This window comes from Sitophilus oryzae, unplaced genomic scaffold (assembly GCF_002938485.1).
Source record: "Sitophilus oryzae breed Bouriz unplaced genomic scaffold, Soryzae_2.0 scaffold_1274_pilon_pilon, whole genome shotgun sequence".
Lineage (NCBI taxonomy): Eukaryota > Metazoa > Arthropoda > Insecta > Coleoptera > Curculionidae > Sitophilus > Sitophilus oryzae.
Window position 1 is genome coordinate 1078280 of NW_022145920.1, and position 144179 is coordinate 1222458.

The 144179-nt window shown below is 32.5% G+C and overlaps 1 protein-coding gene across 1 annotated transcript; it reads right to left on the minus strand.

Moving 5' to 3' along the window:
* Nucleotides 1-644: 644 nt before the first annotated feature.
* LOC115874315 (potassium voltage-gated channel protein Shaw) lies at nucleotides 645-98998 on the minus strand. The gene is made up of 7 exons (XM_030889421.1): nucleotides 98805-98998; nucleotides 91845-91962; nucleotides 81527-81721; nucleotides 39927-40135; nucleotides 34839-35364; nucleotides 30472-30676; nucleotides 645-960 (listed from the first exon to the last, which is right to left on the minus strand). Exons 1-7 carry the CDS (start codon nucleotides 98996-98998, stop codon nucleotides 779-781), a joined length of 1629 nt encoding a protein of 542 aa, XP_030745281.1. The 3' UTR covers nucleotides 645-778.
* Nucleotides 98999-144179: the final 45181 nt, after the last annotated feature.

Below are 144179 nucleotides of genomic sequence, written 5' to 3' on the forward strand. Positions count from 1 at the left end.
CTTTTTATGAAGTCATGGGTTTCCATTTAAAAAAACATATGTTTGTGTCATATGTCAAAAATGACAGGCTTTAGAAAAAAAACGGAGGAAACAATCTCATTAAGGATGTGATTATCTACAACTTTTATCTGAAAACTTTTTGTCTAAAATAGCTTATAATGGAATTGGGACAATTTTTAAAAGAGCCGAAATTTGTTTTTTTTTAAATATCTAGTAAGCCATGAACTTTTTCAAAAATCTGAAAGGCGCTTATTTATGACCCCACAAAACTGCAATTCTTTCCCCATTTAACCGACTCTCTATCTCCAGTAGTTTCCGAGATACCCATAAAGAACATCGTAGGAAACTCACCTTGTATTTGCATTTTTAATTCAAAGAAAATGTAATTTTTTTTTTAAATTTAGTTAAGTTGGTTTGATGTAAATTTTAGATTAAGTACCTATGTTTTTTTAGTTGTTTTTGTTTTCGTTTATGCTCCCCCCCTCCCCCCATTGGTGTTCATGTTAATTTTCTCATAACTGATATTATTTTTATTTAAAACTGATTTTTTTCAATTTTACTTTGGAAAACCATCCCTTGCTTCATTCAACAATACATTTCTTAGTACCGAAAATACAGAAAAAACTAGTAAAATCCCGATTCCTTAGAGGCACGGTATCGAAATTTCTGGTTCCGAAACACAACCGGAAACCCTAGTAGCATATATAAACTCTTTTTCCTATTAATATCGCATAGGATGATTTTCTTCTATTCTTTTGCTAGTCGGCACTATAGTCTGCTAAGTCTTGACTGTAGTGGTATGACACTGTCCAGAATCTTGCGCCAGGGTCACCTTGGTATCCTGCGGCGTCGCAGAGCTGTTTGGGCTCGTGTCACACAGGGGTCTCGCCATTAAAAATGCTGGATTTGATTCGAGACCAACCCCGTTTGGGTTGAGGGAGGACGTTACCCCTAGTAGACCTAAAAGTGAAATTTGAATTAAGCCAAGAATTTTGTAAGACTGAGTTTACCAAGTTTTCTAGATCATATATGCTAAAAATCATTTCAGAAGGATTTTCAGAGACATAATAGGTATTAGTTTGATAATTTAATTTAGCACCATATAATCCAATTTTTAATATACTTATAATTGTTAATTCTTTAAAATAATTTGTCACATTTGCTGAACGTTATCTTTTATTCTCATACAAAGTATTTTATACTTTAACACAATGTCAGAAAGCAAACCCAATAGAATATTTTAAAGTAATAACAATTATAATTTATAAGTCTATATAGACCGGTCGAGATATTAAATCCTGTGAGCTTTTTTAGGGGGATTTTTTTACCATTCTAAATAATTTTTAAAGTGTCGAATTAAGCGTGGAAGTCACTTCGTCGTTCGATCGCTACATTAAATTATACCAGCAGAAATAAAAATAAAGGTGCTAATAAAAATAAAATGTTCCCTCTACGGGTAGAGCTAGTGGAGCCCTATAATAGTCCATTTAAACTGTGTTTCGAAAGTTTCTAAAAAATTTCCCAGTCAAAATCGAGCTTTTTCCACTTATTTCGATTTGAAAGATTTGTGGGCGTGGATCAATTCAGATCAATTAGTTAAATTCTTTAGTATCGACAGTTTGTCAAAAAAGTACAAACAGGGTGAGAAAAAAAAATAAAACACCCCATTTTTTAATTTTCGTATTTTTTTTAAAAATATAACGTAAAAAGGACGTCAAATGGAATTAAGAATTCTTATATTAACGTATTCTAACCGTACCAGGTGAGAAAAGTAAAAAAAGTTAATAAATCAAAAATTGGATTTTTTAAACTCGGAAACTATGCATTTTCGAAGCACAGTTTAAATGATGGAATATAGAGCTCCACTAGCTCTATCCGTAGATGCCTCACTGGTTGTTTAACTACTTACAGTTTTCGAGAGAAAACATCTTATCTATTTCAACCTTTATTTATTATTCTTATTGTATAATTTGCTTTAGCGACCAAAGCGAAATGACTTCCACTCTTAATTTCAACGTTAACACCTCAAAAATTATTTAGAATCATAAAAAATAGACTCCCTTGTAAAAACACACGGGTTTTGGTAGCTGGACCGGATAATAATATAGGGCATTCCAAGTCGCCTTAATCTTATCAGTAGCACATATTTGCTAACATTTTTATTTACTTTAACATGTTTATACATGTTAAGACTTTTCTAGCTAAAAACTTTTGAAACATTTTTTAATGAAATATTTCTTTTGCTTCAATAAAAACATTTTCACAAAATAAATCACATTTTCCAATTTTGTAGATATTTATAAACTGGATAGTAATGAGGAAGGTGTATAAATATATCTTTCTTATATCAAGTACCGTATGAAGGAAAAATACCAACTTACATTAAAAACGAAAATAGATCCCTATAAATTTACAGAAAATAAATATCAAAATCTTGACGCAGTTTTTCTTATTCATATTTGCTTTATTTTTCTAGCGCTCTCTACACTTTACAAAAATGAGCCCGAAGTATATGAAGGTTGTGAATAATCCCCTTCCGTATTTCTTCGAGTAATGAAAGTAAGCCGAGATCAGATAAAGTTAGGCGAGGAAATACAAAATGTCCCCTTTACTATCAAACCTTCACATACTTCGGGGTATTGCTATACCGGGTGGTGCATCGTCGTCGGAAACATAGGAAATCCCATGCAAATTTTGAACTATTCAAATATAGGCTCCCCTACTCATTTTACAGCGAAGTCGTAAATAGGTTTTTTAAAGGTTTATGTACGGTAAATACACATGCCAAATTTGAACAATTTTGAACCAGCCGATTTTGAGTAATTTAAGAAAGATTGCATCTATTTTGAAATTAAAACCAAACAGGTAACAATTAGAAAAAACCAGTCAAAAACTGACATACCATAGACTTACAAACTATGATTTTGTCATAATCAAAAATAATTTAATTTTAATATTCAGGGAAAATTAACTGTGAAACATGTCGGATACACTGTTTAAGCTATTTCCCGCGTAGTGCCGTTTTATCATACTCACTTTTTCTTTATGTGTATAACAATAAATTATTACTAGTACTGAATAATAAAATTTTATTAAAATTAAGTTGAGTTCGAAAATGACGCTGACAACTTATAACATGTCGATTTTAGACTGGCGTTTGATTGTTGCCTATTCAGTTTTAATTTAAAAAACGATTCAGTTTGTCTCAAATTATTCAAAATCGGCTTGTAAAAAATTGGTCAAATTTTGCATGTGTGTTTTTCCAAACGTGGACCTTAAAAAAATCTATTTACGACAATAGTCATATATCTGGATAGTTCAAAATTTGCATGGGATTTCCTATGTTTCCAACGACGATGCACCACCCGGTATATATTCACGAATAGTATAGAGAGAGCTAAAACTATCAGTAAATTCTTGTAAAAAGTGCTATTTTTAATAATAGCAAATTTAAATTTCAAACCTTTCCTAAGAATAGCATTTGCAATCAGTTACCCTGAATAGTTTTGATTTTACAAAGATAGAGCATATTTTCTTCTATGAGACACATATATTACTATATTATACTATATTAGTAATGATTCGTCTCATCTGTTTGGAATACCCTATATATTTAGAACGACTTTCCAAGTTCTCCTAATACAAAACACCACACAACACAACATGCCTAGGTTCATATTTCTTATCTTCCATGCAATCAAAAACACTATGTGCCTTGCACGTAGAATAGAGATAGAAGAAGAAGAAACATGAATGCATGCTTAGAAGGAAAAGAAGAAAAAATATTCACAGTTTCAAATAAAATTAAAATACACATCGATCTAGGTATATCTATAATTTCCTATTTTATTTCTATAAGGGCAAATTCCAATAGGGTTTAATTGCATAGAATTTAGATTTTATTACTTTAGGCTAGGTTTTTATTTACAGCTACGTAATAACAGTCAGTCTAGAAAAAAAACAAGACTTTATGAATTGTAATTTTATCGAGGACATTTAAAATTCTAAATTGTAAAACATAACTGAGTGAAAGGTGATATGCGACTGAAACTTCAGAAAAAACACTTAAAGAGATATACAGACGTTTACATGGCCTTATAAGAGAGGAGAGGCATACCTGTGGTATGCCTCTCCAATTTTCCTTAGAATAGAAAGCACAATATCTTTTTTTTTGCTATAGAAACAAAAGATACTATTTTACTGCATTTTCGCACTTCAGTTCAGTTTTGTTAGTATATCTAAGTTGATACTTTATTCGTCTTATACTCAATAAGAAGATTATTTAAATTATATTTCTATTTAAAAATATGATTTTAAAAATATTATATAAATAAAATAAAATTCATTAAGTTCATTCAAATTCCATAATTGAGTAAAAGCGTATTGCCGTTATCATTACCATCTAGTAAAGGAAGTTAAAACTTAATTATTATTTATTAGTGACCAATAATATATCCGGTGGAAATCTATACGCTACAAAACAAAACAAAATTAGAAGGGGCAAATATGTTTTTACTAATTAACTAGAAATAAATTAAAAATTAGTATAGCTTAATTATAGATAGTTGTAAAAACTTATTTAAAATATATATTAATCGCTACCGGTACTTAAAAAAAAGAACATTTTCAGACAAATCGTGTATGTTTATACCTGATTTAAATCAAAATTTGTTTAAAAACTTACAAAAATGTAAAAAAGTATTAAACTCCCTTAAGGTCATCTATCCTAAGTTAATTTCTAAAATCCTAGCTTTTCTGAAAAAGAACGCCCTGTTTATATTTAAATAAAAAATAATAACACTATAATCTTCTTACAATAATATACAGGGTGGTCCGAACTGTATTCCGGAAACTTCAGCAGCATATTCTGCAAATAAAAATAAGTAAAGAAGTTGGTATAAATGTATGTCCAAAAATGCTTAGTTTCGGAGATACAGGGTGTAAAAATTTAATTTTTATTTCGATTTTTTCCAAATAATTTCTGAAGGACGTCAATATTTGGATGAAAATTGGTGTCTGGGAGTTTTTTGACATGAGAAATTTGATTTTGATGTCAATATGACTCTTACTTGTAGAGGGCGCCACCTACATATTTTTTAACTAATTTGAAGAGTATTAACTTTTCGTCCGTACCTGTATAAAACTACTGAGTAAAAAAATATACATTTACGATGTTTTTTACATAAAAAAGATCTCTGTAAAATCGCTACGAGTAATGGTTCTCGAGATATTTGGAATCGAAATTATCAATACCTGTCATCATTGACATATATTAAACATGTTGACTAAATAGTTATTAGCCTGAAATCATAAATTTGAAATGTTTTTGTGTCAAAAGTTCAACAGAAACTGTTTAATTATCATTTTTTACAGAAAATTTATGATTAATTTAAAAAAATAAAAAATTTCCAAATTTATTATTTCAGTTAAATAACTATCTACTCAACGCGTGTTTATTTTTTGTCAATAATAATATGTATTGACTATTTCCATTCTAAATATCTTCAGAACGGTTGCTCGTAACAATTTTTACCAGGAGACATTTTTTACGTAAAACGTCACGAAAATGTATATTTTTTCACTCAACAGTTTTATACCGGCAAAGAAGAAAAGTTATTACTCTTCAAAACAGTTAAAACACAGGTAGGTGGCGACCCCTACAAATAGGAGCTATATTGACATCAAAATCAAATTTCTCATGCCAAAAAACTCTCAGACACTAATTTTCATCCAAATATTGACGTTACTTCAGAAATTATTTGGAAAAAAATCGAAATAAAAATGAAATTTCTACACCCTGTATCTCCGAAACTAAGCATTTAAGGGCATACATTTATACAAACTTTTTTGCTTATTTTTATCTGCAGAATCTGCCGCCGAAGTTTCCGGAATACAGTTCGGACCACCGAGACATAACATCTGAGATATTATTACACATTAATTTCTACCAGTGAGAAGTGTAATTTCAGATATTAAAATTTCGTTGTTTTTGAACACAGTGCTTAACGCAAAGAAAGAATGAGAGGAAGGTTTAGTACAATAATACAGGGGTACCGCAATGGATAATATATATAATTATTTATAAAAAATATACCAAAATGTATAAAAAAGTGCTAAACATTTAGAAGTGTACTGAGTTGAGTTTTAATTTACTATATAAATAAATGTACCTCATACCATCAAAAATTATGATAATTATAAAATATTTTATTTAATATTTAGCTTCGCTTATTATTAATTTAGCTTAGGTAATTATTAATAATATGATATTAACCTGAAAATAAATTCAAATAAAATATATTTTTATTTGAATAACATTTGCTTCTGATTATATATTAAATGTATAAAATACGGACGACCTAAACAAAACTGCAAAATAACGCAAGAATTATTTTTATATCAAGTGCTTGTCATTTTCCTACATATATACACTACTATTTCCAATAAATGTTTAATAACAAAATTTTCTGTTTCTATAATAATATATTTGCTTAAAACCTTTTATTAAATCAAATATTTCATTAAGAAGTCTAGATAAATGTACTAAAAAATACACTGGTCCGCAACAATCCCAGGCTTTGCTATTTCTTTAATACTCAACGCAGGATTTAAAAAAAGCCGTAACAATTTTTTAAAGGTTGTTTAAAAAATCTTTTTAAGGAAAACTATTTTTAATCAATATTATCAACAAGATATTATTACGATATTATCATTCTGTTGAATATTCAATCCAGTTAAAAGAATATTAGAATAAAATTAAAAAGAGTGAACAAAAACAAAAAAATATATATTGGTCTTAAAAATTGTTCAGTTGAGTTAAAAACAACCGCAGAAGTTCTACAATATTTACATTAGTTAAAAATAGTTGAGCGTGAGCACCTACTCTCGACAGTCCAATTACACAAACATTTTATCCAAAAAATGTATTTCGAAAAATTTTTTGGTGGTATTTTGCCGTAATTCTTGTTATAATTTTTTCTTAATTGTGTTATGTGGGCAGTGTTAATATTAAATAAAGGTTATATTTACATTTTTGCAAGAAAGAAAACGAATGTGCTTGATTTCAGACAGGAAAAAACAATCTAAATTTAGAATGTTTTGAAACAAGACACTAACACTAATCAGGGATACATATTCTCTGTATATATTACGACATCAATTTTAATTTAAAAATCTTACTTTCATGCAGAATAATTCTACTCTTTAGAATACATTTAGACTAAAGATTAAAAATGTTAATAATGTAATTAATAAACTATATGGGGAGTTTATACTTGGTGTTTATCTGCAAGACACACAAGAGATAACAAACATCATTTTTACATTTTAAACTTACTTTTCTTCTTCATCATCTATTTTTGATGTAACGTTGACAAAAAAAAGAGAAATATCAGTTTAAACATCTTAAATGCGGATTTAAGGAAAATATCCGAGGTTCAAGTTAGAATATCTTTTTTAATTGACCTTAAATACATTTTTACGTATCTAAACGACCCTTTTCCTCGACAACGAGCGGGACTTTAAATACATATAGAGTTGAATAACATTTCAAATAACAATAAATGCAATGTTCAGGGTTTAAGCTTTATACCTAAGTTTTGTTATAGAACGCTTTAGAAACCAACTCAATGTAATACTCTTGCAGGCAGAACATTTAGGTCAGTAAACTTTTAAATTTCTTTGTAATTTCCTATTCTATGGGAATGAGATTAAAAGGTATTATAATAAAAAAAATATTTTATAAAATATCGTATTGAAACATTAGGTACCTATATTAATTTATCACTGTTTAAAAATTAATATAACGCTATTATTTCTTCAAACTCTGATCTCAATTTTGTACTGCCGTAAGTAGTTATTGATGGTAATTGAAACACTTAACTAACTGCGACATAATATCACACTATAACTTTAATAACATATTTAGTATAAAAGAATATCGAAACCGGCTAACTTCGTACCGCTTAATATTGAAGTAAAGTGAAATGACGTAAAGTTTTTTTTGTTAAGGTACATTCAGGCTGAGAGCGTCGAGCATCGCGTCGCGTTTGCGTCGCGTCTGTGTGTCGAAATGGAATCAATTCACTTAACTTAGATGAGACCATTCAGGCAGACAGCCTCGCGTTTGGCGTTGCGCTAGCGTCCGCTGAGCGTCGGGGTTCGAGTTCAATGGGGCGGACGCGACGCAAACGCGACGCGACGCTCTCAGCCGGAATGTACCTTTCGTCTTCTGGTACGGATAGTCATGTTTACATTTTAATGAAATTGTTTTCTATACAGGGTTGTTCACCACATACGACACTGAGTATTGTAGCTAAACGATTAGATTTTTACAAATTGTAAGTTTTGGGTTCGTTGAAGGACTATTAGAGCTACAATTTAAAAATATTTTTACAAGATACAGAGTGTCCCAAATAAATAAAAAATATCAAAGTTGTATTTTTTTAAATAGAGCACCCTGTATATTATTACATTTTTAGTTTCTACGATTAAAATAAAGGTAAATTTGATTAAAGTTTATCACACTTAAACCTTACCGTTTTTGAAATATTTTCAATTTTGTGAAATTGCAGTCAAAATTTTAAGGCTTCATTTCTCCAAGGGTATCAAAGTTTTTAATACTAAATATTTACTAAAGTCTATTTATTGATCAGTTATTGGGTTGTAATAATGAAAATAATACTACCTCAACCAGAGTGTCTAAAAATTTATTTTAAATTATTTCCATTTTTAACGGCAATAACTTGTTTAATTTAAATGGAACGCCCTATATATTTTAGGAGAATCAGATGCACAATTTAATCGTCTATCAAATTGTATTACGCCACTTTTTACCTATCCCTTCAAGTTTTCGTATAAAATGCATTTTCTTATAATTTAGACCTCATTTATCAATATACCCATGGAATATTGACATTTTAGATTGTTTTTAAAGCAACAAAGGTGCAACATGTACAGGCTAGTAATATTATCGTTTTTAGCAAAATGATAATATTACTAGCCCATTTGTATGCAAAAAGAAAACTATTTAAATCTTTATAAAAGAGTATACCATTAATTAAATATACCACCATTATTTCCGCCCAAATGCTAATTAATTACATACTTAATTATGTTCGTTAATAAATTATTCTAAATAAATGTGGATTTGAATCAGAAATCAATATAATAATAAGTTATGAAAACGAATATCTCTATTGTTATAAATAAGCATTTGTCAAAAAATGAAATATCATTTTTAAGGTGTTACTTTTTACCACACTGTCTAATACACATACAAAATTCAGTTTTTAAATATTTGGAGTAATTATTATTAATCAACGCAAACAGTCAATTAATGTAGTTTGAATACTGGAATCATATTAATTGGTCCTCTTTAACAAATATTTAAACAGTTTCTTTTTAATTTTTAATGAAATAATTCTATATCGACAATATTAGTATCTGTACTCTTTAAAAATTTGGTACATCTTTAAAAATAATCTAAAAAGTCAGTATTCCATGGGTATATTGATAAATGAGTTCTAAATTACAAGAAAATGCATTTTCTACGGAATCTTGAAGAGACAGGTAAAAAACGGTGTAATACAATTTGATAGACAATTAAATTGTGCATCTGATTCTCAGAAAATATACAGGGTGTTCCATTTAAATTAAACAACTTATTGCCGTTTAAAGATATTAATTATTTAAAATAAAATTTTGGACACTCTGTATAAGGTAGTACAATTTTTATTAATGCAGCACAATAACTGATCAATAAATAAACTTCAGTAAATATTTAGTATTAAAAAGTTTGATACCCTGAGAGAAATGAAGCCTTAAAATTTTGACTGCAATTTCACAAAATTGAAAATATTTCAAAAACGGTAAGGTTTAAGTGTAATAAACATTTATCAAATTTACCTTTATTTTAATCGTAGAAACTAAAAATGTAATAATATACAGGGTGTTCCATTTAAAAAAATACAACTTTGATATTTTTTATTTATTTGGGACACTCTGTATCTTGTAAAAATATTTTTAAATTGTAGCTCTAATAGTCCTTCAACGAACCCAAAACTTACAATTTGTAAAAATCTAATCGTTTAGCTACAATACTCCTGTATATTTAAATATATTTCTAGTTTTGAATACATAAGCTATTTTACCACTATTTCCCATTGAACTAATATTCCATAATTTCGAGTATGTCACTGATTTGTAGTGGAAATCAATTTTTATAGGCTTGGTGCATTCTCCGCCTGTGCTCTCATCATCGGAGAATATCGTAAACCACTGGTATATACAAATACACGAGTTTAAATAGCAATTATATAAAAATTTATCATTTAATTATTTTGAAAGTGTTAGGAAGTATAATTTGTGAAAATTCCAAAAATAAAAATAAAAAAGTAAATATTTTGATATCTTCAGAAGGTCTAACTTGTATTATAATTTATTATTCCAGCTAAAAAACTTTTTAGTTAGTTCAACTACGGTAGCGAGCATAGTTTTACGCAATTTTTAAGCACAACAAAATTTTTTAAAGGTTATGATTATAATTTTAGAAGATGTTCATAAAACATTTAATCATTAGTTGATTAAAAAAAGTATATCATTAATATTGCAAATTATATTTTATCCTCAAAGTATCCATTTTTGCTTTTGGCCAAATCGTGAGAAACTGTGAAGCTATAAAATGTTGTTTCGGAAGAGTTGAATATCCGGGAAAGTTGAGTTATTGAATGTTATTGCATCCAACAATGCACTAATTACGCTCTCCTTTTCGCGTTAACATTTTTTCGGCAATGTTATTGACATTTGAAATTGTGACAACACAAAACAACGAAACAACGCCTAGTTCGGATTCTTTTTCACTGATTTTTACTACCTGAAACAGCGTTACATCACACAAACCTCGTACCTTAGCGTTTTATAATTTTAATAACTGTACTAGTAAAAAATTAAATACTTAAATATTATGACAAAAATACGATTTCTGTATTATTTCAATGCGATCGACATAAACAGTAACGGGCAGGGGCGGATACAGGAATTTATTTTAGGGGGGGCCCAATATAAAAAGTAATGTAGAATATGCTTTTTAGGGCGTCATTTTCAACCCAAAAGCCTTATATTTAACACAATCTACAGATTTTAGGGGGGGCCCGGGCCCCATGGGCGCCCCCTCTGTATCCGCCACTGGTAACGGGACCGCGTGAAATACTCCGTACCAGGCACTTCGAACTTCTGCCGTTGGAGCGCTGCGGTCGGAATTTTTAAAACAAACTGAAATGCACCAAGCCTACAAATAAGCTATTGCCTAAACACGCCTGACGTGAGTTGTTCAATGCGGAAGATCAGAGGAATGCGGTGGAAGTTCCAAACCTAATTTATTTAAAAATTAAATTTCATGTATAATATTATTTTGCATAAAATTTTTCATTATTTTAATAGGTATTATGCTATTTGGGACGGAGACAAATCCAAAAAATCTGAGATCACTAAAATCGGTATAGTCGTTCTTGATGGGGAAACCCATCGTTGTTTTTAATTTATTTAGATATATTAGTTTATTATTTAGTTTTTATTAAAGCTATAGATCCTAATTATCCCATTTTCTATAATAATTCTATCAAATGCGTTTTTACTGATACATCAAAATATACGGAATTATGTAATTCAGTAGGCCAAGTATCGAAAAAATAACATGTCAGGTAAGGTTGCATTCCGTTTTTAATCTTGGTAGTTGTATTGATCTTATGATTGAAAATCTGGGTATCTTGTATATGACATTTCCTTCAAAGAACTCAACCAAAGGTAGAATAATACTACTACCAGGCGGGATAGTATACACTTCTAGTATATGATTTATATTTCACTCATCTATCATTGAATATCTGTGTAGTAGAAAAAAAAACGTAAATTGTCTGACGTGTTTAACAGTTCATTTAGAAAGTATTTTTTAATATCGACGAAACACGCATGATATAAAAATTCTATAAAAATAATTGGACTGAACATTTGACTTTTCTACTATTTTAACCCTAGATCATATATACTTACGAGGATATACTAACGCCGTAACATTAGCATTAGAAAGGGTGTCACCAACATTACCACATGCCATTTTCGTACCTTCTTTATTGCACTTATAAAGCATTCAATGGATTTGTCCTATTAAGGTAAGTAAGCGCAAGTAAGGTCCTAAGGAAGGTTTTTTCTTTTGAGAAAGTGAATTTTTGCAATTACAATGAGTACAATTGTTTAATGAATTTTAACAAGCCAATTTTTTTATTTTTCCCGAGTGGTATTGCTTCCTGATGTGACTTGTGTCTTTCTGGGCCTGAAGATGGGAATTAAATGAATCCCGAAACATGTCGCCCCATTTTTAAATCAAATTAAATTTTGAAATAAACATCATAAAAGATTGTAAGTTTTTTGAGTCTCCTGCTCCTGGTCAGATGTTTTACATTTTTTATATTTTTTCATTTAAATTGAAATGTTTAATCACAGGTTAGTTTAATATAATAATAATTTTTACGAGACTAATAAGATTTTATTAGTCTCGCGGTCAATAATTGAAGGATAATTATCATCGTTTTTAATATCTTATACAATAAGAACAATTTTATGTGGGTTAATAAGAACCAGTTAAATATCGCTTAGGACAACCCTGGGAATTGCCATAAAAGTCTCATAAAACCACCTTGTTTTCATTACGTAAGAGAGTTGCTTTTTTTGTAGTTTTTATTTTGACATTTAAACTTTTATCACATGTTATATTGCAAAGAATGGAAGTGCGTTCAGCTTTAGTTAATTTTATGTTTCTTGATTTATAGCTGTATATTAATTTTAAAAATTCATATTCAAATTTGGCCCCTGATTAAGGATAGAGTAGTAGTACTGCGCGTGCAACAAAGAAAAAATATAATAGTACTTCCATTGATTGAAGAAATAAGATGCGAAACCTTTTGAGCGATATCGTGGCACAAAACCTGTCCGAGATGTAGCTGGCGTTGCCGTCAGCCTGTTCGAGATTTAGTTTAGCTCTGCGCCGCTGCGCACTGATAGTCGTTTACAGCACAGCAGTCTACGTATTATCGACGTATTCAAGCCGGAGGCGGCGCTGCCAAAATTACTGATAAATCCGATTTACGGATTTTTGGGTATAGTACGTTAGTAATACGGATTTTATATCATTAAAAGATAATATAATATAATATTATATGATCAAACACTAAACAACTTTTACAACAACACTAAACAACACGATCATACGACATATTCAGTACCTATAAAAGAATTTTTATTTCTGTTGTTTATTCTGTGTTTAAAAACGCAATTATATATTGAAAATTTATTTTCAATATATAATTGCGGATTTTCGTCAAACGTATCACAAATATTATCACAGGTGTTACAGATATAGCAACACTGTCGCTTTCAGTTCCACATTGTCTTCGATATGCCTTCCCTGGCCAAATTAGAGAAAATAAGTGTTTTATGCGTTGGCAGAAGAAGGATTGGTGTCTACACCGTACAGAATGTTTTTGGTGTCTTCATCGTACAGAGACGTAAGGGGAAATCAAATCAGCCTTGCCACGAATTTACCATTTAGGTCAACGGTATTCATCAGTTTTGTGACGGTTTTTCTAGTCATTAACCTATCCACGTAAGTATGTATGATCTAGGGTCTTAACAAACAGATTCGTCTTTATCCCGTACTTGTCAAATCCGATCCCTACCGTAGCTTACCAAGTTGGTTAATCTGATTTCAACAGAATACATCCTTAAATGAACTGTCATCGATATATTATAGGTATCTAGAAGTTGTTATAAAATAGTTGGATTAAATGACGGATTAAGATACGGAAGATTATAAAAATCCGAAAACCGACCACAAATTTATAAACGTTAATTGTATACTATATTTTAGCAGATGATCCTCTACTTGTATGGTGATTTGTTATAAATATGGGTACGAAACCATCAATTTCACCAATTAATTTCACAATCAACCTCACAGTCAATTTCACATATTTAACTATTTTTATTACGTACTTATATTAATTTAATAAATTATTGAAAGTTGTTGATATTTTAGTATACTCGTAATTGTGTTGTTAAGTTATCTAGATCCTCCCTAAGATCCACACCTAGGTATGGTAATAAGTTTATATCACCGATTCTGATTGTTAGTAAATAAATAGGTTTCAAAAACCCTAGATATACCATATGATCGAAAAAAAAACGGCGTCAAGGATGGGTGGGAATGAAAATCGATGATAATTTTGGCGAGGTCAATCTCTAGACGTCATTTACTAAAAATTGATACAAAAATTGTCAAGAATTAATACTAATTGTAGAAAGATTAAAAAAGGATAGAACGTTTCCAGACACACAAATCTACACTCAGTCAATAACTCAATATGTAACACTCATTTTTTGGTCAAATTTAAAGCGTTTTTTTAATATTTTTGTTATTTTTAGCCCTATTTTCATGAATTTTTTAGCAAGCTGTACATAATTATATCAACTTTAATTCGTAAACTCAGCACTTTATAAACTTTAGTATTTGGCATATTATACAGGGTTAATCCAGGGGTTGTTTTTCTACTCTTACTTAAAACACTCTGTGTAATAATTCCGTCTGTAAATCTTCCTATTTTTCTAAAATATAACTTTACGGTCAGCATATCCTGAGCATTTTGTTTTTTGATTCATATCAGTACATGCTTTGGGCAATTTTTAAGAGCGTTTAACTTGCAATTTTTTTAATTATCATTATTTTTTAATGTATTTTTTAATATGACAAGATAGTTTTGGTGACTATCGTCGTAACATCACTTACATGTTACACTGCATTGGATACTCTATACTAAATTAAAAAAAACGTTAAAGATTAGCGATACAGTCCGGGTTTTAATAAACATTAATAACGATAACAGAACTAACGATATTAAAGAAAACATTTGTAATACTCAAGTACACAAACAGAAAAAATTTTGTAAAAAAACCCTAATATTTTGTATTTCTGCCCTTGGCTGCTATACTCGTAACTGCCTGTATATGCCCGTTCATACTGTCATTGAGGCTGCATATATCATATTGCGTTATGTTTTCTCATTCATATTATAAGGACCAAGCGAAGTTCATTTAATGAAACTGGTACTGCTTCGCGGTCTCTAACCCTCCTGCCAAGAATTTGCCAACGTCGAACATGATGGACAGTTCATAGTAGTATATAGTTCACAACAATCACCAAAGCCCCCTTGTCACATTGAAAAATAACTTGACCAAAAAATAAATGATAATTAAAAAAATTGCAAATTGTTGGTAGCTAGCTCATTTCGCTCTCAAAAATTTACCAAGGCATGCACTCAGGCATGTACTGACATAATCCAAAAAACAAAATGCTTATGAGACATGGCCCTGACCATAAAAGTTTATTTTACGAAAATTTACACACGAAATTATTGCACAGGGTGTTTTAAATTTAAGGTAAAAAAACAAGCCCTCGATTAACCCTGTATAATATGCCAAATATTAAAGTTCATAAAAAACTGAGTTTACGAATAAAAGAAGGCATAATTATATACAGCTTGCTAAAAAATACATGAAAATAAAACTAAAAGTAACAAAAATATAACACTTTAAATTTGACCAAAAATTTCTCCGTTGTGTTCTTTTGCATCTGAGTGTATTTCCAAAAGTTATTTTTTCTCAAATTTTAAACTACACCATTTAGAAATTGTTATATTCAAAATAAAAATAAATTACAACTTTCTTAATACCAACTGACAGAAAGAGCCATTCAAAAATTAAGAGTGCGGACCAAGTTAATGACGTCTAGGGCTTAACCTCGCCAAAACTATTATCGATTTTCATTCCCCAGCCGTCATTGATGCCGTTGTTTTTCGATAATAACAATCCTGTATATATGTATACTAAATATTCAAACAATTATAAGGTAAAGACATCCACATTGAAAACTAAAGTATTCCGCAGGAATAGTATGACAAAAAAGAGGCAAATAAAATACAAAAACAACAGCCTGCAACAAAATATAAATACCCCAGCTTAATAAACATAATAAAGATAGAGCAAACGTGCTACACAACAAAAATGTTATAAATTTGATATTGAAAGAAAATAAAATGGTTCAAATACCCCTCGTACTATTCAACCATGTTGTTCGGTATCTGGTTGTTAGAAGATCGGCCGTTTGAACGCAGATTTGATTGTTTGCGTTCATCACCTAAAAAAATGTATATCCGATTTTTGTAAATTTTCTTGAACTCTAATAGGTATTTTATAAGGAATGGGCATTTTATGGCAATGAATTTTTATTAAAAAGAGCTCATTTACTAGTATTCAAGTTTTTTAATATTCTTGGTGGCATTTCTTTGTTTTATGGTATAAATTTGAAATATGCAAGTTTAGAAAAATTCACAATTTTTATTATAATTCGGTTAGCCTAAGCTCAGGATTTTAATAGGCATCTTCTTGATTTTGCATATTTACATATACCATATAGTTCCCTTTTCAACCATATATGGTACATTGATATTATAGTGTTTGTAGATGGATTTTAATTCAAATTAAATATGGTGCAATAATTGTAAGTTATTTTATATTTGCTGATATTTTATTTAGGTATTTTTGATGATATCATGATTGATGATATTATGATTCATTATAACAAACCATTTAAGCGTCAAGTGAAATATAAGAAGGACTATTTTTTGTGGATTTTTCGTCGAATTACATAATTTGACATATAAATAGCACTTTTAGTTTTCGTTTAATAATTATTGACAAAATTATAATTTTTATTATACTCGTAAATTAGTATAAGAAGCCATTCTACAGTATATTCTAGATTATCTTTACAAGAGGAAAAACTTTTTTATTATTAATTTTTATTATTGAAAAAATTTGGGAAAATACATTCTTCTTAAACATTTTGGCTTTTATACTTTTTTAAATTTGCATACCGGTTTAGAGATAATTTGAAAAAAGACTTGAAAATAAAGTTCAATAAAGTTCTAAGAATCAACATATATATAAATCCAGACACGTTTCTATGGTAATATAATTTCGACTTCATTTTTTGATAGAATTTTAATTAATATTATATTTTTTGCTTTTAAAATAGCTGTTAAAGAAGCACAAAATTTATTTAGTTCAATGCTGTGATGCTGTGATTATGGGTGATGATAGTTATCGGAAAAGGTTATTGTTGCAAAATGAACAAAAAAAAGAGAAGAATTGGAAAAAGAAACTATGTCAGGGCACTCAAACGACTTAACCTTTTTGCCTACACTCTTCGGATGCACGTAACAATGTTTTTGAGAAATTAGCACTATGTAAAGAATACCTGTGTTGGATTGCTGCACTAGTGTTCGTCTCTATACACACCGGCCGAATGCATCCTTCTTGTCGTTCTGCGTGCACTTACGATCGCGCGCACTGGGCAGTAGAGAAACCATCTGAGTACGAGTATGAACTAATAATAGTAATAACTACAATCAATCGAATATTGAAAAGTAAAGTAAAGATTTCAGTTAACGTCTCCTTTTTGCTGCCAGGGCTAATCTGGACGGGGCCTACTTTGTTTACGCGGAATCCGAACCGCAGTCCTCGGCCATATCATGGTCAATGGCCTACCGACTTGGCAAGTGTCTAAATCGACTCTTATTCACGAGATATCCAATCTCATCCGGCCTCGAACCGGCGTGAATGAGCAGTGTGTGTCAATAGATTTTACACTTTTGCCTTTTTTTGGACAACAGCACGATACAGAGTTTCGAACCAGTCACCCGTCCATCCACTAGTATCGCCTTACGTCGCTTAACTTCGGTGTTCTAATGGGAACCGGTGTTTCGACGTAGCTAGGCCGTTGCCTCTCGAATATTGAAAAGAGAATTAAAAAAAATAAACTATTTAATTTTGCACATCACTTATATTTACAAATCCCATGCATAATTTAAAAAAAACTTAAAAAATTAATGAGATACATGAACAGTTATACTTTAACAGCAGCAAAGAGAATGTGTGAGATTAATCAAAATTAATAATAACTATTTATGAAAGAATGAAATCGAATTGATATTGCCATAGAAACGCCTTTTGATTTTTGGGACATATTATGTTTAGAACTTTCTACTAGAAAAATTCCAAACTTTCATATTTTTGGTATAGAAATTTGGAAAAGTAACAGGATTTAATCCGTGGGGTGGTGCATTGGAACCGGAACATAGGAAATCCCATGTAAATTTTGAAAAGTTCAAATATTATCTCCATAGATGAATTTATACAAAAGTTGTATTAGCCTTTTTTAAGTAGGTATTTAGTATTTTAATTGTAGCTTCCTCTGGGCCGTATTATAAATTTTGCTAATTTGAATGTATATTTTTGCAAATAACATTTAAATGCCGATTCCAAATAAAACGAAATTTCATACGAAAGTACAAACAAAAAAGTCTAAAGGGCCGTTTAGTCCCTCAGTTAATTAAGCAAACTGGTTAATAAAATATTGTGTCCCACTAAGAATAGCTCTTGGCTGTATCTCGGAAAGTATTAACCGTAGGGGCTGCGGAACAAAATATTTATAACTAAAGAGGCTATGGGAAATTGCTGGAAATTATTTTAAAGTTTGTAGAACAACCGCTAGATAGGTCGCAATTCGTTTTCGTCAAACTGCCATCTGAAGTCAGTAGGAGATAACCGTTTTGTTAGGTGTACATTCTTATATTCATGAGCTTGTAAGTGGCTCCGAGGCAGTGCCGGTTCAATGAGGTCTTGTCTGGTAGTAGCCGGGCAGAATCATATTGTTGTAACCGCTGCCATTTACGTGCTCTAGCCTCATCCACCGTTTTGCTTACTGGATCGTTCTAAATAATTATAATGTTTAATAGTTCTGGTTGAAGAAAACACTCCGCAAATTCTTCAATGACACTGGTAGATATACTGCAATATAAAATAACAACGCTGAACTTACCTTTATTTGATGGTATGTCGCAATAATAATGTCTTAAACATTATTTCAAAAAAAATGAAAAGTAACAGTACAGCCAATCTAACACTTTAACTCCTATCAAATTACCCCCGCTCTCATACTTTGCTAGTCGTGAGTGGTCCACTGGAAAAGCTTAAATTCGAAAATTCCTATCCCCCCACCCCACCGGTTTTAAAATAGTCAAAAAAAATATTGATTCAATTTTTTGGTTGAACCAATCAATTTGGTAGGTTTTTCATACTCTTTAATTTGAAAAACTTTGCTTTTTCAACAATTTCAAATTTCAGAGCGTTACAAGCAAAAAAATGCAAAAAACTACGTAGGTTTTAGAGATTTGTTACTTAAAGATGAAAATGTAGAGGAATTTAATTGTCTTCATTTTTTTTACTTTACTTTACTTTACTTTACTTTACTTTACTTTACTTTACTTTACTTTACTTTACTTTACTTTACTTTACTTTACTTTACTTTACTTTACTTTACTTTACTTTACTTTACTTTACTTTACTTTACTTTACTTTACTTTACTTTACTTTACTTTACTTTACTTTACTTTACTTTACTTTACTTTACTTTGTTTCATAAAATTTTCTGTGGGACTTACGCCTACGGTTCAGCCAGAAAATTGAATCCAAAATTCTTTTGAGTTTCTCAAAAACGGTGGGGTGCGGAGATACGTATTTTCGAATTAAGCTTTTCCAGTGGACCACTTACGAGTGGCAAATTATGAGAGCGGCGGTAATTTGATGGGAGTCTAGACTTTTTTGATGCCAGATTGACTGTACTATGACTTCCATGCTCAATTTAATCATTACCATGCAAAATAAAATAGGTCCCCACCAAAAGCACGCGGGATTTTATATCTCGGCCGGGTTATTAGTTGGTGTAGTTCAAAAATTTAACTTAAATAAAATTTGTCTCGTGTTCATTGTCAACTGAGCGTTACTACGGTTTTAGATAGCTGTGACATTTGTTGGTTAGCATTGGGTTAACATTTAATGTCACAATTTGTTTATCGAATGTGTATTTAAATGTGGCAAGCTCTTTAAAATAGTTTAATATTGGTACAGTTTGGATGGTACAAACCAGTTTGCGCATATTAACTGATAGTCTAAACAGTCCTTAATACAACTTTTGCATAAAACAATCTGGGGAGATATTTGACCTTTTTATAATTTACATGGGATTTCCTGTCTTGTGTTCCGATGTACCACACAGTATAATGCAAAATGGATAAAATATATAACGGATTCTATTTAAGATGAGAAAATTCGCAATCACATTTTGTTCCCAGACCGCACACACCCTTGCAACAGTATATTTTCATATTTCCGTTCACCGTTCTTAGCATTTATTTTAATAAATTCGATATTTTTTCCTTATTTTCTGTATTTCACCCGGAAGTTTCACGTAATGCTTCTCTGTATCATCCAATGTTTTTCCTTCCGAACTCCCTATGTCTATCTCTCGTGTCACATCCGATATAAATCCAAGACTCTGAACGGCTATACATAAATTTATTTGAAATTCAAAGTAGCAAAAACAGGGAAGAAGATTTGCAGGTAAAAAAGCCACTGTTGCGATAAGGAAATTCCTTTGTGGGGTGAGTTTGTAGATGGAAACGCCAGTTCTTAAAAGGATACAAATGTTTTTCTATTGTATGCTTTTATAGGGTATAATTTAATAAAGTGTAAAATCAGTCTTAACGGGGACAGGGAAAAAAGCATTTGAATCGTTGAAGAAACGCTACAATACAAGGACGTAATGACAATTCATTAAGCTTTAAATACATGTTATAGAAATTTGTACTTTCTATAACAGAAAAATTCATGTGCTATTATTTGCCCTAGATATTAATCAATATTTGCCGACTATATATTTTTTGTAGAATTAGCGCTCTTGAGAATCATCATTCAATTTATTTTTGAAATTATGAAAATATAGGTATATAATATGAAATTGATATACTCAACTTTCGTTTAGCTGGAATCAGTTATGTAAGAAATTTTCTTTATTTATATTAATATTTGGAAACCGTATTATGTCACAAAAATGAAGCCTATACCAAATAAGTTAACAGTTCAATGAATACTCCAAAGGTTTAAAACAAAGGCACAGTATTAGGCAAATGAAAGTGTGAAGATAAAAATAATGAACAGGAAGTAAATTGTGTGAGTCGAATATTCTACTACATGTTGAAGAAAATAAAAACATTAGCTTGTGTATAAGAAATGACGACAGCATTATTCTTTGGATACTTAAGATTATTAGCTATTACAAGAAGATAATGGGCAGTCTTTAGAAAAAGTCGTTTATGAAGATTAGGAGATCTGGTTTCCAATGGATAGTTGACATGTACATTCCTTTATAATCATGGAAGGGCTCAGGATATTCTAAGATGCCGTATAAAAATCGAACCACTAAGACTAGTCGCACAATACCACAATCTGCAAACTGTCAGCAATATGTACAGCATCGTACACCAAAGTGTATAAAGTGCGCTGGAAACCATGCATCCGAAAATTGTACACGAAAATAGAGGTCAAGATCTATTAAATATGTACTATGTGACAGTAGTCCCGGCAAAATAAGGGCTGTAACGTTTAAAAAGAATTGCAAGATCAAAAGTACCCTCTCTTACGCACTAAGAAATTGGAACATCAAGAAAGCAAGCACAAGAAAACTGTGACTAATAAACCAAGCAACATAGATGTACAAAACAGTAAAATAACTTATGTTAACACTGTCAAAGCCAGCCAAAAAGACAATACTTCTACCCTAGAAAACAATTCAGAAAAACCTAGCGAACGGAGAGAAATGACAGAAATGTTTAAACATATAATGACAAAAACCAAATGCAGAATGACAAATCTACTAAAGAATCTCCGTACACTATTGGCGAAGCATTCGAGCCTCTCAAATTATTCATTTAGTATACCAATGGCTTGCCACATACAACATTTCCTAGAAGTCAAGATGTTCTTTACAAAAAATGATATAGACATTTTATTGGTTTCAGACACTCATTTTAGAAGTAAAACGTACTTCAATATTATAAAGTACAAAAAGTACTACACGATGCATTCAGATGGTACAGTAGACGGTGGTTCGGCCATATTTATTAAGGAAAAAATTTTATTAAGTAAAACATTACGTTACTGATCCTTACTGCACGGAAAAAATTCAAGCCAAAAGCATTGTCATTGAAGATCCTATTGTTCATCTGCTGTTTTCTGTCATTTATATGCCTCTAAAACAAAATATGAAGAGTGAGGATTACATTCACCTGTTCAAGACATTGGGCCAACGCTTTATTGCTGGATTTATTGCTGGATTGGGGTGTAAGAGGTATTGAAGCGATACATATAGCCTAGCTTACCCAAAAGTCAACCTCACCTTCACGTGGTGCACCCTGTTCTCACAAACGAGGCTCTGACGTCCGAGTATAGGCGGTATAACGCTATAAAACCAGACCTACCATCGTTCTGGGGAAGAGGAGAAGTAGACTACTCCTACCCGGCCGAGAACGTAGCACAAGGGAACTATCGTCTCAGTCCTCACTGTGCCATAGTCATCCCGTGCTACAGTTGCAGCCAAACTGTGCGGCAGCGTAATCGTCACAGTTTAACCCTTTTACGCAGCTAACACTCATCAAAAATGGAACATTCGAGTGGTCTCACAGGAACTCCACCGGCTAAGTGTAGATGTTGCCACTTTTAGCGAAACCCGCTTTGCAGATGAATGTAGTCTGACTGAGGAGCATTACACCTTCTTTTGGAAGGGTCACCCTGCCACACACAGTAAAATTCAAATATGGCCAGACGTATTGGGAAAACATGGAATAGGAAATGTAAATAGCAATGGTGAACGCTTGCTAACAACATGCACAGAGTACAACCTTTGCATCACCAATGCATGGTTCAAGCTAAAAGACAAGTTTAAAGGTACCTGGAAACATCCCAGATCAGGCCACTGGCATCAATTGGACCACGTCATCGTTCGAAGGAAGCATCTGAAAGATGTGAGACTTACAAAAGCCAGAATAGATGCCGAATGTGGTACTGACCACCGACTTGTAGTTTCGAAAATGAAACTTCAATTAAAACCCAAACATCCACACTGCAAAAGGCAAAACAACATGACCAGATTAAACGTACGGAGTCTAACGAACAACGACACCGCCAACGCCCTCCGGGAAGCCATGAGGAGCACTCTCCACCGATAACCTCAATCTCCGAAGCTGAACAAGGCTGGACACAATTGAGTAATGCGATTTATAATACCAGCGAAGAAATACTGGGAAAATCCAATAAAAAGAACCAACCAGACTGGTTTAACGAAAATCAACCACATATACAGGCTTTGTTGGAACAAAAGCATCAAGCAGTCACTGCAAATCCACACAATCCAAGGCTGGTGGACAACTTTAAAGCAGCCAACAACACGCCTCGAAGAAACCTGCGCCAACTAAAGGATAACTGGTGGTCACAAAAAGCAAATCAGATTAAAGAATACGCCGCGCATCACGACTATCGTAAATTCTTCGAGGCTGTAAAAGAAGTATTCGGCCCAACTAAGAACGTAAGCTGCCCAATCAAGGCACAAAACGGTGAACTTCTAAAAGAGGAAGAGCAAATCAGAAATCGCTAGAAAGAGCATTACAGCCATATCCTTAACCAAGACAATATCCCCAATATGGAAGCACTAAACACAATACCTCAGTATAACAGCTTTGATGTATTAGATATCCCAATAACGGAACAGGAAATAAAGGCCTCCATAAAACAACTTAAAAACAACAAAACGGCTGGCTATGACGCGATTCCAGCGGAAATCTATAAGTGTGCAAGCAAAGAACTTATTGGTCATCTTAAGGCTCTCTTTGATGTCATATGGGAAAACGGAGAGGTATCTCAGGACTTTCGCAACGCGAATATAGTAAATATATTTAAGAACAAAGAAAGTGAATCAGATTGCGGAAACTACCGAGGAATTTCACTACTGGTCTCCGATAACCAGTAGTGAAAGTAAGTAAAGTTCTCGCAAAAATTATGTCAAACCGCCTTCACCCACATATAGAAAAAATCCTCCCAGAATCGCAAACGGGCTTTTGTACCACCCGCGGTACCGTTGATTCCATATTCTCCGTCCACCAACTGCAGGAAAAAGTAAAGGAACAGCAGAGTAAACTTTATGTTGCATTTATCGACCTAACGAAAGCCTTCGACTCTGTAAACAGAGATGCACTTTGGGCAATTATGCAAAAGTTCGGAATGCCCAACAAATTTCTTAGTGTGTGTAAAAGCCTCCATAACAACTAAAAGTCGAGAGTGTCACATCATGGATCACTGAGCGATCCCTTCCTGACAAATACAGGAGTTAGGCAGGGATGTGTCCTAGCTCCTCTCCTATTCAACATATTCAAGGCAGCGCTATCTATTATAGTGGACAGCAAACTGCAGGAAAGAGGAATGGATGTTAGATACAGGTATGACGGCGGTCTGTTCAACACAAAAAGACTCAGGGCAAAAACACGTATAAAATTCATCACAAAACTCCAATACGCTGATGACAGCGCTCTAGTTGCAAATACGTTACAGCAATTACAGGAAATGCTGAACACATATACCTGGGCATACGAGACTGAACATCGAACATCGGCCTTAAACTGAACATCGATAAAACAAAAATTATGTGCACTCCCCCGTAAAATCATAACAGCGCTATAAAAATCGGAGAAGAATTATTGGAATATGTATCGGAATTTAATTACCTCGGCAGTTTGATTTTGGAAACGGCAAAGATCGACTCTAAAATTCAGCACAGAATCAGCAGCGCCTCAAGAGCATTCTGGAAATTAAAAGACAGGGTTTTCTACAATCATGACTTGAGCACAAAAACGAAACTTGCAGTGTATCGAGCAGTAATAATCCCCACCATGTTATATGGAAGCGAAACCTAGGTGCCGTATCGCCGGCACACGAGCGCATTAAACAAGTTGCAACAGAGACAGCTTAGACAACTTTTAAGAATCAAATGGTACCACCATGTCTCAAACGTATCAGTCCTTAAAAAAGCAAGCTGCGAGGGCGGTGAAGTCATGATTACTAAATCTCGCTTAAGATGGGCTGACCACGTATGCAGGATGCAAGAAAACCGCCTACCGAAATCTCTTCTTTACGGTGAACTTGTAGAGGGTAAGAGGAAACCGGGTCGACAACTCAAAAGATACAAGGATGTTGTTCATGAAAACTTAAAGGGGATAAGTATGCAGCATCAGTGGGAGGAAGCAGCGCACAATAGAACGCAATGGAGGAGAATTGTAAATTCAGTTATTAACGACAACCAAAAAGTAAAGAGGCAACAAAGTAATTACATTTTTGAATGTAAGAGATATAACATCACGTATCGGGCTTTTCAGTCACAGAAAAGCTCATGACAGGAAACGCCTTGCGTAACAATCTTTTGATGCGTGTCAAATACTCGTCAGCGAGTAATGGCAGTAGTAGTAGTATTGCTGGAGGAGACTAAAAGTCTAATCACACGGAATGAGGGAGACATATACCGGGTGCGTCTCAAAAGTGATTCAGTCCTATAACTTTTTTTATTTTTCTCGTTAAAAAAACGAGATTTGGTATGTTAGTATATGACATAAATTAGGATTGATTGACGTATTCAATTGTTTTTGGTCCCTTCCTGTTTCACCGGAAATTATTACAACTTTTGATTTTTAAATGGTAACCTCGGTATATTTCTACTTTATTTGCTAGAAAATAACACTCAGAATATGGTTTATTTGAAATTGTAACATGCGGTTCATAACGATGATTTGACTCGAAATATGTGGTACCAAACTATTCGCAAAAAATGCTTTTTTCAAATATACTAATTAGCCACCCTTGTTCCATTTGAAAAAATTGAAATATGATTAAAAATATGACTTGGACATCTTTTAACTGGCCCAGGACAAGACACGAAAAACATTTAACGATCAAAACGATTTTTCCAAGACTGTTAGGTTAGGTTAGGACTGACTGTTTGATTAAAAATTAGTGTTTTTAACACAGCTAGATTGAAATTTAAAATACGATTTGTTTTTAAGCGAAAATGTCAAAAGTTGACATATGATGTCATACTATTCAGAGTGTCATTTTCTGTCGAATAAAGTAGAATTATACCGAGGGTGCCATTGAAAAACCTAAAGTTGTAGTTATTTCCGGTGAAACAGGAAGTGACCAAAAACTATTGAATGCGTCAGTCAATCCTAATTTATGTCATATATTAAGTACCAAATCTTGTTTTTTTATCTGAAAAAATATAAAAGTTATAGGGGTGAGCCACTTTCGAGATGCACCCGGTAAAAGCCTATTTGAAATAACCAAATTCGAAACCTTGGTATTAACCCATAAAATCAGATTTGTACCTAAATTAGATCCAATTAGATCCTAGAACAAAAAAAACAATATGACAATGCCCATAACATTTTTCAAGAATTGTCATATAACATGTAGGTACTCTAAAAAGATTAGGTGTATGGAAAAGAACATTATATGTTAGGATACAATTTAAAACTAAAAATACATCCAAATCGATACCTTGAACAAAACAGGTAACATAACAAAGACCTAAAATAAATGTTCTAAATGTCCGTTATTATACCTCGTCCCACATATTCCTCACATTGAATAAAATATTTTTGTTAAATATTATGAAGAAATAATAAAAAAGCTAAATTGGCCATACAGCCTCTGAAGAAAACTTTTCTTAAGATTTTTTAAATAAATTTTTAAATAATTTTTAAAGTCTAAGATAAAGTCAAACAAACAATAATTTTGCATTTTAAATTACTTATACTGTTAACTTTTTCTATAATATAGTTTTTGTGAAATGTTGAAATGCTTTAAAAATGAATTGTTCTAAAAGATAATAATTGGTATATTATGGACATATTTCCAAAAACATTAATAATTAATAAGATATGCTTGAAGGAACAAAGCTAACTAACGCAAAGATATAAAGTCGATTCTATAGAATGTGTAATTATTATTGTTTTTGCTTATAATCCCAAGTAGCATTTTTCGGAGCCTAAAGTTTTATTAAAAGGTAACGGGTATTTATAAGAGGTTTATAAGGAACCTTAACATTTATAAGAGTGTTTAAAGTCTTATAAGAACACTATTGGTGTCAAAAGTTTTGTAACACCTCGAAAAAATTTCAAAATACTTGAAGTTTTATAATACTGCATCCAAAATGTTTTCGTTACCTTATTTATAAAACCTTTGGTGTTGGTTACTTAAGGTTTTTTTAAAAGGGTTTTATAGCGTTCTTAAAAATCTTGTTATAAAACTTTTACTCTTGGGGTTTTATAGCTTACTTCGTAAAACCCTTATAAATCCTAAGGCACCTAATAAATATTCTACAGTTACTACAAAACCTAAAGAATTTTATAAAACTTATAGGCCCAGTAGCAACTCCTTTCATGTGTAGAATAGGGGGCGCTATATTTTTAAGGTTAGGTTATGTTTTATGTTCCTGTTTTGCTTTTGTAAATCAAAGATGGAAGAAGAAAGAAAAAAACGGAAAAAAGTTAAATACAGTAGCAGTTTTTATAGAAAGTGCGTTAAAACCCGTGAAAATATTTTGGGAAGCACACCACCCACAACTACTAAAAATTATCAAAACTTAGACGTTCCTCAAGAAAATATATTGCCAAATACTTCGACTGAATCGACTGCCACTGATGATGAAGGAAGGGGCGAAGGACCTTTGGAAGAATGTATAGATATCAGGTCAAGAGATCAGATCAAAGATGGTGTTGATTTTCCATCCTCTGTGGTTTAGACAATTTTGAAGTACATTGAAGGGCTTTGTTTTAATTATTTAGATTAAAAAATTGTTTTGCAAAAGCCAAAACGCCCGAAACAAAGTGGGGTTATGGTCAATGGTCAAGTTTCTATAAATACCTTTTTGGTAACTAATAAAACTATTAAGTATCACAAAAGCACCTAAGGTTTTATTGCAAGAGCAAAATTCTCACCTAGGGAAGTGTTATAATGCCCACTTGCACCGTTTGTATAAACTTTGTTTAAAGGCTAAACAGTGATTAACTATACATATTTTATTATAGTTAATCACTGTTTAGCCTTTAAACAAAGTTTATACAAACGGTGCAAGTGGGCATAAGAGTTTTTAAGGTGTTGATGATTACTTAAAGGCCCATATAAAACTAGGGGTTTTTAAAAGGCGAAATGGCGAACATGATGTCCTTTTATAAGACGGCCATTTTATGTTTGTGTTGTTGTACTTACACAAAAAAGAAGAATATTGCATTTTAAGCAATATTAACGAAGGTTCAAGACGTATTTTTTCAAAAACATGAGGATAAGTAATGTTGCGCAGTTTATTTGAAAAAAAACAAATCATGAGACGTAATTTTAATTTTTTGGTTTTTACAAAATAAATTATATTTGAGTTCTAAACGGAGGCGCTTTAGTTTTAAGAAGGGTAAAATGTTAATATTACTCGATAAATCTTCCGTGCCAATAAAATTTAGTCCTCATAGAATTCTTACAGAGTATTTAATTTGTTATGATAATTATTATAATACGCCATTTTCATCAAAGTGAAAATCCATTGCTGTCAACTTTAAAGTACAAGCAGAATAATAATAACAAGGACTTGAAATAGAATATATTGCAAACAAACGTTGTAGAAAGAGATGAACTAAAAAGGGGCGTTTTTTATTATGGTGTTTATAAACACCGTAAAGATCAGGAAGTTTATAATGGCTATTATAAGGAATATTAAAGGTTTTAAAGCGGTAACGAAAATGTATTCCTTGCCGCTATAAAACTTATTTGTGGTTTATAAAGGTAACGACAACCTCTTAGTTACCAATAAATGGAGAGTAAAGGTCACGTTAAAGGTTTTATAAGGTACTAAAATTTGGTCACCGTTACCTTTATAAGATTCTCCATTTAAGTGCTATAGGGTAACGAAAACGTTTCGCGAATATATTCGTTATAAAACTTAAATAGTTTTTTTTTTGGTGGTCGTTCTCGGTAATATATTATAGTTCATTATTGACACTAAAAGGAATTTCGGACTTCCACTGACTTTATTTGTTTTTGGTTAACACAACGTTTCGGTCAGACAGAAGGATCACTGACAATGACGCTATCAAGTGTAGACTACCCGTTATCAAGTTTACACACTACAAAAGACAATGGAAGTCGAAATTCTTTTAGTTTTCATATTATAGTTCATATGAAGATTATTTTTTATAATATAGCAATGTATCTACAACAGACGAAGAAAAGCGTTGAAATGTATAATTTTCAATTAAATATAAAATATTTAGCTTACAAAGGAGTAACAAAATAATAATTAATAGTCATAAAATTAATGGTACTTATAAAGTTGTCCAAGGAGAGTCAGATGGTTGTCGGGCTCATCTAATACCTGTATACGACCACGAAATATTAAGTACCAGCCGGTCTACTTATCATTTTATCTATCAAGATTCGCATGTCTTAAGTTATGTAACAAGTTGGATTTTGATATCCATTACAACATAGCGTGTTCAATACCCTGTCACCAAAATTGGCGTGTTTTGGAGAATCCACGTGACACCTACTGCACCTATTTTTCAACACTCTTTAAGTAGTTAGAACACCATTATTATCGATCTTTTTTTTTAAGTTCAACAACATATATAAGTTATAAGTGAATAACTAATCAAGTACCTACATAATAGGCTATGATTCAGACTTTGCTTAAAAGACTGATCGAGGCTTGTTAAGGTGTACGCGCACTGAATCGGTACCAGTCCGGCGAAGGCGGTGACTTGACTATCGTAGATAGGTAGAGGTAGGAATCTGGCCTCTCCAGGCCGAAATGTTTTAGTGGACGCCGGCGCCGTCTATATGTACGATGGTCGCAGTCGCTTTTGCTGGTCGGTCCGATCCGATGCAGTGCGCGCGGAGCCTTATAGTTGTTCCGACTATTCTACTGTGAAGGCGCAGTAGGTGATATTCCGCGTTAACACTCCAAAATACACGCAGTGTGATAGCTGGGTTGCTACCTTTGTATGTTTGCCTCGGCTCCACAAGCATCTACAAGCAAGTGTGTGTAAACAGTCGAAGAAGCTTGTTGATATCAGATGGGTATACTACTAACGTATGTCCAAATAAAAAACGGCATCAAGCAGGCATGGAAATTGAGATTGATGACACTCCCCGTATAATTTAAATACAAAATGACAGCTATCTTCATTTAAGGACATCGAAATATTTATCTACATATGCAAAACTCTACTAAAGACTAGAGTCTTGCATAGTTCTGGGGCTTGCTGACTCTTGCCGAGGCATGGCAAGCATATAGAGGTAGCTTAAAAAAGGAAAGAAATGTGATTTGATCACATGGTTGTCGAGAAGCTAAATTTAAGTAGATATGGTATTACTCACCCATTTTAGGTACAGGAGCACCCAGCAAATTTTCTCTGCAGGGATGGTTGGCCTTAACTGCGTTTACTCTTCTGTTCTGGGCTGCTACAGGCCCCGTCGCGTTAGACAGACCCGTAGCAGCCCCTACAGGACCAGGTATCCGAGGTCCTCTAGTAGGTTCCACCGGTAGGACTCGCCGTCTTTTCTTTGGTAATTTTGCCCTAGCCTAATATAGAAAGAATGTCACTAAATTAAAAGATTAGTAGCAAGAGGATATCACCGAAAGGTCTATAAAGGGTAGGTCCGAAAGTATTCGGGAAACTTCGGCAGCATATTCTGCTGTTAAAAATAAGTAAAAAAAAATTTATGTCCTAAAATGCTTACTTTCAACGATACAGCGCAGTGTGTAGAAGTTTCATTTTAATTTCGTTTTTTTTTCCAAATAATTTCTGAATTATAGTCGACATTTGGATAAAAATTGGTGTCTGGGTGTTTTTTGATTTGAAAAATTTTATTTCGATGTCAATATGATACCTACTTGTAGGGGCGTGACCTACATGTGTTTTAACTGTTTTGAAGAGTAATAACTTTTCGTCCCTATCGGTATAAAACTACCGAGTAAAAAAATATACATTTACGTAATTTTTATATGTAAAAAATGTCTCTTAGTAAAACTCACTACAAGCAACCGTTCTCAAGATAATTGCAATAGAAATAGTCTATACTATATGTCATTATTGACAAAAAATAAACATATTATGTTGAGTAGATAGCTATTTGCCTGAAATGATAAATTTGAGAACTTTTTATTTATTTAAATTAACCATAATTTTTTCTTTGAAAAAAAAACATTTATTGATTATTTCAGTGTAATAACTATTTAGTCAACATGATGACAAGTATTGATAATTTGGATTCCAAATATCTCGGTCAATAGGTACTTATAACGGATTTTTACCGGTACATTCAGGCTGAGAGCGTCGAGCGTCGCGTCGCGTTTGCCTCTTTGAACTCGAACCCCGACTCTCAGCGGACGCTAGCGCAACGCCAAACGCGACGCTGTCTGCCTGAACGGTCTAATTTAAGTTAAGTGAATTGATTCCATTTCGACACGCGGACGCGACGCAAACGCGACGCTCGACGCTCTCAGCGTGAATGTACCTTTATTTAAAAAAATGTCGTAAATGTATATTTGTTTACTCAGTAGTTTTATACCGGTACGAACAAAAAGTTATTATTACGTTAATAATCGCACTAATTTTCATCCAAATATCGACGTTAGTTCAGAACTTATCTGGGAAAAATCGAAATAAAAATAAAACTTCTTCCTGTATAACTAAGCATTTTAGGACATCTTGTTTTTATTTACAGAATATGATGTTGAAGTTTCCCGAATACAATTCGGATTACCTTTTATAGTGCTGTTATTTTAACTATGAACATATAGTTTACGACGCAGTGCTATTCTGCTATTTACACTTTTAAAATGGAAGAGTCAATGCACTGGATTATAAATGTTGGCATAAAACAAAAATTAAATTAACAAAGACTAAATCGATATAAAATACAATCATTAATTTCACCAGCATTATCTAAAACATTGAATTCATATAATAACAAAACCATTTCAAAATATCGATATGTTTTTAGAAATATGAATAAGTATTACAAATAGATAGAATTTCTTACTATGTCTCTCTGTTTATTGATTTAAAACCAAAAGCACTTTTTAATTAAATTTTAAAAATAATAACATATTTTTCAAACCACACGTTATAATATTGTATTAAAAACTTATTAGGCCATGAATGAATGCAAAACAATTAGGCCTTGATAAAATAATATAATGTATAGTAGAGGTTACAATAATGTCTCTATCTTTTGGAATTCAAAATAATTCAAAATTCAAAAAAATTGGAATCTGGTACCCTTTTACAAAAAAATCTTCTCTTTTAGTCTTTATGTTTCAAATTAGTCAAAGAATTAGTTAAATTTAGTTTTTGGTGTTCAAAAACAACATGGTATCAAGTTATATTAAAAATGACCATCTATGATATTTTCTATATAATTTTCATACAAAATGGTATATCTCTATCTAATTATAATGTATTTTTAACTCTGTTAAAATCTGTTTTTCTGCACTAAAATTATGCAGGATCCGGCACTAGTGCGTCGGGTATCTGTAGCTCCCATAATAAAAATATAGGAATTTTATTTATAGGGAAATTAAAATAACTTTCGTTGCACATCATAATACGACCACCAGCAAACTCCATAAGACGACGCATGGTGTGATGACGTGCAACGAAAGTTTTTCCAATTTCCCTTTAAGTGCAAACCACGTATGTATAAGGATGTATTTCAGGAAATTGATATTTCAGCTCTATAAGATAATTATTAATTTAAAAAATAATAATAATTTAATGTAAAAATAGGTATGTTTTTTGGATTCCCTGAAAAATCGTATCAAAAATGATACTGTGACCCTTGATATGTAATATTATACCACAAATATCCGAAAAGCCGTTAAAAATTCTGAAATACTTTAAACAGAAAAAGTGTTCATTTTTTTATTCTCCATCTAATAAAAAATATTATACAGGGTATTCCATTGAAAAAAAACGAAGAAAAACTATTTTATATTTTAAAAAGTTTGGCATATAATTTTGAACACCCTGTATGGTTAAAGATTACGATATTTGTAAAAAAATAAGTACAGATCCACTACAGTAAATACCTAATATAGTTTTTATTTCAGAACATTTCTTTATTTTAAATCATTTTTTGAAAAGAGCCTGAATTTTTTTTTACTTATTTATTAATATTTTTAAAACTCTCAAAACATATTTATTAATACCTAGTGGCATTGTAGCACAACTTGCAGTTCGACTTTGTCGTATCGTACGGAAGTACAGTATGCAAAAAATCAGTAGTACAACGCAGTAGTAGATACGATAGGTTTGATAGTTTGTGTGAACGCACTTCTTGTTGAAACGAAATCTAAACGTTTTTTGTGGCAAATTAAGTACAATACAGTTCATAAAAATTGAAAATAAAAAGTTTTGGACAGAATTTATAAAAATATATCGTTTCCATTCATGGGTGTGTGGAATGTAAAAATTAAGAATAATTAAACAGAAATTAAAGAAGTGCATGTTATGAGAATCTATTGGAAAAATTAAAATAAAAAAAGCAGATGCTCCTTTGGAATATTTAATTACAATTTTTGGGAGAGTTTTTCATCTTCGACTAAAAAACTACCACAATTGCAGCTATTGTCCTTTTTGACTAACACAAAGCCATGGCGAACAAGAAAAAAATCAACTGGGAAGCGATTTATTATACGACAGACATTAAACTAGTACTTTATAACGGCCTACACACGTAACGATTTATCGTACTGCATGTAGTACGATATCTATCGAAACTGCCGCATTAACGATAAATCGTAGCGTGTGTAGGGAAATTGGATGGTTTGCAGTATGCAGTCATCAAATCGTTTGCAGTACGGAGCTTCCGTAAAATATCGTATCAACGGGTCGTGTTTGGGGTGGGGTTTGAACGCAAATCTGAACGTGTGGAGTGTATTCCCTGCCGCAGCGCGCAATTTGATTACAAACTAAATCCATCAAACACGTAAAGGCATCAGAATCCATTCTTAAATAGTTTTTAAAATCAAGAGGTTCTCCTTTTTCCAGCACTTTTACCAACCTCATATGTGAATATTTCTTTCTCTCCAGCAACCACTTTTTTGCCATTTTCGCTTTTTGATTTCTTTTTGTTCATCATCTTCAGCTAGCACCAATACCGCAGCTACAAGCACGGCAGCTTTCTTCTTTGAAATTCTTGACATAACGGTAGCCCTTCTCGACGAAAAGTGAATAATCTGAACTGCGGCAGTACAATGTGTTACATCGTGTGTACAAAAAATGGCTGATCTGCAGTTCAACGTGCAGTACGATAAATCGTTACGTGTGTAGGCCGTTTAAGTTTGTGGACAACAGCGCATCCGATCTGTCGTTCAAACGGTCGCATCAAATTTGTGTTGTACAACCTGCAGTACGATAAATTGTATAATGTGTGGCCCGTTTAAGGATTATGTAAAGTGATCAAAAAGGAAGCGAAAAATGAAATAATATACAGGGTGTTCCATTTTAAAAAAATCATCCTTATCCACTCACACTTTTTTGAGCCATCCTATAGATTTAAAAAAAATATTTTCCTGAAATACATCCTAATATGTGCTTTAGGTCTGCACTTATACAAAATTCCTAACTTTTTTATTATAGGAGCTATAGATGCCGGACGCACTATTGCCGGACCCTGTACACTAAACATCAAACTACATATAACTAAAATATATATTTTCAAATATAATACTGACTGACCTGTGTGTGACTGTAATACATGGCAAAATTTGAAACTATGACTGGCACTGGCAAAGCGATCGTAAGTACACCAGCCAGAGCACACAGTGCACCTACAAACATACCAATGTAGGTTTTAGGCACCATATCGCCATAGCCTACTGTGGTCATCGTTACTAGGGCCCACCATAATCCCAGTGGTATACTTTTGAAGTCGTTATTTGGATTCGTTTGGATACGCTCAGCGTAGTATACCAAACTCGCAAATATAACTATACCCAAAACTAAGAAAAACACCAACAATGTAAGTTCTTTCGCTGATGCTCTGAACGTTTGGATAAGGATCTTCAATCCCGACGAGTGTCTTGTAAGTTTGAATAGCCTCATGATACGGATAATGGAGAAAAATTCCATTATGTCAGCGTTCTCCAAGTGGGAGGCAAATCTTTGGAGCATCAAGTCGATGTAGAAGCTCACTGTGGCTATGTAGTCGATGATATTGACCGAAGATTGAATAAATTCGCATTTATTTGGACTGGCGATGAACCTGAAAATTTATTTTGATATTAAATATCTGTCACTTTCAAAAATATCTATATCTAATAAGCATTACTAACTAATGAATTTAAAATAAGTTGAAATTAGTTATGAAATTTTGGTATACTTTATTTTATATTTTTCAGTGCGCAATTTATTAAAAGTGTTTTTTCGCATTGTTTATATCAAACATAGGGGCAAAAATTTAAAAAAGAGAGTAATATGATACCATGTAATAAATGTTATAATATTTATAAACAGTCCAGAAATTATACGGAATTATAGAGTCTTCCTTGATTTTAACATATTTCTTTTTTGTAACCTTTTAGGACAAAAGTAATGCATTAAGAAAGTTAAAAATAAAAAGCCAAAATTGCATGGTAATCGTAACTGTCACAAAAATATTGTTAATAGGATTAAATGTTGCAAATGGAAAAAAGAAAACTCGCTCCTATTGATTTTACAGCGAAGTCGTAAATAGGTTTTTAAAGGTCTAGGTATGTTGAAAACACATGCCAAATTTGGAGATGCCGTTTATAACTAATTGAAGAGAAACTGATTAAAGACATTAAAAAGTGTGGGGATCGTGCCCTCTAGCATATGCCACTGGTTCTTCCTCATCTATAATTAAAATGTTGCCTATTTAGTTCATAGAAACGGCATTCTGATTAGAGATTTATATATGTATAATAGCTCTAAAAGCCTAAAAGGCTCATGGCTTGATTGCTTATCTTTCTGCATTTGTCTATGTCTGTCGCCTTTATTCTCCACCCATCCACTCTTATCCTTCTCAAGTTCTATTCTACATACTTTTTTCATCTGATTCTCGATCTACCCCTCCTTCTCTTTCCACCTATTTCACATTTTATTACCATACTAGGAATCTTGAAAGAATGCTTCAGCCATTCTTTCAATGTGTCCCAGCCATCTCAGTCTTTGTGCTCTTGCTACTCCCGTTATACTCGGTGCCCGATATAGTTGCTTTAATTCTTCATTTGTTCTTCTGGTCCATATGTTGTCTATCTTCTTTCCTCCAAAAATCTTCCTCATTGTTTTTCTTTCCCAAATCTCTAGCCTCGAACTTTCCGTTGCATTGAACGTCCACGTTTCACATGCCTACAGCACTTCTTATTATTGTTTGGTACATTTTGATTTTTGAACTTCAAGAAATGTTCGTACTCTTAATAATTTTCTGTAATGCGCTGACACATCTATTTCCTGCCAATTATTCTTGCCATAATTTCTTGAGTTACATTTGGATTCCTTAGAATTTTAGAATTTAGAATGAGTGGGAGGGGGGTTAATCACTTTGACCTTACAGATCCATTGTGTCCCCCTTTCTTGAATCATAACTCATCATACAGACCCAGGGCTTTGACAAAAGCCAGTATCTGGGACGGTTTTATAGAGGGTAGTTCTCCATCTCCAATATCAGTCGTACCAAAATTCATGGCACGAATGGTTGTCGTCTCGGCGCACTCAGTGATGAGGTGTACTGGTGTTTCCCCATCTTCCCCACAGAATCTGAATTCGCCGTTTCTTCTTAGTTTCAATCTACTGAGGTGTTCATTGAGGAGACAGTGTCCTGTTAAAAACCCCGTGACAATCCGAAGATTGTTCTTACTCAGACCTAGGAAGATCTGTGATTTTTATTGATCATAAGCCCTCAGAAACTTCTTCGAGTGTCCTAGACCATTGCAAGATTTCCATTCCAGGTTGCGGATGGAATCTTCCAAGTTCTTGAGTTCCTCCTTGAGTTGGTTACCACTTGGAAAGCAGAACGGTTCTGGTCCAGTTAGTGGAGTGTTCGCTCCTTTTCTACCTAGATTATTTGCTTTTTCATTGCCTTTTATCCCTTGGTGAGCAGGCACCCAGTGTAGGAGGACTTTGTTTTCTTTGCCTAATTTATTCAGCTTCTCTATGTATTCTTTGACCAATTTCGAATTGATTGAGACTGAGTTGATCGCCTTTAACGCTGCTTGACTATCAGATAAGATGGCTATTTCTTGTTTCCGATAGTTCCTATCTAAGATAAGTTGTACGCATCTCTCTATAGCGTAGATTTCTGTCTGTAGGATACTAGGGTAAGTGCCCATTGGTTCGGAGTAATTAGCTCTCGGCCCAAACACTCCGATCCCTGTTCCCGTATTGGTTTTGGAAGCATCAGTTTACCAAGTTATGGTATGGTCTTTTAACTGCTGGGCAAGCGTTTCGCTCTTCCAATCCTTCTTATTGCTCAATACTACATTGACATGTTTGTCAAAGTTGTACGTTCTTGGCATATCGTCCACTGGGAGTTGCAGGAGTGGTATTTCCTTTTTGAGGGTGTTCCAAGCCCCTGATCTGACAATTCACCCAGTACTAATTCCGTTAGTGACCATTCTAATCATTGTCGCATTGGCATATCTACCAATGACAATGTGCAGTGGTGTTAGATCTAGAATGACCTCCATTGCTGCTGTTGGACAGGTTCTCATGGCTCCTGTGATGCAAACACATGCTAGTCTCTGGACTTTGCATAGGTTTAATCTTGCCGTCCGTTGCTCTAGTTTTGTGTACCAGGCAACTGCTCCATAAGTAATCATGGGTCTTACTATCATGGTATACATCCAGCGCAAAATGTTAGGGGAGCAGCCCCATCTATTTCCGGCCAGTCTTCTGCATATCATGAGAGCCTTTATGGCTTTGCTGGTAGTGTTCTTAATATGCCTGTTCCACAGGAGTTTACTGTCCAGGGTTATTCCCAGGTATTTAACTTCCTGTGTTGGCAGTATTTCCTTTCCATCGTGTTTTGGATTCCTTAGAAATACGGCTCCTAGATATATGAATTTATCTCTTTCCTCAAACTAGTATCGTTTACCTCTCTAACAATTATTCAATTGTAGACATCTTCCCTTCTCAAAAGGTCTATCTGACCACTCCATAAATTTTGCTTCCTTCTCATTAAAGACTAAGCCTACTTTTTGCCCTTGATTTTTTAGTCTTTTGGTCACCGATATCAGCTCCTCCCGATCTCTTGCTAAGATAACTAAATCATCGGCAAAGGCTAATCATCATTAGTGTCTTTTTGTATACAGAAGGCCCTCTCTGTTGATTCCCGCGTCTTTTATAACTTTTTCTAATACTACACTAAACAGTAGTGGAGATAGTGGATCCCCCTGTCTTAATCCGTCCCTGATTATAATTTTTTCCGTTGTTTTCTTGTTTACTTTGACTTCATTTACTGTCTCTTGGTGTGTCAATTTTATCATCTTGGTCAGTTTTTTGCTAACCCCTAATTCTGTTAATGCTCTAAACACCTCCGTCATTTTAACTTTGTCATATGCCTGCTAAAAGTCGATACATAGGAGCATTTTCTGTTTTCCGTAATCATAACTCTCCGCTTGTATTTCTCTAAGGGTATTACAGATTACCCCTGTATAATACAATTTCGGTTAAATATGAAACTAAAACTAATTCAGTTTATATATTTATTTAAATTATGTTGATTTTTTAAATGTTTAATAAAACAAAACGCGGTAACTCTATTTATGCGATGATTTAATTCAAAATTATCTCGACTTAGATTCAAACTGAACAGGTGTCAATGGAAAACCAGGTAAATGCCAACATACCCTTAAGTTGTCAACTTATAATTTTGTCAATATCAAATTCTATTTTATAAACCTTAGGCTTCTGTCTAATTTGAGGTTTTAAATTGCAAAAATGCATATCGGCAATGCATATCGGCAAATGCAACACTAACCCTAGGTACTGTAACGAAGCAGCGTAGACAGGACTGATTGCAATGAAACAAATTTGATTGAATGCAACAAATTGCATTCTGCATTGAACGCACATCATAAGTTGGCAAATTAAGGGATGTTGACATTTGCCTGGTTTTGCATTGTTACCTGTTCAATTTTAATTTAAAAATTAATGCAGCTTTTCTTAAATTAGTTAAAAAACGGCTTGTCTAAAACTTTTCAAATTTAACATTTGTTTAGCATATGCAGACCTTTAATAGACCTATTTACAACTTCACTGTAAAATCAATACGGGATCCAATATTTGAACACAGACAGCGTATGAATTTTTTTTATAATACGTATTAATAAAAAACTGACTATCTTTTCTAAGTGCGTGTTCCACCTCATAAACAGAGGACAAAAGAAATACCTACCCTTGTACATCAAACAGGTTCACTGTTACTGTTAAGCTTAAAAACGTTTAACAATTATCAAAAACTTCCAATACACGAACTCACTCGTTTAGCCCGGTTCAAATTGCATTACGGATTTAGCAATTATATTCCTTGTTTAATTTACTGTGCCTTTGAAGTTCATGGATATCCTTTTTCTACACGAGTTCTATCTATGTTTGATACTAATGGAATACTTTTGTAGGTATATGTAGTAGCATACAGTTAATAAATTGAACAATGAAAAATAAAATATCACGAAATATTGTCATCAAAAGTTAAGCTCATTATATCACATATTATAGCAATTAAAAATCTATAATTTTCCTCTCGTATAGCACAAACATTTAATGAATACATAAATAATAAAAAAAACATTGGAATAGACTTACCTAATAAGAATTTCAAAGGTAAACCAGGCATTACAGATACATTCAATGTAAAAGAAGGCAATGTGCGCATCTGTATCTTCTTTGTCTATCGCGAAGGCAGTATTGTTCCCTCGTAGTACAATCACCGGTACTTTCATATCTGGATGTGTTTTAAGGCAAAATGAAAGTATCGAGACGCAAATAAAAAACACCGACAGCACTCCAATTACCTAAAATAAAAGCAATCATGACAGAAATATACAAAAAATAGTGTAGAGCATGTAAATGCAAGTTTTCACTAAAAAATGTAATTATTTTTTTATCATCCTGAACCAGAAAGAATGTTTATCAGCCTGAACCAGAACTAGAAATAGATTTATAACGCAAAACTGCCAGGGAATCAAGAATAGACCGATTGAATAAAGAGCATTTACGAGAAATCATGGAGAAATAAAGAACAACACTTGAATATTTGACTACAGTTCATGCCAAATAAACCTTTAGTCACGTGATTACGCTTGACCGGCGCAGCGTTGTCCACTTTTATATATTTTCTTTTAATCAAAATATTTTAGGAAACATATCATAAACTATGTGCCATTTTCCTAAAGCTTGATTTTCATGCATCCGTTGTCCGACGATACGTTGATACGATATTAATATCATTGGTTGTATTTAAAGGCTTCGATTGGTTAACCGTTTCTAACCAACCGAAGTCTTTAAATTCAACCAATAAAATTAATATCGTATCATCGTATCGTCGGACAACGGATGCATGAAAATCAAGCTTAAGACTCAACTAACGAAGTTCAAACCTACAATCGAACGCAGCACCTTAACAGGCAGAATTTTAACAGCTAAAAGTTGACAATTTAAAATTAAAAGTTCATAACAGCTAGAATCTTCTGATTTGAATATGTTCAATAAAGATATCCAAAATATTGTCAGAAATTTATGATAACGGAGATTGCTTTAATATAAAGTGCAGAAGAAAGAGAAAATAGACAAGAATATGAATGAAGGAAACGACGGATCGAAATGGATGAACGAAATTAAAGAAGGAACAAAAGGTATGTATAAAATAAATGTACTTCCGGAAATACCGCAACTTGACAGCAACTTTCTTATTTTAAATGGGTGCCCCCATTTTTTATTGCATAAGTACTTAAATTCTCTGTAAAATTTTATGAATTTTGATATTAAACACTCTAAATCTAACACTGACCGTTTTTGAGAAAAAAACGAACAAAAAAAACTGCCTGTCAAAAATATGTGTATAGCCTAAACGTCATATTTAGTAATTACCACAGCCACTGTGCCATAAAGAGAAAACATGTGGCTATCTATTTCAAAAATTAAATTGTTCGAATTTCATAGAGTAATGGCGGCAGCTGTAATAGAATTGGGCGTTTAAAAAATTATCAAAAATCATTTTTTTCCAATGGAACCCCACTTTTTTTATTGCACTAGTAAAAAGGTTTTTCAATTAGTTACTTTTTGACTATACATGTTCATATACCCAAAATAAATTGTTTTTAAGTTATTTAAGATTTAGGCTGCATTCCGTTGCAAAACCAGGCGAACCAGACCGGTAAACTACGGTAAAGAGCGGTTCCTGAAAAAAATCGGTTTGATACGGAACGGTTTTGGTAAAATACTGGAAACGTCAAATGTTGACGTTTTCTAAATTTCAATACCTCTATTATATAATTTATCTTTTATGCATTTTTAATGTACCTATTCTCTGTTTTTACTTTTGCTTCTTCTTTTCAATGGAGTTTGGTTTGGTTTGGTTTGGATATAATATTGAAAAGTACTTTATTAATAAACTGTTAAACTCATTAGACAGCTCAAGGAAAGATTTGCAGGTCCAATATTAAAACAGATCAATAATAAATAAACAGATTTGTTTATTTATTATTGTTGTTATTTATTATTAAATCAATATTTATATTTTTATAGCTTACAAAACATTCACGATTACTTGTTGTCTTCTTTTTCATGTTTTCTTTAAATGTTCCTGACTTTAAGAAACAATGGCTGCATGATAAGTTTAAATGGTCCTAAAAAGTCATTCTATTTAGTTAATGAAATTAATTTACCTTTACTGCCTACCTCCATTGTTTTTGGATGTAAATACAAAATATTATAACAAATTTCAGATATTAAATGAGAATTTCACTCGAACTTCCAATATATTTGCTTGATTTCTGTCACATAATTGATTGACAAACAAAACCAGAAAAACCAGCCTTGTCGCGCTGGCAGTTTGGTGACAGTTATAACCAAAGAATATACCATAGATAAAAGAAAATAATTTTCTATTAAGATAGATATGAAACTTAATAGTAAAATTTTGGGTCAAAACGCCCCTCCGTGTTCTTAGTAGAGACTACGTTTAACCCAGCGCCTTCGCCTTTTCTGCTGTAAATATTTTTTATGTTTATATTTGATTTCAAAGGATTTAGTTTTAAAGTTACACTGATATATTAATATATCAGAGTAACTTTAATAAAACATAAGAATATATATATTTTACAGTTTATTAAATATAAATTTTGACTACAAGGTAGAAAGTAAATCACAATATTTGATAAAACTTATAAGTATACCATTTTTACAGTTAATAAACAATAAAACTATTTCTGACTATGATATTTAAAATTTAGATAGATAGGATATTAAAAAACATACCGGTATTTGCCGACGCAGTTTGGGCCTGCGTCGGCAAATACCGGTATGTTTTTTAATATCCTATCTATCTAAATTTTAAATATCATAGTCAGAAATAGTTTTATTGTTTATTAACTGTAAAAATGGTATACTTATAAGAATCAATAAAAACCAAAGCTTTTCCTGCGAAAATCGGGCTTTTTTCACAGAAAAGGTATTTTTTGATTTATCAACAATCATTGTCAAGTTGACAATATACACGGTGTTTTCTAATTAGTCTAAAAAATTGTGTTCAAATGTCATATAAAAATAGCGGTATCTGTCATGAAATTGAGCGATTAAAAAACTATCATAAAACATTTTTTTCAAATGGAAACCCACTTTTTTTATTTCACTAATGAAAAGGTTTTTCAGTTCGTTACTTTTTAACTATACTTATTCCTATACCTAAAATAAATTTGAAAACGATTAATTATTAAATTATTTCAGATTTAATTTGAAAACGTATATTTTTTTCTTGATTTTATCTAGCTTCCTATGATATTAACTGTCAAACGGTCAGACAATTTATTTCCATCTGTCAGAAAACGAATTATTTGAATTTCATATATTATAAGTACTGCCTGCTTAAGACTGTTTAAAAAGTGTATTGTTAAAAATATATCTCGTATTTTCGCTCTCTAGTGATATATAATAGTTCATGTTATTAATAATATTCCGTATGATGGAAAAAAAGCAGCGCAAAGTTGGTTCGGAAATGATGCTGCTTTTTGAACAAAGCGTCACAATATGACATGGCCAGATCTATTGTTTTACATCACTTGACGTTTAAAGTCATAGATCAAAACTAAGGGTATATTCCGTTGCTTACCTTGGTTATGGTTTTATGTTCCGTTTCTATGGGTTTTTTGAAAGTTTTCTTATCACATAACACGGTTCCTGAAAAATTCGGTTATAACCAGGGGCGGGAAAGTGAAATAGCAAAAGCGGTTCCACCGTTTCCACGGAAATCTCAAATGAAATAGTTCCAGCTCTAGCCACTAGGTGGTAGTGCAATTAATTTTTAGGTTAAGAAGTTGCTACTAGTTATTGCCAGATGGCGTTAAATCAGAATTTTTTTGTAGTTTCCATAGTTTCCAACGGCCATTGTCATATTATTGTCAAATTCTCAAAAAATATTGTCGTTGTCATAGCAACAATCATAATATTATCAAATAAATGATTATCAAAATGTTTTTCAAACTATAATTTGTTATATGTGTTTTAATTAGACAATTCCTTTTGTTTGTGGCCCTAAAAATATAATGTAAGTCTTTTATTTTTGCTTTCATTTAAGTACCTATTTATTATATTTACTCCATTTACAAAACTTTGGACGTATTACGTTGGTCTTGTTTTATTATAATAAACGATGTTTAAATATTTGACTTATAAATGAAAACTTTAAATAATAAATAATATTTCACATGTTTGGCTTTAATTTTATTTAATAACCGTATAAATTATACTGTTAGATCTTATATTTTACACATCACAACGATACTTGTTATTAGTATTGTTGAATTTGTGTAAAAAAATAAGATTTAATAATCAAATTTAATTATTTTAGAGTAAAATTCAATAAATAAGCTCATTTAAAAAGCCCGCGCTTCGACCCATTTAAAACAAGCCCTACTCAATAGATGGCGCCACTTCTGTAGGACCATTTTTGAGTATGGTAGAGTCCATTCTTTTTCTAGCTAGGTATATTCCATTGCCTGGAAACTTATATGGTGAAATTTTGATAAAATAATTTAGTACTCACTAAAAACACGGTACGTCGCTAGTGGTAGGCAAAATAATTTTTAGAGGTTACTAGTTTATTTGGCTGCCTGTGATATGCATATACAGGGTGTTTTCTAATTAATCGGAAAAATAAAAAATGGTTAGAAAACGGCTTAAGGCGGGCTCTTAATAAGTATATTTATTTTTTTCTCGGCAACCGTTTGATGAACAAGAAAAACTCAAAAGATCAATTTTGTTGAAAAAGAATGGCCAGTCAAGAAAAAAATATATTTTCTTTAAAAAAGCAGTAGTGTACCATTTATTTTAAGCAAAATATCGATTTTTTTTAAATTTTTAACACCCTGTAGATCAGAAAGGAAGTACTTTAGACCTAATGGTTATATAAAAATTGTTTTAAGAACACATGAGGAATCACACCACAATTTTTTAGACTAATTAGAAAACACCGTGTATATTGTCAACTTGACAATGATTGTTGATAAATCAAAAAATACCTTTTCTGTGAAAAAAGCCCGATTTTCGCAGGAAAAGCTTTGGTTTTTATTGATTCTTATAAGTATACCATTTTTACAGTTAATAAACAATAAAACTATTTCTGACTATGATATTTAAAATTTAGATAGATAGGATATTAAAAAACATACCGGTATTTGCCGACGCAGGCCCAAACTGCGTTTAGGGCCACAAACAAAAGGAATTGTCTAATTAAAACACATATAACAAATTATAGTTTGAAAAACATTTTGATAATCATTTATTTGATAATATTATGATTGGTGCTATGACAAGGACAATATTTTTTGAGAATTTGACAATAATATGACAATGGCCGTTGGAAACTATGGAAACTACAAAAAAATTCTGATTTAACGCCATCTGGCAATAACTAGTAGCAACTTCTTAACCTAAAAATTAATTGCACTACCACCTAGTGGCTAGAGCTGGAACTATTTCATTTGAGATTTCCGTGGAAACGGTGGAACCGCTTTTGCTATTTCACTTTCCCGCCCCTGGTTATAACCGAATTTTTCAGGAACCGTGTTATGTGATAAGAAAACTTTCAAAAAACCCATAGAAACGGAACATAAAACCATAACCAAGGTAAGCAACGGAATATACCCTTAGTTTTGATCTATGACTTTAAACGTCAAGTGATGTAAAACAATAGATCTGGCCATGTCATATTGTGACGCTTTGTTCAAAAAGCAGCATCATTTCCGAACCAACTTTGCGCTGCTTTTTTTCCATCATACGGAATATTATTAATAACATGAACTATTATATATCACTAGAGAGCGAAAATACGAGATATATTTTTAACAATACACTTTTTAAACAGTCTTAAGCAGGCAGTACTTATAATATATGAAATTCAAATAATTCGTTTTCTGACAGATGGAAATAAATTGTCTGACCGTTTGACAGTTAATATCATAGGAAGCTAGATAAAATCAAGAAAAAAATATACGTTTTCAATTAAATCTGAAATAATTTAATAATTAATCGTTTTCAAATTTATTTTAGGTATAGGAATAAGTATAGTTAAAAAGTAACGAACTGAAAAACCTTTTCATTAGTGAAATAAAAAAAGTGGGTTTCCATTTGAAAAAAATGTTTTATGATAGTTTTTTAATCGCTCAATTTCATGACAGATACCGCTATTTTTATATGACATTTGAACAATTTCATTTTTAAAATAGATAGCCACATGTCTTCTCTTTATGTCACAGTGGCTGTGGTAATCACTAAATTTGACTTTTAGGCTATACAAATTATTTTGACAGGTTTTTTTTTCGTCCAGAAAATTTAAATATATTTTTCTCAAAAACGGTTAATGTTAGGTATAGAGTGTTTGACATCAATATTCACAGAATTTTACAGAGAATTTAAGCATGTAATAAAAAATGGGGGCACCCGTTTAAAATACGAGAGTTACGGTCAACTTGCGGTATTTCCGGAAGTGCCGCCATATTGAAAATATTTGTAATCGATAGATCTCTTGGTGAAGCGGTAGCAGCGGAATGAATGGCACAAAAAAAACCTTTGAGTATTTATACTTGTATGTGTATGGATTACAACCATTAATTTATTCCTCTAATTTTGAGGTTCATAATGAAGATTAAAGCCCCAAATTGCTTATAATCTTAGTCCATATTCTAAAAGAGCCTAACGTCCTGAACAAAATTGTTAAATGTATTAACACCAATATATTCATGAAAGTATATTTGAATTGAAAATATAATTATTCATTGTTGTTAAAGTTATCTTGTTCTAATTGACGTATTTCGGAATTTATAATGTTCTTTCTAAAGCATAACAACCGTAAAGACTACGTTCGTCAGTAAAACTTTGCCCGTTAACTTCGAAGAATAAATAAAAAAGCACTAACTGAGATTCAGGTTGAAAGTTTAGCGAATCGACGGAAAGTTCAGTTTCTAAAAATGCAAAATCGCACATCGGCGTTACATGTTTCATGCAGCTTAAAAAGCATATAAAAAAAACTCCAATTATATAAAAAAAAATCGACACCACATACGACACGGAGTATTATTTATAGCTAAACGATTGGATTTTTGCAAATTGTAAGTTTTAGGTTTGTTGAAGGACTATTAGAGATATAATTTAAAAATATTTTTACAAGATACAGAGTGTCCCAAATAAACAAAAAATATCAAAGTTGTATTTTTTTGGAACACCCTGTATATTATTACATTTCTAGTTTCTACTATTAAAATAAAGGTACATTTGATTAAGGTTTAGCGTATTTTAATCTTACCGTTTTTGAAATATTTAGGTTTTTATCAAAAATACAGTAATAATTTTAATGCTTCATTTCTCTAGGCATATTTAATTTTTTAAAACCAAATATTGTACTGAAGTATATCTATTTACTAAATTTTGTGTTGTAATAATACAAATTATACTACCTTATACAGAGTGTCTAAAAATTTATTTTATATAATTAGTAGCTTTAAACGGAAATAACTTGTTTAATTTAAATGAAACACCCTATATATTTTATGAGAATCAGATGCACAATTTAATTGTCTATCAAATTGTATGATACCATTTTTTACATATCTCTTCAAATTTTCGTAGAAAATACATTTTCTAATAATTTAGACCTCATTTATCAATATACCCATGGAATATTGACATTTTAGATTATTATTTGTAAAGATATAACATATTTTTAAAGGATACAGATACTAATATTGTCGATATAGTTCATTTAATTCATCAAATATTTGTTAAAGAGGGCCATTAATACTATTCAAGTATTCAAACTACATTAATTGACTCTTTGCATTGATTAATAATTGCTCTAAATACTAAAAAAACTGAATTTTGTATGTGTATTAGACAGTGTGGTAAAAAGTAACACCTTAAAAACTTTATTTACTTTTTTGACGAATGCTTATAACAACAGAGTTCATTTTCATTTATTATATTGACTTCTAATTCAAATCCACATTTATTTAGAATAATTTACTAACTAACACAATTAAGTATGTAATTAATTGATATTTGGGCGAAAATAATGGTGGTATATTTAATTAATGGTATACTATTATATAGATTTAAATAGTTTTCTTTTTGTATACAAATAGGCTACTAATATTATCGTCTTTAGCACCTGTACATTTTGTACATTTGTTGTTTTAAAAACAATCTAAAATGTTAATATTCCATGGATATATTGACAAATGAAGTTTAAATTAAAAGAAAATGCTTTTTTCTACGAAAATTTGTAGGGATAGTTAAAAAATGATATAATACAATAATTTGATAGAAAATTAAATTGTGCATCTGATTCTCCTAAAAATATACAGGGTGTTCCATTTAAATTAAACGAGTTATTGCCGTTTAAAGCTGGAAATTATTTAAAATAAATTTTTAGACACTCTCTATGAGGTAGTTTTATTTTTATTATTGCAACACAATTACTGACCAATAAACTTCAGGAAATATTTAGTACTAGCGTGTACCAGCGACTTCGTTCGCGTCGAATTAATCATTTGTAACGGTGATGATAAAGCAAAGCAAGAATTTCCATAAACTGGATAAAATTTTCTCACATTTATGTCAGCATGAGAAAAAACAATATGGCGATATTATTATATAAGTTGGTAATATTTCATCTCGTTAGAATTTGACTTTCGAAAAATCCGTTTGCCAAAAATAAGCTTTTTACGTCAAGCAGTTTAAGCAGAATCGTGGTTAAGAAATTACCCAACTTTTTGGAACACCCTGTATAATTTTTTAAAAAATTTCAAAATATGTAAAAAACCAAATAAATTATGCTTGTCCAAGCGTTTTCCCGAAAGACTAACCGTTTTTTAAATAACAAATATTGTAATATTTGAGGGGCGTTTTCACCCTCTTGGAATTTGAGATTCGAAAAATCCCCCCTTATCGAACCTCTACACCCCACAGTCAATCCGTTTGCCAAAAATCAGCTTTAAACGTCAAGCAGTTTAAGCAGAATCGTGATTACTCTATGGTCATATTTTATGAAACATCCTGTATAAATTTATAAAAAATCTGAAAATATGTAAAACAACAAAATAAAATATACGTGTTTAAGAGTTTTTCCGAAAAACTCACCGGTTTTTAAATAAAAAATATTTTAATATTTGAAGGATAGTTTCACCCCCTTAGAATTCGAGTTTTGAAAAATCCCTTCTTATCGAACCTCTACACCCTAAAGTCAATCTGTTTTCCAAAAATCAGCTTTTTACGTCAAGCGCTTTAAGCAGGATCGTGATTAATCAATGACCAGATTTTTCGAAACACCCTGTATACATTTTTAAAAAATCCTAAAATATGTAAAAAAACAAAATAAAATATACGTGTTTAAGAGTTTTTTCGGAAACTTGACCGTTTTTTAAATAAAAAATATTGTAATATTTGAGGGGTGGTTTCACCCTCTTGGAACTAGAATTTCGAAAAATCTCTTCTTATCGAACCTCTACACCCTAGAATCAACCTGTATGCCAAAATTGAGCTTCTTACGTTGAGTGGTTTGAGCAGGATCGTGATTAATCAGTATGTCAGTCGCTTAAGGATTTTATATATTTGCTAATTATATTAACTTTGATACCTTGGAGAAATGAAGCTTTAAAATTTTTAGGGGCAAACTATAAGCAACCATAAGGTTGCAAAATACTGCAACTTTTATTACAAAACTCTTGTCAGAAAACAATCGCACCGTGGGTGCTGGGCCTTAAGGTATGGGGACGCCTAGGAAACGCTGCTTGTCTGGAAACTATCTTTGATGTGGATCGGTATCAGGGCGGAACCTTATGGTTTGGGTTTTTTACAGTTCTTCGAACCTTTGTTTTTCCTCAGGATTCTAATGCAGGATAATACACACCCGCATGTAGCGAGAACAATGGAACTTTTTTGGAATCACCGCAATATTATCCTGTTGCCGTGGCCTGCCCAATCTCCTGACTTAGATCCTATAGAGCACGTATGGGATATGTTGCAAAGACGTGTAATGAATCGTGCAATGGTGTTCTAAACTAGAGCGGAGCTGAAAAGTTGTTTAAAAGAGGAGTGGCAACAAATTGACCAAAACGAGATAGACAATTTAATTAGAAGTATGCCTCGCCGATTTAGAGCTGTCATAAACAATAGTGGTGGTAATACATTATATGAGATTTTATATTTAATGATTTTCTTCTAATATTAAATTAGATATTTTTTTATTCTTTTTGGCCCTCCTGTATAAAATAGCTGATTATAATTCAATGTTTTTATTTTTGGTATAAACAGAGATTCTGTTGACATTTTTGTTTTATTTTATAATCTGACTCTCCAACATAAAGAGCTCAGAGAACACAAATTTTAACTTTCTACCCTAGACCATATTGATGAGTGTATTCAAAATTGGAAATATTTTACATTATTGAGAAAGGTAACATAGAAATTCCCCAAAACATACCTCTAAAACTACTCAATCCATATAGAAAACAATTTATAACATATTGAATTTTCTGAATACAAATTTTATCTCAAATCCAGTTACATAAAAAAATGTACATACATTTCTTAAAAAACTATATACTCCTGAGTCTCAACATTTCTAAAACTAAAGCTTTGTCGTATAAAAACTCGCTGCAGTCTTTTGTACTTAACAACACCACCATCGACGTCTTAAAATCTGTAAAATTCTTAGAGCTTGTAGACAATTCTCTGAAGTGAGACATGCATATCGACGCTTTGTCGAAAAAATTAAGCTCTGCCTGTTTTGCATTAAGATTTGTTTCTAAGGAGCTTAACTTGTCAGTGGTTAGAACTGTTTATAATGCACTTTTTGAGTCGCACCTAAGATATGCCCTTCCATTCTGGGGTATGTATTGTGCGACTCAATTTGACCGCATTTTTAAGCTCCAGAATAGAGCTGTTAGATATTCACTGGGGCTAAACAGCAGAACTCATTGCCAGGACTTTTTTAAAAAATTAAAAATATTAACTCTTCCTTCCTTATTTATATTTGAATCCGTTTGCCTAATACGTAAGCATGTATCAGCTGCTCAAGAAAGGCCATCTCTCACTTATCCACTCAGGAACGCCGGAGCAAGATCTTTATCTACGTACCCCACGCTCAGAGTTAGTTAAAAGTTCAATATTATACAACTCCAAAAAAATGCAATCACCTGTCATTTGAAATCAAATCCATAACATCATTTTCTTCATTTTGCAAAGCATTGAAATCTTATTTACTAGACAAGGCTTTCTACACCGTATATAATTTATATTTTGATAATCGAATTTGATCTTGTAAACACTGGCCTAATAAATGTTTGCTATTACTATATTTACCAATGACATCGGTGTAAATTTATCTGGAGGTCACTGATATTGAGTATAAACTTACTAAATATTTTTGAATCTTATTTTTATTTTTTTGTTCTTTGACATTGTAAACATTTCTAAATGTTTATTTTAAACAATAAGACTGACAATGTTATTTGTATAATGTTTTGTATTCTATTTTGTTTCTTTGTTTGTTTCCTTTGTTTGTTTACTTTACCTTTGTCTACAAATTGTAAAATTTTTTGACAATAAAGGCATTTATTTACTATACAAGGTGAGTCTTAAATAAATGCAAATATTTTCACGGCAGATCTCGATAAAAAAAACGTATTTCTCTTTACTGTTTTTCAAATAACTCCAAAGTAACCCATTATTTTACTTAGTTAAATTTTGAGAACCACTGGTTTTCCTTCTTGTAAATTTAATCTACTATTTCTATGTTGCTATACCATCAAGATATTACAGATTTTAAGTTAAATTAAAAGGTTTTCAAATTTTCTTCCAAGAAATTCAAGATTTTCATTTTTTTTGCGAAAAAAACCTCCTAGACGTGTTTCTATGGTGGAAATATACGACCCCTAAAGATATTTGCACTTATTTAAGTATCACCCTGTATGTAATTTATTAATTCTCTTTTAATATTGTTTGCATATAATATAAAAAAATATTGTAGTTAAAATATCAAATAGAAAACCTTTTATAGGACTGTTTCGGAATTCTATGTCATCCTGTATACTGGTATAATATTTTTAGATATGTATAATTCATTATTTTAGATGTAACATATTTTTATTTAAATTCGGAGTAGCACAGAATTTGCAAATAATAAGTTACCAAAAACATGGAAGGAAATGGTTATATTTAAGTTGGTATTCATTTGTGTTTCCACGGCTTATCTGACCCAGACGTAATTATTTATGCGAACTTCAAACCGCAGTTACAAGTCTAAAAGCTGGTGAACCGCATTACATGTAAATAATACCTTAATAAATTTGTCGAGTGCTAAAAGATATGTTAATTATTTGGGGTAGAATAATACTTAAGTATTTTAAAGTCACATATTTTAAAATACTTAAGTATTTAAGTCACGACATATTAGTCTTGCATGCTGTATATAATTTAAGAGTAAAAAATAGCAGGTTAGTTGTGACTGACTAAATTAAGAAAAACTCAAAATTTAAGTGAGGATGCAGTCAATAATCAATCACCACACAGGCTAATAAAACTACTTTTTCAAATTTGTCAAAATTTCGAGAATTTAATTCCCATAATCAGGATAGTTTGATTGAGTCAATTAGCAAAAAAAAACATCCTCTGCACAAAAAGGCACTTAAAACTAGCATCATATGACATTGGAATACAAGGACATTTCCTTTATAAAATATTAAAATACATATCCAACGACATTACTTTTCCAACCAAACGAAACAAAAAACAAAACAATTTTTTTTTTTAAATTTACTAAAGTAATTTCTACATTGTTGTTTCGAGCTCGATCAAACAGTATTTAATAAAGTACAACCAATGAACTGATGTTCATTGGACTGATGAACTGATGTTCATTGGTACTTTATTACAGTCACTGTTTGATCGAGCTCGAAACAACAATGTAGAAATTAGTTTAGTAAATTTTAAAAAATGTTTTTTTATTTTTTGTTTAAAGTAAAGTAATGCTAATGATCAATCACACCAATCCTGGCAAATCAAAATGTCACCCTTTCATAGTTTAATTCATAGATTAGTAATGTTTCCACTGAGCCCAGAGAATTTTAAAAAAGAGTTAAATATTATTAAACAAATCGCCGTCAACAATGGATATAAGTGTTCCCTTATTGATAATATGCTAAAGAGAAAACAAAAGAAAATATTAATGAAAAATTTTTATTCCGCTAATTCTAAAGACAATAACAATTATCGACTTTTAAACTACATTCCTAATTTAACTAACAAAATTTCAAATAATCTCAATAAAATAGGATGTAAAACTATTAACGTAAATAAAAGAAATTTAGGTCAAATTTTATTAAATAATAAAGACAAAACTAATGTCAAAAATAAGTCGGGTGTATATAGGGTGGATTGCAATGATTGTGATGCCGTGTACATAGGCCAAACAGGTAGAAATGTAGATATAAGGATTAAAGAACATGTAAAGTATATTAATAATCTCCAGCATAGTTCTGGTCTTGCAACTCATTGTATAGTAAATAATCACAAAATTAATGAAAACTCAATTAACTTACTACACAGAGAAACAAAAGGTAGACGCTTAAATTACATTGAACAGTTAGAAATACTAAAATCTGTTAAAAACGAAAATAATGTTAACGACCAACAAGGATTTCTAAACACATTTTTTATTACCCCTATTGTAAACTCTCTGAACCCACCCCAATAGTAAATATATATATAGTTACAGTGTAGTTAGACGATTAGTTCTTAAAAAACTCTTGAAAAAGGCCTAACAAGCCGAAACATATATGTTGAGTTAAAGTTACTCTTATTAAAAGTTTTTTGAAACATCTAAAAGCGTGCTTTATTAAAATACTAATATTTCAACGATGTTTCACAAGGAACCAACCACAGCTTCAGTACAATTTATTAACAAATAATATAATTCTAGTTAATATAATATAATTCTAGTTAATAATATAATTCGAGTAAACCAATTTGATATAGGCCCAAGAGATCAGTTACCTGCATGACATCGACCCAGATGTGTTTTTAAATAACATTAGAAATTAAACAATTAAAACACAACAATTTCGGGTCGATAATCAAACGCAGGTTACCAAAGTTCGATTTCCTCATGGTCAAAGCCGGGTGAATGTAATTAGGTAGATGAAAACAGATTGAACGACGTAACCGGCGATGACCACGAGGGATAGAAAATATAAAATGTATGCTGAAGAGTGTCAAGGGTTAGTTCGTTGCAGTCCAATGTTCAGTTAGTTGGCCGGTCAGTGATTCGCGTTATTAGTCCGTTAGTTGCAGACAGCGCAGAATGAAGATGTTCCTGTAAGTACATTGTATTGTATTGTATTTTACTAAGAGTGAGTCCCAGGCGGGACCCTCCACTGAGGCCGCGAGGGCCTATTGTGGCTCAGTTTCTACAAGCTCTTTAATAGAAAAGAGCATTAAAGTTCGCCCTCAAGACCCAGCCTTTTAACATAGCGTTACCCTAATTCGCAAACCTCGTAACTCCAAAATTTTTCAAAATCGTGCTTTTTACGCCATCTAGTAAAATAGCAAAGAACGGACAATACCTGAAAACCTCATAACTCCAACTATATTCTAAAAGGTTTAAATTCAAGAAATAGAAAAGCTTCTAACTCCAACCAAGGTAGTGTCCAATGAAAAGCTTGTAACTCCGAAAATCGAAAGCAGACATAAATCTCGTATCTCCAAGAGACGTTATAACAAGCATGGAAAATCTCTTAACTCCGATATTATTTGTTAGAAAAGCGGGAAAATCAGACTTGTGTGTTTTGTGTTGTTGTTGCTAATTTTATAATATAAATATTGCATTCATAACTGGAAATAATAGATACTTTATCAGGCACGTACGGCAAACATATTAGTTAAATTCGCTAGTGTGCTTAAATAATTTGTATAATTAATAATTTACGCCCTTTTCAAATATTTTTAAGACTTGATCATAACCTCAATAAATCATATTACTTATTCGTTATGGTTACAAGCATAATTACTCGTATAAAATAGAAGAAAGCATGATTTCAGAGCACTGAGCACATTCACGAATAAAATTTTCAAAGGAATTTCAACAACAAAAGTTTTTTCAATGTTCAGCGTTAAATTAAATTAAAACTTGAATAATATCTATATATTTCTAATATTGAACTAATCTATCTATACAGGGTGGTCCGAACTGTATTCCGGAAACTTCGGCAGCATATTCTGCAGATAAAAATAAGTAAAAAAAATCGTATAAATGTACGTCATAAAATGGTTAGATTCTGAGATACAGGGTGTAGAAGTTTCATTTTTATTTCGATTTTTTTCAAATAATTTCTGAAGTAACATAGATATCTTGATAAAAATTAGTGTCTGGGAGTTTTTTGACATGAGAAATTTGATTTTGATGTCCACATGACTCCTACTTGTAGAAGGCGCCATACCCTACATATTTTTTTAACTGGTTTGAAGAGTAATAACTTTTCGTCCGCACCTGTATAAAATTACCGAGTAAAAAAATATACATTTACGAAGTTTTTACATTAAAAAAAGTCTCTCGGTGAAAATCGCTACGAGTAATGGTTCTCAAGATATTTGGAATAGAAACTATCAATACGTGTCATCATTGACATAAAATAAACATTTTGACTATGTAGCTATTAGACTGAAATCATAAATTTGGAATGTTTTTGTGTCAAAAGTTAAACAGAAACTGTTTTATCATCATTTTTTCGAAGAAAAATGTATGATTAATTTAAAAGATAAAAATTTCTTATTTCAGTCAAATAACTATATACTCAACGTGTTTATTTTTTGTCAATAATGACATGTATTGACTATTTCTATTTTAAATATCTTGAGAACGATTACTCGTAGCGATCTTTACAGATATTTTTTGCGTAAAAAATCACGGAAATGTCTCCAATACATCTACAAAAATTTGAATATTTTTTGTAGAGCAGAAAAATTATAAAACTTTATAATACCCAAACTCTTTCTCTAAATATTGATAGTTTTTTTAGACAAAACGGTTTTCGCCATTTTTTTAACAAAGCATTCCATTTCAGGTCATGTCTCGTTCAAAAAGGATTTTAGAAATGGCCATGAAAGAGAATATTTTATTCGAGATGCCACGCATCTTAGAACCAACCCAATATATCTGATTTTGTGCCTCTACCTCAGGAATCCTACCATGTTATGAAAACACTTACAGCAACTTCTTACGATCAATTATTAACTAAATCAGAGTCATCTGAGATCCATCCCTGTGAATCTGAATTGATTCTTTCCAATTTCACGAACGATTTAAGAGTCATGGAACATTCAGATATAGGGCAGTCTGTCGATGGAATCGGTTTGAGCTTAGATGAAAGTTCAAATAAAGTACTCCAGCAACTGTACCCAGAATCAGTAGGTTCTATTTGTGACGTTGCACCGATGATGGACGTGATTCAAAATGCACTGAATCCTGCTTTTATTCCTTATGAACCTCATGAGTCAACATCAAAGGAAGAGGAAATATTGACCAAGAAAGCTTTGCATATTGACGGGTGTAACAAAGATCCGAAGTGCATTCCTTACGAACAAGATGAGTCAGCAGTAAATGAAAAAGAAACTCTTATCAACAAAACTTCATCTATTGCTGAGTTTAGCAAAGATCCCGATTTCATTCCTTACGAACAAGATTAGTCAGCAGTAAGTGAAAAGGAAACTCTGATCAATAGATCTTCATCTCTTCCTGGGTGTAGCAAAGATCCAGACTTCATTCCTTACGAACCAGATGAGTCAACAGCAAGTAGTGAAACGGAAGACGTTGTCCGTAATAAGTCGCATGAAATAAATGAAAATTTAGAGACTACGACGATCCCTGCTAGAAAAAGAAAAAAGCGACACCACGTTGATCAGAAAACATGGTGCAAGAATGTAAACCAACTAAAAAGAGCTAAGGGCGAAGAATACTTTGGGAAAAAGAAGGAAGGTGATAAATGGAATTACAAAATATCCAGGCCAAAACGAGAATTAAAGGCACGATGCCACTGTAAGATTTCAAGTAAAAAATCCTTGAAAAGAACAGTAAAATGCATAGAGTTTTCTGAAGAAGATAGGAACCAGATATTTTCCAAATTTTGGGAACTTAGTGATGCTGAAAAGAAGATCTATGTAAATATGCTTATGACAGCTGAAACAACCAAAAGGTCAAGAGATAGAAAAGAAGAAAACAGTTCAAGACGACAGTCAAGCTTTATCTATTATTTAAAGAAAAAAGAAGAAAAGCTACGAGTCTGTAAGAAAATGTTTTTAAATACGTTATGCATAGGTGAATGGACTGTAGCTTCTTGAAAAAAGAAATGAAGAAAACAAAGTAGATGTGGTGTTTGAAATACATAACGAGACTTTGCAAGATCATACACGAGAAGTTTTCCAGAAGAGAAGGAACTCCGTAGTGGACTTCTTTAATAGTATTGCTAAAATGGAGTCCCATTATTGCAGAGCCCGAAGTCAAAAGAAATATCTTGAACCTATCTGGCGTTCAAAAATGCATTTGTATAAGGTATATTCCGAAAGTTGGTGCTCTTCGAACAAAATTTCGCCAGTGTCAACAGCCCTTTTCTCTAATATCTTTGAGGATATGAACCTAAGTATTTTTGCGCCAAAAAAAGATGAATGTAGCACTTGTGTTGCAAGAAATACAGGCAATCTGAGCGAAGGAGAATATGAATTACATCAGTTGAAAAAAAATGAAGCCAGGGATGAAAAAAACAAAGATAAGCAAAATGAAGCTAATAGAGTATATACAATGGATCTTCAATCCGTCTTATTGGCGCCAAAGTCAAATGTTTCTATGCTCTATTATAAAAAAAAAGCTTATCGTTCCCAATTTTACGATTTACAATATTAAAACAAAACAAGGCTTTTGTTTTGTATGGAACCAAAGTGAGGGTAAATTAGGGACAAATGAGTTCTCAACCATTATCTCTTATTTCATAGAACAAGAAACGCGCGATCTGCCAAAAAATCAGGAGCTAATATTTTACAGCGACGGATGTTGCAGTCAAAATCGTAATGCAACTCTAGCCAACGCCATCTTACATGCTTCCATTGCTAACAATATTACTGTTATCCAGAAATATTTGGAACGTGGGCATACGCAAATGGAAGCAGATTCAATGCATTCTCTTATACAACGTTCACTGAAACATCGAAAAATAAACATTCCTGCGGATTATGTCGATGTTTGTCTTCAAGCTAGATCAAAGCCCGAACCATTTAAGGTCAAATACCTAGATCATTCATTTTTCAAAGACTTCAGCAAACTAAATTATTTAACTTCTATTAGACCAGGAAAAAAGGTGGGAGATTCAACGGTTCAGGATATTCGTGCCTTAAAATATAATCCTTCAGGTTTTATTGAGTTCAAGATTAGGCATCCTGACGAGTGGCGAATTTTACCCGTCAGAATAAATAAGAATCCAAAAATTCTCACGCCCATACTGTATAATGAACGTTTAAAAATATCAAAAGATAAGTATGAACAGTTACAGCAAATAAAGGGTTGCTTGGAAAAAGACTATCATTCATTCTATGATTCCCTACCGTATGAATAATAATTAATAATATAAGGTTAAAGTATTTATAATTACGAAATCGAATTTAGTTAGGTTCTCTTTACTCTTGAATTTGTAGTTATTTAAATGTGAATAAAAATTATAGTTTTTTAGTAGTGTTATTTTATTTTTTGAAATTAAATTTAGAAAGCCCTGTTATGAACCAATACTTGTTTTGTTGAGATTTTACCAAAGTTATAATTTACGTGGTTTTCTATTAAGTTTTTATAGTAAACATCAGGAGTTACCAGGTGAACACATGTCGTATACTTTCCTCGTAACTCCAGTTTTTTACAAAAAATATACAGAAAACCATGTATCTCCAGTAAAATTTTAATGAAATTAAAATGGGCTACGAACAATATTATTACAATGTCAACCAACATACAGAATATATCTATTGATTTTTTTTTAAAGACTACATATAATAAAATAGATAGAAAGTTTTTATTATCTCCTGTAAAATTTTCGATTTTGGAGATACGAGGTTTGCGAATTAGGGTAACGATAGGCCGTTATGTCCGAGGGTGATATGTCTTCTAGGTCTGATAGGTCTAGCGTGGGTTTGCCAAACACCTCAAACCTGGTCCTGCCCCCAGCGGGGCAGGTACACATAACGTGCTTCATTGTTTCGTCATCTTCCATACAGAGTCGGCATTCGGCGTCTTCCACCAGTCCCATCCTCTGTAAGTGTGATCTCAGCCGGCAGAGGCCCGTGTATACTGCAGTAAGCGTACGCGCTCCGTTCCTACCAGCCTTTAGGAGTTCATCTGTTCTACGTTTGGATGGCCCTGCTAGGATTGTCTTGGCATGTTCCATTCCGGGACTGTCATACCAGTCCCGAAGCGTTACACCCCTAACCCATTCACAGAGCCTGTCTCTTGCGAGATTTTTTGGTACGCTAAGTGTTGGTTCTGGGCCCACGAATGGCGAGCCTGCATCAGTTTTGGCGAGGGAATCAGCACGTTCATTTCCCTCTAGGCCGACATGTCCCGGTATCCATATTAGCGACACTTTGTTTCCATCTCCATCCATATTGAGTAGTTTCTTAGAATGAAGAATCGTCCTGGACGTACTTTTCTTTGCCTCAAGTGCTTTCAACGCGGCTTGACTATCCGAAAATATGCTTATTATTTTCTCAGTGTATTGCTGTTCTACCAGCAGTTGCACACAGGTTTCAATCGCATATAGCTCAGCTTGGTAAATAGTGGTGTGTTTTCCAAGACTGTGGTAGATCTCAGTCTTTGGACTGCTGCAGTAAATTCCTGCGCCAGATCTTTTATCGTTTTTGGATCCGTCCGTGTACCAACACATTTCCGCAAATAATAAGCCGTTTCTCGGCTTATTCCATTCGTCCCTATTCGGAAACAGAGAGTCTACATTCGGAAACAAACGTCCCTATTCGGAACCGAGACCATTCCCAAAATCTCATCCGATTGTAGTTCGTCCACTAGTCGGTTTTGTATGAACATGATTGTTCCTTGGCTCTCTCGTGCCATATTTAGAAACCTATATGTAGCCCATCTCGCCTCCCTCTCCAAAATAATTTGAAGAGGAGGTAAGTCGAGTGGGGTTTCCATAGCTTTTGACGGCGTAGAATGAAAGGCACCAGTCACCGCTAAGCATGCTTGTCGTTGTAATTTTGACAGTTTATTCTTTGCCGTTGTTTGGTTGGCTTTCTGCCACGAGGCAACTGCGCCATACGTGATAATAGGTCTGATGGCTGTCACGTATAGCCAGTACATATTTTTGGGGCTTAATCCCCAGTTTCTACCACAAATTCGGCGGCATGCCCATAGAGCATAGCAAGCCTTTTTTGATATTTTTTCCAGATGGGAGTTCCAGCTACGTTTTTTGTCCAGGTTTAATCCTAGATACTTAACTTCCTCCGCAAACGGAATTGTCTCACCAAGAAGAGTGGGCGGTTTTAGTTTGTCTGTTTTCCTTCTTCTGGTGAATAGTATGATCACGATTTTCTGTGGGTTTACACTTAATTGTTCCAGTGTGCACCAGCCGTGAATTGCATCTAAGACTTCCTGTATTTTTGAGAAGATGTCCTCCTCTTTGTGTCCTTTTACTAGGATTACCAGGTCGTCCACGTATGCCTGTGCTTCAACCTCGTATGCATCGATGATTGCCATCAGGTCATCCGCTAACAGGGTCCACCGAAGAGAAGAGAGAACTCGTCCTTGCGGGCATCCCCTGCCCGGAACAAACCTGACGGACTCACCGCTGAGCGAAGTCGTTACTATTCGATTTTTGAGCATTTGTTCAATCCATTCAGTTATGGTTGCTTCGACTCCTCGGGCTTTTACAGCGCCTAGGAGCGATTGAGGGGTAACATTGTTAAATGCTCCCTCAATGTCTAAGAATATCCCTACCGCAATTTCCTTGCGATCAAAGGTGTTCTTAATTTCCCCAACCAAATTGTTGAGGGCCAGTTCTGTTGATTTTCCCTGCTGATAGGCATATTGTCGGACATTCAGGGGATTAGACGTAAGGATCCTTCCCCTAATATGCCCATCCAACACCTTCTCCAGGGTCTTCAGCAGAAATGATGTAAGGCTTATTGGTCGATATGAGCCAGGTTGTAGGTTTTGTTTCCCCACCTTCGGTATATATACCACCTTTGCTCTCGTCCAATCCGCTGGCATGTGTGACCATGCCAGACTAGCCCTAAAAATCCTTACTAAGCGGAGGACGATAATGCTCTCAGCCTTCTGCAATAAGGCCGGGAACACCCCGTCCTCTCCTGGAGATTTAAATGGGTCAAAACTTTCGATCGCTCCCTTAGACTCCCTATAGGTGATTACTTTCTTCGCTATCTCCAAATCCTCTTTTTTGGGCCGATTTTTGCGACTCATGAGTATTGGGGGAGGTCGTTCTTCATCACCTAGAATCAGGCAGCCTGGGAAGTGTTTTTGGGCCAAAATCTTTAACGTTTCTTTCCTGGACTCTGTGAAATTACCGTCGGGGTGCTGTATCGTCCCTAGCTCATTCACTGGTTCTTTTGAGAGAATCTTGTGAATTCTGGTGCTTTGGAGTAGATCGACGTATACCATACATTGAGTCTTGGCATTAGGGACAATAGGGACTATTTTAAATATAATCTAAACTGAAAATATAAATTCATTCTCACTGCTACAACAAGAGAGTAGCACATTATTTAAGATGATCTGTCATAATATTTATGAATTATCAGATCTAGACGTTTATTCATTTTAGACTTAAACCGCCTGTATACATCTCTTCTGATGAACTGCAATACATTAAGCAAGTTCTTCAATAAATTTACTGAGTGGTTATGTTGTTGGCCATGTTTATTATTGTTAAGTCATGTTAGTTCTTTTATATAGCTTAAAACTTGTTTTACAGGTTCGCTTTAATTAGATAGAGTTAATGTTAGTATTCAAGGAATTGTTTGATTCCTTTATATAGCACATATTGAACCTCCACTACCCACTAGTGAAGGAGTCTTCCTAATAATAAAATTAGTTAATTCTATTTTTGTTTCTACAATAGATTACAGTACTTACTAGTCCTACTATTTTTGCTAGTTACACTGTAGTTTTGGCTCTATGAATGCAATATATGCCTGGAAAATCAATATTGGTCCAGGGATTTCTGAATTTCCCTTTTATTTTGAGATTTTGAAGTATTGTGTGGGGTTAAGTGATCTTTTGAATAACAGCTGACAACAGTTTGTGCGCGAATGCGATCTTTTTTTTATTGAAAATGTGTTCGATTGTTTATCGTTACTATTTCCTTAATTATGCAGTAGAATTATTCTTTTGGTGGTAAATGAATTGTTGGAAATATTGTCATGACTCTGATTTAAGTGTTCAGCCCAGATTTTTTTTTCTACATAAACAATTGGAAGAAAGATAAAGCTAACCCGTTAGTGTACGTACTACGTAGGTCAAAATTATACCAAATCATGAAACTATTACTAGTCCTACTAGAAAGAGAGTGAGAAATCCCTTTTTTCTAAAAATACAAAATTGTAGCGTAAGGGAATATGGAAACTGCGAAAATTCCCTCGCCCTCTGGTGAACAGAGCCCCGAAGCATCCGATTATTGTATATCTATCTTATTCATAACCAATGCTAATCTGTGCTAATATTAAGGTCCAATATATTAGGGCCACTAATTCATGCAATCCAAAGTTGAACTTGCTTCTAACCGTCTTTCAACCAGTTTTCTGCTTTCAAGTCATCATACCCCTTTTTTAGTTTTTCACAATTATGGAATGTTTCTTACCAGTTAAAATATATATTTTATTTTAATCTTCGAGGTTGGTTCATGTTAAAACTTCACACTTTTATAGAAAAAGAAACATTTCAGATTACAGAGTATAATTTACTCTAATCTGATCTGGATACGGGAATAAAAAAGAAGGCCTAGAAGAAAATAATATTTATACCTATATCAGCCTTTGTGTTAAATATGGCATTAAATGAAAAAGCTCCAGTGTAAACTAAAGTGTAAATTTGGATTAATTTTGTGTTTTACCGGTATAAAATTGGTCCAGCTGTCTGTATTTTTGTAAACGTTTACAAGTTTTTTTTTTATATTTTGATGTCGTTTGTATTAACTTTGTTATTGAAATAGTACTTATTACATTAATATTAAAATTAAGATATTTAATATAGATTAAAGAGAAGGTAGTTATCTTGGAAGTCACAAGAGACTTACAAGACTGGAGGCGAGACTTTACAATACTGTCATATAACACTACAATTTTGGATTGCATATTTCTGTATTACTACGAAAAATAGCACTCAACCACACTCATAGCACACAGACAACGAATTAATTTCTTAAACCTTCGGAGGTCGCGTGCAAACTCACAGTCCGCAGTTACCTACTTTTCCCGATATTTCGAAAATCTGGAAATATCAGATGCTGCCCCGACAAGTATCTTCTTCTATCTGTATATTTTATGAGAAATGTACGTTTGCACATCGTTTAGTGTAGTTAGTGTCTTTTTATACTCATATGCGGAATGTTACTCGACCGTTTATGGCGCGCGACCGTTTATGATACTCTTTTTACATCAATAATTTTATAATGTCAAACAAGGTAACTTGTTTTACTGATTTGTTTTAATCGAAAATGAGTAAATTGTGATAAAAGAAGTGAATAATCGACATTTTTTTTTATTAAATAAGTATTATTTTTAGACTCAAATAAGGCAAGAACGAATGCAACAGCTTATGCAAGACTGTTCGAACGAAGATGACGAATTAACTACCGAACATGACGATGACAAAGAAGGAGAGGATATTATAGAAAGGCAAGGGCCCGAAATAAATTCTGATGCAGCAAAATAAATTTCAAATTCTGAAGAACTGAATACGTATTACCAGATGATCGGCAGAGAATTGAGATGGTGGTTTGGAGAGGTGGAAAAACAGACCTACCCGTTACTCTTGTGTACAGGGTGGGTCAAATTGGACGCTTTTAAAGTGAAACACCCTTTTCTATAGCAGATAAACGAAAACTATGATATCGGTGTGTGGAGCTCAATTTTTATCAAAAAACATGACGGTGAAAACCACACATCGATAGATCTGTTACTGTTTTAGAGTTACGGGGTGTTTCAAAAATGTCCATTTTTAACAAATCGATGTAACTTTTTTGCTATGGAAATTTTTGTATTTTTGTAAAAACATTTCCAAAGCAACCTTTTACGTAGAATTTAATGATTTATGTATAATTATTTTAAAATTAATAAGAATTATCAACAAAGAATTTGATTTTTTATCACCCTGTATATTTTTAATTTATTGAAAGAAATTTAAAATTACCTTTCCAAAAATATAGCATACTTGATATTTTGCTCGATTCTTCTTCGAGATATAGAGTTTTTATAGATTCGCCGCCTTTGAATAAGTAGGCTTTGAACAACGCCGGCTGTAATGCAAAGAAATTCTAGCTGTGAGCAGCAATTAAAACGAAAATAATATTTGCAATGATGCAGAATTTTATAACAATTTAAACTATATTTAACAACATTAACACATTTAAACTATATCTAATAATAATAAAAATAAATAGCAAACCAAGACATGAGATTTTGCTACAGGTGTTTGACATACCGACCATCTTCTGTTATGGACAGACGGTACCGTTTTTGAACATTTCTCGCGGTATTCATTGACTCAGTGAAGGGTAAAAGATACCCTCGTATAACCTCTAAGTACTTCTAATTCTTGTGTAGATTATATGGGCAATTTAAAAATATAAACCTTTATTCTTCCGCAAAGATAAAAATCCATAGGCGCTAAGTCCGGCGACCTCGGCGACTATTCAAGTATTCCCGAAATTGGCTGCAGAAATTTGCTGATATTTTCAGCATTCTGACGCGGTTCCTCGTCTTGCTAGAAAAATATGTTTTCGAGTTCCATTAGGGGCAGATCATCGATAAAGGGTCCAAAGCCTACTAGTTAAAAGTGGCTAACTTGTAAAAATTCTGTATTTAGAACGGGACTAGAACAAAATATTAAGTGTGCTATATTTTTGGAAAGGTAATTTTAGGTCTTTTTCGGTTAATGAAATATATACAGGGTGTTCCAAATAAAAAATATTTTCTGTTATTTCTGTTGATAACCATTAAATTATTAATTAAAAAAATATACTTAAACCATTAAATTCTACGTAAAAAGGTGCTTTGGAAATGTTGAATGCAGGACTCAAGGGTCCGCGCGTGACCTTTCATGTAAAAAATAAAGCGCGACCGCTGCTATTGATGAAGCAATCTATCTAATTAGTGTTTTAATATATTATAGTTTATTGTATAATTTTTTGCTATACCTAAGTTATTTTTTACAATATTTAAAGCAGTTATTAATTTAATATTAAAATATAACTAAATATACAGATTTAAATATTGAGTAAGTAAATTATATCTCCGTTTTACTTAAACCATTTAGCTACTACGAAAATTAAGACTGAGGTCTAATTAGGTTCTTCCCTCCATCTATTCTTCCCTTAGGAACGTCTATGTGCAAACGAGGTCTCAACGAGCGAATAGCGTGAGCCTATTTTAATTTAAAACATTTTCTCGGTGCCTTTCTTTTGTCGAAGTCATTCCGGATCGATAGTTATGAATGTGTCGGCCACCATCACACTTTAATGTTTCCTACGTTATATATTTTCTTTCTGGTACATATTTCTTATGCTAAATAGTTCTTATCATATTAAAAGATATATTTTCGCTTTTTATTAATAGTGCCTTTGTAATCTGGACTAATATGCTAGATGTTTTGTCACTGAAACAGAAATCCATAACAATAGGGTTTTTGTTGGTTAGAAAAATTCGTTTTAGCAGGTGTATTTTACAAAATATACATTTTATATTTCCATTTCTGTATATTGTGGCACAATGTCCAATATATTTATAATTTATTGGCATTATTAACTAATTTGTGTATATATTTAAATTAAGTGTTTTTAATAAAGTGATTAGATGTTCGTCATTATTACCGAATCAGAGAAATATGAAAAAAATTATGAAAATTTAAGAAAAAATATAATCTTACAAATTCTAAAAATCACACAGATGAATGAAGAAAAATTGACCAAAAAGCCATAGTAGAATACAGAGTGTCCCAGGCTGAGCGTGCATTAGAAGTTTCTAGAGAACCACAATATCTAGATCGGAGATTTTCTTTATTTTACATCATTATTTTACAACGAGATCTATCGATTGAAAATATTTTTAATATGGCGGCACTTCCGAAAATACCGGAAGTTGACAGCAAACTTCTTATTTTAAATGAGTGCTCCCATTTTTATTACATACTTAAATTCTCTGTAAAAGAACGATTTATTTGAAATTACTGCCAGAGAACGATTTATTTGAATTTCCTATATTATGAATACTGCCTGCCTTAATAGTTTAAAAAGTGTATTTATAAAAAATATATCTCATATTTTCGTCCTTTAGGATATCTAATAGTTGATATTTTTAATAATATTCCGTATTATTGAACAAAAAAACAGCTCAAAGCGTCACAATATGACATGGCCACATTGGCCAGATCTATTGTTTTACATCACTTGTCGTTTAAAGTTATAAGCTACTGGTTAAAATCTGGAAAAATAGACGCTTTAAAACTAAATTTTAAATAACTTAAAAACGATTTATTTTAGGTATAGGAACATGTAGTATAGTCAAAAAGTAACGAATTGAAAAGCATTTTCCATTTGAAAAAAATTATTTATGATAATTTTTTAATCGCTCAATTCCATGACAGCTACCGCCATTATTATATCGCACTCTAACAATTAGTTTAGGCTATACACATATTCTTGACAGGCAGTTTATTTTTCGTTCAAAAATTTTAAATATTTTTTTCCTCAAAAACGATAAATGTTAGATACAGAGTGTTTAATATCAAAATTCATAAAATTTTACAGAGTATTTAAGTATGTAATAAAAAATGGGGGCACCCATTTAAAATAAAAAGTCATGGCAATATTAAAAAAAATGGCAAATATTATTCCAGTGGCTCCCCAAATAAGAGTAAAAATTTTTAGTTGAATTGACGCGAACAGAGGATCAAGCACCCTCTGAAAAATTAAGCGATAGCAAGCTTGGTCTATTCCTTATTAATATTCAGTCCTTAAGACATAAAACAGATGAATTATATCTTTTACTAGAAAAACTTGAATTTCCAGATATCATTGCCATAACTGAGCACTGGTTAAATTTTGATGAGCCTGTGTTTGTTAAAAATTATACCACAGTGGCCAGATTTAATAGAACAAATTTTTCTCATTCAACAACGACTTTTCCGAGGTAACTAGGTACAATGATTTGTTATCTGAAAAAGTATTCGAATTTTCCATTGTTCACCATAATGCTTATGACCTTTACATTATTTGTATTTATAGAACACCTGACTCTGACGTGCAATTATTCTGTCATAATCTACTAAGCTTGCTTGAGTCCCTGCCCTTAAAAAGCAAATTAATTTTGTGTGGTGATCGTAATATTAACTTTCTTAGTGTATGTGCTGCTCAGGAGTTTCTTCAGTCCATTTTTGACTCTTTTGGAATAGCCATGCATGTGGGCTCATCTACCAGAATATCCAATACTAGATCTAGTACTGATGACTATGTTGTGTCATCTTTTGATCCTAACTCCATCGCCTGCAACGTCTTTAGCTCGGGTCTCTCTGATCATGAAGCAGTTTTAACTGAATTTTCGATAAAGTCCAAAATCAAAAATGCCCCTCGTAAATTATGCCGTATTTTTTCAGAAAACAATACTCAAAAGTTCAGCCACTTATGTAAAACAACCAACTGGGATACTCGCTCTTATGATGTCGACACCGAATTTTCTATTTCCGTGAAAACATTAACCAGTCTAGCGTTCAAATCCTTTCCTCTTAGGCCTATCAAAAATAAGCATAATAAGCCTTGGACCACTAAAGGTCTACGCATATCTTTTAAAAACATGCGTTCATTATCTCACTTGAAAAAATTCTCAGACAGTGTCTTCTTCCACAATTACGTAAAACTATACAGAAAAATTTATCATAAGACTATAAGAGCCGCTAAGGACCTTTATTATAATAGGAGAATAGTCAATTCTGGTAATGTTGCTAAAGAAACATGGTCTATTATGAATGAATTGAGAAACAAAGCTTCTTCATCTAGCAATATCTCTACCTCACCTGAGAACCTTAACGATTACTTTGTAAATGTAGTGAAAAACTTAACTAATACCATATATGTCCTTCTCATGATCCACTTTCATATTTAAATGAAAGTGGATCATGAGAAGGACATATATGGTATTAGTAATAATGATGATTAGTAATAATGAGTACTAATGATAATGTAAATTTACACAGTTTCTTTTTTTCGCTCGTAGTATTAGAAGAGCTTCGCAGTACAATTAATACCATCAAAAATAAATCCTCTTCTGGGACCGACGGGCTAACTTTAAAAATGTTTTCGAATCTGCCAGAAAGCACTCTGAATCACCTAACAACTTTAATAAACATGTCATTCCAAAATGGTATTTTTCCAAAATGTCTTAAGACGGTAATAATCATTCCTCTGCATAAAGGAGGAGACAACGATGAAGCCTCTAACTATCGCCCAATTGCACTCCTTCCAACGCTATCTAAGATCATAGAAAGGTTGGTTAAAGGAAGGCTTGTATCTTTTCTGTTTTAGTACAAAATATTTACTGAACATCAGTGTGGATTTCTAAGCAACAAGTCCACAAATGACGCTATGTTTTCCCTCCTTAATAAAGTTTACTCCAGCCTAAATAACCATCATTCTACAGCAACAATTTTCTGTGATTTTTCTAAGACGTTTGACTGTGTTAATCATAAGATCCTAATTAATAAACTGCAGTACTATGGGTTCAGGGGAACATCTCTCGAATGGTTTAAGTCGTATCTGAGCAACAGAAGTCAACTTGTGAGGGTGGATACCACGTTATCTTCTAGCAAGCCAATAGAATGTGGAGTACCACAGGGCTCAGTGCTAGGCCCCATTTTGTTTCTTCTTTTTATTAACGACATTGCTAACATAAACATCAGTGGCAAAATATATCTTTTTGCCGACGACACTAGCTTCACTTGGAGCAACAAGGACGTCACGGCACTTCATAGGATTATATCAAATGACTTAATCACCATTAAATCTTGGTGCGATTCGATCCTCCTGAGTCTCAACATTTCTAAAACTAAAGCTTTGTCGTATAAAAACTCGCTGCAGCCTTTTGTACTTAACAATACCACCATTGACGTCGTAGAATCTGTAAAGTTCTTGGGGCTTATTGTGGACAATTCTCTGAAATGGGACATACATATCGAAACTTTGTCGAAAAAATTGAGCTCTGCCTGTTTTGCGTTAGGATCTGTTACTAAGCCGCTTAACTTGTCAGTGGCTAGAACAGTTTATTATGCACTTTTTGAGTCGCACCTCAGGTATGCCCTTCCATTCTGTGTTACGTGTTGTGCGACTCAATTTGACCACATTTTCAAGCTCCAGAAGAGAGCTGTTCGATATTCACTGGGACTAAACAGCAGAACTCATTGCCAGGACTTTTTTAAAAAATTCAAAATATTAACTCTTTCTTCCTTATTTATATTTGAATCCGTTTGCCTAATACGTAAGCATGTATCAGCTTCTCAAGAAAGGCCATCTCACACTTATCCACTCAGGAACGCGGAGCAAGATCTTTATCTACCTACCCCACGCCCAGAGTGAGTTAAAAGTTCAATATTATACTACTCGAAAAAAATGCACCTGCCGTTTGAAATCAAATCCATAACATCATGTTCTTCATTTCGCAAAGCATTGAGCTCTTATTTACTAGACAAGGCTTTTTACGCCGCGAATGAATTATATTTTGAAAATCGAATTTGATCTTGTAAACACTGGTCTAATGTTTGCTATTGCTATATTTACCAATGACACCGAAATAAATTTATTTAGAGGTCATTGATATTTTTACTATAAACTAACTAAATATTTTTGAATATTATTTTTATTTTTTTTTATTCTTTGACATTGTAAACATTTATATAAATGTTTATTTTAAACAATAAGACTGACAATATTATTTGTATAATGTTTTATGTTTTATTTGTATAATTTTTTTATTATCTTTTGTTTGATTGTTTGTGTACCTTGTTTGTTTACTTTGTTTGTTTATTTTACCTTTGTCTACAAATTGTCAAATTTTTTGACAACAAAGGCATTTATTTAAGAAAGCTGTTGTCAACTTCCGGCATTTCCGGAAGTGCCACCATATTGAAAATATTTTTAATTGATAATCTCGTTGTAAAACGATGATGTGCTAAAAATCTCCGAGCTAGATGTTGTAGTTCTTTAGAAACTTCTAATGCACGCTCAGCCTGGGACACCCTTTATATCATTCATTTTGTATGATTTAAGATTGCGATATTTATAGCAAAGTAAGTTTAGATCATCTAAAGTAAATACCTAATATAGTATTTGATTTTGATTAATTACCTAATACAGTTCTTGTATTTTTAATATTTTTTTTTGAGAAAAGCCGAAAAATATATATTTTTTATTCATTTTTTAATATCTCTGAAACTATCGAAAAATGTTTACTCATATCTTAGGATTATGTAAAGTGATCTTAATGGAAGCTAAAAACGCAATAATATACTGGGTGTTGCATTTAAAAAAATCATCCCGATCCACTCACACTTTTTTGAGCCACCCTATAGAAGTTTTCAGGAAAATATTTTCCTGAAATACATACACGTACATACTTTAGGCTTACACTTAAAACAAAATTTCCAAGTTTTTTATTCTAGGAGCTACAGATGCCCGACGCATTATTGCTGGACCCTGTATAAATAGTTGGGATCCATGGATGCAGCATATGAAATGACAGTTAACAGTACTTTGAATGTGCTACTCACTGATCATTATCAGTTCACACTTGATAACGGTCAGTGATACTTCTGACCGAAAAGTTGTGTAAGCAAACTAAATCAAGACAATGGAAGTCCGAAATTATTTTAGTTTTAAATGATAACAGGTTCCAGTATGTGGTCAATATACTACTACCAGTTAGAAAATCCCCCAGAAGAATAAGGTTAGATTTTTTACCGATGCTGATGCCTCCCCAAACCATTACTGTTCATATTTCTATAAGAATACCCCTCCTAAACATTTCGAAGACAATTTAAATTACCAAGGCCTCTCCAAACACACAAATTAATATCGAATCAGGATAAATTCCAAATCGTGACTCATACGAAACAGTACTCCAGCCCAATATTCATTTCGTTAAAATAAATGTTGAAGAACCTAGATTGAACTCGAGTACCTCGATCGTTCCAAGAAAGAGGGTGGACTTTCAAAGGGCGTCTTTGAAGCGATAAAGGACTCCACAATTCGTTTTGATGTAAACGACCAATTTTCATTTCCATCTTACTGATGTTCAAATAATAAAGCCAAATTTATAGCTCGTCATGCCGTCATGCATGTTGGAATAACGAAATATTCCAATCAATTCCAAGCCACTTTTGATAAATTTATGCCAATGTGGCACCGATATCCGTCATATAGACTCCAAAAGTAGTGGATCAACAAATAGCGGTACTCTATAATATGTAGGAATTCACCATCAGAAAATATTATGATGTACTTAAATGCATCTTGTGCGTGAGGAACATCATGAGGAGCATCTTCTAATAGGTCGAGAAGACCTACCTAGAAAGCTAACATCAGAACAAATCGCGCACACACGCATAGGGCAGTTTATATTTTTTAGTTTTACTATTAGCCTCTTCTTTCTACTAAACGTTACAGGTCATCTATTCTTTCTGCTAAGAAAGAAGGTCTATTCCTTACCAGCTCCTAGGTCGTACCTCTTCAATATCTGGTCTATAATTGCAATAAGGATATATATTGTACTATGTATCTTACTATATTTAACTTGGTCTACAAATTTTGCGTGTGGTACTTGATCGAATGCTTTCTGATATATTGTTATTGCATCCAAATATTCCTATAAAATCACATATAATGAAAAAAATTCATATAATGAGTGACAATAATATCAGAAATAGTACAACTCGGTACCTGTTTCATTGTATTCCATATCTAAAATTTTGGATCTACTCAGATAATAGCCTATAAAAGAAAACCAAATGAGTTTTAAGTGTTTTTAATATTTAAAACCTAAACAAAATTAAAATAAATGTTTAGATAATAGCATTCCGTAAATCTTTTCGTAAAAGTAGCAGCATGGACGTTTTTTTAAAATTCGCTGCAGCTTTCATTTTAGCAATGGGGCACTTAATTAGTATTTAAATAACCTCTATTTGTTTTTGTGATTGCGATTAAAGGAAACATTTTAACATTCCTCCCTTCGCTGCTAACTTTTCCAAAGATAACAGAGTACATTTTTTTTCGAAATTCTCTGCAATATTTACCTTGGCAATAGCGTGCTTTAATTGAATTTTATTAGCATTTAAATTGGTATCTGCACTAAACAGTTTTATTTCTCCATAACTCAAATTGTACTCAATTGAATACAAAAGTAATAATACATAACAGAATTAGAAAAATACTATATTGTGCAAGAAGTGTACTAAATACAATAAATGTAACAATCTGGAAATTTGTTACATTCACCCATGTCTGATAAGCACCCACGAGGTTTTATAAAAGCTGGCGCCTCTGCCTCAAATTATGTATTTCAAATCTTTTAGCAGTTTACTCTTTGTCATCCTGTATAAATAATATTCAAAACAAGTGAAATGTTTAAACAAGTAATTCTTTAATTTCAATTGTATTTAATATTTGAACTACTTCAATATGTTTACGAACACAATTTTATATTTAAAAATACTGCCATTCGTACTCCAAAAACATAGGACTTTTTTCGGAAACGAGTTTTTGATTAGCTAAAACCGTGGCTGTATAGGTTATAAGCGTGCACAAATTGAATATAAATTTGGACCGGAAAATGAGAATTTGTCGTTGTCCACAATCTCGATGGTTATTGCATAAAACGCACTCTTGTTTATAAATTATTTATACATGCCGATTTTTTTTAGAAATTAGAAGTTTGAGTAATAACTTAACGGTTATCAGTTGATTTCATAATGTTTATTGCTATGTAATGATAGAATTTTGTGTTCGATGCACTTTCAAATATTTATTATATGTGGATATTTATTTTTGAGGAGAGGAAATATCTTTTAAAGACATCTATCGGATGTTCATGACAGATAGTGTGGAATTTCCACCCACTAAAAAATTCCATCCTTTTCTTCACTATATGTTGGAACTACCGGTAAGTATTACTTCAGCATGCAGCTCTGTCTTCTATTTAATCCTTCTCTCTTCTCTTCAGGTCTGCCTCTTTTGTTGCTAATATCTTTTTGCCATATCGGATACAGAATTCCATACAACTCTTGACTTTAACATTTGTTCTATTATATTGTCCGGGTCTAATTTCAATCCCACTTCTTACTCCAGTTTCCTTCGCTCTCCTATCCAACGGGGACACAAGAAGAAAGTACATCTCTACATCATCTTGTGTGTTTTCGCAATAGTAACAGCTTAGTGATTCTCCTATTTTAAACCTGTAATGGTGTGACATGAAACAGCCATGGCCGCTTATCAATTGTGTTAAGAAGAAATTCATGTTTCCGTGCCTTCTCTTAACCCAAGGTCGTATATCTGGGGTCAGTCTTCTTGTCCAATTTCCAACACTACTCGTTTCCATCTTTATTGCCAAATATCTAGGGTGCGATGCTTTTCTAATATTTTTACACTTCGCTCAGCTTTATATGTGCGACTCCTCTCCCCTGCCTTCACTAGTAGACTCTCACGCCTGCAGTCACTAGTAGACTCTCTGTAGACACCCTACGAAAAGCACAACATATTTTTATAGCCAGGAATAAAATAAATACCTTTAGGACTTCATACAATATTGGTGCTGCATATAACATAATTGAATGTGTTACCACACTTAGCATTTGTCGCTTCACTGATGATGGTCCATTTAGATTCGGCATTAACCAACTTAAAGCCTTCGCAGATTTTTCAGCTTTTACGCATGTGTTGATTATGTGTTTCTTCATAAAAGCCCCTTGATCCATAAACACCCCCAGGTATTTTATTTCCGGCTTTGTAAATATTTCGGTTTCAAGGACGTTAATGGAGATTTGACGCATTACTCTTTTATTAGACATTATCACCGCCTCTGTTTTTTCTGGTGCTATTTTTAGTTTTAAGTTCCTCATACATTCTACAATCCTATGTATATTAGTATTTGCTGTCGTTACTATAACTGCCTCTGAGTCTGCGGTTACCACAATTGCCAAATCGTCAGCATAGCCAACAAGTAATACATTCAGTGGCATCTCTAGTCGAAGTACCTCGTCATAATAAATGTTGTAGGACAGAGCCTTGCGGTACTCCACACGATATATCCATTGCGTTATTTGGTTTATTCGCAATTAGTTTCGCAATTCGCAAATAGTTGAAATTCTCGTCTCTCATTCTGTTTAAAAAATAAAATCATGATTAAGGCATTTCTTGAATGATATTGAAAGCAAAAAATTTGCTACTGTTTGAAAATTACATTATATTATACATGCCATATGATAGAAACCGAATGGCACCAATATCTTGGAAATTAAGGATGGTCGGTCCTAAGATTTCCGGTACCAAGAAGCTGAACCGGTGCGGTATCCGGTACCACAAAGTACCGGTCTTACAACCGGTATACCAGTTCCAACGATTAGATCGGTGGGACCGATACTGAATCGGTATATGAGCTGGACCGGAAGACCGGATAAACCGGAATATCGGAAAGACCGAAATAAAAGTTTTGGTTATTGTGCCAGTGAACATATACCTCATGATACCCAATAAAAAAATGTAAATAGAAAGTTCTCGTGCCTGTAACGTTAAGCAAATACGGTATTTTGAGGGATAAATTAGATTTCTCGGAATATATCATAAATATATCTATTACCGTTGTAACGTTATTGATCTAACTTAAGATCCGCATTGTTTATGCTGACATTTCCGGCATATTCTTGATTTCTTGTCCAACATTCTCTTTTTTATAAAAAATGTAAAAAGTACTGAAAGCTTCATGGAGATATAAATTGAGCGGAAATAAGATGCTATTTTACATATTTTGAATAATAGCGTAAACGCTATTGAATATGGACATGAGTTTTACAGACTTTTTAATTTATAGTATACATACATTAGTGGGGTGTAAAGCTGGTTCGCCTCCCCGTGGTGCACCCTGGATAGCGTTGTAAAACGTGAACTAATTGAACTAGCACTAACTGGCAGCCAGACAATCAGAACGATCTCCTGGCTATCAAAGGCACATCACTCCTCGATGACACAGACGACACGAAATGGCCGTTCTCACGGCCAGTTGACAAGGAATCTTGGACCCTGTATCAGGATTTGTCAATTAAATGTGGAAGGAATAAGCAGGGCCAAATGTGACGTCCTGCAGAAGATCCTGACCGAAAACGACATCGACGTCGTTGCCATTCAGGAGACACATACGGAGAATGAGGAGCAGCTTACGAAGAGGGGTAAGATATGTGGCTACGATCTAGTCTGGGCCACATACCACCACGCTTATGGCGTGGCAACTTATGTGAGCTCCAATATCGAAAATGTTCACTTGCACTCAATATCTTCCAACAACATACATGAGGTGGTGATCCAAATAGGAGATTATACCATAAATAACACGTACAGGGTGGGTCAAATTCGACGCTTTTAAATGGAAACACCCTTTTCTATAGGAGATAGACGAAAACTAATATCGGTGTCTGGAGCTCAATTTTCATCAAAAACATGATGGTGAAAACCGCACATTAATATCTGTTACCGTTTCGGAGTTACGGGGTATTTTTCAAAAATGTGCATTTTTAACAAATCGCTGTAACTTTTTTGCTATGGTAAATGTTGTATTTCTATGAAAACATTTCCAAAACACCTTTTTACGTAGAATTTAATGGTTTAAGTATAATTTTTTTAAAATTAATAGTTTAAGAGTTATCAACAGAAAAATAGATTTTTAATTTGGGACACCCTGTATATTTTTAATTAACTGAAAAAAATTTAAAATTACCTTTCCAAAAATATAGCAGACTTGATATTTTGTTATAATCCCTTTCGAAATACAGAGTTTTTAAAAGTTCGCCACTTTTAACTAGTAGGCTTTGGACCCCTTATTGATGATATGCTCTTAATGGAACTCGAAAACATATTTTTCCAGCAAGACGACGCACCGCCTCTGAACGCTAAAGTTATCAGCAAATTTTTGCAGCCAATTTCAAGAATAATTGAATAGCTAACCAAGATCCCAGCCGTTGCCGTCAAGGCCGCCTGACTTAGTGCCCATGGATCTAATCCTATGGATATATTTGCGGTAGAATAAAGGTTCAATATTCTTCCGTATAATCTAGACAAGAATTATAAATACTTAACAGTTATGAGAGGGTATCTTTCACCCCCACTGAGTTAATGAATTCCGCGAGAAATGTTCAAAAACTGCCCCGTCTGTCCATAACAGAAGACGGTCGATATGTCGAACATCTGTATGTAGCAAAATCTCATGTCTTGGTTTGCTATTTATTTTTATTGTTATTAGACAGTTTAAATGTGTTGATGTTGGTTAAATATATTTTAAATTGTTATAAAATTCTGCATATCTCATAGCAAATATTATTTTTGTTTTAATTGATGCTCACAGCTAAAATTTTTTTGCATTACAACCGGTGCCGTTCAAAGCCTACTTATTTAAAGCGGGCGAATTTTTATATACTCTATATCTCGAAGAGGAATCGAGCAAAATATCAAGTGTGTTATATTTTTGGAAAGGTAATTTTAAATTCTTTTCAATAAATTAAAAATATACAGCGTGTCCCATATAAAAAATCAAATTTTCTGTTGATAAATCTTAAATTATTAATTTTAAAAAAATTATACTTAAACCATTAAATTCTACGTAAAAAGGTGCTTTGGAAATGTTTTCATAAAAATACAAAATTTTCCATAGCAAAAAAGTTACAGCGATTTGTTAAAAATGCATATTTTTGAAAAACACCCCGTAACTCCGAAACGGTACCAGATATCGATATGCGGTTTTCACCATCATGTTTTTGACAAAAATTGAGCTCCAGACACCGATATTAGTTTTTGTCTATCTCCTATAGAAAAGGGTGTTTCCATTTAAACGCGTCGAATTTGACCCACCCTGTACAAACCTCCGGCAGTCCCATGGCCACCACAAGTTCTACTACCATTGCAACATCCAGATGGATGATGTTCATCTATGTAGGTGATTTGACTGAAATACAGAGATAACGATGAAAATGGCGAGGCACTTGTAGATTGGGCGGATGTACCTTGTATTTGACGCAAAGGATAGAGATTCCTTTTTTTCGGCGGCCTGGAAACGTGGGTATAATCCGGATCTTTGCTTCGTGACCACAGACAAAGATAACATACCACCAAGAACATCTCGTAAAATCCTACCAGACTTTCCACATAGCCAACACCGACCTGCTTTAATATTATTTATATTAATTAATAGAGATTGGAATAACTATACCCTTGGTAATATCTTTCCCTCGACCACGGTGGAATTTTCAGAGAGCAAACTGGGAAATGTTCTCTAATAGTCTGGATAAGTGCCTGAGGTGGATCCCTCCTAGAGCAGATTCATACACGAGATTTGTAGCGGCGGTCGTAAGCTCCGCAAAGAAGGCCATACCCAGAGGATACCGCAAACAATATATCCCAGGATGGGACGAGCAATGCGAAACCCAATACCAGGCATTTCTCGCTAGCAACGACCAGGAAATTGCCGACGGGTTGCTACACAGTCTTAACGCGGCCCGTCGAGGACGATGGGTGGAAACCGTTCAGGCATTGGACTTCAAGACTTCTAGTAGAAAAGCATGGTGTCTTTTAAGAAAACTAAGTGACGGCAACAAGAGCGCCCACAAAGACACATCAATACCTCCAAACAAGATAGCCTCCCATATATTGTCAACCTCGAAAGCTCCGAGAGATAGAGCTCACACAGCTCAGATTAGGCGCATGCTCACAGCGCTAAAATCTACTTGTGACGACCAAACGGAATTTTCCCGGCCATTCTCGTTAGACGCAATAACCATTACTCTCAAGGACGTAAAACCGGGAAAGGCACCTGGATATGACGGAATCCACCCAGAGTTCCTACTGCACTGTGGAAAATATGCAAGAAGCTGGTTAGCAAAATTCTTCACAGATATCATAACACACAGCATAATACCTCAACAAATGAAACGCTCAAAAATCATCGCCCTATTGAAGCCAGGAAAGCCGAGCGATGAACCGAAAAGCTATCGCCCAGTGGCATTGCTGAGCTCAATCTATAAGCTCTTAGAAAGACTTCTGTATAACCGCATCGCCACCAAAATAATGGAAACAGTTCCCATAGAACAGGCCGGGTTCCGCCCTGCGCGCAGCTGCACAGATCAGGTTATGGCACTAACAACATACAGAGAAGCTGGCTATCAAAGAAAACTTAAAACTGTAGCTATTTTTATAAATTTGTCTGCAGCCTACGACACTGTCTGGAGACATGGCTTACTATACAAACTCGGCCAAACAATCCCTTTTTTGAGAACTCTCCGACTTATAGATAACATGCTCGCTGACAGAACATTCCGGATGGTAATGGGAGAACAAACAAGTGCCCAAAGGATCCTAAATAACGGTTTACCACAGGGCTCCGTCCTGACCCCATTGCTGTTCAGCTTGTATATCGCTGATATGCCTCACACATCCTCCAGGAAGTTTGGATATGCAGACGATTGGGTCTTGGCGACGCAGCATAAGAACTTTGAGGTAATGGAGGCAACTTTGCCGTCTGACTTGGTGACCTTAAGTACATATTTCCGTAAATGGAGACTGCAACCAAACCCTACAAAAACCAAAGCGACATGCTTCCATCTCTGTAATAAATCGGCAGGCAGACGACTTGACGTCCGTTTCGAAGGAAATCGACTCCAACATAACGAGTATCCAAAGTATCTTGGAGTCACATTGGACAGAACGCTCACCTATAAGCGGCATCTGAAAAACACTGCAGCCAAATTAAAGACGAGGAACAATATCCTTCACAAGTTGTGTGGTACTACCTGGGGATCCTCGGCTGACACGCTCCATACATCAGCTCTTGGACTGGTTTACTCAACAGCAGAATGCTGCGCCCCGGTCTGGATGAATAGCGCTCATACGAAGAAAGTCGACGTGCAGCTAAATAACACGATGCGAATTGTCAGCGGGACTATAAGAACAACCCCAACACATTTTCTGCCTATCCTGAGTCATATTCCACCTGCGCATCTGCGTCGGGCAATGCTCTCCTCAGGGAGTACAGGAAGGCAAACAACAACCCCCAGCTCCCTATACATCATGACATACCTGACTTGGAGTTGACCCAACAATAAAAACAACCAAGGAATTACATAACATGGGCTTTAGTCTAGTAGAGTCCTGGAAAGAACAATGGCGAGAGGCATGTCCTGAGCACTGTCAAGCTCTCCCCTGCATCACCAAAAAACCGCCTGGGTACCAGCTGCCTTGCAAAACATGGTCATCCCTCAACAGAATACGCACGAACCACGGAAGATGTGCAGACTCTCTTCACAGATGGGGTAAGATACCATCACCCAGATGCGACTGTGGAGCCGACAGACAAACCGTACGCCACATAGTGGAGGAGTGCGAGATAAGAGCTTACGGTGGAAACTACTCCGATTTCCTGACTGCTGATGACGCTGCAATAGACTATATACGTAATCTTGACATTTGTATTTAATCTCACTGTATTTGTCTCCTGTTGCGCGTATTTTGTTTGTGATACACCGTGTTCTTTTTATATTTATATATTTTATATCTTATTGTATTGTTTATATTTTACGTGTATTATTTTGTAATATCTGTTAAACGATGTGCTTGCCATACGATAAATAAATAAAATAAATAAATAAATAAATATACATTAGTGATCCATGAGTAAGGTGCTTTACTTGAATTTTAGGTGTATTAAAAAAGAAGGCTAGATACTAGATCAAACTAGACTAGCAATGCCTTAAACATACATCAAAATGAATAATAGTGCATGCTCCTGACCGTATTATACGATTGATAATATATATTGTGTGTCTATAGATTGACAAAAAAAACAGCGTCTGGCTTGGAAATGAACATCAATTACATTCTCCATATAAATTTACATATAAAATGACAGCGCTCTTCATTTCACAGCCATACCTGACGCAGATTTTTTTTCGATCTCACGGTACCTAGGGTAGAGAACACAATCCGCTTTGCGCATAAACCGATACCGAAATCGTTTTATATAGGTTTTTTGATTTTCATATTATCACGAATCTCTTTTTCTGTACCGATTGAAACCGGTTTTCCGGTGTCGGTTGAAACGTGGTTCAAACCTCACGCCGGATTAAAACATTTTTTACAGCTGTTTTTATTTTTTAAAAATAGCTGTATAGTGATTTAATTGCGTTGGTTTCACTCTTTTTGGTGGTGTTTGTTGCGTTGGTTAAGTTGGTTACTTTGTGGAGTTAATTGCGTTGGTTAGGTTAGTCATTTGGTGGGGTTGGTTTGGTTTTTACTAATTTACATTTGTTTAGCGTTGGTTAGTCTCTGGGGTAAGTTTTTTTTGCTAACCAGTCAGCCCCCTCTATTTATACATGGTGCCGTAGAACCGCAAAGTATGTTAAAACGCATACCGGAAGACCAAATGTGCCTATTGGAAACATTATAAAGCACTATTTTGATCCTCGTTACCTCCCTCTCAAGTCATTCATAAATTCCCTTTGTTTTATTTAACTCCAAAACAAACTTAAATAAACCACTATATTTAAGAATGTTGTGCCTCATAACCCGAAAAATTATGTAAATATAGGAAAAGTAGGTAATAACACTAACGGAATTAATAGAGGAGAGTTTTGGACAGAAAAACATAAGAGGAGTTGCTTTAGTCAATTTTACAGCTTCTATGATACCCTATACAACAAAACTTTGCTAGTGAAAATTTGTAGGAAGATGATGGACTACACTGGCATGAGGTGATCACACAAATAAACATACGTGCACAGCTTATTCACGCTAACGTCTGTACGCGGCTTTACACGTAAATTGTAGTATATAGGATCTAAAAAGCGAAGATTGAAATTTAAAATACAATTTTGTTTTAAGCGAAAATGTCAAAAGCTGACATGATATGTCATTCTATTCAGAGTGTCATTTTCTATCGAATAAAGTAAAACAATACCGAAGGTGCCATTTAAAAATCAAAAGTTGTTGTAGATTCATGAAAATCCTGACGAAGTACTCTATTTATTGACCAATTGACATTTATGATATAAATACTCGTATATGTCACAAATCGATTTATGCTTGTGTCACATGTGCCTACTTAAAATAACTTTGAAAGGCGTTACTTACTTTTGCCGCCGTGGACGAATAAGGCTCGTCGAACAACGACCACAGTTTCGGTTTGGTGTGCTGCCACCACGACAACGTCCCTTTGAAGTAGTCGTCTTCAAAACCAAACTTCCTAGCTATTTCTTCGTCGCTCGGTTTTTCCGTATCTAAATCTAACCTATCTAAGACAGCTAATGTTTCTTGGGTGTCCCTGTGCTGCAAATAGACAGAAACGTATATGAGAAAAACTTTCCAAACGGATGGGCGCAAGTAAAGTTTCATTTAAGTTGTCGATAATGATCGGAGTTAACTAAATTGAGAATCGATAGTTCGCAGACGCATAAAAACCACAAAGCTATTTCTGTTTGTATCGGTTTAAGTGATTATCTAAAGGTCTATTTTAGAAATATAACTTGCACAGCATTAGATAAAGCGTGTCGGAGTGGGTTCCTAGTTAAATGGAAAACTCGAAAAACTTTGAAAAGCAATTTATAAAGCGCAGTATTATTAGCGGGGAAAGTTCAAACATTATAAAACAACCGCTAAACTAAAAACATTCGAGTTAGGGCAACTTTTCTCTTTAGTTGTAATCGTAAAATTTGTAAACGATCGCGTTGGAAGAGAACTTCTGAAATTCTGAAAATTTCCTTGTATTTTTTTCTTATCAATTTCGTACGTTTCATGATTGACGATATATGACAGGTAAAATAAGTTTAACTTTTCTCTTAGTGGAAAACAAATAAAAAATGCACGTCGATTTAGCCACGTAAACAGAACGTGAATGATGGGTTTTCGTATATTGATTTAAGATTATTTGTTTTAGCAGAAAAATAGCAGCTTATGATAGATTGACTCTTGAGTTCTTTTTTGATCGATATGTCGGTATGCATATTTCTTGCTTCTGTGAGATTCCTTTTGTTTGCCAATAAATATCCTTCAATAATGTTTATGTCAGTAATGACAAACGCAAAATAGTAAAAAAATCATCACTGTAAATAATTATTTAAAATTCGTAACATAATGTCACTTCCCAACCATGTACGTAATATATACAGGGTAAGTTTTCTACGATGTTCTCTCGATGTTACTCGATGGGTATGGGGTTTCTACGTTGTTACTCTATGGGTATCTCGGAAACTACTGGAGATAGAGAGTCAATTAAATTGGGAAAGAACTGCAGTTTTGTGGGGCGCCTTTCAGATTTAGATAGATAGATATAGATAGATAAATATGCGCCTTTCAGATTTTTAAAAAAGTTCATTGCTTACTAGATATTTCGAAAAAAAAACAGACTTCGGCTATTTTAAAAATTGTCCCTAATTTTATTATAACCTAATTTCAGATAAAAGTTGTAGATTATCACATCCCCAATGAGTTTGTTTTCTCCAATTTTTTCTAAAGCCTGTCATTTTGATATATTATGACACAAATATATGTTTTTTTAAATGGAAGCCTTAGTTGGCCATAACTTCACAAAAAGCGCCATTTACTATATACTATAATGTTTTTTTTCGAAAAGTTACGAGTTATAGCCAATTTCTTTCTTGACTAATTTCACTTAGTTGGCATTGTATTCTTATTCTGTTATGATTTATAACCTATAAAAAGACAGAATATATTATTAAACGGTTAAACAATTTACATTGCATAAACTAAAACTTAGAAAAATAATATCACTACATACACTGTAAGTTATTTTAGAAAATGTTCAAAAAATCCGCCATTGTTTTGAATACATAAATGCATCTTTTTAAAACTAAATTACTAGCAATTATCACAGAACCAGCGGTCGACTTAATTAAACTTTTCCCGTACTACCTCTTCGAGTGCCTCTCTTAATTCATACGTTCTTTTGTAAACCTTGTTGTTAACCATACCGCATAAAAAATCTAAAATGATCAGGTGATCGAGGAGGCCCATGCAATTGCTCCACCTCTTCCTATCCCTGAGTTTGCATAATTATGATATAAAGAATTTTTAACATTTCTTTCATTATGGGGGTGAGGAAAGTATGTCATAATGAAAGTCATGTTGGAACATCTCTATTGATGCGCGAGTATCTAAATTATTTAACTTTTTAACATGTCTTGAAAACCGTTCTCTAAAAAACGTAAGTAACATTTACCGGTCAATGTCAAATGTATGGCCAAGAAAAGTTGAACCAATAATCCTACACGCTTTTCTTCATGTGAAAAATTCATATTTACAATTTTTGTTTATTTTAATTTACAAAGTTTGGATGTTACAGTTTTAGATTTCTGAGAGCAACGACGATTGAACTTGTTTCTATTGCTAACTAAGTGAAGTTATTTAAAAATGATAAGAATTGGCTATAACTCAGTAATTTTTCGAAAAAAAAAAACATATTATAGCTTATATCGCTGAAAAGCTTAAAAATGGCGCTTTTATGAAGTCATGGCCATCTATGGTTTCCATTAAAAAAAACATATGTTTGTGACATATGTGAAAAATGACAGGCCTTAGAAAAAATCGGAGAAAACATGCAAACTCATTAGGAATGTGATTATTTATAACTTTTATTTGAAAACTTTTTGTCTAAAATACGAGTGAATTATAATGAAAATATGGACAATTTTTAAAATAGTCAAAATCTGTTTTTTTTTCGAAATATCTAGTAAGCCATGAAATTTAAAAAAAGGCACATATTTATGACCCCACAAAACTGCAATTCTTTCCTCATTTAACCGACTCTTTATCTCCAGTAGTTTTTGAGATACCCATAGAGAACATCGTAGAAAACTCACCCTGTATAATATAAATAAATTTTAAATAAATAGTGATTATTATTCTCCTATAAATAAATCTGTAAGGTCGCGGTGATTAACCCCCTTCCTCAACATTCTACAATTCTCATATGAGACTAGATTGGCCATTGATTAACATCGAGATTAACATTTACCATACTCAAGTCTGGCTGGGGCGTCAGAATTTATAGTCATACTTAGGCATTAATTTTTTTAATAAGATTTGTAAATTTGCGCCAAATTTGAATCATAATAATTATAATTATAAAAACTTGGAATATTCGTACTGAATAATGTATTTTTTCCGTAAAGGAATTTTTGGATTTTTAGATATAATTTAAAAATCTCGATTAAATTTCTCGTTAAGTACTTTTTCTTTTCTATGTTGTTTTTTCCTAACTGGCCTTAAGAGTTGCAGAAGTGTATATATCTGTTTGTAAACGCCAATGAATGAATAAAGATATTATTATTATCATTTATTTTAAACATTTTTTTCACATTCTAGTGCCAAGTTATTTTTTTGAATGTGCTAGTCCATCATTCAGTATTGATACTAAATAATTTGTGACTGTCATTGCAAAATACAAGCTAAATAAGACACTAAATCACCACAATACACCAAAACACTTTTACTTTTACACTGATATTTCACTATTTATTACTGTCATTATTTCTATTTTTATTAAATGATCAACTAACAATTCAGTTCACACATAAAACTATAAGAGTTTCAGACTGCCCTTGTCTGAATGGTAGTCTGCGCAATGGTAGTAAAAATTCAAGGCCGTGACGCGACATGGCCTTGACACCACGATTTAACTGGAAAAAAAACGGTAAGTCAATGAAGTTGAGATGGGTCTTTGGAGGCATCGTAACTCGGGCCCTGTGTGAGCTAAGGGGCTGAAACTGGGAATTTAGATGGGTCTCGATGAACCTCATCTTTTCATGCTATTTTAACAACGTTTTGTGCACTACAAAACCATCATCAATGAATCAAATCAAAAGGTAATCCGATTTAAATAAAATTTGGTATGTCGATAGATTGGACCAAGGTCAACTTGACCGTGTACGACACGTGTCACTGTGACTATGTGTTAGTTTGGACGTTAGAAATGTCGAAAGTTGATGTCGTCCGATTGCGACCAAATTTGGTGGGTAGGCTATGTGAGCGACGGTGCACACGGTCCCACCCTACGACGTTTCGTTTACATCTTCATCAGGATGGGACTAAGGATTTGATATAGAAGAAAAATGTGGGTCGATTTGCGCATAATGTAGTATGTAGAATATTGAGAAGGGGAGTTAATCACTACGACCTTACAGATCTACTAAATGTTCCCCTTTCTTTAGTTATTTCTTCTTCTTCTTTACGTGCCGTCTCTTTTGTGGAGGTTGGCGATCACATTGGCAAAATCTTCACTATTCTCGGCTTTCCTTATGAGTTCTTCAAAAGATAGGTGAGTCCAGTTTCTGATGTTTCTCAACCAAGATAGTTTCTTCCTGCCGAGACCTCTCTTTCCTTCAATCTAACCCTTAACTATCAGTTGTACGTGGTATTTTTCATTTCTCAATATATGCCCTAAGTAGGATGTCTTTCTTATTTTTATTATATTGAGCAAACATTTCTCTGACGATTCTGTTGTAGATTTCAGTATTTGTGATATTGGCTTTAGTTATAACGAGTTATAACTCATCACACAGTCTCAGGTCTTTAACAAAACCAGTATCTAAGACTGCTCCACAGAGGCCAGCATGGCTAAGATAAATTGTACTCATCTTTCGATAGCGTAGATTTCTGCCTGAAAAATGATGAGGTAGGTGCCCATTGATTCGGAGTATTTAGTTTTCGACCCAAATAATCCTATCCCTGTCCCGATTTAGTTTTGTTAGCATCAGTATATTACGTTATGGTATGCAAACGTTTCTCCCTTCCAATCCTTTTTATAACTCAATACTACAGTGAGGTATTTCTCAAAATTGTATATTCTTGGTATGTCATCCATTTGGAGTTTTCCGCATAATTGGGTACGGACTACAGGATGACGCATTCGACGTTTCAAACCGTTCGATGCTTCTAATTTGAAAAAATAATCAGAAATTTTCTTAATAATAGTGGATCAATTGGAACTAAACTCGGCACGTTGATAGAGGTACTCGAATAGAGTCCTCAGACGGACAGAATGACGTAAGAGTTTTCACTTCAAATATGCCCACAGACAAGTATTTCTTTATAGTGCTTTATTTATATTTGTCTATGTGACTTTAATAGAAGATACAAATATATTTGTGTATTAATATTATCAAATTGATCTTGATTGAATTATGTTTAGCTCTATTACTTTCTGCAGTTAGCCTATGTGGCGCAGTTTTACCCTGAGTAGCGTAGTTAGTCTTGAGAAGTAGTTAGTCCCGTAGCGTAGTTAGCCTTGAAGAGTAGTTAGCCCCGTAGTGTAGTTTGACTATTAACTTGTGTAGCCTGTGTGGCATATTTTTTTTAATAGTCTGTGTGACTAGCCTGTGCGGAATGTTTTTTTTAACCTGTGTGGCATCTTGATAGCCTGTGTGGCTTGTTTTTTAGCCTGTGTGGCATTTTGATAGCCTGTGTGGCTTGTTTTTTTAGCCTGTGTGGCATATTTTTTTTTTAATAGTCTGTTGCCACGCCCTTTCTAATTTGAAGTTCAATAAAACACAAAGTTTACTTAATCTGAATGAGTTACATAGAGGCCACTAGCTTTTTAATTTTTAACAGCCGGGTGGTCGGGGTGCAAAGATATTAATAAAAGGGCGCCACGAGATTATACTCTATGAACTCGGCATAAAAGATGTTACTATTAAGTAGACTTCAACACTAACCTCGAACTGTTGAGTGCAACTACCATGAACTTCAAATATTACTGTAATTCGTTAAACTTAAGTAACTCTAACTTAACTATGAGACTAGACTGTAAATAATACTAGTAAAAATATTTAAGCAACTTATTAAAATATTAAAAGTTTATAAAGAAATGAATGAAATGTGTTAAGAAATTTAAATCGATACGAATTACTAGATATGGATGCAAAATGAAAATGTTCTTAACTATACTAAAACTAAGACGTCAAACCCCCTTATCTAACTTAACACTAGATACAACCAGGGTGGTTTACACAAATGAAATCTATATTATACTAATCTAAACTAAAATTGTACAGTCTTACTCTATTCGATTGTACTTGAAAACTTCCTCCGGCTGAGCTACAGCATATAGCTACAGGGTTGCTACGACGGTGTACAGCAGCTCGGTGTACTGTCACTGGAGCCCTTCAGCAAATGTACAGGCAGGTGTAGGACTTCAAAAGGTGAACATAAAAAAACCCTAAATCATATTGGTTGTCTTAGAAAAGAGCCTCAATTATAGAACAAGGACTAGCACAACGTGTAGGAGTTAATAAAGGTAATAAAGAAGGACTAATCAAATCTGAACTTTACCTCAATGAGGGTTTATGATGTCCAACGGGTACCTCTACACGGGCAACAGGATGAAATTCTGGACTGTTCTGTGCACTACGGTCTGGATCGGTCTTCTTGCTCTACAATTACGAACAACCAAATAAGACTTAAGAAAGATAACACTCAACTAATCTTTCTACATCACGTGGGCGTGGAAAAGTCGAAAACCAGACAACAATATGAACAAAAATGAGTTGGGCATTGACTTAGAATAGGCAGAAGAATTATAGCATACCTTGGAACTGTTCGGGGACTTCTTGGGCACATGGAATCGGAATATCGGCCGGAAAAAAGCTATTTTAAACCCATTACGGAAATTGGTCGGCGGTCCATAAAATCATCAAAATCCAACCACGTCTCTGACCAAAGGTGTTTCGGAAGCCTCAATCCTTCTTTACGAAGACCTGCTATTCGCGAACGGAATGCTTCACGAAACGGCAGCCAGTTCTTCACGACGATATTCTCGGTCGGGGAGTACACAAGAAGTGATGCAAGGATTCGATTTCCTTCACAAAATCAGATTTCTACCGGAAATCACCCTCCAGGATATAGATAGAGAACTATATATCGTGACTAGTCCAACTCACAAAAAGGCATAAATAAAAAATTATGTTCTAGATTATTTTCACAGCCATCTTCGATATCCGGTCAATGAACGAACTAAACTCACAAATTCCCACAATTAAATGAACGAATTGCACACTGCGATCCACATCAAAAATAACCAATTTAACTACGAAATTTTATCTGATAATTATAAAATTTCAATAACCAAAACACAGGATAAATAAATCCAAAAACATCTGATTTGATCTGACAGTGACAAGTGACAAGTGATGACCAAAGACAAAAAGAGGTCGACAAAAATTCTAATGCTGGGCGGCATCCAGTGACAATATTCTGTGGCTCTATAGCGCAGTGTATATCGGGTTGCATAATTGTAAAATTTAAATAAAATAATATTTAACAATAAAATTATAGTAAACATGATGCAAAAATAATAGCTATTTGCGATATTTTATGAGTTAGCACACAGAGGTCGTTGCGAGGAAATTTGACTGTTACACTGTGTGACTAGGATGTGTGGCATTTTATGATTTTATTTAAACGTATATTTTTAGGTTGGACTATTAATAAATTATTCAAGTACCTGTTTAATTTTAAATTCACTTTAATTTAATAATAACTGCTAACATTGTTGCTCACACAATTTTTTTTCTTTAATTGCAGGTAGGTCATCTCGGTAGTAGTCATCAGGTCATACAAGACCTTTGTTGCTATACAACATTTGTCCATCTGCAGCGCCCAGATCAAAGTTCGCTATTGCCATTAGTAACGTACCATCTATTAGTATTGTTTTTATTTTATATTATTAGTTGTATTTTATTATACAACATTTACGCCCTTTAAATTTGTTTTATGGTTTTTATTTTTAAGTTTGAGTTGACCGCTTGAGAAAAAAACTTTTTGGCGCTTACAGTTATGTAAGTTAAAATAAATAAAAGAAATGGAAGGCCGAAATTCATTCAGTATCACCAAGAAATTTTTGTAAGCTAAAAAAGAGGATCCATCAGAACCGGTTCGTTTTGAAAGGCATCTTACCATAATTGTGCCTTATTTTCTAACACTCTTTTTAATTTGTTGTTCTAGCATTCAATACTAGCTTCTGAGAGTAATGACCAAACATCCACGATCATGAGAAGCTCCTTGAAGTTTATGGTTCATTGTTTCCTGTCTACATATTTATTGCTTTAAATGTACCGTATAATTGAAAAAAAAGCGTTCAGTTGGCTGGGTAATGACGATCAATGACATTTCTCATATAAAATGGTAGCGATCTTCATTTCGCAGCTATAGCCGACGCCGTTTTTTTCGGTCTTACGGTACTAGTCTGCTTCAAACAAATGCATACCAAACATCAGAGTATAGGGACAAAATTTTACAAAAAGTATTAGTTTAATATCTATGATTATAAAATTTATTATATCCGCAATATTATATAGTAAATTGAAACCCATCAGAACTGAATAAACGCATTATAATAATATATAAAAAACGTAATTTTCAAATTATTTTAAACACAATTTGATTTAAAATTTCCTCACCTAATACCACGCGATGCAAAATTAACTCCTGAATTTTTCTCATGAATATTTTTGATTATAATATTCTAATAAAATGTTTTTTTTTTTAAATTCTTGTGACTCTAAGAGTTAGTCATAAATATGAAAGTTTGTCATAAGTTTTGGAAAATTGTCATTGAAAACTCTTATTAACTATTATCTTTGGTATTCTTTATTCCATTGTCATTAAAAATTTAATCTGTCTTGTGCGTTAATTCAAATTGAGCGTACACAAGAAAATTAGATCCGCCACTACTGCAGAGATCTGTATCTTTGAATTCACGGTGGACTTTGCAACGTTCTGGCTTAATGAAGGCTACTTACTAAGTTGCACTCTTATTTGCTCCCACTCTCTTTAGCTAAATATTTAAACAGAATGTGCCAAAGAGTTCGCTAAAAAGATGATATTTTTTTTATTATTGAGTTAAGGTAAAAAGTGAGGTAGAAATTCTAACCGAAACGTTTGATTAATGTAAGCAAAATAAATAAAGACAATGGAAGTCCGAAACACATTTAGTTACAACATTCAAAGTAAATGTATTGAACTAGTTATAGCTTTTTAATGCTAATTAAAAGCAAATTAAAAATAATCATACCGAAAGTTTAAAGCTTTTTGGTTTTACCTTATTAAATAATTGTTATCAGGTAGTAATTGTTAATTTTGAAGTTTAACTTATAATATACTTAACATAACTTATATAATATATATATATATATATATATATATATATATATATATATATATATATATATATATATATATATATATATATATATATATATATATATGTCACTTTAAACAGCACGTCAACGGTTTTTTGTAGACGTATCTGTTTAAAAAAAATAAAGTGTTCTCGAATAGTTGCATTTAAATATTTTAAATATATTTTTTTTTATTCTTTGTGTTTTTTTGCTTCCGACGAAAGAAAGAGATAAACTTTCCAAAACGTTAAGCATTTTTTGTTCGTTAGGCAAATTTGTTTATCAGTAAACCTAACTGCGGACAATTAGTCTCCGTTGGATTAACACCCAGCAGTGTTTACAAAAAATAACTATTTTATTTTCTAGCAGTGGAGAAATACCAAAGAAAATACCCATATAGAATTTTTTTAGAGAGATGAATCCGCCACAAATTATTATTTAATTTTCACATGTTATAGGTACAATCCTAGTTTCCATATTATTCAAAAAGCTGACTTGGGCGATTTGAAATTCTAGATGCAGAATCCGGCATTACCTCACAGAAGTAATATATAAACTCAATATTTGTCCCATTTTAACATGTTTCATTTATATATTAATCTATTTCCATTATTATCTGACATATTTAAATTCAAACCACATGTTTAGGATGATGAATCATATTGGCATATTCATTTTCTTTGGTTAATTAGTTTATTTATCTACAACCGTTTAGTTATAACGTTTTTACATCACTATTTTTTTAGTATTTCAGTTACGTTATGAGATTCATAACACAACTAGTGATGTTATGAATCTATAACACAACTAGTTTTTATAATAATGAAAAACAACTACGAACATCTAAATATATTAACTTTTCCGGCAATAATGATTCCGTGGCACGTACTGCGGCAACTTCTACATCTGAAGGGAGACTTTCGGAATCGCTCATCGTAATTTTTAAAATTATTTTTCTGGGCAAAAAGTGCTCGCGTTTACTTGACAGGGCAAACTGACTTCAGAAAAAAATGTGACAAATGTCATAGTTAAAGGTGTTAAAGGTGGGCGACTAATAAACGAAAATTAAAACAGCATTTTCTTATTTTTCGGTTGTAGATAAAACGTTGTACATGACACGTGCATTTAAACATGATTACAACAGTCGTGTGATTAGAACTAATTAGATTCTAATCGTTCACACTCGTTGTAATCATGTTCATAAACACACTTGTACTGTAAATAACTATTATAGTAACAATAACACTAATTATAATTACCTGTGTATAAGTCATCCAACAGCAAGGTTCCACCTGATTTGCGTCAAGGCCCCAAAATTCTAGTTCTTCTTCAAACAAAGGACCACAAACATCGGAAGGATAATGCAATTTACCAGTTCTAAAAACAGTTATTTTATAATATGGTAATTCTATAATATATCATATACATAGTAAAAGTATGGCATAAAATTTACCACAATAAAGTAAGTCTAATATATCATATTCAATTTCAGTTTATTGCACACTATTAAGCCATTAGGCATCCTTATAGAAAAGTAATTTCAACAAATGGAAAGCTAGGACTTTTTTCGTAAGAAAGGTGTTCTTTGGTTAGTTCGATACGGTGAACGGTTTTCAAGATATTTCCGCTTAAAAATTACGATGCGTCGATTTTAGTGTTAGCGAAATCATGAGATTAATTTATTTATAATTTCTTTACTCATTTCATAATTTCGCTAATAGATATTTATTATAGTTAATTATTTATCCCCGATCTAGCACAGTTTATTTATTAACCAGATAGCCATACTTGGTACGTTTATGTTGGAGCTGCGATAAACGATAAAAGCAGTGATAAAAACGTTGACAAGAGATGCGCAAAATTCACTTCTATAATTTGCCGTTCATAGTGGAGCTGTGATAGTAACAACAATTTCTGCTTTGCAAGTAGACGTTGAGACCAAATCAATGGGTTGAAAATATATTTGTTTAAAATAAGTGATTCCGAAGAGGAATTATTTTTAGCTTCAATATATATATATATATATATATATATATATATATATATATATATATATATATATATATATATATATATATATATATATATATATATATATATATATATATATATATATATATATATATATATATATATATATATATATATATATATATATATATATATATATATATATATATATATATATATATATTGCGGATTTTTACTCAGATTTCTGTCTGTCCAGTGTTCTTCCTGGAGGCCCCTAGAATTCATAGCGTCAACTACGCCCTGCTTCCATCTTCGAGGTGGTCTTCCACGTTTCCGCCTTTCGCTTGGTGTCCATGAATGAATTCTTTTCGGCCATCGGTTATCATCCATTCGTTGGAGGTGTCCGTACCAACTTAGTATTTTGCCGTCAATGGCGTCGAGAATAGTTTCTTTCTCTCCTACAATTTCTCGTATTCTTTGATTTGAGATGTGTTCCAGTCTTGAAATGCGACAACTTCTTCGCCAAAAATCCATTTCAAGAGACAGCAACTTATTTTTCTCTACTTTGTTTAGCTCCCACGTTTCAGCGCCATAAGTGGTAATGCTCTCTACAATGGCTTTATAAAGTAGAATTTTTGTTTTTGGGAAATTTTGTCACTCCACAACAACGAGTTAAGTTGACCGATAACTCTTTTTCCTTGACCAACTTTATTTGCAATATCTTGAGTGCTTTTTCCATTTGTTGTAAAAGTGACGCCGAAGTATTTAAATGTACAGACATTTTTAATTGTGCCGATTCCTACATCCAAATCCTCACGTTCGTCATCACCCACTACCATGTACTCCATCTTCTTTGTGTTTATTGTTAGGCCCCATTTCGAATATTCCTCATGCAGTTTTCTAAACATATAACTGGAGTCGTCTCTGTCTCCCGCTATCAAGACCTGATCGTCGGCAAAGAGTAAGGTATATAAAGTGTCTTTTCCTACTGGGATTCCCATTCCACGGCATTTCATCTTCCAACACTTCAGTACTTCCTCCAAATATACTTTAAATAAAGTTGGTGCTAATGAACACCATTGTCTTAAGTCCTTATTCACAAGAAATTCTTGGGAAATATTGTTTCCAAGTTTAACTGTGCTACTGCAACCCTCGTATAATTTTCTTGTTGCTTGGACATACCAACTACTGATACCAAAATTTTGCATTGACACGCACAACTTACTCAGTGGGACTGTATCGTATGCCTTCTGTAGATCAATAAATGTCAAGTGGACCGTCCTTCCCCTTTCTAGCCTTTTTTCGATTAGATGCTTGAGAGTGAAAATGCCATCAGTACATGAACGTCCCGGTCTAAAACCATTTTGCTCTTCTGATTCCGTTATTTGTGCTTCTATCTTATGTTTTAGTACTTTGCCATAGAGTCGAGCTACAGTACAAATGACACTAATTCCTCTATAATTTTCACAGTCGCGTCGGCTCCCTTTCTTAAATATGGACGTAATAATCGCTTTTTTTCCATTCTTTGGGCGGGTCTTCTCCATTTAAACATCTACTAAAAATATCTGCCAGAATTTCCAAAACTGCTGAGGGGGCAGCCTTTAAAAGTTCTACTGAAACATTTCCCAAACCTGGGGCTTTACCATTTTTCATTTGTTGGAGGGCTTTATTTACATCTGCAGAGCTTATTAGTGTTGGATGCTCAGGTTAGGTTGGATTAGCAGGATGACTTTCATGATCTTGTATGAATTCGGTTCTATTTTCCGTCAACAGATTTTGATAATAAGTCTTCCAATCCTCGATCGGAATAATATTCATCCCTGCAGTATCTTTATGTTGCTTTCGCATTCCGTTGATAATTTTCCATGCTTTATTTGCTTTTGTTGTTTTTTAGCTTCAAATTCTGTTAAAAATATACATATTATTAAAACTGCAGATAAAAAAGACACAAATTCTGTGCACACCCAATTAATACCAGAAGGTACAAGTTTGGAGAATTTCACAATTTCAGTCTATTATGATGGTTTTTATTTGTTTGGTCCCACAAGGCAGATCTAATAAATATTTCACTTATTAAACTATCGGTATCCATGTCGATCACCCTTCATATAAAAGCAAGAGAATAGCCAAAACTTAGCGCTGCTCTTATCGTTGCTCGACTGCCAAGCGTGTCTCTACGCCGTTGCTCCAATATAAACACATACATATAAATTAATATAATAATATTCTTTGCTTCGCTACTATCCCTTCTTTTATCCTTTATCGCCGCTCCAACATAAACGCTTGAAGAAAGCCTAAGGGCACAAATATAGTGAGGCATCTCGATGCGATGCTGGCCGTGCTGCTCGCCAGGATGCTAGCCGCGATGCATCCTACGCGCACTGTTTTAAAACGGCGAGTAAGTGCGCATAGGATGCATCGCGACTATCGTACAAACATAGTGCGGGGCATTTCATCTCGACACGATGCGCGCCATTCACCTCGCCATCCGGCGATGCTGAATCAAACATGTACAAATTTATGCATCAAAACATACTGGAGCCTCGCACCTCGCCACGCACCTATATGTTCAGCGCGATGCTTTCTAGGAAACAACATTTTTGTATTTTTGCGAGAAGCGGACGCGGATGCCTAAAACTTTACATTTGATTGGTCTGTTTAGGATCACAATTCGTTGAACATATGTCGAACTAGAGTCAGATGGAATAAAATGTTCACAATACTAATATTTAATTTATCACCAACAATGTAATAACCTTTATTCTACAGGATCCGGGAATAGTGTGTCGGGCATCTGCAGCTCCTATAATAAAAAACTTATGAATTGTGTAGTCCAGACATAAAGTATGTATTAGGATGTATTTGAGGAAAATATTTGAACTTCTAAAGGGTGGCTCAAAAAAGTGTGAGTGGATTGCGAATGTTTTTTTAAATGGAACACCTATATACAGAGTGGCCCAACTCATTCGCCTCGGTTGATTATACGAAAACGGAAATATGTAGAAACAAAATATTTTATGACCATATGTGGGAAGACCATGTGCATAATTTAAAATTATTTTGAAATGTACAGGGTATGTCAGAACTAAGATTTACATCAAAGTTATATTTTTTCTTATGGAACGCCCGGTATTTTATTTCATATTTGGATCCTTGGACACAAAATAAGGCCTTTATTATAAGGGTTATTATATATTAATATGTTTACAAGCTTTGGTTTTTGAGATATTTAAAGATATTTAAATATGCATGCTACAATGGAATAGATTATCAACACCCTGTGCATTGCTTTTTTAATTAATTATTGTGCTCAGTTTAAAGATAGAGAAATAAACTTTACTGAAAAATTGTATTGCTCACTTAAATCTATACAGGGGTACCAAAAATTGATGATTTATTTAAATATTTATTTTACATAAAATCCTTGTTATTTCAAATACGACAACCTGTATTTTTTAAAATAAATCGAAACAGATTCAAATGCTCTTTCAAACTATTATTAGGGTATCCTATACCTATCTAGCTCAGATTTTGAATATAGAGCAATTTTTCAATAAAATGGCAACAAAGAGGGCTGATGTCGTCATGGCAAGTTTCTAGTGACAGTAGCTATTTTCAAAATCGAAATTAGTTTATGGACTTTATTTATTTATAGCAAGTACTTTAATCGCTAGTTGATTAAAAGAAGTATACCATTAATATTGCAAATTATATTTTATCCTCTCATAGTATATGTTTTTTTAATTTTTTGATGATGTAACGAGCACTTTGTTTACTCACTTGTTTCATCGAAATGCTTGAATCCATTTTTGCTTTTGATCAAATTGGTGTGAGAAACTATGAAGCTATAAAATTTTGTTTCGAGAGAGTTGAATATCCGGGAAAGTTGAGTTATTGAATGTATGTAGTTGCACCCAACAACGCCCTAAGTACGCTCTTCTTTACGCGTTAAAATTTTTTCGGTGATTTTATTAACATTTGAAATTGTCAGAACACAGCACGACGCGACGCCTAGTTCGAATTCTTTTTCATTTATTTTTTATTACCCGAAACAGCGTTACATCACAAACCTCGTACCTGAGTGTTTTATCTCTTTTTTGTCTCAATAACTGCACTAGCAAAAAACTAAAATACTTAAATAACCAAACCACGATTTCAATATTATTCTATGAGATCAACATGACGCCGACGTGAAATAGGTAGGGATAATAGGTATCTGATTTTTGCCGTTGTAGCGCTGCGTTCGGAATTTGTTGAAATCAACTGAAATGCAATAAGGGCCTATACTAATTAATTAATTAATAACTACTTTATATAAACTGGTGTTTAATAAAATGGCGATCGTAAATGCTTCAGTATGCCTACGCGCACCTATTTACCGTTTTAAAACAGTGCGCGTAGGATGCATCGGCGGCTACCATCCTGGCGAGCAGCGCGGCCAGCATCTTGGCGAGCAGCGCGGCCAGCATCTTGGCGAGCAGCGCGGCCAGCATCTTGGCGAGCATCGCATCGAGATGCCTCACTATGTTTGTGCCCTAAGAAGTCCAAGTGTATCGAACCGCTCTATTCCTCTACACATACCTACGTAGTAATCGGTATAAAATAGTTTTGTAGAGGGTGGGTCAAATTGAACCCTTTTAAAGGGAAATACCCTTTCCTATAGGAGATAGACGAAAACTAATATCGGTGTCTGGAGCTCAATTTTTATCAAAAATATGATGGTCAAAACCGCACATCGATATCTGTTATCGTTTTGGAGTTACGGGGTGTTTTTCAAAAATGTGCATTTATAACAAATCGCTGTAACTTTTTTGCTATGGAAAATTTGGTATTTTTATGAAAAAATTCCAAAGCACCTTTTTACGTAGAATTTAATGGTTTAAGTATATTTTTTTTAAATTAATAATTTAAGAAATATCAACAGAAGATTTGATATTTTTATATGGGACAATCTGTATATTTTTAATTCATTAAAAAGAACGCGCCGACTGTAATGCAAAAGAGATACAATGAGAGATGCAGAATTTTATAACAATTTAACCTATATTTAACAACATCAACACATAACTATATCAATAACAATAAAAATCAATAGCAAACCAAGACATGAGATTTTGCTACAGGTGTTCGACATGTCGACCGTCTTCTGTTATGGACAGACGGGACCGTTTTAGAACATTACTCGCGGAATTCATTAACTCGGTAGGGGTGAAAGATACCCTCGCATAACCGCTAAGTACTTCCAATTCTTGTCTAGATTATACGGACAATTTAAAATATTTTTTTTTTATTTTTTCCGCAAAGATAAAAATCCATAAGCACTAACTCCGACGGCCTCGATAGCCAACGGCAGGGACCTTGGTCAACTATTCAATTATTCTCGAAATTGGCTGCAAACATTTGCTGATAACTTCAGTGTTCTGAGGCGGTGCCTCGTCTTGCTGGAATAATATGTTTTCGAGTTCTATTAGAGGCAGATCATCAATAAGGTGTCCAAAGCCTACTAGTTAAAAGTGGTGAACTTTTAAAAATTCTGTATTTTCGGGGCTATAATAAAATATCAAGTGTTCTATATATTTTTAGAAAAGTCATTTTAAGTTCTTTTCATTTAATTAAAAATATACAGGGTGTCCCAAATAAAAAATCAATTTTTCTGTTGATAACTCTTAAAAAATGATACTTAAATCATTAAATTCTACGTAAAAAGGTGCTTTGGAAATGTTTTCATAAAAATCCAATATTTTCCGTTAATTTAGTTTTAAGTTTATTAAACTTTTTTATTATATTTATTAAAGTTTTATGTTTATTTCACCATCATATTTTTGATAAAAATTGAGCTCCAGACACCGCTATTAGTTTTCGTCACAACCTAAGCTAACCTAATCTACCATTGTTAACTGATTTCTAAATTTACTGTTTTTTATTTTTCATATCAGTTTAATATAGTGATATTTCATTACACTCCATTACAAACTAATTATATTTATTCATATACCATGATTACTTTTTTTCTGAAGCCACCTGAAAGTTTGAATTTGACTACTTGGCGAAGTAGTATAAATAATGTAGATGTGTTGAAAAGTTTTGTCGAAGCATTTCGCGAGTAGTGTAGAGGAACATGTTGTCTCGCCCAATCTTCAACATACGAAAAGCATAGATTGTTTTCCAGGAAAAAATACGAATTATTAGTTATAGATGTGTAAAATAGGCTGTGGTTATTATACCTAATTTTATGTTAAAATATCTACCTGTAATAATTTAATACTTGAGCAAAGACTCCTGGATGCCTGTCGAAAAAATACTCGTTCAAAACCGGGTCGTAATTAGCCAAAGCTTCAGTCAATCTTGAGAGACGCGTGGCGGGTATTTTTTTTAAGGTTGCTTTGTACGTTTCGTGGCGAATCCCTCCAACATTCAGCACCACCCGGTTTTCAGCGTCCATATTAATTGTGTTATTCATATCTGAAAAAAAATATTTGCAATTAACACAATTTCTCGAATACTCAATACCTATATCAATTTTATAAAATTAGAGAAGTTAGAGTTTGTATTGAACAAAAATTTTATTAATTAAATTGGTATGAGGAAGATTATGCGGATGTACTTTAAAAAAATATTTAGGGTATTGGGCATGAATATACAGGGTGCTACAAATTCTGGGTATAAGCTGGTAAAATGGTATTTTGGAATTGGAAACCGTAAATAGATACGAACTTCATTAAATTGGGGCAAATTTGCGTCTTTGGATGTTCACGAAGAAGCGATCAAAAAAGTTTCAGAAATTTCAAAAATCGCTAAGATATATAGAAAAAAACGATTTTTTTGAAAATCAATTTTATTTTTTCCTGATGGTACTTTTTAGAAAATTCTAATACTAATCCCACATTCTCTTGGCCACTTTATCAATGCTACCTGTAGTATTATTAGAGTTTCTAATTATTTGATAATTTGTGAGATACATAGGCCAACTTATTTGTTATGCATTTTTTAATTTATGTTTTTAAAGAATTCGGTCTCCCGAGTCGATATGTCACACTTAATATTTTTATTTTGTTTCGGACACATAAGCACAATTTATTTAAAATAATATTAAATCCGCCTCTGGTTTTTTAACATATTTAATCTATTCATCCTAATAATACTGATGAGCTTTAAAACAAAAATTAAATTTTAAACAATGACGTGTGATAAAACATTGTATACGAAAAATCAAATACAATAAAATAATAAAAACCAATATAAATATAATATAAACAATCAAATCATGTCCCCGGAAGATGGATTGGAAATGGTGGAGCGGTATAATAGACCTGTCGCCAAGGGATATTTTCATTTGAGGGACATTATACTTGACGTCATTTGTAAAAGTGAAATCAGTACACATCAACATTTACAACAAAGAGTACCAAATGTAAAAATGCGAAGTATAAGAAGATCTGTTTAAAGGGCTATACATAAAATTAAACGAAAAATAAATTTCTGCTTAAGGAGGGTGTGTAGAACATTAGAAACTGGTTAGTAAAAATTGATTTATTTATAATAATTATGATTAATATTATGTATATTACTACCACATGATAAAAATCGTGGAAACCAAAAAAAGTGGAAAACTAAGTAATTCTGAGTAACTTCATAGATTACTTAGTTTTCCACTTTCCAACGAAAGATATGAAATAGAAAGAGATTACATTAGGAATGTAGCTGAATGTAATGGAGAGTCTCCTTCACTAGTTGATAAAATAATTAGAAAACGTAGGTATAGGTTAATGATTTCTCAAAATTCGACTTTTCAAGTGGAGAAAGATACGTCAAAATATTTTTCTATACCGTTTGATAGACATTGTTATTCCGTGGTCTAAAAGGAATTTTTAAGAATGTCAATTATAAACTTGTGTATAGTGCTAATAATAAATTACAACAATTATTAGGTAATCCAAAGGATAAAACACCTCTACTGGAAAGGTCGGGTATTTATGAAATTTCTTGTAAAGATTGTAATCAGAAATATGTTGGGCAAACTAGAAGATCAATATTAACTAGATTTAAAGAATATTTAGCTCAGATAAGATATGGTAGACCTGATAAATCTTGCGTTGCCGAACATATTGTTGATAAAGAACATTGTATAGATCTTAATAACTTAAAATTACTTAAACAAGTCTCAAATTACAGGCAATTAGATGCATATGAAAGCATCAGAATTAATAAATGTAAAGATAGTATGAACAGAGACAACGGTGCAATTCCTTCTAGTTCTTTGTTCCTACTACTCTAGTGGCGGAAATCTAACTGTTACGCTCAGTGGGTTTTGACTCGGTTGGCTAGATCTTGCCACGCCCACTCTGTGCCCCCTGAGCGAGTATACAGACCGGACCACCGTAGTAGTAACATAGGCAGAACCGGACGAATTAGCGTATATCCGTCCGCCGGATAAAAAACAGGCGAAAAAATGCGATAAAATAAAAATAGGTAGATATGTGATAAGAATGTTTCAGAATATGTATTTATTCGTGTTTTAATAGCCAAAACGAATACATAGATTCTCGCGACAGTTCTCGTGTAAAATTTAGGTTTTAAGTAAAATAATGGATGTTTACGAAGTTCGTGTGAAAATTCAAATTGTAAAATGGTATTTCCAAAATAGGTCTTATCGGAATATACAAACAATTTTTCCACAAACTTTTGTAGACAGGCCAATTCCATCTTTACCTACTGTATCAAGAGTTATTAATAATTTTGAAACACATGGGTGCGTGTTCCCACAAAAAAAAAACAAAAAGCTTGATGTGTTGATTAATGAAGAACAGGAGTTAAAGCAAGTGTTCATTTGTGCTACCGCGGATCAAAATCCCACGTTTTCAAGTAATCAAATTGCTGAGGTGGTTGTCCTGCTCACAATGCCCGTATTGTTCACGAATATTTGAACAATACTTCTCCCAGCCGTTTAATTAGTGGATATGGAACTATTTTGTGGCCCGCTAGATCCCCAAATCTTTCTCTCAATGACTTATTTTTGTGTGGTTATGTAGGGTTATGTAAAATTCAAAGTGTATGGTCATATTAGGGCTAATAATTTGGATGAGCTTCAAGTAAAAGTACGAGAGGCTTTCCAAACTATTAGCCCTAATATGTTAGCCAATGTCAGACGGGGATTTTACGACCGCCTAGGCTTCTGTCTACCACAAGAAGATGGTCTTTTTGAACACTTGTTATAACTTTTTTTTATTTAGAGTAATATTTTAGTTTTTTTTGGGTTTATAGAATTTATTTATTTTTAGTTTTGGCTTGTAAACACACTCAAATAATAAATATTTAAGTATTTTTAAGTGAAGGTAAACACTTAAAATGAAAATAATAAATACTCGGCACTCCTCGAGTCGTATTCCTAGTCTGTCATGACCGACCCGTCTAAGCACAACTGCAACTGCGTACTGCCTGACCAGCCAACTAGCCGGCAGTGACTCTCGAGAACGAACGCAAAACGGGAAAACGTAAATTCGTCCGGCAACTTGCTATGTTACTAGTAGCCTGGTCTTCTCTGTATAAACGCTCCAATTGTAGATTGTATTTTAGTTTATAATCATCTGCTGATGATGCTAACATGGTTAGCGAAACGCGCGTCCAGTGTAAAAGTGTTTTGGTGTATTGTGGTGATTTAGTGTTTTATTTTGCTTATTAAATACATACATGGATTATCATAAATAAAGGATCGAAACTAATCAAGGAAAAGACAATGAGAATAACATCTTTAACGGTCAATTTATGAATAACTTAGCCGAGACCCCTCTTTAAAAAAGTGTTGATAAATGGCTTCATAATTGAAGAAATTGTAACTATACAGGGTGGCGCCTCTCATACGCCGCGGAGGCTCTAAGGAGAACGAGAGTTTCTATTGAAATGAAATTGTACTTTAAATGAAATTAAAACTTGGTCCAAAAAGTTGTACAGGTATCCGATATTCAATGGAGAATTCATGTCTCTTCAAAATATTATTAAAATTGCTTACTCTTCAAATAAATATTTTCCTAGATATTTTCATTTACATGGTTTGATCTGAGTAGATATTTATTATTTGATAAAATCTTGGTGGCTGTGATATGTCTGATGTTACTTCAACACAGCTGTCTAATTAGTCCAACTTTAACAAATTAGTTATCATTTTGTGTCAGTTAAAACAAAAAAAAATTCTCAGAAATTTGCCGAAAATGCAAACTTATACTACATCAGAGAGAATTGAAATTATTCTATTAGTATGCACATGCAGGAATGCACACTGCATTCACCAATTAATCAATTTATGCAGTTAACAGGAAAGGAAGCATTTTGAGGATTTGATTTCTTCTAGATAATTTTTATCACATAATTATAGGTTTATATTTAGTTTTACTAGTGGTTACTATTGTTACTACTATTGAGTATTTTACTCTACAATCTTTAATTTTTGTTAAATTAACAAAAAGTATATCACGCAGCCACCCTAGATTTTTTCAAATAATAAAGATCTACTGACGCAATATCATAAAAATTAAAATATCTAGAAAAATCTTTGTCTGAGGGGTAGGCAACCTTAATAATATTTTGAAGATATATAAATTCCGCATTAAACACGGAAAAAAATACTGGGAATTTCATTTAAAATAAAGGAGTAACTTGCTTTTAAAATTGACTAATGTTCCATATTAATTTTGTCTCACCCTGTAACTGTAACTTTTCGGGTCAAATTTCAGTTTGGTTTAACATACAATGGTGTAATTAAATATCAGGCTATACAACTAAAATTTAGGTAGCTGTTATCGAAATTTAAAATTTACTCTTCATTTTCACAAAATGTGAAATATGTCAAAATCCTTAAATTTTAGTACATGCTTCTTTAATAAAACTCACCTTTATTTTTTCCTAGAATCCGAACTAAAATCAATTAACTCCAAACCAAAATCAATTAATATGTAGGGTGTTCCATTAGAAAAAAACACAACTTTGATGTGTAACTTTTTTTGGGGACGCCTTGTATAATTCTATATATTTTTATAAAATGCATTCAGTTAACCTACAGTACGTCTGTCCGTTCTGTAGCTCCGGGGTATCCGTGAGAGGGGAAACGATATTTTCTCGATGTTTTTCGTAAAAAATTAGACGACGCGTCCCATCAATAAAAAATCGACAAATTTGCAAGTAGCCAATAAAGTGAGTGGGCGGAGCGATTTGGGACGCACTCGTCAAATCGACGTATAAAATATATTGCTGTTTATTTAAATGCCCGCATTCCTTTCATAGACACAGATCCAGCAGATGTACTGTACATATGCTGCCAAAATTTCATTTCCATATAAACTACCGTTCTCCTTGGAGCTTCCGCGGCGTATTAGATTAGCGCCACTCTGTTATTTACCTATGCCTAATTCAAATACTTATTGCAACTTGTTAATTTATATGTTTATAAACCCGTAGTATCCGATTTGCTATTACCCAAGGCACGAGGAGATTCCTTAAAATAACAATGCCACCTGGCCCTCTCAGGCCCAGTCCGATCCTGACAATATAGTTTATTTTGTAAACCAAAATTTTGAATTTTATGGATTCTCAAACAATCGTGTTTCTCATCATTAAAAAAAAATAAACTGTATGAAATGTTCCAGCTTTATCTATAAAGAAATATATTTATTTTGCATTAAAAAGCCACAGGATACAGTTTTAAAACGATCCGATAATAATTTCGCTAATTGCATCTCGGTTTTCGATAACAAAATTTGTTTCATCGATTTTCGACTGCAACAAAGTGAATTGTAACAGTAGATCTCGTATTTCCAAATAAAACACTGGATTTCCCTATGTAACAGTAGATCTCGTATTTCCAAATAAAACACTGGATTTCCCTCATAACTTCTTTATTACATTTTAGTACTTAGGATTACGACACAAACATGTGTATCGTGCGAGCGCACGGTACCGACTGACTGCTGCGGACGCCTCACTCCCAATCTTATCTCTGGTAACATTCTATCGCCTGTCATAAAAACCATGCATATTATGAATAATACAATCTGACATAATACATAAACCATAATTTGTTAATCATAACAATACACTATATAAACAAGGTACTCATAAAAATCATAACACTCGGCCATCCTACTTTCCGGTCGTCCTCGACTTCCCTCCTTTATTGCTTCTGAAAAGATAAATAAAAAAAAATAAAAAAAAAGAAAAAAAAATTATTTATTTTTAAGTTTCTATGCTCGCATTAGAGCATTACTTATTTTTAAGTTTTTATGCTCGCATTAGAGCTTTACTTATTTTTAAGTTTTTATGCTCGCATTAGAGCTTTACTTATTTTTAAGTTTTTATGCTCGCATTAGAGCTTTATTTGTTTTTAAGTTTTCATGCTCGCATTAGAGCTTTACTTATTTTTAAGTCTTTATGCTCGCATTAGAGCTTTACTTATTTTTAAGTTTTTATGCTCGCATTAGAGCTTTATTTATTTTTAAGTTTTTATGCTCGCATTAGAGCTTTACTTATTTTTAAGTTTTTGTGCTCGCATTAGAGCTTTATTTATTTTTAAGTTTTTATGCTCGCATTAGAGCTTTACTTATTTTTAAGTTTTTATGCTCGCATTAGAGCTTTATTTGTTTTTAAGTTTTTATGCTCGCATTAGAGCTTTACTTATTTTTAAGTTTTTATGCTCGCATTAGAGCTTTATTTATTTTTAAGTTTTTATGCTCGCATTAGAGCTTTATTTGTTTTTAAGTTTTTATGCTCGCATTAGAGCTTTATTTATTTTTAAGTTTTTATGCTCGCTTTAGAGCTTTATTTATTTTTAAGTTTTTATGCTCGCATTAGAGCTTTATTTGTTTTTAAGTTTTTATGCTCGCATTAGAGCTTTATTTATTTTTAAGTTTATATGCTCCCATTAGAGCTTTACTTATTTTTAAGTTTTTATGCTCGCATTAGAGCTTTACTTATTTTTAAGTTTTTATGCTCGCTTTAGAGCTTTATTTATTTTTAAGTTTTTATGCTCGCATTAGAGCTCTACTTATTTTTAAGGTTTTATGCTAGCATTAGAGCTCTACTTATTTTTAGGTTTTATGCTCGCATTAGAGCTCTACTTATTTTTAGGTATTATGCTCGCATTAGAGCTCTACTTACTTTTAGGTTTTATGCTCGCATTAGAGCTCTACTTATTTTTAGATTTTATGCTCGCATTAGAGCTCTACTTATTTTTAGGTTTTATGCTCGCATTAGAGCTCTACTTATTTTTAGGTTTTATGCTCGCATTAGAGCTCTACTTATTTTTAGGTTTTATGCTCGCATTAGAGCTCTACTTATTTTTAGGTTTTATGCTCGCATTAGAGCTCTACTTACTTTTAGGTTTTATGCTCGCATTAGAGCTCTACTTATTTTTAGATTTTATGCTCGCATTAGAGCTCTACTTATTTTTAGGTTTTATGCTCGCATTAGAGCTCTACTTATTTTTAGGTTTTATGCTCGCATTAGAGCTCTACTTATTTTTAGGTTTTATGCTCGCATTAGAGCTCTACTTATTTTTAGGTTTTATGCTCGCATTAGAGCTCTACTTACTTTTAGGTTTTATGCTCGCATTAGAGCTCTACTTATTTTTAGGTTTTATGCTCGCATTAGAGCTCTACTGATTTTTAGGTTTTATGCTCGCATTAGAGCTCTACTTACTTTTAGGTTTTATGCTCGCATTAGAGCTCTACTTATTTTTAGGTTTTATGCTCGCATTAGAGCTCTACTGATTTTTAGGTTTTATGCTCGCATTAGAGCTCTACTTACTTTTAGGTTTTATGCTCGCATTAGAGCTCTACTTATTTTTAGGTTTTATGCTCGCATTAGAGCTCTACTTATTTTTAGGTTTTATGCTCGCATTAGAGCTCTACTTACTTTTAGGTTTTATGCTCGCATTAGAGCTCTACTTATTTTTAGGTTTAAATCAGTAATACCTTCGTTGTGTTTTATATTCAAAATAAATCTCATAAGGTCATCTTAACAAAGACCAGAATCTAATCCTTAGTAAAATAATTAATAACCAAATTTCAAAATATAGCAACTGACAATACACGCCTTATACTGGCTGCTAAAGTATTTGCTTATATTAACACCATCTAAACATTTAATCCTGATCTACTTAAATTTTGATTTTTGTTTTATTTTTAGTAGTAAGTAAGAATGAAAATAAGTAAAGTGGGGAAAACCTAATCCACTTTTAAATTGTTGTATTAAGAGTAAATTGTAACTTTAAAAGAACGTTCGTTCATCCTGACCTTACTAGCATCGCTGCAAATCGATGTCCCTTTTTATGGTTCTAAGGAATTGAATGTTGAAACATACAAAACTTTATATCTACTTAATAATTGTTCGCCTTAAGTGAATCCATAAAGTCAAAGAGTATTTTATATTAGACGTTAGATTTCTATTTTTTTAAAATTAGACGTCACATTATGGCAGATACTGTATTTTGTAATACCCCAATTGTCAGAATTAATTATTTATTACAAACTCATTTGATCTTTGATTATTGCATAGATTTCATTTAGTTTTTGACTGAAAATTTTATTTACTATGGAACTGTATTTTTTGATTGATTTATTTTTCTTTTACTTCTGTTTGCAGTTTTAAATCACACTTCTCCAAATATGAGAATTAAATTCACCTTGCTTTTCATACAGTAACCAACCAAGTATATTTTCAATCGATTCATATTTTGACCCTATTTTAATAAAAATAAGTATTAATGAATAATATTCCAATTATTTTTAATACTAAAGATATTTCGTTTTTATTTTTAATTATTTTTTTTTATTTACTATTTCTACTGAAAAGTTTAGATTCAATTAGACCACCAATCAGAACCCAGTTGAAGAGGATCGGGCCAGCTCATAATCCCCTGCAACCAACGATCCTCAATGATCATTATCAAAGCCAAACATTAATTAATTAATATGGGTTGCAGCATTGTAACCCTGTGCTTTTACTGATACGTGTTACTAAAAGTATAAGAACATTTAGTTCTAATTTTTTATACCTTCCTGTAAAATTTAAAATTAATTAAAACTGAAACTTTTGTTAAAACTGGAGATGTTTTTTTTATACAGTCTTAAATATTAAATATCAATTTACTAATAATAGTCAACTTCATGAAAGACTGGTATGGTTTTTCATAATTCCTTGTACGAAATATAGTGTTAGTTGTATGCAGTAATTTGTTTGTAACAGGTTTTTTTTATAAGTTATTTTTTTTACCAAAGAACTTTAGTTTTTATCAATATGCTTCGAACATTTTATTAAACTATCGCAGTTGTCTTTAAAACAAAATATAGAAATATTGATGATATTCTGATCCTCTTTGTTTAGCAAGTACTTAGTCATATTTAATTCTTGGTATTTTTAATTAAAAAGAAAATTTTATCCTGTAAACATACAGGGTGCAATTTGAATGTTTTTGCTTGAACTCTATTGTGGTTAAATAGGAAATGATATTTACTCAATTGTTTTTAATAAGAAATTATTGAGTTTTGATAAACTATATACAGCAGTCAAATTTGCAACATTCCATGAAAGCTGGAGGCAATGAAATTGATATCTGTACCTAACTGCTATTCATAAGTAATAAACATAAATTATTATTTTGTTTTTTTCTGATACTTTAGTGTTGATGAACACTACAGATTGGAAATTATATTTTAATTTAATTAAATTCGACTTTTTAAATGCATTAAGAATTTTGTTAAATAAATAGTACAGAGTGAATAATGGTGTGATGACTTGAAAGGATACATATGATGGTTGAAATCAAGTTCCAACTATATAAGTAGTAGGTAGTTGCTCAATTTGTTTCTATATAAAAGAAACAGATACTTCATATTCTTCTAAACTTCATATTCCAAATCGCTCAGCAAACTTATCATCTGTAACTTACTCTATTCGGCTGTGCTACCAAAAGAGACACCTTGCTCTCTCTAGGGTTCTAGAATCTTGATAATATCTCCCAATTCATTTATAATTTTATAATTCATGAAGCACTTTAAATATGTCTTCCATGTCACTAAAACAGATTTCAATAAAAGAGATTAGCGAATAAATCATGGAACAAAATAATAATCATTCATTCAGAATAAACATTTTTTTTAGGAAGTAGAATGTTGTGAGGACATTGCATTCAATGCTAATTTATTTTATTTTTGTTGCAAAACAGTCTGATTTCTTATATTGATAAACTTTATTTTTTTTAATTGCTATTGTCTGAAGTTACAGCTTTTGGTATAGCAAAATAAAAACACTAAATCACCACAATACACCAAAACACTTTTACTTTTACACTGGACGCGCGTTTCGCTAACCATGTTAGCATCATCAGCAGATGATTATAAACTGTTTATTTTAGTTTATAATCATAAGTTATTTTTATATTATTTATTATATATGTTTATAATTATATTTATAATATATTTTTATATTATTTATTATATATGTTTATAATAATAAGTTTATTTTAGTTTATAATCATCTGCTGATGATGCTAACATGGTTAGCGAAACGCGCGTCCAGTGTAAAAGTAAAAGTGTTTTGGTGTATTGTGGTGATTTAGTGTTTTTATTTTGCTGTGTAACACCAAAGGTTCCAACCCTCAACTGTAAGCTTTTGGTATTTCAAATTTCCTATTTCTTTTTATTTATTTTTTTTTTGAGGCCGAACAAAAGTAATTATTTAAACTTTTTATTCCTCCGACACTCTATCTTCTGGTAAAATCCTGAAGGCTTTACTAAAACCATAATATAAAATATAATCAACACAACACGAAATTAATTAAATTGTTTCTATTGTTGTTTATTGTCCATTCTATAAATTGTTAAACATACAAAACAATTTTTTTGTGCATACTAATTTCTTTTTACAAATCCAAACAAATATTATTGTGTTATGTAAAAAACTCTGTGTGTTTATCGACCTGTATACGAACATTTTCTGTTATCAATTATCACCATATTTTTTTTTTGAAACATATTGTGTAACTCCTTTATTAACAGACTATTTTCCAAGACCGTCCTGAAAATAATAATTAGTCCTTAATTATTTTAAAAAGAACGTTATATCTTTATAAGAAACAGAAATAATTTTTGAATCATAAACTTTATTAAAACAATAATTATTTTTAGACTATACCGGTCTATAATGTTTGTAGAGACTTATTTTTGCGATTATTTGTTCACAGTGTAAATTTAAACCTTGGTGATATTTTAAACCTTCATATTGTTTAATTTTATTCACTAGAAATGAATAGCCTTTACAAAATCAATTTAAATAATTTAGACATTAAAAATTTGATTTTGCTTGTATCAAATTTGCAAAGAGATTATGCAAAAGATGCTTGGTTTTAATTTTAGTGAAAACATTTTTTTTTGTTATACAGGCTGTCCTATATTGATATCACTATCATTAATTGATCTGAACCTTTTATTTTATTTGATTCTTTTACAAATTCAATTTATTGGAATATTAATTTCAATAACGTCTTTAAAATCATAAACAAGCAACTAAAAATTTTATATTCGTAACTATGAATCTGTGTAGGTACTTATCTTATTCGAATGTATCCTCTGAAGCTATATTTTTCTCACTGCTTTAGTGTTTATGTCAACATGGTCAATCAAAGAACTTATTTTAGCAAACATGACTTGCAGTTTGCACCTTGCACATCGTAACAGCTTTGTCTTTTCCCATTTTTGAAGTAGGAGTGGATAAGCCAATTTCCAAATATTCCTGTATGTACTATTATCCTTTTTATTCACTAACACTGCTGGACTTGTTGCTTTATGGCTTTATGTCCTTTTCCAGCAACTTAACTTATGGATTCACACCCAACATGGCATATTGGCACTTTTTAAACTCTTGTGGTACTTCTAGTAGTTTTATCCCACTTCTGATATGTAACAGTAGATCTCGTATTTCCAAATAAAACACTGGATTTCCCTATGTAACAGTAGATCTCGTATTTCCAAATAAAACACTGGATTTCCCTCATAACTTCTTTATTACATTTTAGTACTTAGGATTACGACACAAACATGTGTATCGTGCGAGCGCACGGTACCGACTGACTGCTGCGGACGCCTCACTCCCAATCTTATCTCTGGTAACATTCTATCGCCTGTCATAAAAACCATGCATTATGAATAATACAATCTGACATAATACATAAACCATAATTTGTTAATCATAACAATACACTATATAAACAAGGTACTCATAAAAATCATAACAGAATATTTGGATTGTTTCTGCATATTCAGCGATGCGGTAATTTACTGTTTATTTTGGAATTGAAATCCTTATGGAGAATTATAACTAACCAAGTATATGAAAAATAGACTAACTAAACTTCTCTTTATCCTAATGAAAACTTAAACTACGCTACTAATATCAAAGATATAATAGAACATTTCTGCTCCAGTAAAGATGGCTTAACATGTTTAGATTTAATTAAAGTAGATGTCAGACTAAAGTTTAGAAGCTCTACAATTCCCAAAATATATAATCAGTTAAAAACCGCAACGGATTTATATTTAAGTAACTATGTAGTACGATAGAATCAGGGTCGGACTGGCTATATAGTCAGGGTCATGGCATTGTCTGTCGGGCCTTAGTCTTCGCGGGCCCCCCTGTCTTGGGACCTACATGTAATATAGTTCATTATTTATTTTTAAAAAGTAATGAAACAGAAAAAAGTGACTTCTGAGGTTATCTCAATATTCTGTGGTGATCGCAAAAACTTTTTTTTGGATTAACAATTTGCATTGCATTTACGTTTGCATTGCATTTACGTTTGCATTGCATTACAGGTAGTTCCCTGATTTCAAACACTAACAACAAATAATATGCGAAAATTGTCCAAAATATAAGGCGAAAAAATATGCAAAAAATCCACCCGGCCTCCCCTCAGAATGCCACCAGGGTCCTTCTGGCCCATCAGTCCGACCCTGGATAAAATTAACCCCTACGAGTAAAATAGTATTCAGACTGCTGATTGAATTTTATTATTTGAAATAGGTACCTACTTGTTAAGAAAATGAATATTTATCAAGATTTCTTTTTTAATTTATTGAATATTTCTAAAAATGGACCAATGACGTCACCTTTGTCACGTGTGAATGTGTAAGAAATGTATATTTTTAAGAATTGAACGTGCAAAAAAATGGAAAATCCATTCTCTTCGAAGGAAATAGCTCAATAACTCTTTTACCACCAATTGCTCAATAACTGTTCATTTTTGAAACATAGTTTAAATAGAGCACTTTTAGGGGCTAGCTTAATCTATAGAGTGGTAAACGGTCATTATCATAGATTTAGTAAGAATGTCTTTGGTCATTATACTAATTTTTGTTTTTCACATAATATATTCATTTTTCAGATTTTGCGAAATTTTGATTCTGGATGGAAATTTTATTATTATAAAATCAATAGATGAATATAGGTAAAAAAATTAAAAAAAAAAATAAAAACAAGATTTCCTTCTTTTTGGTAATTTAAACTTCACAAGCAGTGGTTATTGCTTCCCTTTAGTCAATTAATTGTGTGTCAATTAACTGGAATGTACATTAGATTACAATAGACTTTAGGTCTGTAATTATGAGTTATTAAATATTTTTCTTTCTTGTTAAAATGAGCACTATCATTTATTCCGGTTTATTTGCAGCACGTTTTAAAAAAATGGTAAACAAGCTTTTATTGCTTGACTTTAATTTCAATTCATTAAAACTGGAAATACACACACCTCCTCAAGGTCATGCTATGTTGGTCAACTTATCTTTTAGGCCCAGCGCCCACGCGTTTGAGATAAAAGCCACGCGTTTGAGACACGTTGTTTTGCGACAAAAGTTGCAAATCAGTTGAACTTGCAAATGTTTTGCAACTTGGGTAGCGTATAGTAATGTGAAGCTGCACACGAATCGATTCAAACGGGATTAGTTTGCAATAAATCACAGATCTGTTGTTCGTGACCGTTTCCCGCGGTCGCAGTTGCCTTGCATTTTAAAAATTGATTATTTTTGTTATTTCCGCGGAGTTATTTTATATCTATATCAAAATGGCTGATCAAGAATTAAACATCGAACTGACATAGTAAATTATTTGAATTGAATACTACACCAACTGATTAAAACTGATTCACAATGAATTGCATGCGTGTGCGTGTAGCAATTTCCTTTTAGTTAAAAAATGGTTGTAGGGTAAACTAGTTTGCAACCTTTGTCTCAAAATAGTTGCACCGTGGGCGCTGGGCATTAATCTCCGAAGTGAAAATGTGCTTTTTATTGATGAAACAAATCTTGATTCTGATATTTCTGATTCTGATTCAGCATTCCAGTCTTTCAATGAAGTAGAAGCTCATTTTATTATATACCTATTGTGCCTTTTTAAGAATAATAAAATTAAATTATAAATTTTGTTAATTAATCTATGTTTTTAAAAAAGTTTATTCTATGATTTTAAGTTCTACGTATTTTTAAGTTTTTCTTTTAATTTAATTACACAGTCAAACAAAAAAAATAAAAGGCACCTATGCTTTTTACCAGACCATCATATCCTAATCCATAGTATTTTTCGACGCTGAACACGAATCCGCTATCAGAATTACGCTATCACATCTCATTTTTAGCCGACCATACCGACAGGTATGGCAGGGTAGGCTATTAAGATCGGCAAAAAAAAAGTTTTTCTAATTTCACTCAAAATGAGTTATTTGGGTCATAAATGACCTAAATACAAAATATTTTCATGGTGTCTGTCTGTCCGTCTGTCTGTCCGTCTGTAACACGATAACTCAAAAACCGCTAAACCGATTTTAACCAAATTTGGCACAAAAATACTGTGGCACCCGAGAATCTGGCCATTAGTTTTTGGTGGGGGTGGGGGGTTGGTAAGGAGGTATGGGAGGGGGTTAAAAATTTTAAAAAATCGTAACTCCAAAATTACAGTAGCTAGCGAAACGCGGTTTTCAATTTAAGGTTAGGAATAATATTTGCAACAAAATTTGTAATAACATCAAAATCAGTCAAAGTCGCAGTTTTTGAGATAAGAAAAATCAATTATGGGCGGCTATACGTGCCTCCCGGCGCCAATTTTTTTCTAACCTCAAAAACTTGGTGAAAATCCGAAAAATTCAGGAAAATGTAGTAAGAAAAAATAAAAAAAATATATTTCTCATATACCTATAGCACTATAGCCTAATGCAAATGGGCCTGAGAAACTCAAACACACATCAGAACTAAGCTAACATGTCTCATATTTTTCTAACCTCAAAAAACCTACCACAAGTCATGCTTTTTGAAAATAGAACGGATCTTATCCAAAACCGGTCAGCCATATGGGATCCGCCATCTTGAATTTTGACGTCAGATTCACGATCAGTAACCCATTTGACTTCAGATTCGCGATCAACGACCCAAAAAACTCCCATCTACTGCTTTTGTTCGGATCCGTGTTTTTTTGAAATTTGCATCGGCCATATTTGATCCGCCATTTTAAATTTTGCGAATCCGACGTCAGATTCATGATCACCGACCCAAAATCACCCATATACAAACTTTTGTCCACATCCGGGCATTTTTTGAAATTCGCATCGGCCATATTGGATCTGCCATTTTTAATTCTGTCAATCCGACCTCAGATTCATGATCAGCGATCCAAAAAAACATATATCTTTTTGAATAAGATCCGTGCGATTTTCAAAACTTGTAGTAGGTTTTTTGAGATTAGAAAAAATATGAGACACGCTAGCTCAATTCTGATGGGAGTCCATTTACATTAGTTTATGGTGTCATACATAAGAAAAAAAAAATGTCCTACTACATTTTCCTGAATTTTTACCGATAGCCATGATGATGGTCTGGTAAAAAGCATATAGGCCACTTATTTTTTTGTGTGGCCTTGTTATTAGCTAGTGGCATTGTTGAAATTCATTACGTCACTTAGGAATTCGATGTCGACAACCTAGTTGATGCGTCAACAATGTCATTCGTCGCCCAACTCTGGGTATACTATGGATTAAACAAAGGATGAACAAAGAAATCGATACTCCTTTCAGTGGCGTGTCGTAGAGGGGGCCAGGGGGGGCGAACGCCCCCTCCTCCCCTATGTGCTTAGCGCCTCTGGCGTCCTTTGAAAAAAAAATAGAAAAACTAAATTTAACGCAAAAACAAACGGTGCCCTACCGTCCCCTTAGCTCTTCAAGATAACAAAATGACGTATATATTTCTCACATTTTATTTTTGTTTTTTAATGTTTAGTTATATTTAATAATTTAAATCTCTAATGAAGGCGTATAACGTACGAAAATTTTCATATTGATTTGAAACTACGCTACCGCTAGACCATTGTCTATAAATAAAAATACAATGGCTACAATGGCTAGACATAACGTTGCGCCAGCAAAGAAGAAGACGAAAGCAGTCGCGATGGAAATAAATTCGGGGAATCACCGACCGAAATATAATCGATTATAATGAAGTGATGAATAAAATTAATATATTGTCCAATCACTTGCAAAAGGTTAATATCAACTTATGTACAGCTGCTCATATGATTACTGCGGTAACTAAAGATTTCAAATCATTAAGAAGTGAAAAATATTTTGAAAATTTTAAAAAACAGAGGCTACTATTTTGGCAAATAAATGCAATACGTCAACATCATTTTCCACAAAAAGACAAAGAAGAATAAAAAAAATCTTGATGAAATCCATCCAGAATGATTACCTACATCAAAATTCTGAAGATAATTTCAAGATATCAGTGTTTTATGATACTTTAGACATTTTAACTGGTACTCTAGAAAATCGGTTTGAAGACATGCTTAATATATGCCAAAAATTTAATTGTTTATTGGATATGGACGTCAATGATGACAATTTAAAATGTCTTATGGATTACAGATATTGTACCAAGCGGATGTTAAACTTTCTTTAGTTGAGGAATATAAACATTTTTGCAGTTTATTAGAAGAAATTAATACTATTAGAAGAAATTAATGCTGATTTTTAATTTACAATACATAGAGTCTTCATATCCATCTTTATGTGCATTACTGAGGATTTTTTACACTATAGCCACCAACAGTGCTGGTGCAGAAGGAGCTTTCAGTAGATTAGGAAGAATTAATAATTACCAGAGGTGCACCAGTACACAAGATAGAACCAATTATTTATTACTTCTCAGTATTGAAGCAGACTCAGCCCAGGATCTAAATATAGACGAAATAATTGATTCTTTTAAATCGGTTAAAACAAGACGCTTGTATCTTTGAAATAACTTGTTTGTATACTAACTTTTTTAATAAACAAATTTATAATTAAAAATAACAAAAGTTTTCATGTACGAGTAGTCTTATTATTTTAAAAAAAGTTTGTAATTTATTTGATACTTTATTGATCATTATGCCCCTTAAGGTCTTCGCCCCCTCCGCCCTTTTATCCACGACGCGCTACTGACTCTTTTATATTATTTCTAGTAGTGGGAACTATCGAATGAATACTATCGAAATATTCGATAGTTGCAATTCATTCGAATAATTCGATAGTTAGAAAACATTCGTTTAAAACTATTCGAATAAAAATTATCGAATAGATAATTATCGTCATCTGCCTTGAAATATTGTATTCTAGTAATTCGGCAGCATAAACCATTCATTTATAAAATTCATTCATTTATGAAATTCATTTATTCGTCAGGATCGATTATAATAAAATATTAACTGAATTGTAGTTGTCGCCCGGCGACGTAGGTTTCTTTCCGGTGGCAATGCTATGAAAGAAGCCGGCATCTTTGATTTTTTGCGGAGTCAGATATAGATAAGGACACATTATTTTTTTTATTGAGGTGCTAGTATTTACACAGAAAATACATTATGAAGGGCGCTGTTGCCATATTTTGGTATTAGTTGATATTAGCAAAGAATATTATTGTTTGGCTTTAGTTAGTTAGGGATAGTATGTCTATATATTCTGCATTTTTTTTTTTTATTAATATTCTGTTGTTACACTGCAATAATACTTGTTATTTTGGATGTAGGAAAATTATTTTTAATGTTTTTACGCAAAGACTGGTTTAAAAATAATAATAACAATAATAATTTGTTATACCTATTAACAACAAAATTTAAAATGATTTAATATAAATATTTTTTTAAGTAGTAGCAAAATATAAACAACAAATTAGATGTCAAAATTATTTATATTAGATCCTATTTAGAAATAATATAGTCTCTAAATTTTTTGTGTGTGGCAACGTTGGTTTATTAAATAATAATAATTACAGAACTAATTTGTTATATTAACAACAAATTTTAAAATCATGAAATATAAACATTTATTAATTTTCTAAGCATGCAGTGTAATGGAAGGAAAATATAAATAAAAAATTAGAAATCAAAATTATTTATATTAGGTGCTTTATATTACTATTTAAAAATTATATTTACTTTTACTGGCATTTACTTTAAAAAATAAATGAAATATTTCTTCGCAAAAAACTACATGTAAGAGAATTAGCATAAACAAAATACAAACATCGTTAACTTTTTTTTTTAAATTGGCACGTGTAAAACTTTCATTTTAATTTTTTCACCCCATAGTTTGAGTTCGATAACCATTTACTTAACCACATTACTTAAATATGATTATTAAGTTCAACTAATTCATATTATTAAAACATCTAAAATACAAATATGTATTTTTAAAATTAATTGTAAGTTCATCTCATCTCTCTTAAAAATTGCTACTTCTCAAAATTTCCCATTAAAAAATAGACCATATACCATATAAAATTAAATAATTGAAAGATCGGATTACGGAAAACCACACAATGTTTTTTTCATTTATTTTAACTATTTTAATAAACGCAAAAATAGCACAGTATTTATACGGCGAAGTTATAAAAATTTGGAAGAACTAATAATGCACTGACGCATACAAAAATCAAACGAATACTAAATTTCATTTATCAAAAGCATTCGATAGTCGTGGCTCAACGATAACCATTTAGTCGCACGGCGAGGTTGTCACATATGCTTTAGTATACAAATGAATGAATTATTTTATTTGAATAAAACCATTCGATAGTTGAAATCATTCATTCATTAACCATTCGATAGTCTAATTCATTCGATAGTTCCCATCGCTAATTATTTCCTACTAAAGGTTATATTAACATGATTATAAAATTTAGATGTCTTTTTTATAAGAGTGGGTTTAAAAGAAGGTAAGAACAAAGAATAGTACTAAATCTAATTATTAATAATTCTAGCATAAAAATATTACCCACCTTCAAAATATATCTTAGTGAATTGTGCTTTTATAATATTAGCAAGTGGCAATTTCAAATATGAATATAATTTGCGTCAGTTATTACCCAGACGAATCGGCTCAACTGGGTTTCAATCGTTTTCGCATTAGGTAATACCAAATTATTTTCTTGTTAATTCTTCATTATAGCCGAAGGAAGAATAGTCCTTGAAATGTTAATTACTTTTTTCGGTTAGGTGTATTTGTTCTTTTAAGCAAACAACCTCTTAGAAATATGCCTCAATCAATCAACTTTTAACGAAGGTTTTGTTTTCAAAAAAAAAATTGTTTAGTATTGATCAGCTATTTTATTATTTCTGCATTTGGGTATATATGAAATTTTCGAACGGGTACACTAATTCCTTATACAAAGCAATAAAAAGAATCAGTTAAACTAAAATAATCGATTTCAAAAATATCAACCAAATATAAAATTTCCTATAAGCATTTAAATAGTTTTATTTCGGAGAACTAATTTAACAAATTTCTTAAGAAAAGTATAATATAAATTACGATTAATTGTTAAACTAATAAATTCCTTTATTATATAAATTGAGCGATATCTGTCGACGATGGTAAACCAGAGCATCATGATATGGCGTAGAATAACAAAATATTTCAGACTGGTAACCAAAATATAACCATAGAACATAAACAGAATTGAGCGGGTTTTTGGGAACGTTCTTAAAGCTTACATATCTGGTCTATAAGGAGGTCTGCATGGGATGAAGGTGTCATTTCATAATCATAACCTTGGGCTAAAAATGGAGTCAATACTACTAATTATTTATCAAGAGATTTTTTGTATTGAACTGTTTTTAAAATAAAGCGGGACGCTCACGCTCAGTCATTCATGTCATAGTAAAATGCCAATCACGAATTCCACTTGCACTTGCCAAGTGCCATTGTGTTGAGAAAAGAAAGGTATTAGGAAATAAATAAATTTTAAAATGTATTCGGCCACTTGGACATCCACAGTCAGAAGACAAACATCATTCAACGTAACTAAAAAAAAAGGAATATACAGGTACCTTTTGTAGGTAGGCCACAGTAGGTCAAATTTAGTGACACATTGTGTGATCCAATCCAGCTTTCTATAGGCTGGAATTCAGTTACTCCCTTTTAGAAGGAAATATGATCGATATACTCGACGGGGGAGATTCAAGACAATAATAAGATTCTAGAAGAGGTAATGGACTTTCACCTTATCTTCGAGGTACATTATTCGATATTCATGGCAGCTCTCTCCATTATAGTGGACAGCAAACTGCAGTAGAGAGGATTGAGCATTAGATACAGATACGACGGCGCGGCGCGGCGGTCTGTTTAACATGAAAAGACACGTACAAAATTCATCACAGAACTTCAATACGCTGATGACTGCGTATAAGTTACAAACCGTTACAACAATTACAAGAAATGTTGAAAACATATACCTGGGCATACGAGGCTTTGGGCCTTAAGCTAGACATCGACAAAACAAAATCATGTACACTCCTCCGGAAGATCATAACAATGCTATAAAAATCGGAAAAGAACTATTGGAATATGTAGCGGAACGATGCTCTATTAAAAACATGTAACTATCTTATAAGTATCTTATTTATATAAACTACACTTACTGATTATTTATTTTAGATGCTGTTTGTTCCTAGTTGACTTGCAAGATTCATTTTCCGTCTGGTCTTGCTCCATATCCTGCAACAAAATATGCAAATCATATTTCTCTCTGCCGAATGTGCAGATTTAATAATACATTAAACCGACGAAATTTGGCAACGTCGGTTTCACGTTTCTCGGCAAGTATTAGTTATGCTTTTCGCGAAATGATTTTAACTTGAAATAATTTTCTACGTCTAATACGTGGCAGGTCACAAATTTAATAATGTTCAGTACGGAGAGCAGGAAACTGTGTGTATCTAGTGGTTTCGTGTATTAAACAATTAATTTAATAAGCTCCTCGACTGTGAAGGGTACGGAGGGTATACCCCAATCATGGAAAGGTGTATACTTCGTGGATGTCCACCCAATTCTCGTGAGCACCGGTACGCGACACACGGTGATGCGTGCCCAGTATTCCTCAAGGATCGAGAAAATGCTCGAGACATATCGAGGATTTGAAAACTCGAGTGACCGAGTATTTTTCACTCGAGTGATGCCACGACTAGCATAAACACACGACGGTTTATTTCTCGAAAACTTTTAGGTATTTTCCCAGTAAAATAAAAAATTAAAAATAGATAGATATTTGTGTAACAAGTCAAAAATTACATATTTGTTACACAACGCATTTTTGTATTGGTTTGGTTTGATCTGGTACATTTGTTTTGATCTTGATTGATCTTGATTTACGTTTGATCTTGAACGCATGAGTTCTGCAATCATGCTGAGTGCAACAAATATGCTTTTTGCACATGTTGCGAACAACATTTTTTCTACGATCGAAATTCTTATTTAAATGTTTATTAAAAAGTTTTTACAGTAATTCATATAATAATATTACCACTAACAATGACACTAAAAACAAATATTATTATTTTTTAGTTCATTGTAATTGAGGGGTTTCTGGCAATAACCACATAAGTCAAAAATGGGTAAAATGAGTTAATGGCGCTATCCGACAGTAATTTGTTAGTCATAACGTTCCTACCAAACGAATTCGGGAAAACTGCTATAAGTTAGCTCGTGCATACGATCAAAACTACCGTAATTCCGCAAGAACTCCAGAAATCACAAGTCTTAACGGCAAAAACTCCACTAGTCCGCTACTTGTTGTGGTTTGGTTGTTTGTCGTTCGTAATTGTTCGAACAGTTGCTAAGAAGACTTGGTTGTTTCTACGGTTTTTGTCAAAACTCTAGCAAAAAACCAACAAGTCAAACAAATTCACGCCCTTCCTAACTTGGACCGGAATGTTGCCGCGAGGTCTCCAGTACTTTTCAGGATTTGAGCAGCTATTTCGTAACTTTTTGACAACTTAAAAATTATAGCAATTTTCGCTGCCAGATGACATTCATGGGCAACTATGATTAACCCATTCGAAGCGCGAGAGTTCAATTCCAAGGCAAAGCCAATTTATTTTTTATTTTATTAATTTTCTTAAGACTTTATATGGCGACTAACAAAAATTTACTTGCGTTAGTAACAATATTTGGATTAACAAAATCAACGTACAATTTTTTTCTCTTTAAGTTAAACTCTTCATTAATAATGTCAAGGAATTTTGCACGATCGTAGAAAAGGGGTATTTTGCTTGTTAAATTTCACAGTCTATTAGAAAATGCTCGAAATATCTAAAATATTATCGATATAGTTTGATTTAGCCATTTTAAATAGTTTGTTTAGTCAATTAATTACCAGCCTCTTTAACTTGAAAGTAAGAGTAATGGAAATATAATTTTAATAATTGCATAGCATCTTCAAGAGGCAGCAAAGTTCTTTCAGAAATATGTCTGCTCTCAGTCTAATCTCAGTGCTATCTAATGCCGGTTCCACATTCTCGCTGTTGCTCGGCAAGAAAGCCCGAGAACGAGTGTGTAGATGGGATCGCTGGCTTTACCTCGCTTTGTCTTTCCCGGCATCGCCGGTGCTCCGTCGAAAGTCGGTTTTTTGGGACCGAGTCAAAGGTGCTCGCGAGAATACCGAGTATGAACGAGCACAGTAGTGTACGTTCTCGCATTAATACGCATATTAAAGCGAGATTTCGGTGGGTTCAGAGGTTGTGTTGTGTTGTGATATAAACAAAATTGGAGTGGAATAATGAACAAGAATTAAATTACAGCAACAGCAGCAGCAACTTCTGCGTCGGCCATCTTCTTGCGTTCTCGCACGGATGACGGATTTCCCGGGAATTCACAACTGCAACTGAAACATTCGCTAATTTAGCGAGAATGTGTATGGTCGTACACCAGCACGAATTTCTCGGCCGAGAAGCTCGGCAAAACACAGCGAGCGTATTCGGACGAGAATGTGGAACCGGCATAACGATTTCTGAGTACGAACGATAAACCGCTAAACATTATCAAAGTTGGAGATAAGGCAATATTTTCTGAAAGAACTTTGCCTTTGATAATGATTCGATATTCGCTTGTTGACGAATCAATTGAATTTTTAACTCTCACACTGAATCAGCAGAAAAACATGAATTATTTGATAGGCTAAGACCTAAGATCACCAAAGTAAAGCAACGTTAAACAATTTGGGTATTTTATGGCTAAACATCTAAACGTGTTGTTGTTCAAATGTAAGCCACCGCTCCATTCATGTCGAATAGATGCCAAATGAGACTGGATATTTTGTGAAATTGTCGATAGATAAAAACATTTTTTTATGAACTACACATTGATAAAAAGTTAAAGTTAAAAGGTTTTAAAGTTTGAGCCTTTTGAAATACGAAAGTGACAAGGAAAAATATTTCAAAAGAACTTTTTACTAAGGATAAGAGATATCAACAATGTTTTTATAAAACCACGATTGAAAAAGTATTTTATATTCTATTTTACAGTCAAATCGCAAAAAGTCTGAAACGTTAATAAAATAAGACAGATGGAGATTGAGAAGTGTGCTGATAATTTTAAGAGCCAGTCAAGTAAAATATATTAGATATTGAAAGGCGAAATCTGGAAAATAAATCACTGGGTCCGAATATGATCTGGACTTGCCGAAAAGACGATTCCGATTTCTGGATATTATTGCAATCTAAAAAATAAAAATAAAAGGAAACTTTTTTCAAATAATTTTCTCAAAAGGCACCACTATATTATAGTTGAGTCATTTTTTTTTATAATTTTGTATAATCTGAAATTAGAAAAAGTACGTATATTTACAAATTAATGTACTTTCATATTTTTAATGCCCCTTCTATATCGTGTTTCGAAAACGAATCGACAATAAATGGAAACCTTGTTTCCAATATGTTTCGATTTAGCGCTATATGTGTAGAAATTTCGAACTAGTCACCTGTCAACAACGCCAATCAAAACTTAAAAAAGGCAATGGCAAACTACCTTGAGTATATTTGCCTTGTACATCCTCTCAAATAGTGCAGTTCGGATTCGGCGATAAACTGTTTTTTTGTTACAGCTTATGTAGCGAAACCATCTTTTGGTAAAATGTTTCGAAACAAAAAGCGATTTATGTTACGAAACATATGTATCAAAAATGATATAAAATGATATTTATGATATCAGATTATTTTTCAATTAGTCAGCGATGCAACAGACTGTATAATTTTTATACGTATTACGTACGTTAGTTAAAATTAAAAAGTTCTAAAGTTCCAACTCTTAAAAATCGAAACTCTAACTTTGATAAAAATATTTCAACAAAACTTTAATTGAAATAAGAGATTTTAATCATCTCCCGTTTTTGTACAGACGAATGCCAAAAGGCCCGAAGTTTTATTAAAAGGAGACGGACGGAGATTAAGAAGTGTGGTGACATTAACGAGATCCAGTTAGGAAAAAAAGAATAAATATTAAAATGGAGAAATCTGGGCAATAAATCACTGGGCGAAGATACGATCTGGATTTACGGGAGAATTCCGTTCTTTCGATATTAAACTAAAAAAGCGGACTCATCGCTTACACTACATCTGCCTTTGTCAGATTTTTGCGGAAATGTTCAGTCAAAGGGGTCCAACGTACTCCGGTGCATTAATTTAAAGTCGAGTCATCATTTCCCATAATTTTGTCTCATTTAAAATCAGAAAAATCTAGGTAAATTTACAAAGCAATTCTTTTTGTTTTTAATTAAAACTTTTTTCAAGTCAGCGCTTTTCTTTCTCTTTCATTTACAATTGAAAAATGCTTAATTCTAAATGGAAAATCTTTCAAAAAGATATTTAAAATTTTTAGTTTGTACCTATCATTTGTTTTTTAAATATAATGATTCAAGATGGAAATGTTTTCAAAAGCGAAATATTATGTTAAAAAAAGAAGTACACTCTTTGATATACACCTATTAATAATTTACTATTAGTAAGGACAGAAACAAAAAGCAGGTATTTTGTTATAAAATTATTAATTCATTACTTATTACTTATACTCATTAATTAAAGAAGCTATGGTGTGTATTTTTTGATATATGATATATTTTAGGTTGTCTAAAATGTTTGAACGGAACATAGAGACTACAATATGTTTTTATTATTTAAACTTTAGCTGAATTAGCCGTAGTTTATAACTTAGGAATAAAATGGCATATGTGTGTTATTTTACGGCATAGACTACTTAATTGTAATAATAAATAAGTATGCCTCTGATCCATAGTAAGCAATTCAAATGAAACAGTCGGAAGGAAATACTGGTATATTAATAAGGTACAGTAGTTGATGCTTATAGTATTAAATATTAAAAGAACAGTGATAATTATTTTTGCAAATTGACTTCTCATAGACTATACCTGGTAAAGAACAAAAACAAGAAAGAAAGCAAAGTCATTTAGGAAACAACTACGTTTATATATTTTGTTGTTGATGCGATTTGATGTTTGGTTTATTCTTATATTTGCTTGTAGAATCTTCGTTTTTTTCTCCGAAATTGACTCGTGTTTCGAAGGTCTGCCTGCTTGAATTCTTTTTGCCCCTAACGTAATCTCAGTCGAATTTTTCTTCTAAACGTTGAAGTAGGTTGAACATCTTTTGTCTAGACGTGGGAATCAAATGAAAGAAATTTAATAAATTAGCAGTTGTTGCATATAAACTGAGTTACAATTAGCAACGATATTAGTTATTCGCTGGAATCGCTGTGACAATCCAGCTACTGTACTCGAATTTTCCTCGTCATTTAGGTTATCGGAATTGGATATGTCGCCCCTAAGTTTCGAGAATATGTGATTTCTCCATTCTGCCTCTCTTCAATGTCAGCTGTGTCCATACATATGCTATTTTAGCAAAATATTTTTTATCTTCCAAGGTAAGAGTAGGGTTTGTCTTCAACACAATTCCCAATTTTTGTTGAATTGCACAAATATGCTTACAAAAGCAGCCGTCTTTGCAATCACCGACGTATGCAATCACAAAAAGAAATATCTGTATATGCCGTATAAAAAAGAATTCTTAGTACTGGATGAAACTCCTCCGATCAACCGCAGCAGAACGCTTCCGGTTGCGGAACTTGTACCGCGGTAAGAAATAAAGTAATAAAATACGCGCTTTGAAACTACATTCTTTATTGTGATGCAGCAGAAGGCTCCGATGTAGGAATATAAGAATAGTAAGGAATTACGCTTCGCGGTTAGATGTCCTAAAAACGGGGTAATATATTACCGCTAAATTGTCTTCAAACACCTGTAATTTCGGTAGTCATTATGTCATTAAATAAATAAATTATAAACTAATCCAGAAGCGTGAAGCCAAATCTCCCACTTCTTTTCTAAAACAGATATTGTTCGACCTTTATTTCGAACTTTTATTACGATTGCAATAGATTTATTACAATGTTTATTGTATAATGCTATTAAAATATTCATAAATGTTTTTTATTACTGTATCAATAAATTCCGTATAAATATATCATTTAGAGTAAAATTGCGACGGAAAAAACATGATATAATTTTTAATCGCAACATTGCAACCAATAAAAGCTGCTGTAGATCAGTTAGTTGCAGAAATGCAAACCAGTTTATAACAGATTTTGCTTTAAAATGTAGGATTGCTAAAAGCAATCAGAGTAAAAACAAATCAGAGTACAATACAACTTCAAGTATCAAGTGTCGATGTCCTAGATTACCTGACTAAACAATTCGATTCTAAAAATGACGTGATGATTCTAAAAAATGTAAATATAACCAAATTCGCTATAACAAAACCTTATTTCCTATTGACATTGAAAACTATACATATTTTAACACATCTCACCCTACTGATATTGATGAATTTATTAATTCTTACTCAGTTTCTATTCATGGCAGCGCTCCCCATTGTAGTGGACAGCAACTGCAGGAGAGAGGACTGGGCATTAGATACAGATATGACGGCGGTCTGTTCAACATAAAAAAACTCAGGGCATAAACACGTACAAAATTCATCACAGAACTTCAATACGCTGATGACTGCGGTCTAGTTGCAAACACGTAACAACAATTACAAGAAATGTTGAATACATATACCTGGGCATACGAGGCTTTGGGCCTTAAGCTAAACATTGACAAAACCAGAACCATGCTATCGGTTAGATCATAACAATGCTATAAAAATCGGAGAAGAACTATTAGAATATGTAGCGGAATTTAATTACATCGGCAGTTTGATTTCGGAAAAGGCCAATATCGACTCTGAAATTCAGCACAGGATTAGCAGCGCCTCAAGAGCATTCTGGAAATTAAAAGACAGGGTGGGACCTTATTTCCAATTGACACTGAAAAACTATACATAGTTTAACACATATCACCCTACTGATATTGATGAATTTATTAATTCTTACTCAGTCTCTAAAAAGGTCAAAGTTGAATTGCGCTAACACTCCGTTCCTTCAACATTATCTAATGTCGATTAAGAAAAAATCGGTTTCTTTCGATCAAAAAGACCCAAAAGGTTGGTTACCAGCTTGATTACAAAAAAGAACAGTGATAATTAGGACTATAAGGGTTATATCTGAAATAGCACCTATTGAACTGCTCATACATGAAAGGATAAGAGATAGCATGGGACGGATAAGCATCTAGATAGGACAAAACTTCTCCAACAGTGGCAGGACAAATGGAATCCGGAATATATGGCAGATACATATACAGGTTAATAACCGACATTCAATTATGGTTGAACAAATCATACAGAGAAGTGGATTACTTTTTGAGTCAAGCATTGTCTGGCCATGAGTGTTTTAGAAAATATTTGTATGTTTTTATCGTTGTAGGGATGATGGTGCATCATGCACCTACTGAGGCCAGGTTGATGGTGATTAGCATACACTTTTTTGCGAACGATGACAGGGCTCCTCAACGAAAAAAAAAAGAAAAAGAAGCTAACCAACAAAAACCGCTTCACCAACTGCAAAATAAATAACAGCCGAAACGTTTGTTCTTAGACTAAATAAAGATTTTTAAACAAAATGAAAATATATATCAGCGTTTTCGGAACCTAATGTAAATAAAATTAATTTAAGAATAAGTAACATCTGTAGTTATTGCCTCGGTTATTGCTTTAACCTAACACCTAACCAAACTTTGAAAACAAAAATGCAAAGTTTTCAGAAAAGAGGAAATATTTTAAAATGCTGCTTTAATTTGTTGCTAGAGGTTGATTTTATTTTCTTTTCGCTACTCTGATAAATATCGGTAAAACACATGTAATTCCATGTTTTAAATTACCGTTTACTGGTAAATTTAGTAAAAAGTCGATAAATTTGGAATCCCTAGTCCTTAATAATCGACAGCTTGATAACATATACAGGGTGGGGCTTAAATAAGTGCAAATATTTTCAGGGCTGGTAGATCTCGATAAAAGAAACATATTTTCTCTTTGCCACTTTTCAAATAAATCTAAAATAACCGAGATATTTAACTTTGAAAATTACAAAAAAAATATTTTTTCCTAAAATTTTGAGAACCGCTGGATCTTTTCTGGATTTTCTTTCTTGTAAATTAAATCTACTACCTATGTTGCCATATTATCAAGAAATTATTTTATTTAATAAAAATTTAAAAAAATTTCGAATTTTCAAAAAAAAAATTTCGATATATACTACCCTAAAAATATTTGCACTTATTTAAGACCTGTTTATTCCAACAAAACTTTAATACGAATTAATTTTTTCTCTATTCAGATCTGAACAATCTGTAAAAAAACTCTCAACTAAAACTATCAACAACCAGATAAAAACATTTTTGGTTCGTTTTTTAAAGAAGAATTGCAAAAGGCGCGGGGTTTTAATAAAATAAAACAGGCGGAGATTGAAAAGTGTGGTGACATTTATGAGATATGGTGAGGAAAGAGAAAATTAAAGGCAAATCTGGACAATAAACCACTAGTACTGAATATGAGGGGGAAATTACTGGGGTATTTTGCGTACAAAGGCAAGGAATTGCAGGGGAATTTTAAGATATTTCGATGAATCCCGGGACATTTTGGGGAATTTCGGGGTTATTCCAGGGAATTTCGGGAAATTTTGATGGAATTTCGGGGAATTTTAAGAATATTCCGTGATATTTAATAAAATTCTTTAAAATCTTTACAATTTGGCAAGCGCACTAATTAAGCGAGAAGACAAAATGCAGTGTAGCCGATCGTTTTCATAGGTAAGTGCGATGGAAGATATCAGGAATGCAACTACTAAACGCATTTATTCCATTACTTTCTGCTACAATGTTAATTTGTGTTAGGTTTTATTTGTTATGAAAATGATTATAACTGAGAGAGAGAGAAAAAATAAAATATATTAAGTTAGTGTCTCCTTTTCGCTGCTACGAGTTTCCAGAGGGCATCAAAAATTAATTAAAGCATTTTTTGTCCGTTAGGCAAATTTCTTTATTAGTAAATCACTGCTGACCAGTTGGCCTCCCTCGGATTAACACAGCAGTGTTTACAAAAAATAACCATTTTATTTTGTAGATTTTCTTAGAAGTGGCGAAATACCATAGGGCCTTTTTGAGGATATTGAAAATAACTTTTGCCAGAAAGATTTCTGTGTAATAGTATTGATATTAGTTTATTATACTTTTTATTATTTTAATTTGTTCTGTTCTTAATTTAGCATAATGCTAGAATTAAAATTAATTTTGTTAAAATAGACAGCTGTTGGGCTTCATTAAATACATTATGATCACTTATGACGTCACGATACAAATGAAATTCAGATAGGAATTTCAAAGGAATTGCGGGGAATTTTTCGAGGATATTTCGGGGAATTTCGAGGGAATTTCGGGGAATTTTTCCCGAAAGGATAATTCAGTGTACACGTTTTGACAGTGATTTCCCCGAGGATTTCCTTCTCGACTGGATATAATCTAGATTTATGAAAAAAATCCGTTCTTTTAGGTACCTTACGATCGAAAAAAAAAACAGCGTCAAAGATGGTTTGAAAAGTAGGTGGTTTTTTCTCTCCTGTTTTCTTTTCGATCTTACGATATTAAACTAAAAAACAGATTTTTTGTTTAGACTGTTTGTGTCTTCTTTTACTTTCAGAATTTTACTGGTATGCCGTCAGAGAGAACCATTGTAACTTGGTGCATTAAGTCAAAGTAGAGTCATCTTTCTCCATAAATTTGTCTCATTTAAAATAAATTTACAAAGCAACTATGTTTTTCATCAAAATTTTTAAAAGTTTGGTTAAGCGTAACATAAAAAAAGGAAATACTAAACAGAAAATCTTACAAAAAGGCATTTGAAGTATTTAATTTACGCTAATTATTTTGCAATTCTAATAATTTAACATTACAATCATTATAGAAAATGTTTTTCTTTTAAAAAGAAAAACTGTATGTTTATAAACCATTTTAAGGACAAAGTATGTATGTATTTATTATAGGGTATCTGTCAAAATCTAATGAATTTCATTGGGGGAAGCAAATGCACTTCAACATATTAAAATAATATTACTAAAATAAATGAAATTACAGACAATAGGATGTAAAACTAGTTTTACTTATCGAGGTACACCCTGGGTAACCAGGGGCGGATACAGAAATTTATTTTAGGGGAGGACCAAATAAAAAATAATGCAAAATATGCCTTTTTGGGAGCCATTTTTAACCCAAAAGCCATATTTAACCCAATTTACAGATTTTAGGGGGGGGGCCCCATGGCTCTCTATCCGCCACTATGGGTAACCTATATGTATTAGCACATATAGTTTGTCCTACGAGTCATAGAAGATTTTGACAGATCATCCAAAAATATGACAGAAAATACAATTTATCTGTGAACTATTAGGATAGTTAGATCTAATTCTAAACCGCTAAATATAAAAGGTAAATTATTTTTACAATTATTACAATATTGATATTGGATTCTACAATGATAAAAAAGTTTTTAAACTTGGAGCACATAAAAATCAAATCTTCCACAAAATATACTTTGAACAAAACCTTATATACCGATATAATATAATCTATAAAACCCATTCAACGATCAGAAAAAATAAACTATTTGAATCGCAGTTTTTTATATAAAAATAACTAAAAAATCGAAGGTTTAATAAAATGAGATAGACTAAGAGATAGGAAAAGCGTAGAAACACTAGCTGGATCCAGTTAGGAAAAGTAGAATAAATATCAAAAGGAGAAATCTGGACAATAAATCACCACCGGGCCAGACTATGATCTCGATACGAGGGAGAATTTCCTTCCCTGGATATTAAACTAAAAAAAGGAGACTTCTTCGCTTACTATATTCACTTTTGTTAGATTTTCGAGGAAATGAATTCTGATCCATTAATTTAACGTCGAGTTATCTTTTCCCGTATATTTGTTTTTTATTGTATATTCAGAAAAATAATCTAGGTCAATTTCAAAAACAATTATTTTTTGTTTTAAACGATAATTCTACTGCACCTCAAAGTAATAAAGACGAAGTTACTAGTATATAGACGGAGAGCTGGCTACATAAAAAAACTTATCATCGTTACATGGCTAATTTCTTGTGTGAAGTATCCTTTTGTGTAGCCATTACGAATACTCATGTCTGCCTACGAAATACTCATGCGATTCCGAGGCTTAAAGCGGGGGCGGCCAATCGAAAGGGTGAAATTTTGACACTAAAAATATTATAAGGTACACGAGTTATAATTGTAAAATAACTTTTATATATTATTAAGAAACGTGTAAAATTGTTAACAGACATTTTTCTCGTGGTTAAAATGCCCACAGACAACGCGAAAGAGCATGGAATTTTGACAAAAAAAAAATCATCGAATACATGCATGTCGATTGGTGGAATGTCATGTTACATAATAATCGACAAAATAATCGTGATTCAATCAGCGGTAGACAGTTATAAAAAGCGCGATACTACTCTACAAGAAATATATTTTCTTTTTACCGTTTTCCAAATATGTCCAAAATAACCGAGTTATTCATGTTTGAAAATTTAAAAAGAAAGTGATTTATTTTTAAATAATTTTGTGAGCCATCTGTTTTTTTTTGTATTTGCATCCATTCTTAGTGTCGTAGCCATAGAGTAAAACCGTAAAGCATGGTAGGTTAAGAAATAATTATACCGTGGGTAAATTTGCGGTGAACAGGAAGTTCTAAAAAGTTTTCTAAAATATACAGGAAAATTTAAAAAAGGTTGTAATCTTTTTTTGCGAAAAAATAACTCATAGACGTGTTCCGGGGGTCGAAATCTGTCACCCTTAAAAGATTTTTACTTCTTTAACCCTCACCCTGTATAAGCGTTTTCAGGAAACGCTTGCCGCGTTATTAATTGAAACATAATACATGTAAGTCTACAAAAATTTTACGGTGCAGATATCGACTCAGAGGAAGACTCGTTTGTGAGAGCGCGGATCTGCAGTACGATGAGATACAATAGTAAATATATGATATCTGTTTTGAAATAATAAAAAAATATATGTATATTATAATCGTATACACGATTTATCTATACTCAAATAGATGAGACAGCGAGCGTTCCCTGAAAGCGCTAGAGTAATATCGCGCTTTTGGTAACTGTCTGCAGCTGATATAGCCACGATCTTTTTGTCTGCCCTTTTGCATACGGCTTTTAAAATAAATAAGTATGACATTCCACCAATCGGCATGCATGTATGCCATATTTTTTTTTTCATTCTTCAAATTTAATTTTTTAATAATTTTTAAAATTTCATGCCTCTTTCGCGTTGTCTGTCGGCATTTTAGCGACTAGAAAAATGTCTGCCAATAATTTTCCACGTTTCTTAATAATAAATAAAAGTTATTTTCGCAATTATAATTCGAGTACGTTATAATATTTTTAGTGTCAAAATTTCACCCTTTCGATTGGCCGCCCCCGCTTTAAGCACCGGAATCGCGCTGGCAGACATGACTATTTCATAATGACTACACAAAAAGATACTTCTTACAAAAAATTAGCCATGTAAAGATGATAAGGTTTTTTATGTAGACTAATATCAAAACATATAAAATGATATGAGGAGTATATTATTTTATAATACAATTAATTTTAATCTAATTATTATTTTTCGTATTTAAATTTAGAATGTTTTGTTTTAGACTTGACATATGGTCTAAGAAGAATTAGTTAATTATTATATCCCTGCTTTAAATTTGTGATGCTTTCAGAATAGAAATTTTATTTTTTACAAAAACATTCTATTTTTAAGATTTTTAGAGCACGTATCTTCTCTAAATCGAAACAATGTATTTATGAACAGGCCACGTTGATAAAAAATCTAAAACTAAATATTCTTAAATTCGAGTCCTTAATAATCAATTTACAAGTATTTTTAATAATTTATAGGGATAACATTTAATCAACGACAAAAAAAAATCATAAACTTCGTTTGTTACAGAAAAAAACTGAAATAAATAGTACTACTGTTGAAATGAGGGAGTTTCAGAAGTGTGATGATATCTAGCTAGGAAAAATAAAATAAATACCAAAGTAGTGAAATCTGGATAATAAATCACCGGGTTAGGATATGATCTGGATTCTCAGGAGTATTTCATTCCCTGGCTGTTTAACTAAAATGTAGATTCATCATTTCTCCTATATCTATCTTTGTCACATTTTATACACAAATATCGTCAGACAGATCTCGAATTCTTGGTGCATTAATTTAAAGTTATCAGTTTTTCCATAGCTTTATGTCATTTAAAAACATAAAAAACATTATAAAAACGAATTTAGAAAACAATTCTTAGAATTATGCATATAATTATAAAATTTTTTTTTAAATATGCCATTTCCTTTCTCTTTTAATAACCATTGAAAAATACCTAATTGTGAATGAAACATATATGTATTTTGAAAGACGCTTTTAAATATTTAGATTGTTTGTTGATTTTTTGTTTTTACAAAATATAACGATCTATACAGGGTGGTCCGAACTGTATTCCGGAAACTTCGGCAGCATATTCTGCAGATAAACATTAGTAAAAAAGTTCGTATAAATGTAGGTCCTAAAATGCTTAGTTTCGGAGATACAGGGTGCAAGGTTCGATTTTTTCGAAATAATTTCTGAAGTAACGTCAATATTTGGATGAAAATTGGTGCCTGGGAGTTTTTTGACATGAGAAATTTGATTTTGATGTCAATAGGACTCCTACTTGTAGAGGGTGCCACCTACATATTTTCAACTGGTTTGAAGAGTAATCACTTTTAGTCCGTACCTGTATAAAACTACTGAGTAAAAAAATATACATTTACGATGCTTTCTACGTAAAAAAGGTCTCTTGGTAAAAATCGCTACAAGTAATGATTCTCGAGATATTTGGAATCAAAATTATCAATACCTGTCATCATTGACATAAATTCAATATGTTGACTAGATATTAGATATTAGACTGAAATCATAAATTTGAAACTTTTTGTGCCAAAAGTTCAACAGAAACTGTTAAATCAGCAATTTTTTGCAGAAAAATTTATGATTAATTTAAAAAATTAAAAATTTATTATTTCAGTCAAATAACGATATTCAACGCGTGTGCTTATTTTTTTAAAAAATGACATGTATTGACTATTTCCATTTTAAATAGCTTGAGAACGGTTGCTAGTAGCGATTTTTACCAAGAGAAATTTTTTACGTAAAAAGTTATGGAAATGTATATTTTTTCAGTCAGTAGTTTTATACAGGTACGGACGAAAAGTTATTATTCTTCAAAACAGTTAAAACACATGTAGGTTGCGCCCTCTACAAATAGGAGTCATTTTGACATCAAAATCAAATTTCTCGTGTCACAAAACCCCCAGATACCAATTTTCATCCAAATATTCACGTTACTTCATAAATTATTTGAAAAAAATCGAAATAAAAATGAAATTTCTACACCCTGTATCTCTGAAACTAAGCATTTTAGACATACATTTATACGAACTTTTTTACTTATTTTTGTCTGCAGAATATGTTGCCGAAGTTTCCGGAATACAGTTCGGACCACCGTGTATACAAAATGAATGCGATTTTGCAATTACTAACTCATCACGACATCTTCAAACATATACATGATTGAAAGGATGATAGTTACATAGAGGCTTACTAATAACGGATTCTGATCAAATCCCATACAAAGTATAGTTTTTAATATTATTAGGAAAATTTAGAAAACTTGTAAAACTTGAAATATTTGTAGCTCCCACCCCTTAGAAAAAAACATATCAGCGATGACATTAAAACTTCAAAATGTAAATTTGAACTTTATCCCAAAAAGAGGAAATAAATGAGTATTTTATGTATGTTTAAAGAATTAATTCCATTTCATTTAGATATTATAATAGGGCTAAGTCATAAAAATTAATTTTTACGAATATGTAGATAAACACTCGCATAGGTGCCTTAAAACTAAGTAAAATATCTATAAAATTTGAGAGAATTCGGAAAAATTCGGCGATGTATTCTGCAGGTAAAAATAAGCAAAAATATTGGTATAATTTTATGTCCAAAAATACTTCGCTTCTGAGATTCGGAGGGTAGAAATTTAATTTTTATTTCGGTGTCGGCATAACTCCTACTTTTCGTCTGTACCTGTATTACACCACAAATATATGTACATTTCCTCCGTTTTTTAAGTAAAAAATGCACAGTCCTTTACAAAGATGCAACCGGGGGGGCATTGAAAATGATGAATAAAAACGTAAAAATATGATTAGTGTTAATATGAGTGTATTACATACATATGTTTAAATAACGAACTTAACAAAAAACAGATTTAAAGATTCACTGAAAAAGTAGTAATGTTAACATTAAATATAACATTATCAATAATAATTATGCGATCGCACCTATCCGTAAAACAAGCAAGCAAAAAAACCTCGAGAAAAACAAAATAACATACAAAACATCAGGTTAACATGATGATAGATCATGATCAATCACAGATAAAGAATTCTTACGGAAAGTTACACTTTACGATATAACATTTTACCTGTTAAAGGCAAACCCCATTTAAACACAAAACTGTTTAATACCTACTACTGTATCTAAAAGACTTTTTTTTAAATTACTAAATTCTTAGCCACGCTTCTGTTTTTCTTGGCTGTTGTGCGTCACGTCACAGATTAACAGGCCCACGTTTGCACCACAAGGCGATGCTGCAGACTACTAGGTAGACCGGTCGTAGAAATTTATGTTATACAACTTGTAGTCAATCTACACAAATATTATCAAAAACTTTTTTTCTTTTAAAATGTGTTCAGATTTTATAAAAGTATAAGTCAAAATCGCAAAACTTAAATTTGATATGAGTTTCTTAGTTTTTAACTAATATAGTGGCGAATTACAAAAATTCCTTTTCAATGAAAATTAATGAGTTAAATAAAATAATTTAATAAATTACTAGCTTTTTTCTCGCAACTACGTTCGCGTTACACCTCGAATCGTTTATGCATTGATTTAAATGATTTTTTACTTCTTTAGAGAGCTAGTGAACATATAGATGTTTTTTATTTTTCATCTTTTTTTATTTATTAAGAGCACTAATACTCTCTTTATAGGTTATTTTTTATTCTTTGAAGGATAATTGAGGAAGATATATTTCCTTATGATGTCACTAAATAAACCCTTGTATAAAATTTTATACTGTCTGGTTTATAATGTTATAGTATTGCATTTTCGTACAGCAAACTTTCATTCCCTATTTTACTCCCTAAGGGTATAAATTTCATAAATTCGCTTTACCTTTGTGCCAATTTTTATGTGTATAATCCAGACGTCACCAAGTTTTATATAAATTTTTACTAACTTTACCCATTTGGTTGATGAATTTCAAAAATTTCTTCTAATTCTTTTTGTAGGATTTCATTCTTCTAGACGAAATAGTAAGGAATTTTCATACAACAAACTGTTCCGATATAATTTTACTATACTCTAAGAGGATGAATTTCCTAAAATCGCTTTGTGTAGCTAATTCACTAATGTCGTTTAAACGAACATTTGTGCTAATATTTATGTATCTAAAGCTGGCGGCATGAACTCACTCTATATACCTAAAAACGTAATATATAATCTACATATATATCTAAAAACGTAATATATAATCTAACTGACACCCCAATGACAATGACAAATAATTTATTTCTGGAGGTATTGTGTGTAGGTGTTTTTCAGGTATGTTTTAGTATTTAGTCGTTTTACACAAAGAAATAGCCATTAAGCACTATAAAAATACTTCATAACAAATCTACACATATATACCTTTCATTTAAAAAAGAATCATCAAGATTGGTAAAGCGGTTTCGGCGGGATGGATGCAACAAAAAAACCCTTTGAGCTTTTATGTATGTATTTATTATATGTATGGATTTTATGTATGGATTAATTATTTTTCCAACATATTTTACTTTGCAAATTTTTATAAATATTCAGACTCGCCAATATCGTACTCCACCGTGTCCAGCCTGTTTAGCCAAACGTAGGCCGATTCCTCTTCGGCGGCGTCGTGGCCCTGGCCGAAGGAAGAGTCTTGAAGACGCTCATCTGCGCATAGGAATAAGTTGACTGCGTAGCGTATTGCGTATTAATCGATTCTGAAACTTTCTATCTCGTGTAGGTATATACATGTTACGCAAGTTTATTATTTTAATCTCGATTTTAATAGATAAATGTGTGAAATGCCACCTGTATATCTTCCGCCATGACATGTTTTTACTTTTTTGTTATCGTAAAGTGATTTGTATAAACTTTATTCAATAACGTATATTTTCCTCCATTTGTGATTTTTTAATTTTAAGCGAAAATTAAGTGTAAAATTTTAGGAAAAAGAAACACTGTAATATTTAAAAGAATAAGAAGAAATTAGTCTTATTTTGAAAGGAAAATATAGAAAAAACTCTTTCTATAGAAAAAGTCTTTATACTAACCAGAATCCGGTGACATATACGCGGTCTCACCGAAAACATTACTTATTACTTCGCATAACTTGAAGAATATCTACTTTTAATAATGAACACTGCAGAAATACAGCAGTAAAAACATTTATTATTTGAGATTAAAACTCGAATTAAATTATAAATATTAGTTACCTATGTTGTTATAGCTTTTATAGGCCTGTTTAACGACTTAATAAGTTACCTAGCGAAAAAATCTGTGCGCGTACCTACCACTATTGTTACAGGTTAATTCGTTAAAGAAATATGTTACACAAGTTAAAAACGCTAAAATTTCAATGGTATTACTTGTGCATTATTGGCCTTATAATGTAATTTGTTGGAATTATATCTTCTTTAAATATAATTAGACTTTTTAACGACTTTTAAGTTACCTAGGAAAAAATCTGTGCACGTACCTACCAGTATTGTTACAGGTTAATTCGTGAAACCAATGTGTTACACATATTATTCGTGGTATTAGTGGTATTATATTGGAATCAGCTTGGCATTAGTGGGGCATTATATGAGAAATTTTGGTATTTGATTTGTATTTTTGGCATTACTTTGGCATTAGTATACAGATATTTGTCAGGGGTTTACTCCTTGTAGATAATCAAAAAGTTTTTGATAAAATTTGCTTTTATGTCAGATCATTTCTATCAAAAATTACATTAGATTTTTATTAAAGACGCTGGGTAATTAAAACATTGACTAATAAAGCTTGTCCATTTTAAATAAGGGGTCACGAAATATCCTCCTTGGAGTGTTTGGGTTAAGGGGTGTATAATAAATTAATCGTTGTTTTATAATAAAAATCATAAAACATTTATTTGTGAGTAAAATAATGCAATGGTTGGATATCTCTCCTTTATAATTAGGTGACTAAAAATACACTAAAATAATTAGAAAAAAAATCTTGTACTTATTTAGTAATTACGTCAATATTAATTAATTGACTTTCTAGTCTATTTTATTTTATGTACAAATATATTATTAAATTTTAAGCATTAAGTAATAAAACACTTTGTGGGGGGGGGGCCCTCTTATATCGTAAGAGGTTACGAAATATACTCCTGGTTACACCACTTAGAGAAAACAGTGTAAGGGATGTAAATAAATTGTATAATCACTGTTTTTTATAATAAAAACTATAAAACATTTCTTATTTGTGAGATTAAAAAAACAAAACAATGCATTGGTTAAAATAAGTACATTCAATACATACATATGTATGTGTTATAACATAATATAGCCATTACTATTATACTATTATTATTAAAATAATATGTGTGTAACATATTTCTTTAACGAATTAACCTGTAACAGACATTTATATGCCCAGTATATTTTTGTTTAACAAACCAATCAGGAAAAATCCAAAACCTACCGTTATAGGAGGTATAACATGATTAAACTTATATAATGATAACTACTTATCGGATAACAAATTAATTACTACTGTCAGCTAGTTCAGCTACTGTCTAGGTAGAATATACCTAGAGTACCTACACCTACCTATGATGTAGGTAGATTAAAGCTTATTTTGACGTTACCTCTCACTTCGGTGTCACAAGCTGAATTTTTCAGGGATGGAAGTACAGTACATTTGCAGTACATGATATGGGGACCCTTATTCCGAAAGTAGTACAAAATTAGACCGGGTAAAAAGGCACTATCATCAAAAATCGATATATTAATACCACCGTATAGAGAAAACAAATACTTATTTTTTGATCGAGTACACAATAAAGTCTTCGTAGGGAGTAATTTTTTATAATTATTTACAAAAAAACATTTGCATTAGCGCTTATGACCAAAAAAAACTTTAAAAATGAATAATCATTTAAATCATGCGAAAATTTGGTTTAAAAATAGATTTTTTTAATATAACTTTCATTTTTAGGCCTTCGTTTTTCATTCGAAAAACGAAGACCTAAATAAAAAAAAAGAAACAATTTAAAAGTTTCGCTTATGTCTTGACAAGGTATCAAAGCAAACCCCATATTTTTTGCTTTTAAACTAATAAAGATATATCAATAAACAATTAGCGATGTAATGGTTTTTGCGCGCGCTGGCCGACTGCCGCCGCTGCGCCGAGATTTCCTATACCCTTGTATATATGACGTCATGGTGTGGCAAATGTAGCATTTTAATTCGATTTGGGCTCCCTTATATAGGATAACAGAAACATTTTCAATGTTAAAATGCCTCTTGGTAAAAACCGCCACGGGCAACCGTTATCGAGATATATAAATCAAAATAATAATCAATACATGTCATTATTGACAAAAAAATATATATGTTGACTAGTTACTTGACTTAAATGACAAATTTGGAAACATTTTATCTTTTCAGCTAATCCTCGTAAAAAATGTGATGAACCAGTTTCTGTTGAACCTTTGGCACAAAAACATATCCAAAATTATTATTTTAGTCTGACAACTATCCTAGCCTTCTGTCAATGGTGATATTTATTGATTATTTAGATTCTAAATATCTTGAGAACTATCTAGTGATCCGTAATAATTTTACAAAGAGACCTTTTTCGTAAAAAATGGCGGAAATATATATTTTTTCTCTCGGTACTGTAATACAGGTATGGACAAAAAGTTGTTGCTCTTCAAAACAGTTAAAAAACATGTAGGAACGTCCCCTATAAATAGAAGTCAAACTAAGATCGAAATCGAATTTCTCATGTAAAAAAACACCCTGACACCAAATTTCATCCACCTTGTGTTATAATTAATGTTAGCTCAAAAATTATTTGAAAAAAACCTAAAATAAAAAAGTTCAACAGACTCTTTTATCATAATTTTTTCGCAGAAAAATTCATGATTAATTTAAAGAATAAAAATTTCCCAAATTTTTATTTCAGTCAAATAACTATCTACTCGACGCGACGAACGTGTTTATTTTTTGTCAATAATGAGATCTATTGACTATTTCCATAATATTTTGAGAACGGTTGCTCGTAGCGATTTTTACCAAGAGACAGTTTTTACGTACCAGGTGTCCCACTAAGAATAGCTCTCGGCTGTATCTCGGAAAGTATTAGCGGTAGGACTTACGGAAGAAAATATTTATAACTAAAAGGGCTAAGAGAAATTGCTGGAAATTATTTTCAAGTTTGTAAAACGGCCGCTAGGTGGCGCAACTGCTATGGAAAATAAGAAAATAGATTTTTTACAGAATTTTGCCTAGATAACGGGTACTATAAATAATAGCTTCATAATCTTCAGTAAATTTTGGATTTTTTTTGTTAGAACCATTTTCCCCTATCTGCTAAAATAAAGTGGTGGGGGAAGGTTAGATCTATCTTTATTTAAATGTTAATAACTCCGGACAGGATGACCAGAATCCAACAAACTAGGGCTCGTTTAAAAGAGCGTTTTGTACTCTATATTATACCATAAAAATAATAATAATAAGGTTTTGAACGTAGACGCTAGGGGCCGCTTTCTTACAATTTAACAAACATAGCGCGTTTTTTCAAAGAAATTAAATACGATAGTATGTGTTATTTTAGCTGGTAGAGTAGTATGTGTTATTTTAGCTTAAGAATAGTAAAAGCTTAAAAAGTCAGCGAAAACCGCATCTTGATATCTTCTTTCAAACCGAAGATATTAGCAAAATTATACTAAATACCAAAAAATAAGCCCTTAATTACCTTATTTTTACAATACAGTATCAGAAGCCCTCTTGATTAGGCCCAGTCTAATAAAAAAATAAGATAAAAACAGTTAGTTTATTTTAAAATCGACGAAATACCAGAATACCATAATACCAGATGTATTAATATCTAATAATTAAGATATTAATAATAGTGAACAAGAAACGATGATTCAGTGAAGTCATGGTAGGCTTTGGAAAAAAGTTGCTTTTCGCGTAAGTATAAACGTCAAATTGTTATTAGATCAACATTTTGATAGTCTTAGCAGCGTTTTTTTTATCTTTTAAATGCTTTTTCAAAATGCCTTTATTATTTGAAGTAGTTGAAGTTGTTGGCATTTTGAAAAAACAATCAAAAGATAAAAAAACACTGCTAAGACTATCAAAATGTTGATCTAATAACAATTTGACGTTTATACTATTACGTCAAAAGCAACTTTTTTCCAAAGCCTACCATGACTTCACTGAATAATCGTTTCTTGTTCACTATTATTAATATCTTAATTATTAGATATTAATACATCTGATATTATGATATTCTGGTATATCGTCGATTTTAAAATAAACTAACCATAGATTTAGTAAGAACAGATATCACATTAGACATTTTAACCCGATCAAACAATCGGAGGTTGACTACGTACTGTAAAAACCAACTGAGATAGAGAAGGCGACATTGCCACATCTCAAATTTGCGCCTATCTACTTAGTTTAATTTGCAGAAAAGGTGACTTTAAAACCTTTACCGGATAACAATAAATCTCAATTTCTTAATTAAATTAATAGTTTATTTTTAAAGAAGCATGCGTAATAATATGGTTATTAACCAGAGGATATATGCGTTACAATTAAAGACATGTTTACTGTTTAATGTGCTGAAACGTCTAGAACTATTGACAACGTCGCTGCTAGTCTTCCAGAATGAAATGAGCCGTCCGTCCCACCGCCCCTCGCGACGGCCCTTGGTCCGTTATAGCGTACTAGGTTTAGCTTACGGTGTGTTTGAAGTCGGAATCAAGTCCGAAGTGAACTTTTCAGTGTTTTTCAGTAGTTTTTGCTTTTGTTTAACGTACTTTTGAATCTGCGAATTTTCAATATGGTACGACAGTGTCAAATGTGTGGAAAAATAAGCTCAATTTACCCGAATTATTGTAGGTAGGTATTGTTTCCGCCGCGCCGTAATCGCCGTACATAGGCGTCCCACAAGGGAGCCTCTCACAATTAAAATAATTTCTAATTATATTTGTTGAATTTTGAGTTATTAAAACAAGAACGTAGTAGCCGGTAATTGCATTATAATTCGTCTCAATTACTACTTAACTGTTGTAGATCACAACAAATTTGAATATAAACGTTGCATTTGAAACTTTATTATAAGCCAGAAAGTGACATTTTTTTTTCTTAAAATTGCATCATATTTTGGTCATTATATACGATATTTTAAAGGAATTTTGCTCAACAAATAAACAAAGGTGTTTACCCGCCCTTTTTTTACATTTTATTGCATTATTATATCTGCCCCTTCGGCCTCGTTTAAACAATTTTTTACCACCGTACAAATACCTCTTTCTAGAGAATACCCTCTTTTTAGAATGGGACGAACTGTAAATAATTCTTAGGCTACTAGTTTTATACATACCTATATACAGAGTGACCCAGGCCTCCAAAAAAGCTTTTTACCTATTACGTTTTAGGTTTGTAATTTTTATTTCAATTTTTTACATAAGATGGGGGCCATTGTAACGCACATTTTCAAAATATTTTTGTCAACATACAGGGTGACTCTCGGGGTGATTCAAACCGCAATACATATGCTTAATACAGTTCATGAAGATTGGGACATTTAATTAAAATTTGATTGTCTGATGAAGCTACCTTTAAAAGTAATGGATTTGTAAATAAACGTAATATTCATTATTATGCGACAGAAATCCCATACTGTAGCACACAGATTTGATACCTTTAATGATAAATGCCTTCTATTGAGAGACTAAAAGGTAATTGCCTCGTATCAGAGCCATCATAATACAAGAAGAAGACCGAAAGTCAAATCTTGTCTTATATTTTCAAAAAAACACAATTTTGTCATTAAAAATTGATTTTAGGTATAGGAAGTTATTAATAATACAAGATTAAACAACTATTACATAGTACTTTACAGGAAGCTATCGATTGCGAACTAACTAAATCGTTACTAATTACTAATTTTAAAAAGTTCTTTTTAAAATCAAAAAAGGTAAAACTAAAACCTAAATTATCATTTGAGATTAAACGGGAAGTTCTAAATAATGTTGCCTATTCTAAACAAGAAAAATGTATTTATAAGTAAATATGTATCTCTAATTAAATTTGGACGAAAATAATATTTCTGGTTGCTGTAGGTAATTTTCTCAGGGAAAATACGTAAATAAAAATGACTTTTTAAGTCAAAAAAGTCAAAAGGACAAGTTATTCCAAAAAAGGACTGTCCTTTTCAAAAAAGGACAGGTGGCAACCCTAGGTATTTCTGGAATGGAAATTTAATGGCAAATCTACAACTTTAGTTTGAAAATATGTTCAGGCCACCTATGTTTACAAAAATGTCTAAAATGTGCTTTACCATTGCCTCTATATTCTGAAAAAAATGAAAGAAAAGTCACCAACCACAAACCTAATATAGAACTGTTTCGGAAGCCTAAGTCACCCTATAAATATTCAAAAGTAACTGAAAGTTTATATAGAATTAACTGAAAGTTTAAATTAAAAAATCGACGTTGGAGCGATTTTCGAAAACTACCTACTAACGTTTCAACATAAGTATATGTGGGATATTAATTATATTATTATATTAGACCTTATAACAAAACTCATCTGACGAAAAAGTGTTAATGTAGTATATTAATATGGAGTAAACATTTTACTAATTACTTTACTTTTACTTTACTAATTAAATTCGTTCCAAAAAACGATACGCCACTGGCCATTAGAACAATCCAAATGCGCCTAGTTGCCGGGGTCGGAAATTTTAGACTTCCCTGTCTCTTCTGTCCTTGTTTGACACATTGGAATGTTTGATACACTACCAACGAGTATTTATGAATGAGATGTTCGGTCTATATTTATAATGTCTTTGAAACTAACTGTTTCTATCTTATTTTTAGGTTAGAATAGGCATAATCAAGAGGGCTGCTGATACCGTGTTGTAAAAATAAGATAATTAAAAGCTTATTTTTTGGTATTTATTATAATTTTGGTAATATCTTCGGTTTGAAAGAAGATATCAAGATGCGGTTTTCGCGGACTTTTTAAGCTTTTCCTACTCTTTACTATCAGCTAAAATTACATATACTATTGCATTTAATTTTTTAGAAAAAACGCGCAATGTTTGTTAAATTGTAAGACAACGCCCCCTAGCGTCTACGTTCAAAAGCTTATTATTATTGTTTATATGGTACAGTATAGAATAAGAAACGCTCTTTTAAACGAGCCCTCGCTTGTTGGATTCCGATCATCCAGTCCAGAGTTATTAATATTCAAATAAAAACAGATCTAACCTTCCCCCACCACTTTATGTCGGTAGATAGGGGAAAATGGCTCTAACAAAAAATATTCAAAATTTACTGAAGATTATGAAGCTGTTTACTTATAGTATACCTTATCTAGGCAAA

Bases quoted from the DNA above. Each gene is read 5' to 3' on its own strand.
- LOC115874315 (XM_030889421.1), bottom strand. From the start codon at position 98,998: ATGGACGCTGAAAACCGGGTGGTGCTGAATGTTGGAGGGATTCGCCAC. The intron at 81,722-91,844 runs GTAATTATAATT...GTCTATTTGCAG, and splicing joins GTTGGATGACTTATACACAG to CACAGGGACACCCAAGAAAC. The intron at 40,136-81,526 runs GTAAGTAACGCC...CTTTTATTTTAG, and splicing joins ATTCGTCCACGGCGGCAAAA to GTAATTGGAGTGCTGTCGGT.